This window comes from Mixophyes fleayi, chromosome 10, assembly GCF_038048845.1.
Source record: "Mixophyes fleayi isolate aMixFle1 chromosome 10, aMixFle1.hap1, whole genome shotgun sequence".
NCBI classification, from domain to species: domain Eukaryota; kingdom Metazoa; phylum Chordata; class Amphibia; order Anura; family Limnodynastidae; genus Mixophyes; species Mixophyes fleayi.
This window is the reverse complement of record NC_134411.1, coordinates 27,507,902-27,629,797: the sequence shown is the minus strand read 5'-3', so window position 1 is coordinate 27,629,797 and position 121,896 is coordinate 27,507,902. Positions and strand designations below refer to the sequence as shown.

The 121,896-nt window shown below is 41.9% G+C and overlaps 3 protein-coding genes across 6 annotated transcripts in view; 2 read left to right on the top strand and 1 right to left on the bottom strand.

The window, feature by feature from the left end:
• Window positions 1-756: 756 nt before the first annotated feature.
• LOC142103899 (carboxymethylenebutenolidase homolog) lies at window positions 757-88,187 on the top strand. 3 transcript variants are annotated; one of them, XM_075188254.1, is made up of 7 exons: window positions 767-842; window positions 69,214-69,418; window positions 75,922-76,143; window positions 79,452-79,559; window positions 82,294-82,436; window positions 85,549-85,640; window positions 87,890-88,187. In XM_075188254.1, exons 2-7 carry the CDS (start codon window positions 69,330-69,332, stop codon window positions 88,070-88,072), a joined length of 837 nt encoding a protein of 278 aa, XP_075044355.1. In that variant the 5' UTR covers window positions 767-842; window positions 69,214-69,329; the 3' UTR covers window positions 88,073-88,187. The 3 variants fall into 3 exon arrangements, with proteins under 3 accessions (XP_075044357.1, XP_075044355.1, XP_075044356.1); XM_075188256.1 differs by lacking the exon at window positions 69,214-69,418 and having other exon boundaries at window positions 757-842; window positions 87,890-88,185; XM_075188255.1 differs by lacking the exons at window positions 767-842; window positions 69,214-69,418 and adding an exon at window positions 70,464-70,570 and having other exon boundaries at window positions 87,890-88,184.
• Window positions 88,188-92,127: 3,940 nt separating this feature from the next.
• LOC142103898 (carboxymethylenebutenolidase homolog) lies at window positions 92,128-106,246 on the top strand. Of its 2 annotated transcripts, none has more exons than XM_075188252.1 (6): window positions 92,128-92,248; window positions 96,166-96,387; window positions 99,777-99,884; window positions 101,871-102,013; window positions 103,091-103,182; window positions 105,874-106,246. In XM_075188252.1, the coding sequence occupies exons 2-6, from the start codon at window positions 96,173-96,175 to the stop codon at window positions 106,054-106,056; spliced, it is 741 nt and encodes a 246-aa protein (XP_075044353.1). In that variant the 5' UTR covers window positions 92,128-92,248; window positions 96,166-96,172; the 3' UTR covers window positions 106,057-106,246. The 2 variants fall into 2 exon arrangements, with proteins under 2 accessions (XP_075044353.1, XP_075044354.1); XM_075188253.1 differs by lacking the exon at window positions 92,128-92,248 and adding an exon at window positions 93,217-93,299.
• Window positions 106,247-109,139: 2,893 nt separating this feature from the next.
• Window positions 109,140-121,896, bottom strand: part of LOC142103896 (embryonic protein UVS.2-like) — a 13,163-nt gene continuing 406 nt past the window's right edge. Inside the window, exons 2-13 of the mRNA XM_075188248.1 lie at window positions 120,946-120,973; window positions 119,209-119,280; window positions 117,265-117,405; window positions 116,810-116,927; window positions 115,243-115,418; window positions 114,986-115,067; window positions 114,613-114,737; window positions 114,062-114,177; window positions 113,742-113,967; window positions 112,847-112,962; window positions 110,132-110,354; window positions 109,140-109,388 (exon numbers count right to left, since the gene is read on the bottom strand). Coding sequence (XP_075044349.1) covers window positions 109,375-109,388; window positions 110,132-110,354; window positions 112,847-112,962; window positions 113,742-113,967; window positions 114,062-114,177; window positions 114,613-114,737; window positions 114,986-115,067; window positions 115,243-115,418; window positions 116,810-116,927; window positions 117,265-117,405; window positions 119,209-119,280; window positions 120,946-120,973 — 1,437 coding nt within the window. The 3' untranslated portion in view covers window positions 109,140-109,374. The remainder of the gene's footprint in view (window positions 109,389-110,131; window positions 110,355-112,846; window positions 112,963-113,741; window positions 113,968-114,061; window positions 114,178-114,612; window positions 114,738-114,985; window positions 115,068-115,242; window positions 115,419-116,809; window positions 116,928-117,264; window positions 117,406-119,208; window positions 119,281-120,945; window positions 120,974-121,896) is intronic.

Here is a 121,896-nt window from a genome sequence, read left to right as displayed (position 1 = left end):
TAAGTCCGGAGTCTGTGCCTGAGAACTGGACTAGAATCCGGTGTAATAACGGATTGGAACTGTTCGTGGGAACTCAGTCACGGATCCTGTAGCCAGACACATGGGACTGGAACCCAATAATAAGAACTCAGATAGAAAACATACAGAAACTCAGAACAGAATGAACTGGAACTGGAGACAGGGACTAGGAACTCAGAACCATGACACGGAATGGCGAACTCAGGACTGCGCGGAAGCCACAGACCTGGAACCCACAGACAGATACACATAACTGGAAATAAGCCCTAGAGACTCAGAACCAGCCGTAGCAACAGAACAGGTGATACCGATAAAGTCACTGGTTCTGCAGAATAGATACTGGATGGTGCAAAGTTCTTACTGAGGTGAGCATCTTGGAAGTGCAAAGCACTTGCAGAATGATGCAGGATGCTTGAAAGAAGATATGCACTTTAGAATGCAGGATACTTGCAAAGTGATATGTAGTTGGTAATGCTTGATGTACACAGAAGATGATCACGTTGTAATACAGGGAATCAGGCACAACTGGAACCTGGAGCCAAGCACTATCCTCAGGAGAGAAGTGTGTTGCTCTGTCAATGAACAGATCTCAGCAGCAGGTTTAAATAGGGTGTACAAAACAACTATTGGCTGCACAGTTCATGTGATCACAGCTGCTGAATCTGGTAGGTCTGAGATGATCACCTGACTGCATCCAAGATGGCCACGCCCATGCAGCAGAACAAACAGTATGTGCTTGTTCACAAATGGAGATGTGATGCACAGGAGTGCTGCAGGTGACCAGGAGGGACCCGGGTAGCTGTGATATGACAGCGGCAGATGAGGTTAGTGCAGCTAAGACCCTGAATTGTGACAAGCTCCTTGATGGGCAGTTGGGGGATTTTTCTCTGTAAGGACTAATCAGTCCTTGCCTGGTCTGAATGAGGAACACAGTTTTGGCTTTGATAGCTGTATTCTTATCTGGATGCAACAATAGTATTGCATTACCTGCTTTTGAAAAGAGGGTTTGAGTTTTCTGCAGTGACATGAAGGACACTACCTGGGCTTATCTGTGAAGGAAGCATCTATAGGGGCTTCCAGTTAAATATATTTTTAAATTGAGATCCTGGTTTAATTTAACTGTCCTTGTACCTTATCCTTGGTCTCCTGGTAAGGTTACAATAGATGGTAAAGCTGTTAAAAGTCTGGCATTGTAAGGAACCCATCTGTGTATTTGTTTTTGGAAGACATGGATATATATACTGTCCCCCTGGTTGCGTTCTAATGAACTGATCATAATTGTGTCTATATTATTGAAGTAGATAAAATAATAGATGGATCACAAGTGACAAGGTGAATGGCGTGTCCATCACAGTGGGTAGCTAAGTCCACTGGGAGAGATCAAAGAAGAAAGTAAGTGAGAGTTTTGTGGCCGCAGAGACAGTGGGATTGTCAATGGGAATGTTGAAATTAGGATAGGAAATAAAAGAACCAGGCAGCCAAGTTGTCCAGAAATTGGGAAACTGGACCTGGGAGCTTTAGAAACATAGGGCTAGATTAATAAAGCTGCAGGTTTGAAAAAGTGGGGATGTTGCCTATAGCAACCAATCAGATTCTAGCTTTCATTTTTTAGTACATTCTACAAAATGACAGCTAGAATCTGATTGGTTGCTATAGGCAACATCCCCACTTTTTTAAACCCGCAGCTTAGTAAATCTAGCCCATAGTATTTGACAGCAGATAAAAACCACTTGGTCCATCTAGTCTGCCCATTTTTAACCTGTAGTAACCTCAAACGCTATTTGATCCTTAGTTTTTTGTAAGGATATCCTAAATCGGTGTTGGCTAACCTGTGACACTCCAGGTGTTGTGAAACTACAAGTCCCAGCATACCCTTCCAGCAATAAGCTGCTATATATTGGCAAAGCATGCTGGGACTTATAGTTTCACAACACCTGGAGTGTCACAGGTTAGCCAACACTGTCCTAAATGATAGCAACTTGGAAATGGAGTGGAGAGAATAGATGGACAGTGAGGACATCAAAGGAAGAAAAAGAGAGGGAGGGTTCTAGGGGTATGAATGGGATTGTGCAGCAAACGGAGAGTAGAACGTCTACTTTGCCCTTCTCTGTATCTGGGAAGAGTCCCCCGTAGGAGAGAGTTGCAGGGAATGTGGTGTCAGATGAGGTAAGTCAGGTTTATTTAAGATGATAAAAGAAGTTTTAATGAAGGTATTTTGAAATGAATACATCATGGATCAATGTAAGTTTGCTACAAACAGAGTGTACAGGAATAGTGAATGGAGGGTAGTGGAGATATTTTGAGGGATTGGAAGTTGTATGGGGGTGGGAAGTTTTGGTGTGGAAAAAAGACACGTGAGCAGATTGTGAGGATGGCATGAGAGCCCAGGGTTGGGTGAGATGTCGCCAGCAGTGGTAGGGCTGCTGCCATGTCCTCTTACATTTACCAACTTTTGGGAGGTTTCATGGATTTTGTTTTAATGTTAAAGAAAATGTTGTTTCTGGAAGGAGTAATATTTTCATTATCTACAACATTAATATAAGTATGTACTCTGGTGTGTTTTATTTCCAATCTACAGCTACGCTGAATAGAATCTCCACCTATGTCGGAGAATAAATTCGACAGCCCCACCTCGATGGGGGTGTGAGGAAAAATGAGCGGAGATTTCTGCCATAACATCCTGTGTCTACATGAACATTCAGGAGACACCTCGCACCTCGTTGAATCCCTCCCATAGTGTCTATGTAATGATTCTGGTTAGACCTCAAACATTGTAGCTACTACATTTTCTTGGCAAATAATGGTTCACAATCTACTATTTCATTTACAATATTTATTAATATAGGAAACATGTTTATTATAAATAAGCAGGTTGTTTGTGGAAATTAGTTGTTTGAAACTATGTTAGAGTTATCATGTTCTCACAACCCTATGGCCCTGATATTAGGATCCTACCCAGGGGCATAACTAGACATTTGTAGGCCCCATAGCAACTTTTAGTAAGGGCCCCCATGTACTGCCCATTGGTGAAAAACTCAAATATATGCATGAGGCTTTGCCAGGAAAACGAGCCCCCTAAGCTTACAGGTTTAAGGGAAAAAAAACAGACGTGTAATTAGTAGCATCTCAGGGGCAAACGCAGGACTTGTAGAGGGGGGTTTCCACACTACACCACCAGTGGGCGTGACCAGCATGCATGGGGGCGTGGCTATAATTTTAGACAGTGCTTGGCTGCTCTCCAACTCTTCCTATCCCTAAAATATACATGGGCAATGCTGTGTGCACTACTGTTAGGTGCACACAGCTCTCCCTTTTCAAGCAGAGCTGGGTGAAGCGGGAGCAGGGTCCAGCCTCCTCAATTATACAGTGCCCCAGTCTTGGAGGGGGGTTTCCAGACACTAGGAACCCCCCTCCCCCTCGGTTTGCCTATGCATCTTACTGATTATCACTGTCCCTTTTTTTGGAGGGGTAGGGGAATTTGGAATCTATTTTATTGTTTGAATTTTGGAGACTCTATAGTATATAGTATATGACCACCTAGTCTGAATATACAGTTAATAACAAATAATCACTCAATGGCTGCAGCAGGAAACCACTGGTATTTTCTTTCTGCAGAAAAGTTTCCAGCCCCACAGGGAATACTATGGTGATTTCATTCATTCTCTTTATTCAAAATTGAGACATTTGATTGGCTCTCGATCGTAACACTTTAATGCCCAGCAAAGTCCTGCAGATCTCCAAAGAGCGAGGAGGCTTTTCTCTCACCCCTTCACCCAGTTCCCCCCCCCCCCCTCTCATGCAGGGTCTTCTTCAGTCACCTCACTAATTAACCATCTCCTCACATACATCCATTCACAGGGTAACCATGGAAACAGGAACTACAGTAACCAAAGCGAAGAATGGTGTGTGTCTGTTAGGGGGGGATTAGCTGTGCCTGTGGTCTGCTGTTTTGTATAGTTTGCATTCAGGGTCACTATCACGGAACTGCGAGAGTCCCCCTCTCACTCGCCCTTCACAGAAAACAAACGGGGGGTCTCCTCTGATTCAGTTTATTAATAGGATGTGATACATGTGCAAGATATATGCAGTGATTTTTCTGACAGGACCACACACAGCGACCCGCTTGCAGCCCTCTCGTTGCAACCTCTCTCCTGTCATAGCGACCTCTATGTGCTACATTACTGGCAAAGCACGGTGGCTCAGTGGTTAGCACTTCTGCCTCACAGCACTGGGGTCATGAGTTCGATTCCCGACCATGGCCTTATCTGTGTGGAGTTTGCGTGTTTGCGTGGGTTTCTTCCGGGTGTTCCGGTTTCCTCCCACAATCCAAAAACATACTAGTAGGTTAATTGGCTGCTCTCAAATTGACCCTAGTCTCTGTGTGTGTGTCTGTATGTTAGGGAATTTACACTGTAGGCTCCTATGGGGCAGGGACTGATGCGAGCGAGTTCTTTGTACAGCGCTGCGGAATTTGTGGCGCTATATAAATAAATGATGATGATGATGATGAAAGACTTCATAGGCTGCTAATGGAGACTTGGATACATGGAAATGTAGAAAATGGTTCAAACATCATATCAAAATGACAAAAATATATATACTCTTTCATCAATTTCGATAACAGCTAAAATGGTTTGTTCTTATTATGGATTGGATTAAAAGAAGTTGTGTGTGGACATACAGCTTTATCACTGCTCGCTTTTGACTCCACACACTGGAGGCAGCCATTTTGAAGACCGACCCAATATTCATCACAATGCAGCCTGGCTCTTAGTGAATTGATAGCCATTCCACATGAATAGTGACGCAGACCACAATATGGCTGTCTGCACTGTGTGTAGATGACAGGGGCACAGTGAAGTTGTAATCAATGGGAGGTAACCAGTCAGAATAAAATGCATTTTTTATATAATGTTTTAGGTTTGTACTTAATGTTGATGTCAGGGCAGCCGACCATTATGTTTGAATAATTCATGTGGAAATGTAAAAGATTTGACTGAGATGGTAGAAAAGAACGCTGTGTTGTAGAGTGCACAGGTTAGGACAAGAGGTAAGAGACGTGCAGGTATTAGGTTTCTGGGTGAGGTGACTCATTGTACTGGGATGACTGTTGCAGATCCCCTTATTGTGATCACAACAGGGAGAGGAGTTGTGGGAAAGGATTGTAGAGACACAATGTATAGCTGAGATAAAAGAGCAGGTATTGGTGAGTACAATGCCCAGCTAGTGAGATACACACAGAACAAGTATTAATGCACAATGCATCATGTCCTGCCCCTCATTTATTTATCCTTGTTGTGACAGTTCATCTGTGATTTTCCCAGGACAAGCTTTCCCAGGATGGAGCCTCTAATATAAAGGCATGACCTATAACGATGTGGGAGCTGTCCCGGGCTACATCTTTTGGGGGGGAACAGCAAAATTAAGGCAATGAATTAAAAATATGTCAATTAGTGGTATTTATTTTGTTGATCTTATAATTCTTAAAAAATAAAATATTTTCTTTTAAAGTGTACATTGCCCATGTATACATGCATATAGTAGTTTGTATTAGGGACAAGAAGGGGCACATTTTCATCAAAATGTATAGCGACACCATTATAGTCGCTATAATCTCCAGGGCATAATATTGCTGTCCAGCTGGTTGACCATTGGGCGAATGTGGATCTTGGCCACCCCCCCATCGTGACGTCACCAAGCCCCATGTACCGTTGCAAGGTAATCAAATGTTTGGAGGTATGCCCATCAGCTTTCAACCCGAAGGGGACCTACAAGGGCTTCATATATAAAAATAGTGTGTCTGTCTGAGGTGTTTACATGGAATAGAGCTATATGTTGGACTACAGTGGCACATTGCTTTATCTTATACATCAAGCAGGAGATTTGTTTGGGGCAGCATAGTGGCTAAGTGGTTAGCACTTCTGCCTCACAGAACTGGGGTCATGAGTTCAATTCATGTATGTTCTCCCAGTGTTTGCGTGGGTTTCCTCCCACACTTCAAAAACATACTAGTAGGTTAATTGGCTGAAATCAAAATTGACCATAGTCTCTCTCTCTCTCTCTCTGTCTCTGTCTCTCTCTGTCTCTGTCTCTCTCTGTCTCTGTCTCTCTCTGTCTCTCTCTCTCTCTGTCTGTCTCTCTCTCTCTCTGTCTCTCTGTCTCTCTGTCTCTGTCTCTGTCTCTCTCGCTCCAATGGGGCAGGGACCGATGTGAGTGAGTTCTCTGTACAGCGCTGCGGAATCAGTGGCGCTATATAAATAAATGGTGATGATTTGTTACTTGGTGTAAAAAATGGAATCCAAGCACGTTTATAAGTATATAAACATATAATGCATACTTGCCAACTCTCCCGGAATGTCCGGGAGACTCCCGCATTTTGTGAGAGTCTCCCGGACTCCCGGGCGAGTGTGGCAATCTCCCGAATTCTGCCCACTTCACTAGGAAGTGCCCCACTTCCTAGTGAAGTGGGCAGAATTAGATCCCAAACGCCGCGATTCCCGGTGAATCGCGGCGTTTGGCCCCGCCCCCGCTGTCAAATGACGCAATTTGCGTCATGACGTCACAGGGGGCGGGGCCGAAATGACGCGATTTCGGCCACCCCGCCCCTTCACGCCCCCCTCCACTGGCTGGCTCCCGGAAGGGAGCTGAAGAAAGTAGGTAAGTATGATATAATGTCCAGCAAAAAACGGCATGTAATACTGTCTTAAGTCCAACGTAAAATATATTCATATGTCCAACACAGAATACAGCCCCACGTCCAGCATAATATATAGCCATCTCTTCTTATAGAATGTCTACCCATGATCATTATAATACATAGCCACAATCTGTTGGATATTATATTAATCAACATTACTTTTGTGCCACCATAAACTGTAAGGTGAACTTGTGGCACTCAGAAGGTAAATACTGACTTCATTTCTTATACCTATATATACTTTGGCTATATTGATGGTGAATAAACATCTGACTTTTCTGTAGCGGCAACTTGTCTGTACTGCCTGTAACCTTGTGGGGATGTTTCAGAGAAATAAGAAAAAATAAAAACGTGTTAACCTTCTCCAGTGATTGATGGTTTATCCTTGCGGTATATATATGCCCACCTCTGTGAATATATAGCCAAAGACATACTAAGGAGCTATTCATATTCTTATGACCCCTATGTCTTCTCTGTCAGTGATAGACCCCGGATGCTTTGGATCATGTGCAAGGTTAATATCTGGAGCTAAACAATCAACTATATGTTATATGGAATTATTGTATGTACTGACATAAGTGTACATAGAAGGCATACAGTGTAAATTAGATTGACAACTACCAGTGCTTGATGAAAAGGTTCTAGTTGTAGTATGTGATCTGTATTTCTTGATTTTTATTTAATATTTTACTCTGTAAAAACTGTTTGTTTTTTTTTCTCTTCATTTCTTATGTAATGTTGCAATAGGTACTTTTTTGATATATATACCCAATTTCCCAGTGGGTTAGAATACACCCAGTGGAGAATAAGGGGGACAAGTGTTGTGGGGGCAACACGGTGGCTAAGTGGTTAGCACTTCTGCCTTACAGAGTTCAATACCCGACCATGGCCTTATCTGTGAGGAGTTTGTATGTTCTCCCCGTGTTTGCGTGGGTTTCCTCCGGGTGCTCTGGTTTCCTTCCACACTCCAAATACATACTGGTAGGTTAATTGGTTGCTAACAAATTGACCCTAGTCTGTGTCTCTGTGTGTGTTAAGGAATTTAGATTGTAAGCTCCAATGGGGCAGTGACTGATGTGAGTGAGTTCTCTGTAGAGCGTTGCGGAATTAGTGGCGCTATATAAATAAATGATGATGATGGGGGGGAAAAATCAGAACTTTAGCACCGGAATTTCTGGATCATGGAAAAGTGCCTGATTGGATTGCTGAGATTAAGAACCGTATCTCGTGGATTATGGTAAATAAAAAGCACAGGTTTATCCTTGATGGCACTCCGTCCTCTTATTCGGCTATGAGTACCTAAAACAGTTCCATGAATCACCTGCCCCTTTCTGATGCAGTTTTCTTATTTTAGCCATGAGGGTATGTTTACTAATCTGCGGGTTTGAAAAAGTGGAGATGTTGCCTATAGCAACCAATCAGATTCTAGCTGTCATTTTGTTTAATGTACTAAATAAATGCTAAATAGAATCTGATTGGTTGGACCTTCTGGGAACGACTTGTCCATAATTGGTCATTTACGTTTTGTTTAGTGGCCGTGGATGAGCTCCAAATAGCCGTCATTATTGCTGTCATATACAGTAAAAGAGAATTAGATGGTGTTATATACAAGCATGCTTTTTCCTCCCAGATTCACCTCACCTGCTAGAGTCTCTTAATGTACATATCAGACAATTATTTTGTTCCATGTTCCAGCAATTGGAAAATAACTGGGAATAACAGGACTTGTGTATTGGGTGACATAAGACAAGTTGAAGGTACAAATTAGAGCAGCATTTATATCACAAGGTATTTGTGTTAAACTTGAGCTAAAAGCAAATTAATCCTTGGAAAGAGGTTTGGTAATTGCTTTCTAATACCACTTTCACACTGACCTAAAAACCCGGTATGTTGCCAGGGCAAGCCCCGACGACCCGGGTCGTGGCTCAGTGTCAGCAGGGGTCCCTGCATCTACACAGTTCTGCTGACCCCGGAATTAGACCCAGGACTTTTGCAGGGTCATTCCCGGGTCCGCCCCGTGTAGCCACCAGTGTGAACGGTGCAACCCGGGTTGAAAAACCCGGTTCACCCTGTTCACAGTGGCAGGGTCTTTAATACCCCGTTCACATTGCCTCAAAAACCCTGGGTTATTGCTGGGGAAAGCCCAGACGACCTGGGTCGAGGCTCAGTGTGAACGGGTCCAGGTCTAATTCCTGGGTCGGATGACTTAAGAATTAAACCCGGGTCCTTTGGAGGATTATTCCCGGGTCTGACCCTGGTAGCCTCCAGTGTGAATGGTGAGATTCGGGTTTTTCAACCTGGGTCTCACTGAAAGCTATTGTAAAGTTTTTTAAAAACACATCACAAGAGGAGCCAATCAAAGCTCCTCTTGTGATGTTGCCAGGGAGACCCGTCGGACCCGTGTTCAGTGTTAACAAGGTCTACCCGGGTATTTGGCTGGGTGTCCTGCACTGTCACCCGGCAATATCCCAGTTCATAAAACTGGGTTATTGCCAGGGCGTTAGTGTGAAAGTGAGTCTTTAAATTCCCCTTAAATTACCTCATCTTTGTCAGCCAATCAAAGCTCCTCTTGTGATGACTGACACTTTTTGCCAGGGCAGACCCAGGTTCAGTAGGAACGGGGTCGACCCGGGAATTTCCCGGGTCCAAGGTGCAGTGTGAACGGGGTCTGATAAGCTGGGAAGCTCTGTGACACGGCAATATCCCGGGTTCAAAAACTCTGGATATTGCCGGGGCGGCAACGTGAACGAAGTATCAGATAACTCTCCAGAACAGCCTGAGACATCCTCTGGTTACATCTGTGTGTCAGACATTCTTGTGGGCTGCCCTTACTGCACTGTACATCAGGATTCAAGCGTAAAGCAGGAAAGTGAATGTTGGGTTCCGGGGAAAGAATGGGGTCCTAAGTGTTATGCGATATGATAGTGAATAGTAAATATTTAAGAAAACCTTTAATAGTCATATGTTTATCCCTCAGTGTACAATAAACATTAGATAAGGGTTCTACTGCTAAGACAATTTGTTTATGACTTCATGAATTTCAGAGTGTAACGTCTGGTGGGAATATCTGTGAAGACGAGTTCTGATCTGGCAGCGGCAGAATCTCTGAATGTTTACTGTGATGTTTAGCATCAGCGCCACCATATCACGCTAACAAACAGGCTGAACGTGTGACAGGATGCCCCCGATCACTGGTAGCCTTCTGCAACACAGAGCAGTGACAGGCAGGTGTACTGAAGCACAGACTCGTTCTGGGACCACAGATGTTTGCCAGAATGTAGCTCTGGGAAGAAAAGTGTCCCAATTTCAGGTTGCAGTTCTGGGGCGGACTCAGCACAGCAATTAATCATCACCTCTGATGGAGCGACCTTCATTCGTCTTTGTGTGAAGTGGCTGAATAAGTTTGTGTTGCACGCAGGAAACAGATCTCAGGAAGGGAAACGATTCCTGGGACAGATATGAAGGAAACTTGAAAAAAGTCATCCCCCATCAGGGGCAAACGCAGGATTTGTAGAGGAGGCTTTCCACACCACGCCACCAGTGGGCGTGACCAGCATACATGGAGGCGTGGCTATAATTTTAGACAGTGCTTGGCTGCTCTGCATCTCTTCCTATCCCCATAATATACATAGGCAATGCTGCGTGCACTACTGTTAGGTGCACACAGCTTTCCCTTTTCAAGCAGAGCCGTGTGAAACGGGAGCAGGATCCAGCCACCTCAATTATACAGTGCCCCAGGCTTGGAGGGGGTTTTCCAGGCACTAGGAAACACCCCCCCCCCTCGGTTTGCCTATGCCCATTTGTATGATATTCACTTCCCCCTCCCCCTGACGCCTAATACACTGCCAATTTTCCAGCAGGAGAGAAATCCATTGATCAGGTGTCATGTGGAGAATATCTCACAAATGATGGGTCTGGTAACTAGACTTTAATTATACCCTAGAAATAATGGTGTTTATACTTACAGTAATTCATTTTGTCCAACATGCTATGGTTGTCATCACTTATTTGGTAGGTGACAATTTAAATATTGCTTTGGGGGTGTCACTTATTTGTCTTGCATTTCCAGTAAATGCTTCATACATTTGAGTGTTCAACGGTAGCAGAACTTGCCTCTACAAATTGCATTCAGTCACAGGAACATGAATATAAAGTTTAATGACTCGAGCTCAAATTAAAAAAAAAAAAAATGCATGTTTTGCTTTGCTATTTGAGCTTTTTGTTCTGTGAAGCAGCTGTGGAATTGTGTGAGCGATAAGTACAGTTCTAAGAATGTTATCATCCAAAAGATGTTTTGAAATATTGTTAAGATTTAAATATAAATCAACTTTACCTTTTATTTTATTAGTGAAGTTGCATATTTTAAGGTTTTTTATTTTTATTTCCTTTATGAAAATTTACTGACAGCCACTAACTTTACCTAAAATTTTAATTATGTAATATGAAAACATTTTGTAAATCATTGTTTTTTGTTTGTTATTAAAATAAATAAGTTTAAAAAATTTAAATTAGAAGGGTTTAGAAGTGTTAGAAGGGTTTTCGAAGAACTAATCCATACTTGCCAACTCTCCCGGAATGTCCGGGAGACTCCCGAAATTTGTGTTGGTCTCACAGACTCCCGGGAGTGCAGGTCTCCCGTATCGAGCAATTGCATGGCCAAAATTATGCGATTCGCGGTGAATCGCGTCATTTTGGCCCCGCCACCTGCTACAAAACGGTATCTCTGTCGTGGGGGCGGGGCCAAAATGATGCATTTGCTGTGTCCCGCCCCCTCCCGACCTCTAGTCACGCCCCTCTCCTGGAATTTACTTGCCAAAAGTAGGCAAGTATGAACTAATCACCAATTATCTTTTACATGTCCAGTGCAAATCAGATAATGACAGTGAGTCTGACCTGTGGTTATTTATGGTTTGCAAATGTTGCACCTAAATGCAGTATAACACCACTGTAACCACTTTTGTGATTTCAGTCTCTAGAATAGCAAATAGCCACAGATAGCACAGCCCCTGACACATGCAATTTAAAAAGAAAAAAGCTAGTGCCCTAAGGTGCAAAGCCAAAAATAAGATGCATTATATGGCATTACTCTCTTTCTAGCACATGTCAAATCAAATTTACAAACAATGGAGAGATATGAATAATTCAGTTCCCATGTGTAGCACATTTTCATTTATATAAAACCTTTTATGCACTCAAAACGTAAGCAGAGGAATTATTACCATCCAACTGCAGGAGTTGCTGTGTGCATAAGTACAGGAATGGCTAAGCCTACAAACCAATGCAATAGATTTACCAAGCCTGTAAGACTCCTGATGAATTTCATCTATCAAATCTGCATGGTTAAATGACCTGGCACATGTGGTTGATCCGACAATAGCAAAATTACTGCTTGGTTAGACCACCATAGTATGTAATTTATAATTGCTATGCTGATAACGTTCAAACTTCAGTTTCATGGTTTGCATGAAAGACGTTTAATGAAACTATAAAATGTTACCGTTCGCATGAAAAAACACATTTTTTGGCCTTTTTTAAGTTTGAGACTTTATCACATATTTTCAATCTTTAAAACTGGTTTGAGAACCACTTTGAAACATCTTTGATCATATTTAGTAATTATTGAGACTTGCACCTAAATCCCCCCTGTGGCCAATAAGAGGAATTTACTTCCTGCCTAAAATCAGCTGTCCTTACCTTCCATGTCTGATCATCACATCAGCAGCTATTTATATACAGGACCTGATTAAGGGTTCTGGCTGCCCTAGGCCAAATATATAGGTGTATAGGAATACTCCTGAATATGAATGTTCAGGAGTATTCTCCAGCATTCAAATTTAGACAGATTGTGCCGTTGTCTCTTACTCTTCTCTCTTGCAGCTTCGTTATCCTCTCGCTGGCTTCTGGAAAGCTGGGGTCCTGTTTTGAAAATGCAAGATTTTATTATAATGCAAAATGTTAACAAACCCTGAATGATTAGGCCCTTTAGTTAAAACAAAACACTCCATTATGGCCAGCTAAAAGTACCCCATTGTACAGGCATATATAAGCAACATCTGAATATTTGTGGTCTATCAAATACAAACCTCTACCAGCCCCATCTCACTAATATTTAGTATTCTGGTGATTGCTGAGACCACAGAGAGCATCCATGTAACCGCCACACAATCATGAGATTATGCCCCCAAAGCTGCGCTATTTTTTAAATACTCCCCTGCAGCCATTTTCCTTATCCCCTCCTACAGCCATTCCCCCTGCAGCCATTATCTTTAACCCCCCTACAGCTATTTTCCTCACCTCCCACCTCTGCAGCCATTTTCCTTACATCCACCCTGCAGCTATTCCCCCCCCCCCCCCCCCCAGTCACATCAAACCCCCCCCAGTCACATATATCAGCCCCCCTCCTCTGCCATCCTTCACAAATATCAACCTCTCTCCCTCCCTATAGATTTGCATGGCGGTCCCCCCCTCACTTACCTGTAGTTGTGTCGGCCAGTGTCGCTCCTCGTTCCTCAGATCAACAGACAGGAAGTGAAGACTTCCTGCTTCCTGTCTGCTGCACAGTACTGTGGGTGCAGCAGGCAGCCTAGCGATTGGCTGCCTGTTGCTGACCACTGACCACTAATGCCTTTGATCGTCGCCACCTCAACCCCCTGCGCGCCACGGCGACTCCCCCCCCCCCCCCCCCATTCAATTATGAAAATAAGTGAATTAATAAATAAGTAAAATAAATACCAGCAGCGACTCACCCCCCCCGGGACCCAGCAGCCTGATCAGACCAGTGGTTGATCAGGTCCTGTTTATATAGCGCCACTAATTCCGCAGCGCTGTGCAGAGAACTCACTCACATTAGCACCTGCTCCATTGGAGCTTACAATCTATATCATACTTACCAACTTTTTTCAGTTGGTGTCCGGGAGCCTCTCTGTGGCAAGTGGGCGTGCGGGGACGGGGCTCCGAAATCGCGTCATTTTGGCCCCACCCCGTGACGTGATGACGCAAAACGCGTCATTTGACAGCGGGGTGGGGCCTAATGCCGCGATTCCCGGAGAATCGCAGCATTTTGGCCCTAATTCGGGCAGATGCGGGAGATTGCCACACTCTCACGGGAGTCCGGGAGACCCACCCCAAATGCGGGAGTCTCCCGGACATTCCGGGAGAGTTGGCAAGTATGGTCTAAATTCCCTAACACACACACACAGACACCAACTAAGGACCATTTTAATATCAAAGGTTCCTTTTGTCCTTTTGTGTCTGCTGAGCCTTGTCTGTGACTCTGAGAATACTGGGTACACACTACAGAAAATTTCACCGGATGCAATATCGTTAACGGTTTTACCAACGACTGAAGGTCCCGATCAGGATGCCAACTCATGTGTACACACTATACACATTTTAAAAGATTTACCTTCAGATCTGTGCTCTTCATCTGTCATAACCATCGGTTGAAAGGATCGTGACTCTGTAAACTCTGGAGATCAGGTCCTGAGTGCGTACACACTGCAGAATTTGCAGTTCATCCCCATGAACTGGAATAATTGCTTTTGCAGCGCTATTTAAATGTCTCATTTGTTGCCTGTTTCTTACCTGCATTGTGCTTTTCCAGCATAAGGACCCATATTCCTGTAGTAGGTATGTGGTCTTTACTTTGTAATACCACCAAGTACCGTTACACAATCATCAGTACATTTACTAACACTCAGTAGAAAAGCAAGCCTGATTTTTGTCTGTCAGTAAAAGCGTTCTGCACAAATGGCATGTTTCTGACCCTACTAAATTATACATAGCACATAAGGACCACAAGTCCCGATTTTGCTGGACAGTCTCAATTGTCAGCGTCCAAACAGTGTGGGGCCTATCGATGTGGGGATGTGGTCTTTTAAATGGCTGGGCGGATCACGTTTGTGGCTTTGGATCAACTGGTGGATGGGCAGATCAGAGGGAGGGGCTGTATTTTTTTTTATATATGTCAGTAATTAATGGAGATTGTCGGTAATAGACAGCACGGTGGCTCAGTGGTTAGCACTTCTCCCTCACAGCAATGAGTTTGATTCCCGACCATGGCCTTATCTGTGAGAAGTTTCTATGTTCTCCCCGTGTTTGCGTGGATTTCCTCCGGGTGCTCCGGTTTCCTCCCACACTCCAAAAACATACTAGTAGGTTATTTGGCTGCTATTAGACTGCCCTAAGTCTCTCTGTCTGTGTGTGTGTTAGGGGATTTAGATTGTACGCTCCAATGGGGCAGGGACTGATGTGAGTGAGTTCTCTGTACAGCGCTGCGGAATCAGTGGCGCTATATAAATAGATGATGAAGGTGATTTTCAACACCTTGCAAGGACCGGCAAGCCTCAGTACTACATACTATTAAAGGAATAGAATGTTATACTAGGGAAGACTAAAACAGTCAATGAAAAAAATACAATATACATCTTGCACATGATGTTGTTATATAAAATAATGTATGTTTTGCACCAAGCATCTTTTCACTGCATCACAAACAGCAGCAGTACTGCTATTTATATCAGCAATATAATGAACCCAGCGTGTAGAACACAATCCTCCTTCCTGAGTGATACTTTCAAATATTCCTCTCTGACCAAATTGTCCTCTTTTTTTAAATATAGCACAACATCTGTCGTAATTAAGGTGACACTTAATTATACTCAAATAGACTGATGTGGATCTGAAACATTCACTGATTGTTCTTGATCTCTGCTCATGTCACTATCTTCAGTACAGATTTGTTTCAAGATATACATATAGCATTTTATCCTAGTGATAATTAAAGCTAAACCTAGTACAGACATAAGACAGACTCTATATCTGACAAATCTGCTCTGCTCATATTAGACCCTCATTAAACCAACGTGACTACTTATTATTATATACTCACTGCAGGTCATGCCACCTTAGGTCTGTACAGATGATACAAGCACAGTCATTTAGATGAGACATGAACGTTGGCTATTATACTAATGGAAAGTAGGGTTGTAGGGTCTTGCTTTGTGCCGGAATGATCAGAAGTCAAACTGGAACATGAGACTGTCACTTTCTTCTGTCTTCACAGTGTCTCCTAACAGCTCCTCAACCGCCTCCTCTGATGCACACATCTCTCCAGTGCTTAGGTTTTTTTTTCCCCCCATTATTATGTTCAGGTTGGCAGGGCATGCTGAAACTTATAGTTCCTCAACCCCTGGCAAGCCACCTGTTGCCTATCCCTACTTTAGATAACTTAAGCTGGAACATGGCGTTCCTGATAATCTCCGTACCATGAACAAACTTAATCCATCCAAGGAGTATCTACCCATTGTTTAATGGGTCAGGCTCATGTACACCCCTCATTCCCACATTCATCTGAGATGCAATCTGTTCAATACTAGCAGGAGGCCAGGAGGCATGTCAGACAGGGCTTGAAAAATAAATCATTGATTCCTATAAAGAGCAATAAGACCATTCATGTTTTCGGATGCTCCAGCTAGTAGGTAACGTCCCCAGACGACTCTTACTTAAAATTATATTATGTGGGGGGCGGGGGTTTGAAGGGGGATATAGCAATTATGGAGCAGAGTGAAAACCAGAACTCTCCAGCCGATACAACGCTGCTATTACGTTGGTACATTATTTTTTCTAATTTTTTTTCTAACACCCTCAGAAAGTAATTGATTTAGCACAAATAACTGCAATAGCAAATTATGAGGGGTGTCTATGGTACATTTTTAACTTTTGTATTATTCTGTTAGACTTGTGCCTTTAAATTCCTCTGGAAAGTGCAAAAAACGTCCAATTGGAAGGACTTCGAAAAGTTAGAACAGGTAAAAAGCAAGTCCTTTTGCGGAGAGAAAAAAGTTAAGATAGTTTAGATTTCTCCTCCATCAAATTTAACCTTCTATTGCCATGTGAGAGCAGCATGTAGCCCATACTTGCCAACTTTTAAATCCTGTCCTCCGGGGGATCAGATCATGTGACAAGTGTAGGGGGCAACCATAGCCCTGCCTCTACTAGAAGAAAAACGAAATTTGCATCATTGAACAGCAGGGGGCGGGTCTTAATGATGCAATCAAGCTGTTAAGCCCCTCCTCCCAAGTGTCCAGGAGGTTGCCTACTCTTCCAGGAGTCCGGGAGAACTCCCAGAAATTCGAGAGCATTCCGGAAGAGTAGGCGAGTATGACGTAGCCTAGCCTGAATGTCACTTGAAATGCCCCAATCCCCTCATTTGATCAGGTTGAGAGAAATCGGGACACCTGCAGAAGTTGGGACTATTTGCGTCTTCCAAGCATTGAAGAGGATCAGTGTCTCATTGAGTTCCTGTGTGGTTCCATGGGACCCCAATTAAATGTTTAGCACTTTGATGTCTTTTGAACCACTGCAAAAGTTTATTTGAGATGGATGACACTATAGGTGGTATTTTTGGTGGCAGTTACTTCTGCTTGCTGAATTACAAGTAATTTGATGCTAGGAGCCCCATGCAAATAAACGTATCATTTACAGCCTTGCTGCCTAACGTACTATTTACATTTCACATTAATCATGAGGTTGTACTGCCACTCTTATGTCCAAAACCCAATGATAGAAAGAATAGAAAACTGCCACAGTAATCCTGTGCAAAATGGTCCTGGTTCATTAAAGAAAGTTAAGCCAAAATAAAAAAAGAGTAACTTTGCACCTTGGCAAAACCATGTTGCATTGGAGGGGGAGGTAAATTTAAAATGTGGGGACATATTTTTAGTTGGGTTAGGACATGTCCTAGATGAACTTCAAATTTCAGTGTAAAAATAAATCGATCAGTATTGTGTGCTACATAAAATATCAGCTAGTTGTTTCCTTATGTGAAAAACAATAAACTAATTTGCACCCCTTGCATTGTAACATGGTTTGTCCAGGAGCAAACTTACTCCTTTTCTGGCTTTGCTCTGCTTAATGAATCAGGCCCAATATGTTCGTTTTGGAGGACAAGATATTTCCGTGTGTTCAGAGTATTTGAAGAGCACTTAAGTCATGTAAAATAGATTTTTACGCCATCTGAGAGATGGCAGTAACTGTGCTATTTCTGCTTCCTTCAGTGGGGCCAACTTTTGTGGCATTTAGGTGCATCTTATAGCGGAAGAGCATTAGTATGTGCACATGTAGATTAAATGGAAATATGTGACACAGGTAGCTGTCAGAAATTAGATAACACAATAAATAAGTGGAATGGTCATGTACCAAAATGTATGCACCTAGCACGTACCTGCTACCTCTCCAAATAAGATCTCGTACTTAACTGACCAACGAAAAGAGGTAAATATTTCACACTATCCTAAGACGCCTTGGCATGCATTAAGGACTGCATACTAAATAGCAATGTATGAGATACAAGCATTCCTTCCATATTTTTGTAGTATATTCCGCCAAGGTATATTATAGTCAGGATAGACATATGCACGCAGACATGGATTATTAATGTGAATCTATGTTTTATTAAACTGAGCATCCATTGAAATGCAAACATTACCTTTGAGTTACATTTACACATTGTCAGATCTGCAAAGAAAAAAACATTTCCAGTGATAACATATGTCTGGATTTCCTTCCCGCCGCCCACTTGTTATGAAATGCATTAGAATCACATGAAAGAGTGAAGGTCGGGGGTCGTTCTATCCTCCTGGGGCCCATTAGAGGAGAGGAAGTCGAGATTATGTTCTACCACTGATCATTTAGTAGAAATAGACGACGGGGACTATCTGCCGTGGATCAGATACAATTTGTGACCTAATAAAAAAATGTCATAGCATCTGTGCACACAAGGTAAATACAAAGCAGTAGAATATTTTCAGCTAGAAATTGTTCAATATTAAAGCTCAGTATAAATACCCGTTTGTTTATGTGTTAACTGAAAAATATATTATATTTTTTTTTTCTTATATGGATAAGCATCTGTTTACATGAAAGATCTGTCAAAAAAATATTGTATCTGTACATTTAACCCTGTTTTTATTACTACATGCATGAAAATTAGCTTGAATAAACCTCTTTAACTTTAGCTACAGGTCAAATGCTTCTGCTACATCGGTGCCGTCCCCAGTACCAGTGTCTTCTCTGACTCCTTTGGTATTCTGCTAACAGAGATGAGGTTCTCGCCTCATGGTAGGATTGATCTTGGCCTTGTATTGATGTCGGTGCTAGCGGTGATTACAAGTACATGTAGAGCCAATCGGTCTACATCCGGTCAAACAACCAGGCTAAACAGTAAAAGTCCACCAGCTGATGGCCCAATGAGGATCATCAACTGACCTAATTGTCCATTCCTCTGAAGAAACTACTAGGCCAAAAGTGGAAAAATGCGTCAGAATAATCAAACTGTCAATTTGATTAATCTTTGTATCCGCTTAAGGCCTTTTGATATATGATCATCATATTAACAGTCACTAAGATCTTCACCAAAAGATTCCTAAGCCTTGTTGCGGCTGCTGCTTTGGGACCCCTCTAGGTCACGCATGCAGACTGTAAAGGGCATGACCGCCCTGATGACCCCCCCTCCCCACATTTGTATTAGTTAAGTGAGCTTTTATTTTAACAAACCGTTGGCTCTATTTCTTATAGATTTATTTAGTTGCCAAATTCTGGTTTACATACTGTATTAGCAGATTGTGTTACCAAGTGCCTGGGCTTCCTACTGTATTGTGATCTACAGTTGTGTGCTGGAAACTCCATTTAAAGGGTAAACTCCATAAAAATTAAATAGAATTAAATCTGCACCATTGCTACACAGGTTGGGCTGGTCACGCCATAACATAGAAAACACGCATCATAGGATCTCCCTGTCCTAATATGATTGAGCTCCAGCCTGTTCTGGGTGGGGCTATAGTCTCTACGGTGGGAAAGTGCCTGCAAAAAAAATGGTGGTGTCCCTTCTCCAAGAAATTACCAGGCCTGTGCTTTAAAGTCAGCTGGCTCTTTCTGGGAACGCTGGATTGTGAGTATTGGGGTAATTAATAAAAACCAGGGCCCATGAGTGGCAATCTTGCCAGCCCTGTGATTCCAGTGTAATGGACTCAGGGTCCCTAAGGAGATAGATTTACTAAACTGCTGTTCGAAACAATGGAGATGTTGCCTATAGCAACCTATCAGATTCTAGCTGAAATATTGTAGAATGTACTAAATAAACGATAACTAGAATCTTATTGGTTGCTATAGGCAACATCTCGATTTTTTTTTTTCAAACCTACAGTTTAGTAAATATACTCTTCCCCTTTATGCTAAAATATAATAAGTAATTAAAACACTGACACAAGGGATGAAAATACCATTCCACCAGTTGTTTTTCTCTTTCTCCACTTATCCATTCATTTAATGTAGTGTAAGAATAACTATCGTAGCTGCAGAGTAATCTGCTCATCTTCTGTGTACCCTCTCCCCCCACCTCTGTACAGGGAAAGTGCTCAACTGTACTTGTAAAGTGATACATTCCACTAATTGGTTTTCCCTTTGTACAGCCCTTCCATTCCACTAATAAGTGTACTTATCACCAATCCCCCATTTCTGTAGTTAGAATATTGTGAGCTACAGTCATGAGTGGTAAAACGCTGTAATAAATAAATATATACTATATTCTAGTTTATATACCCTTGTGCCAGACTGTGACCTCAAGTCACAGTCTGGATTTCCTCCAGCCGCTCACAGACATTTCAATTTTAAGATTGACAAAGGAATTTCAATACAGCCATTCATTTCCATTTCATAACTAGGCAAATATAATATGTAACCTTTACCGCCGTAAAATGAATCGTAATGCATTGTTGATTAGCTAAAGAAAGCCACTTGCTTTCACTCAGCGTGTCTGAAGCTATTCAACGTTAATTGCGGGTTAGGTAACACGCCTAAGCTTTCGCTTCCTTGGTTTGTGTGTCTCCAATTCTCACACTAGTAATTGCAAGCATCTCGCACATTTTTCTGCACTCGCGACAATGTTGGCGCTTCTCAACATGGCAATTTATTGATTAATGTTACAGTAAATCTCCTTTTGTACAACTTTTTTATTAGCTTGTGGACATGCAATATTGTATATTGTAATTTAACTGTTAGTGCTTTAATCAGGGCTGTAACAAAGAATTTATGGGTCCAATTTAATGGGACCCTCTATGGACCATCGTGAAGCAATACCCACCACTCTGTGCTCCTGCCCCAGTCAATCTTAAAATAGGTCAAACTACTCAGACATATTATACGCTTTCATACTGCCGCCCTGGCAATATCCCAGGTTTTTCAAGCCGGGTTTTTGCCGGGGCTCGGAGCGCCTCAGCTCAGAAACACCATTCATACTGCACCTCGGACCCGGGAATTTCCTGGGTTGACCCCATTCATACTGCACAAGTCTGTGCCCTGGCAATTTGTGCACTCCACCATCCACCATTTCTCCTAAACTCCTTCTCGAATCTTCCAAGGGCTCCCACCGATGACATCATCCTCCAGAGACAGGCAGACAGCCAATCAGCTTGTTTTCTGTGCAACCCGGGTTGAAAAACCCGGGTTGCACCATTTATAGTGCAGGCAACCCGGGTCCGACCCGGGAATTACCCCTCGATAAATCCCGGTTTGAAGACCCGGGTTTTTAGACCCGGGATTTTTGACTTGTACCATTCATACTGCACTAAGACCCGGGTCGTTTGAGCTCGCCCCGGCAAAAACCTGGGATTTTGGTGCAGTATGAATGGGGTATTAGGTGTGTACTATGAAAAGGGACATAATATATATGTGATTAATACAGTGAAGCTTCTTTTCAAGTATAGTAACTCATGTCCTTTGTACAATACATCAGGGTTTCCCAAACCCAGTCCTCAGGGCTCCCCAACAGCGCAGGTTTTCTGGATCACATGTGACATAATTAGGACCACCTGTGGATCTGTTACACTGTGTCAGTCAGTAATGAATACACCTGTGCTCCAGCAAGGAGATATGAAAAACCTGCTGGGGAGCCCCGAGGACTGGGTTTGGGAAACCCTGCAATACATTGAATTTCGAGTTCATGTGATTGATAATGTGGCATATCTCATGATGTGGGGGCTGTCTCCTCATAACTGGGGGCCTGATTCATTAAGGATCTTAAATGAAGAGGTATCTTATTTCAGTCTCCTGGACAAAACCATGTTACAATGCAAGGGGTGCAAATTAGTTTTCTGTTTTGCACATAAGTTAAATACTGACTGTTTTTTCATGTAGCACACAAATACTTGATAGCTTATTTGTACACTGAAATTTAAAGTTGATATTTGTGTGCTACATGAAAAAACAGTCAGTACCGCTGCCCTATTGATGTGTTTATTTTGCCTATATGGTAAATGCAGCCCTACAACTGCTATTGAATTAGTCATGGCCCATTATTTATATAGCACCATCAATTCCACAGCGCTGTACAGAGAATATTTGTCATTCACATCAGTCCCTGCCCCAATGGAGCTAACAGTTTAAATACACACACACACACACACACACACACACACACACACACACACACACACTAAGGTTAATTTTGTCAGCAACCAATTAGCCTACTAATATCTTTTTGGAGTGTGGGTGGAAACCGGAGCACCCGGAGGAAACCCACGCAAACATGAGGATAACATACAAACTCCACACAGATAAGGCCCTGTTCAGAAATCAAACTCATGACCTCAGTGCTGTAAGAAGTGCTGACCACTGAGCCACCAGGAATAGCTAAAGTTTTTCATTATCGCTTCATCCAATACAAGAACACCCGCCAGCGATAAGGTTTATACGCCTGGGGAAACAAGCACAGCAGCAGAAATATCTTTAAACAGATGATGGGCAACAGTGTGGCGGATGCGGGGTTGGGGGGTGGAGCACCTTGGTCCGCAGCGTGCTACATGCAGATACCCCATTAAAGGTGTAAAGTATAAATAAGAAACACTGGGTTCCTTAGGATGGCAAGGTTGGCACTCCAGGATCCTAATTTTATCTATTACCCACATCCCTGGGAAGTGCCACTGTGCTTTTCAGAGCAGGGTTGGCAGCTTGATCATATTGTTGTAGATTCTAGTTCAGCTATTCACTGGACACTGAACAAAAGCCTCTCCCAGAGCCTGATTTCTATTGCCTTGAGGTAAATTGATAGAAGCCTGAGGAGAGATGCTCCCTGCGGACTGATTCATACTAAATTACTTAGCAATATGTGTAGTCGTTTCCTAGAAGACTGAGGCAGAACAAGGTCAGAGAACGTAAATGAGGGAGTGTTATAGCTCTGCATAAATGAAGCTTTATTTCTAAGCCCCTCACCTTAAACGTACAAGGGACCACGTATTAGACGAATGATTTCCTGATATAGAGAACGTGGATTTGTACTTTACACTTTAAACTAGGAACAAACCATTTGCTGAAGGGGTTCAAAGGGGCACAGGAGATACAGGTCACGTGGAACAACGTGTCTAATAAATGGAGCACTTGGGGGAATGTTCTGCTACACATATAGATATACTAACCTGTATACATCTACAGTACGGAACATACAGCCAGGCTAGCTGTGGGCAATTCCAATTAGGTAGCCCAAGTTCAAGGCAGCTTCTTTCCTGCCACCTGGGCCAAAGCTTGAATCCATATAACTGCTGTAAGCACGTATATGTTTAATACACTCTGCACCACCTAGATTCTAATAACCAGTAACCGGTTTTGAGCATTACAACTGAGTTAAGGACATAGCGACACATGAATACAATTTCCATGGATGCATTATGTTGGACAGTTATATTTAGGCATGTTGTAAACTCAAGGTTTATGAGGCCAGGTTGACGTACCTTCATATAGACTGCATCTACTCAACATGATTTTTGGCATTTTACAGCAGATGGGGGTCATAGTGCCACGATGGCATCTCTACAACCCCTCCTGAACTTGCCTCCTGACCATCCCTCCGGAGGCGGGGCAAGTATGTTAATAAGGCGCCACAGATTCCACAGCACCAAACAGTCACAATACAGAAAGCAGAAGCATACCAGTTACATCATATAAATACATGTAGGAGCCAGATATCAAACAATTGCATGAGTACGATACATGGGAAAATAGCAATTATATCAGAAGACACAGAGCAGAATGTAAAGAAACCATTCGATGGCGACAAAGAGGTGAGGATAAGAGACGGGAGGAAGAGAGGGCCCTGCTTGTGAGAGCAAACATACTAGAGGGGTGGGAACAAATGAAGACAATGGGGGGGTGGATATAAGTGGATGAGTCAGGTGGTACATAAGGGGGAAGTTAACTAGGATGGAATGGGGGGTAGGCAGGGCCACCAAAGAAATTTAGGGCCCTGGTATAGCAACTGCTTGGGGCCAGTTCCTTTGCCACTGAAGGGGGTGGATCTACTCCAGGGTGGCTCCACCCACTACAAAGGCAGGCCAGGGCCCCGGTACTTTGTACCGGCTCCTGCCCTCCTGGTGCCTCTGGGGGAGGCAAACGTAAAAAGGGGAGTTTTAAGGGAACTTTTGAAAAATTGGAGTTTGGGGGAGAGTCAAGTCAGGTGGGACAGGAAGTTCCAAAGGTAGGGAGTGGAATGTGCATAGTCCTGTAGGCGGAAGTGTGAGGTGGTGATAGAGTTGGAGAGTCGAAGGTCATCAGCAGAATAGGCGAGTAGGGGAGTATTTCTTGACAAGGCTATAACTAACAAATCTGACAATTCAATGTGGTTCCACCCAAAGCTCACTGAGAGTAACTAACCATAACCCATTAACTTCTAACCTAATGACTAATAACACCCTGTTTAAAAACTTGCATTAATGATGCAACAAGCAGGCGTGTAGCATATTCACATGGAGGAAGAAGATAGACCACAGGATACAGACTGAATGTCCCTCATCCCTCCTAATATTGTGCAAAGCTTCACCCATGGATCCAGATCATATTCAGTAATAGCTGGAGTCATATATAAAGCTTTTTGGGGCCTAAACCAGAGACTAAAAGCTTGGAGCAATGGGGTATAAAGGACTGATTGGGCATAAAACAGGAAGGATCTGTGGGGGTCCACATTTGAGAGACCGTCGAACGCAAGCGGTCCTTGGGCTCCCCAAGGGACAGTACCAAATGTAATGTCCTTATAATCAGCAGGAGGAACATTTATAACTATGTCTCTATCGACCAAGGCATGATCTGGCTAAGCCCAACACGCGACTGGCTTGTTGCCTGATAGCTCAACAATAAGCCCCATTCCCCCTCCGCTCTATTTAATTTCAGTGGTGGTGGGACAGGGTTAAGTACGATGAATGTGCCATGCGATTGCCCCTCGACTGTGCCATGCGTCTAGCTCAATTGCATTTCATCTGCACTTCCTCTTTAATGTCATTTTAAGATTTCAATCCCTCACTATAGACTTGATCTCAACGATTCCCCCTTCTATAAATTGTACAGCCCAGTATTCAAACATCCTATAAAAAGCCTACCAAAAAAAAAAAGAAGAAACTGACGGCTCACAGCGAAACTGATTGACGCTGCGCTCAGATTTCTTCTACCGGGGGTGGACAGATAACAGGGAAGGAGCGATAACAAGGGGTGTTGCTCCTCCTTTAATCACTAATAATTTCAGGGGCTCTGTATGCCAGGGATGCAGTGATGGTGATAGGAGTTTGTGTGTGAGATTCTCAGAATAGAGAATGAACAATAAGTGCTAAACTAACAGAATAAAACATGAGTTTCCACTGACAGGGACCTCAGCAGCAGCACACAGATCTTTCATCATTCCTGTCCACACTGCTGCTCCACACGTTTTTCTCCCACATCCAAATCCAGGCGAGTATGAATGCTATTATCCCAGAGATTTATCTACCACACAGCTCGGAATGTTACAAACACGTCATAGGCCAGTCAGGGGTTTATTTACTGCGGGTTTGAAAAAGTGGAGCTGTTGCCTATAGCAACCAATCAGAATCTAGTTATCATTTATTTAGTACATTCTACAAAATGACAGCTAGAATCTGATTGGTTGCTATAGGCAACATTCCACATTTTCAAACCCGCAGTTTAGTAAATATACCCCTCAGTCTCATGTGTTAGCTAGCTATAGATAAGGGCGTTGTAGGTTGTGACATTGTTCAAGTGTTATAGATGAATTCATGCAAAACATGTTTGACAAAGAAGCCCAAAATTTAATGATTCTACAGTGTACGAAATTAAAACATGGACAAACCAATAAAAGTCTATTATTTTTTTTTGCCAATAACTTTAAAAAACACTAGATGAACATTACAAATAAGAAAATAATTTCAGTAGTTAAAGTTAAATAGTCCTCAAAATGGTTCTTATGACAGGACCTCCATCATGCTTTTTAATAGTAAACTATGTTCTCATAATGGAAGACATTGATACATAATTTAATGATGCATCATTTTTTCATTATAGTATCGTAGTTTTTACAGTACAAGGACATTACTAGCATGGTTGCCAACTATAATATACTATTATATATTGTTAATTATTGACAAAATGCAGTAAAATTGTTAACAGCGCAAATATCCAATTTGTCCGTAGCTGCTGGATCAATTCCAGCATGACTGGATCCTGTTGGTGCAGTTGGTGATCTGTGGCCCTTTATGATTGCATTTACCAACATGTCCAATAATGATAAAATTGATTTCCATCTGATTATCAGGCATGGAGGTTGTCTTTGGGCCACACGTTACGTTAAGGGCACCAAAAGGGTGGGGTGGGTACAAAGTAACTGGGCCCACCTTGGTGGCCTGACAGTGGCGGATTATGACCACCCAGGGTTCACAGCTCTGGCCTCATCTGCCCATCAACGGCTCCATCTGTACTGTACACACACTGCACTCCCTTCTTCTCCTCCAGGTATGTCGGGTGAGCTCCCTGCAGTATGCAGAGGAGGTCACATGCTTATTAAGAATAGAAAAAGATTGGAAGCAGCGAGCAGCTGACTTTTGGGGGGGGGGGGCAAGTGAAGGGTCTTTTGGTTGCCTGTTACCCACCACTTCTATAACTCTACCCCTGACCTCTCCCTTTCTGTACTATCTTGTGTAACCAGCTGTCTTTCTGCTATCTCCATATGGATTTCCCAATGTTACCTGAAGGTCAGTATGTCCAAGACACAGCTTATTATCTTCCCTCCTGCCAGAGTCACCACCAGAGAACTCCTTGAAATTCGTGAGCCTGTGACCTGTGGTGGCATAGAGATACAAGTTAAATATCTTAAACAATCATGGCGGTACTGCTCAGGCACCTGCGCATGACCGCTGGACTCTCCAGGCAGCGGCGGTAATCTGGCAACTGACCGTAACTGCTGGACCCCACCTTTACTGGTGCTATTATGGCAACTCACCATAATTGCTGTACCACACCATTACCAGTGCTATTCCAGCATCTCACCATGACTGCTGGACCACACCATTACCGCTGCTATTCCGACAACCTACCATGACTGCTGGGTCACACCATTACCAGTGCTATTCCAGCATCTCACCATGACTGCTGGACCACACCATTACCGCTGCTATTCCGACAACTTGCCATGACTGCTGGATCCCGCCATTACTGGTGCTATTCCAGCAACTTACCATGACTGCTGGATCCCGCCATCACCGGTGCTATTCCAGCAACTTACCATGACTGCTGGACCCTGTAGATTTCTATCAGCAAATGCTGACAAAACAAAAGCAAATGACATCATTTTATTAAGCTAACCATGAAGGTTCAAAAATATTTTTTTAGAATAGGAGTCTGTAATTCAGGCATATGTTAGGCTGAGCCAATATTCATAAAAATGTAGCCTATTAATTCACTTTATGCCTCAGTGGTGTCTGGTGCCCAGTTATATACAGTCTGTATTCTCATGAGTCATGAATCTATGTAGGTGTCTGCTACACACGCTTGTAGAGGCCATAGTTCATCTTGTTGCAGTTACCATCAATCTGCCTAATCTGCAGACCTTTAAACCCTTCATTCTGCAATCCATATATATATATATACCGCTACCTTGGAAATGAAAAATAAAATATCTTTCATTATTTATACACATACAAGTAATATTTACAGGAATGCTTTTACAACATCTAAATTATACATGAAAACACATGCACTATTTAAATAACCTCTAAATAAATGTTAGGAAGTACAATGCTTAGGAGCCCTATAAATTAGTCTATAATATAACTACGTCACTGTCTGTCCTGAATGTGACTGAGCCTGACAATTACCCTCCTCCACATGTCACAGTCAGGGTCTATTAGGGTCCATTAATTCCATTACTGCATTCTATATCTCCCACCCATTATGTTTGTATTACACGTAGCTGAACTTGTGCCGAATGTTTAATAGAACAAATTATTCTTGCCTAGAGGATAATGTGGCTTATTGTAATTTACACTCCCACCATTACATTGTGGCGGCATTTGGTACATAAATAACATGGATGATTACATGATCGCAATGGTTTGGTTAGTTACGTAATTGGGAAAACTATGCCTGTTTGAATGCTGACTAATATAGCTGCGGTTTATACCGTCTTACCCACAAAACTCATTATGATTTTATTTTAGATTTGCTTGAGTAGAAATTGGGCATGTAAACATTTTTAATTTAAATAAAGCAAGTTGGATGTAAGACCTTTGTTTCATATACAGGTCATCCCCCCGGTTCCGTTAGACAGGAACCTCACACCACTGTCTGTACTGTAATGTGTCACATGATGTAAGTCCTCTATAAGACTATATTTGGAATACCTGGATCAGGACCAATATAGAAAATTGTATAGGTATAGACAGGGGTAGAACCCTACATCCCTGGGCCATATAGGAATATTTGGGATGGTTCATCCTCCTAGGCCTTCGACTCTGCTCTTTTAACCATGCCTGAGGGCCAGTATATGTGCTGTTAAGCGCTGTGCATGCTCTGTGCTGCTTGTTGGTACAGACAGTGGCGGACTACTGTGTTTCAGGTGGTACGGCCCGCCTCACCTGCAGGATTCCTAGCCGCTGCACCCCCCCCTCCCTCACCCGCCAAGCTCCATCTCTGGGTATAGAATGTCTCGTGCTGTGTTGAAATTTTGAGAAGACATTGGCTATGGCTCAAATTAGGATTTCATCTTATTTCAACAGTAAAGTGTTTTGCACCCTCGCAAATCCATGTTGCTCTGCAGAGGAAAGATTTAGAGTTGGGAGGGGGGAGCTTCCTTATTGAACTTTAAATTACAGTGTAAAAATAAAGCTGCCCAGTATTTGCATGCTACATGCAAAGGCAGACAGTATTTTCCCCACATGCAAAAATATATTGTATTTACCCCCGTTGCATCACTACATGGTGTGTCCAGGTGCAAATTTTCACCCTTTAACTGGATTTGCTCCTGATTCTAAACGAGGACCTTTAATGGCCATTTTTAAACCTTAGAACCACGCGCTATGTAATAGCTATGGCAGATAGACAACACTGGCTCAATTGAAACTGTGGAATTGTATTAGGTAACTCCAGAAAAATCAACTGCCCGTCTTTGTAAGTTTAAACTAAGTTTTACTAAATGTTAAGTGTTTGTTTTGTTCCCTCCTGGAACAGGCAAAGTGCTGAGACAAACACGTGAGTATAAATGGAACATTTGATCAGTGGTTTGGACGCGGTGCAGTAACGGCCTATAGCTCAGCTTCCAATGCTCACATCCCGCTGCTTATGGGATTGTACCAGGCAGAAGCGATTGATTCCTCCTCTGCGGCTGCCTCTTACAACACCGTGGGTTCAATATGCTGCACTTAGGGAGCGAGGGAGAAGCAGCGGTTCTACTCATTTCAATAAGAGAAGGAATCCCTGGACAGCCAGTTCCTGCCAATGGCAAAGAATAAAAACTCTTCGAGAGGCACTTCATGCATGTTTACATAGGATTTCTTCTGAATTCGGTTAGCGTAGCAAATGTCATCTCGGGTACATTCTATGGTCCATGGTCAGTTTCTTAATTCCTCACCTCTAGTCATGTAAAGAAATTATAAGATCTTTCAAGCACTACTAATATATTCAGATATAGGGCCTGATTCATTAAGGATCTTAACTTGAGAAACTTCTTATTTCAGTCTCCTGGACAAAACCATGTAACAATGCAAGGGGTGCAAATTAGTATTCTGTTTTGCACATAAGTTAAATACTGACTATTTTTTTCTTGTAGCACACAAATACTTGATAGCTTATTTGTACACTGAAATTTAAAGTTGATATTTGTGTGCTACATGAAAAAAACAGTCAGTATTTAACTTATGTGCAAAACAGAATACTAATTTGCACCCCTTGCATTGTAACATGGTTTTGTCCAGGAGACTGAAATAAGTTAAGATCCTTAATGAATCAGGCCCATAGATTTAGCTTCTAGCTTGTGGGGAGGGGGAGTTATTGAAAAATCAGTGTTAATACAGATTGGGTTATTCAGGTGCTTAGTAACTGGACCACTTATTAACCCAGCTATGATCAAACAGAGAGACTTAAAACGAATGGACCTGTGTTCAAGTTCTTTGCAGCATATCCCATCGCTGGCACCATGTTTCCGGCGCTCTCTCTGGATGCTGGCAGTGGACTCAGGCCAGTTAAGTCCCCTGAAGGTAGTGCCAGAAATATAGTGCGGATGGTCACTGCTCTGGGGTAGGGTGGGCAGAATGGGGACCCCTTGAGTCATGAGCCTGCATTCATTATAGATACACCACTCTCGCATATCAAATACTGTAAGTGGTCCATATAATGAAGATGAGAAACCCTGCAGTAACAAACACAGATGCCTCACAAAATACCAAGTAAAACTATTTGTGTGTACAGCAAGCGGCTTGGATTCTATCCATGCATTGTTCTGTGACACCACGCAGCGTGATTTTTGGACTCATGCGATTAAAGCATAGAGACACTTGCGATCCATCTCCCCTTTCTGTGTACTCTAAACTGTTATCATCTCGCTGACTTACAGTTAATCGTTATTTATTGTTCCTATGCATTTGGTTAACATGTTATTGTATGCCGCAAGTATTTATGGTAATTGTTCTATAACTTAGACAAGTAATTCTTGAATGTGTCCAGGTGGAGTGTTTAATCAGGGATAAGAGATGTCTGGGTTTAAACAATTAGCAGATATAATACTATAAAACTTTTCATGTTTAACCAACACGGTCATTGTATACTAGTACCCTGGGTTAGACTCCTGGGCCTCTTCTCCACAGGGAGCCATTGGTCCCCAAACACCATGCTAGAGGTCACTGAGGATTAAGTTTGATCGCCTTCCCACCTATCACAAGCTGGTTACCTCCCCTAATCCGCCAACCACAATATCCACCACCGTGGGAATAGTGAAGGGGATATAACCTGTGTTTGGGAGTACTGAAGGGTGTTTGTAAACTGGTGACTAGGAACCGCTCTTCAGCCATGTGTATGCTGTACTTGCAAAGAATAGACTCTATCTGGTGATTGTACATCTGCCTGTCTGTATTGCCATCTACTGAGTAAACTGCGCTTTGGTTGCAACAACCTGTCCGTGTGATTTCAAAGAACTCACTAGGACGTGCGGTCCTCACAGATGCTTAGAGGTTATTTAATAGAGACGCAATGCTGAGACCAGATGATTTTGTACCTTCCCTGTCACACCCTTCCTGTGTGGCTGCACAGTAATACATTATGGTTCATTACATAATGCTCGGATTCTGGCAGCCAATAAATAAAAATGACATTCCTGGAAACGTGGAGGAAAGTTTTTGCCTTTTCATGTCATACAGGGAAAATCACTTTGCTTCTGCTGCAGCCAAATAGGGTTATTTTTGTACATTTTCAGTATGCTCAAGGCAATTGTCTTTTCTTCCTACCTCTTATACCAGCCCCCAAAGGAATATTTTACCTCTATATTTAATTCCAAGGGCCTTATTATGCAGTTTTGTGTAGCCTCCAGCTTCCTTTTGGTCATTTGTGTTTCATATCTGATTGGATACAGACCTCTTGCACATTTCTTCTTGCAGAAATGATTGGCAATCTGGATGTAACCAATCAGATTCTAGCTAGCATTTATCTATTACATCACCTGTTTGTTAAAGCTTGTCTAAAATGCCGGCTGTTGTTACAGATAGGCGTCTCTTTCTTTCATTAAATATATTGTTTTAACTCATTACTAAGATTAAGGGTAATGTGCGGTCCTTTTGAAGGTTAAAGGACATCTTTGCGGACCCTGATGTGCATCAGTTTGCCTATCATCATCATCGCCATTTATTTATATAGCGTCACTAATTCCGCAGAACTCATTCCCATCAGTCCCTGCCCCATTGGGGCTTAAGGTCTAAATTCCCTAACATACACACACACAGACTAAGGTCAATTTGATAGCAGCCAATTAACCTACCAATATGGTTTTGGAGTGTGGGAGGAAACCGGAGCACCCGGAAGAAACCCACGCAAACACGGGGAGAACATACAAACTCCACACAGATAAGGCCATGGTCAGGAATTGAACTCATGACTCCAGTGCGGTAAGGTAGATGTGCTAATCACTGAGCCACCGTACTGCCTATCTAGTACATTTTAGAAAATGATGGCCAATGACGTACTACCGGACATGTAAACCAGGCCAGGTTTCCCCAGAACCAGAGCAAATGCTCTCTGCTTCCAAAAATAAAACTCCGTCCGCTTCCATAGTCAGCGCCGTCCGAGAAAATAGCCGTAAATAATAAAGAAGGAAAGGATAAAGCTTTTCTCTTACTTACTCGCACTTCTGACAGATGTTGTTAATAATTTAGACTCAGAATCCGAAGAAGGCTGTGCAACATATTCTGGTAATTGTAGTAAGAAATTGTTTAATTTTTCATGATCAATACTTCGCCTTGCCCTGTGGTCTTAATAAAAGACTTTGTAGCAGGACAAATTCCTGAACATTATTTCCATCTAAGTCCGCTGTGATCCTCGGAATCGATAACAGAACGCGTGTTCAATTCCTTGTAACTGGAGCTGTATCTGCACTTAAGGAGCCAATACAAAGATCCAGCTATTCCACCAAGGGCTTATCTGCTTTATATAAGTACAATTTAGCCAGACGGACAGAATAGATTCAAGCAATTGGTGCTGGAACTTAGTGACCAGGGGCCTGATTCATTAAGGATCTTAACTTAAGAAACTTCTTATTTCAGTCTCCTGGACAAAACCATGTTACAATGCAAGGGGTGCAAATTAGTATTCTGTTTTGCACATAAGTTAAATACTGACTGTTTTTTCATGTAGCACACAAATACTTGATAGCTTATTTGTACACTGAAATTTAAAGTTGATATTTGTGTGCTACATGAAAAAACAGCCAGTATTTAACTTATGTGCAAAACAGAATACTAATTTGCACCCCTTGCATTGTAAGATGGTTTTGTCCAGGAGACTGAAATAAGAAGTTTCTCAAGTTAAGATCCTTAATGAATCAGGCCCCAGATCCCATGAGGTTGATATTAGTGCGGTTGGCCAATGAATGCAGATATGGTCAGATCTTGGACCTTGTCCAACATCATTTTACGCCAGTCCCGATTAACATGTGATTAACCCTGATAAAATATTGATGTGGATCAGTAAACAAATAGTTGCATATGGTTTGGGCTGATATGAGCAAATTGTCTGTAGGAATTACTGTGTTTATGAGCACCTCAAGTGTCCTGTTCACTGTGAGGCTATAAAACAGAGGTAAACTCAGTCCTGAAGGGCTACTAACAGTTCATGTTTTCAAGATTTCTTTAATCATGCCCAGGTGAGTTAATCTATTTGTCTGGGTCAGTAAGTATCCCAGCCAGAAATCCAGGAAACGACCTGTTGGTAGCCCATGACGACTGAGTTTGGACACCTCTGCTATAAAGGTTCCCTAGTGCAAATACCTTAAAATATTTTTCAACTGACAGCTAGCAAGTTAAAATGGCCATAAATTAAAAATGCATTAAATTCTCAGCAAGCAGGAGTAATGCTTCTCAAGTTTGGTATGTAAAATAAAGTGAATACTCCTATTGAAAAGGGGTTTTCCAACCTCAGGTAACTTGAATTTTAAATGTGCAAACCCAACATTTCCTTGTATAATAACAATACAGAAGTGGAAGTTGCTCAATCAATTTGTAGGTTCATAGCAGGTGCATGAAAGGGCGGGGATATCCAGAAGGGAACAAAAACAAAAAATCCCCCTGCACACTGCTATAGCCAGCAAGGGAGCTGCTATTTCTACTTGTACATAGAAATGCAGAATTCTCAGTTACACACATTTGCAAATGTATGGTAAGCCACCCGCCACATCAAGGCGCTTCTGCTAATAGAGTGGTCCTAACTCTAAACAATGAGAGTAACTGTTTTTGGCTCATACATATGTCTTTTTAAATTGAGAGCTAACTTACCAAGAGGTACCTCAAAAAATACTCCACTCCACATCAGCTACTGATACCAAATACTACGTTTGGTATCAGTAGCTGATGGGAAGTGCTGGTGCTGTGATGTATAATAATAATAAGTATACATATATATTATTCATAGCTAGCATTTATATCATAATTGTCCATATTTGCCAATTTTTTCCCCTCATTGGCTTCAGGGATATTCCAGGGGAGATGGGCATGCGGGGGCGGGGCTTGACAAATCGCATCATTTGGGCGGGGATAAGATGACACGATATTTGTGTCATTAAGCCCTGCCCCCCCAACTTATCTATTGTGTGGGCGAGAACCAGGAGGTTGCCCTGCTCTCCCGGGAGGTCTCCCAGAAATGCGGGAGTCTCCCAGATATTCCTGGAGAGTAGGCAACTATGCGTTAAAGAAAAGCAGCTAATGAATCTCTAGAGACTGAAGTGTCTTTTACATTTCTGTCTCCATTACTGAAGTCATGTTGTCTTACCTGTCAGTCTTTGATTAAATCTTGGTCTCCATGAAAATGGCCACCTCCATAGGCATCAATACATGGACATAGGACACAATTTCTGAACTGTGTCATCATGCCACAGATGGCGAAGCCAACCACGTCTTGTACTGGCTCAGCATCAGGGAGAATGCCAGACTCTTCAGGGAGTGAGGGAGATCACCCCTATTTCAGGGAGTCTCCCTGACATTCAGGGAGAGTTGGCAAGTATGTAATTGCCTAGTCTCTCGGAATGTGGAGATTCACATAATAGGTACAGAACTTGCGGGCTCCAGTGAGAGCCGGCAATACACCTGCGAGGGAGGGTACCTAGCTGAAAGGTGGGCGTGGTGTTGTGATTGAATTGCCCCGCCCAATTGATGATGCAAATAGCATAATAAAGTTTTGCTCACTGCTGCTTTTTGTACCTTCCCTAAACATCTCCTGGCAGACAGGCAGGAAGAGAAGAGAAATCTGCTATATAATGTAACCATAGAGGAGATTTTACAAATGCCATCAGCATTCATATGCCACCACGTTATTAGCTGAACAGTTAATGTGTGCAGGCCAGAAGCATCCGGCGTAAAGGACCTTTTCCACCCTTAATTGCCTGTATGAGAACTCTGTGACCATGCGAAAACAGTTTCCTGGTTATCGTGTCAGCGTTTGACATTTTCCAATTGGAGAAATCTGATATTCTGCGTTTAGACAATTGGATTTATGTCAGTGGAAGTTTCAAAGGCCGTCACATGAATAGGTCACAGCGTGTCCTGTGTCTTTCTGAAAATCACAACCTGGAGAACAATCGCATTATTATTTACATTTATTTACATAGTGCCAGCATGCTCTGCAGAGCTTCCCAGCTGGAGTGATGCCATACGCTAATAACAGGTCACACCGCTATGTTAGATAAGCGTACGAGCCAGCATAAATGGGTAACATAGGATTGCAGAAAAAAAATACTTGAGTATATTAAATCAAATTAAAAATATTCAGGCAGTTAGTATAATTTCTTAGACATTCAGTCATCTGCATTGGCTCATTGCGGTCTGCTCTTGACATGATGTCTCCCAGCATGCCCTGCTTTCTTGTGTAAGCGATCAGAGTAAGAGATCATGACTGAACAAAACCCGACAGATAGAGTATAAGGAACCAGGCTTGTTACAGAATAAATTACACTTCTATTACACTAGGATAGACGTCAACCTGTTGCTAAATCTTATAGAATGTTGACAGCAGATTATAAGGCCAACTGGCCTATAGACTGCAGATTTCAGGACGGAGCTGTGTTTTTCTCATCCGATCTACAAGTCACTATTCTCTTTTCATCATTTTAAATCTCTCAATAAAATAATAGATTGAAAGATATAATTCCAGGACTTTCAGCAGCCGTCATCGGGTTTTGCATATCAGTTTGTTCTGGAATGTAATTTGTTATTGCAGAAAGAATGGTAATAGCGATATCAAAGTGAAAGTGAAAAAACATATTTCGAAATACGCATCGTGGCATTTTATGCATAGTTGCCTACACTCCGAATGTCCGGGAGACTCGCGAATTTCTGGGAGTCCTCCCGGACTCCCGGGAGAGCAGTCAATTCGCCCGGATCCTGGCCAGCTTTGTTAAATTAAACAGAGGGGGATGTTGTGCATGTGTCAATGTGGCCCCGCCCCCTGTTTTTATTGGTTCAAAATATAGATGACAGTTTAGGGGCGGGGCTAATGACACAATTTTTCCAGCCCTGCCCCCACACACCCACCTGCCTACCTGGAAACAACTTGCCAATGTTGGCAAGTATGATTTTATGTGCATTTGTTCTTTTTTGGATGTAAATTGGTTGCCTTATTAGTAAAGTAGTAGGGGGCAATTCCAGCGTCAAAGTGTCCCTGCCCCCTGCTGTAATAGGCCAGAAAATTATGTCAGTTTAGGGGGTGGGGCTAAATGACACGATTCACTGAGCCCCGCCCCCACACGCACACATCCTCCCGGATGCCAACTGGCTAATGTTGGCAAGCATGCTGTTTACTCGTACCTCCCAGCAGTCCTGATTTTCAGAGGTCATGGCTTGCTGGGAGATTTTCCAATTAAGAGAGGTGCATATTGTATTTATTTACACCAAATTCTGGGTGCAACTATAGACAGAGCAATCCATGAGACATTAAAGTACAAACTTAATATGGCTTCAGATTTAATCTTTCCGTGCAGGTAAATGCTTTGGAAAATAATGAAGATAAAGTAACACATTGTTACTAATGCAATTAGTACTCTGCCCTGTAGTTTACTGACTGGCAATGGAGCAGACATTGTGGTGAGTATGACTCTTATGATGCGCAGAGGGCCCCATCACAATTTTGTTGTGGGGACGAGACATTTCTAGTTACACCCCTGACCAAATCTTATGTGACCTTTACCTGTTTTGTATAAGAGTTTCTGTTACATAGCTCCTTCAGATATTTCCATTTATTATGTTATAACAAAATGATTGACAGGTACAGGGGTCTATGCATGAATTAGATGCGGTGCAACTAAATATGCATCGCTGGACATCGCAGTGATGCATATATATGCACCGCTTGAATGCACCGTGCCGGGGCTACTCTGGGAGCCCAGGTGCAGTGACCCCTCTCCTGCAATCCAATTTTCCTAACAGGAGAAAGTGCTGTGACTAATACTGTATTGGGTTCTGCGAAGCCAGAGAGGCTTCAGCAGAATTCCATAGGAAACGACAGGTAACGCCATCCTGTGATGGCATTATCTGTCTGCGCAATGCAAAGCCAATCAAATCTTGATGCATTGCAGAACATCGCAGTCCCCATAGAAATCTATGGCGATTGCGTTGCTGAACGGTATTTGCCTAAATGGAGGAGATTTCTGTGAAATATCCTCCGTTGGGCCGTTAATTGATAGGAAACATACTTAAAAGATGCGGAAGCAATAGTTTCCGCATTTAAGTGTCAATTAAGCCTGATGCATAGACCCCACAGTGTGATACTAATATGCTATGGCAAATTCAAGCATATCCTTAACTAAAGCAGCGTTCACACTACAAAGAGGAATCAGAGTGTAAGTAATGGGATTAGAATTCTACATACACTCTTAATAACTGATGTGACCCAGTTCTGTGCACTATTGTAGGGTTATGCGGAGATTCGATTTTTACTGACAACATTTTTTGTCTTACTGATGGATGAAAATGTACTGTCAGTAAATTTACTGGATGGTTGGTATCACTCACTCCAAGGGGTATATTTACTAAACTGCGGGTTTGAAAAAGTGGAGATGTTGCCTATAGCAACCAATCAGATTCTAGTTATCATTTATTTAGTACATTCTATAAAATGACAGCTAAAATGTGATTGGTTGCTATAGGCAACATCTCCACTTTTTCAAACCCGCAGTTTAGTAAATATACCCCCAAGTGTCAGATTGTAGGCTTTTTGACAACGGAAACGGCAAGTCTGTCATGTCTAATGACAGAAGGCAGAAATCTATAAAGAGAAGCAACCTACGGTGTGAAGCATCTTATCTGCAGTCCTAGTATGGAAACATTTACATATTCAAATAGAAGATGCCCCACCCCCAAATTAGATATGTCGACTCCCCTTCAGCAGGGCTATCCAATCAGTGCTCTAGACACACATTAAGCCTCAGCTTGTCAGCTATGGCAGAAACATTAGTATTTTCTGAACGCCAGCAATTCTGGACATTGGGTCCCTGCCACTGTGATAGTTGGTTGGGGTGAGAAGGGCGAAGGATGTTCAACATTAAAGACTACCTTTGGGCGAATAGTTCATATAAATGTTAGATAATGCCTTATGTTAGTGATCCATTGAAAGTAATGTATGTCACAAAAATAGTGCATCACCAAAACGTTATTAGAACTGACAAGAGACATCATGCAATGCTTCTACGAAGTTGGTATGCAAATATTAATCTGATTGTTGATGAAGAAGGAGGCCTGGAATCATTCAAAGAGTTAAATCGTGTCAGCTGTTTGTGAAATCCTCATTTGACTTATTTAATGTGGCAGTTCTATTCTACATCTGTCACAACCCTCCAGGCTCAATTCATTTCAGATCATGACAATATGCATTTTTTTTACCATCTCCAAAATGTACCTTCTCTAGGCTGCTGACATTGTTAGACACACAAATCTACAAGATAATGTCTATCCTCAATATTTTCCTTTGACTACCCAAATTTATGCATTATAATTGCTTTATAAATGGTCTGCATAGTGTGTCTACTAGACAGCAAAGCCAAAGGGCACTTTTCAGCTACCCCCCCCCCCCCCCCACTCCATAATTACATGCTCAGCAGCATGCAAGTAATGACCATGCAGAGAGAATGGATATTTCACAATAAGTTGCAAATGTTCCCTCATTATAAAGCACAGGGGGTACCATACCCAGAATGTATCAATATAATGTTATTTCATGCTATTGCCCTACAGCTGGCCACATAGTTATGAGCACCAGGATCCCTGTTGAACTGGAGGAAAGCAATAGTTTGGCTCTTGGATCACTTCTGGCTAGCACCGAAGCCTGGTAGTATAGACTGCACAAATAGACACATAGGGGTATATTCACTAGAGTGCAGGTTTGCAAAAGTGGAGATATTGCCTATAGCAACCAATCAGATTCTAGCTATCATTTATTTAGTACAGTCTTCAAAATGACAGCTAGTAGCTGATTCGTTGCTATAGGCAACATCTCCACTTTTTCAAACCCGCACTTTAGTAAATATACCCCATAGCGTTAATCTTCTCTTACTATTGGATTAGTAGAATCATGCATCCAATATCAGGCCAAATGCCCATTATCGCTGGCGCTTGTAGTTCCTCAGCTGGTTTCCTGTAGCCTAATTCAAACTAATAAAATATATTTATAGAAAATAAACTAAATTTATATCAATCCAGGTCTTAATTCTCAATAGATCATATATATATATATATATGCCCGTTTTGACAGCAGCATTATACTAAAGCTGGGTACACACACTGCAGAAAATTTCTCATTATTTTACCAACGACTGAAAGTCCCGATGATCATGCAGATTGATGTGTACACACCTACATGATTTACCTTCAGATCTGTGATCTTCATCTGTCATAACCATCTGCTGAAAAGATTGTAACTCTGCACAGTCTATGGGATCTGCCTACACTGCTGGTCGTGAGTGCGTACACACTGCAGAATTTGCCCGATATCGTTCTATCGCTGATAGTGATTGTTAGTCAGTTTAGAAAAGCAAATCGAACGATACGATGGACTTTTGGTAAACATGATCGTGGGAGCGTACACACTACTGCGATATTGGATCTAACAGTCGTTTATCGTGTCATTGGCATAATAATCGAGGGACACACCTGTAGTGTGTACCCAGCTTTAGGGTTATGGAGACTGTTATATTAAATGATCTATTGTGAGTGGAGTAATTATTGTATGTATCGCCCACAATGCCCTTCTTTTGTGCTTCTCACCCAGCTTGTAGAAGTCAGTAGTGTTATGTTTCTCCATGGTGTTGTCCTGAGCCTTCCCTTCCAGGTAACTGTTAGATATACAAAGTGATACCGGCCAGTAGATAATAAATGATCAGTCTGAAACATCTAGAGAAGCTACTACAGTATTAGAATATTAAGTCTTAGGAAGTGTGTCCCATGCTATAGTACTCCAGTCAGGCACATAATAATAGGTATGTGTAATCCTAGCAGGTAGGTAAGGAATAGGTAGCGAGATTTCGATTTTGAGGTCAGCAACTTTGAGCAATACAGGCTTCTACCACGCAGCCACCTCCGTACGGAAAGGGTCCCACCGTCGAAATTAAAAACTCTTTAACTAAGAACTCCAGTTTCACTCTGCAATTTGGAAACACTTACATTTTGGACCAAAATATTCTGAATAGGATCAATAATTAAGCCTTCCCGTTCATCGTCTGACTCCATCTGGAGAGAGAACTCGTACTCTCTGAAAAACAACTTTGTTTCCAGCCTAAAACAGACAGACACAACATGAGGATATCCGTGCCAGTCTTGGATAATTGGGCTGCATTTGGCTGCAGACGTACTACTTGAGCGGAAATATAATTCAGTCTGATAGCGCAGAAGGTTATTTGAGAAAAAACATACATACCTTGAAAACATGCAGGGGTATAAGTTGGACAAGGCAAATGGCATTTGAAAAAGCTATTTTTGACAGACGTTTACAAGTGCAAAATGTAAACCATTACTATAAATTAATAACATGCTTAATAATATATTTTAATACAAGTTAATTTTTTTAAGACAGTCTTTTCATGTGCCCACCTCTGATTCAGTGCTTAGGGTAGGTTTTGTAGCTGCTTAGGTGGAAAAAGGCACATTCACTTGATCTGAATTTCTCCTTTGAAAATTGGCACTCTCAGGGGGCAGGTGATACAACTTGGGTTAGATTTACTAAACTGCGGGTTTGAAAAAGTGGAAATGTTGCCTATAGCAACCAATCAGATTCTAATTATCATTGTTTAGTATAGTCTGCAAAATGACAGCTAGAATCTGATTGGTTGCTATAGGCAACATCTCCACTTTTCAAATCCGCAGTTTAGTAAATCTAGCCCCTTGTCTGTATCCTGACAGATTTAGGCCAAATCATCAGCGAATAGTATACATGAGGGCCCATGGTCTAGCCGGTAGTCCGTTTTGGAGGTCTCCCATTTTAGAAGTTCTAGAGGAGCTAAATGGGCTCTTGCAGCTGTAATTAAATTGCAAGGAAGGAACTCTTCATATGCTAGCATCCTTGATTAATTTTCTCTAGTTCCAGGATGAGGAGGGCCTTCCTTGAAAAACCACCGAAGACAAAGACCTATTGGAAGTATTGTCCACTGACAAAGATTTAAGCAACCAGCCAGATGTGCCACCATCAGATTATACTATACATATGTATCTAAAACAGAACAATAAAAGTACTCCAACATTCTATTCCGGAACTCTGTGAGATTCAGGGCCTCCTCTGTCTCCTCCCTCCGGGCCCTTTCCTCAGCCAGCCTTTCCGATAACTGAGTGAGCTCTTGTTGTGTAGCGTCATGATGGAGTTCAGCCTTGGTAAGTCTTAAAAACAAAAAACAAAAAACATTACAGATCATGTAAATAATGTCTGACAGGTCCATCAAATGAACACATTAGCGAGGGACCCTTTGGTGAACCAATATCTGTGCAAATAATATACAATAACCCATAACAACCAATTGTCTTCAGTACCTCTTCTGTGCACGATTAGCTGTGCAGCACATTCAGAATTGATCCCCATTCAATATAATATTTTTCTGAAAGCTTGGGTGAGACTTAAACAGGAGAAACCCATGTCAGGACATCATCATTTAAGAATGTCATAGAAGGGCAGACCACAGGTCATTTCCATTATCAGGTTCATCCAATAGTTTATCAAACCTTTGTTCTCCTATGAGAGTCCAACACTAAGACACGTCTCATCGCTAAACCGAAATCCATCTCCAGCCAACATGAGATCTCATTGGCCCTAAGCGCTCTTGCTCTGAATAGCAGTGGAAGAATCAGGAATGTTCTGACAGAATATAATTTTCTCAAGGACAGCGAGGTGAAAGCTAGATCGTTATAGAATAGACAAGGTCCTTGGGGACATTGACAAACCTTCTTAGGTCAGCCAGCTCGGCATTGTCTATTTCCACAAGGACATTTGCCCTCTCCTGGGGGTACTCCAGTCAAGATGTTATTTGATGTAACAGGTGGGCGTAAGCAATTCAGCAGGTATAATTATTAAGGTTTGAATAGGTGTTTTTTATATATTTATTTACAGCTCTACATGAAAGGAAGGAAGTGTTGGATTGGTATAGAGAAATAAGAATAAGTCACTCTGGCATCCATTAGCCCTGAGTCTGCCACACAAAACCTCCCCTATTATAAATCAAAACAAGTCACTAATAAATTATTAGCATTGTTTATTTATATAGCGCCATCATTTGCGCAGCGCTGTACAGAGAATATTTGTCACTGTCTGCCCCAGGGGAGCTTACATTATAAATTTCCTCCTACACACACAAGAGTCAATTTTATAAGCAGTCAAACCAGAGCACCCGGAGGAAACTCGCGCGAACACAGTGGACAACATCGAGACTACACATAGATAGGGCCCTGGTCGGGAATGGAGCTGATGATCCCATCTCTTTGAGGCAGATATGCTAACCCCTGTGTCACCATGGTGATAATATAAAGCCCATAATGTAAAACAAAGTTTTTCTGGAACATGAATTATTTAGTGATCGCCTGAAGCAGAGGATTATGGTCCGTGCAGTACAGGTGCTTGAACAAATTATATTTTAGGGTCTATTTTAGGATGTAAGCTCATTTGAGCAGGGCCCTCTTCCCTCTGTTCTCCATACCTGCTCTTCTGCTCCGTCTTTACTGCATTAGCCTGCCTGAAGTTTTGGTATTTTTTGTTAACCGTTTGTAATGTGTCACCTTGTTTAGTCTACTGTTTGTGCTGTGTACGGCGCTGCGGAACTCTTGTGGCGCCTAATAAATAAAGGATGATAATAATAATAATATTTGATAAACAATTGTTATTGAATATGACGTGTGTGTAAAGTCAACTTTCCTGATACTGACCCTTGATTCATAGATGATGTAAATGAATTTAATTCCCTTAATTATTGATAATGGGTTTTAATGTGATGGTGGCATTCAACCAACCAAATCTAGGGTCACTGACGGGGGCAGCACAGTGGCCTATTGGTTAGCACTTCTGCCTCACAGCACTGGGGTCATGAGTTTGATTCCCGACCATGGCCTTATCTGTGTGGAGTTTGTATGTTCTCACCGTGTTTGCGTGGGTTTCCTCCAGGTGCTCCGGTTTCCTCCCACAATCCAAAAACATACTGGTAGGTTAATTGGTTGCTAACAAATTGACCCAAGTCTGTCTGTCTCTGTGTGTGTTACAGAATTTAGACTGTAAGCCCCAATTGAGCACGGACTGATGTGAGTTCTCTTTACAGCGCTGCGTAATTAGTGGCGCTATATAAATAACTGATGGTGATGAACTGATGATGATGGTTGTGGCATTTAATTCAGGAATAAACCTTAAAGCAGAAACCAGATGCTTTTGAAACTCATGGACAAAATGTCATGTGTTTCAAATAATCCCCTGGGATTATATACTCTGCAAGATCACAGTTGAAACGCAGAACCAGTAACTGGTTTGCTGCTGAAAAGTTCACCTTGGACCCACTCTCCTCCAACAATACAATCTACTGGATATTGTAGACAGGAACAGTTATCTATAAAGCAAGGTTCTGACTCCACAAGACTCTCAGTAGAGATTCAGGGGCTCAACAAGAGTTGGATGTATTTGCACTTCAAATGTATGTAGAGAAAGATGCTAAAAAAAAAAAAGAAAATATTGTTTTGACAATTATTAATGAATGTAAAATTGCATTTTCAAAAAAAAAAAAAATGTAACTAAATACAAACACCTCCATACCGGTTGTTTATCCCTTTAAATATCAAATGCTCCTCAGTAGTCCAAACAAAAATGTCAATTAAGTAATTATAGAGTTATTTTAGTATTGAACTAGTTGGCTTGTTCATATCAAGTTAGGGTGAAATATAATGCGATACTATAAAAAAAAAAAGTCTAGTGTCTCTTAGCCAGGCATTATATTCACATCATTATTCCACTACAGAGGTGGTAAAAGGAATCGGACACTAATGTAGAGTGCACAAGTACATCCTATTATCTGCACCTACAGAGATTACAGTATCAGCCTATGTGTTATGGAGCACTGTTCTATGTAACTTGCATTAGAACAGATAACAGTTATTAGGTCTCACACCATTTGGGACTTGTGAGGTTTAGAAGTCCCTTTGAAGTTTGTAATACTGATTCTGCAAGTCCGTGTACTTCATCTGTGTATCATTCAGTCCCTGTGACACGTTCTTCAGCTGAGCGGACAATACAGCGTTCATCTTCACAGATTCCACTGCCTGGGAGAAAACGTGGAGTCAAAACAACAAATGTGACATGTTCACACTAGACTTAGGGCTTCTATATCTACTAATATAATTGATGATATAATAGTATCCACTTTATTGTTGTAGATGGTGCTCCTGTGAACATGTCAGATTCATGAGCTGCAAGAAAAATAAAGAAGAGACAAGAATGGTCTAAATATAAATATATATATATATATATATATATATATATATATATATATATATATATATATATATCAGCATTGTGGCTTAATGGTTAGCACTTCAGCCTCACAGCACTGGGGTCATGAGTTTGATTCCTGTATTCCTGACCATAGCCTTATCTGTGTGGAGTTTGTATGTTCTCCCCGTGTTTGTGTAGGTTTTCTCCCACACTCCAAAAACATACTAGTAGGTTACTTGGCTGCTATCAAATTGACCTTAGTCTCTCTCTCTCTCTCCCTGTGTATTAGGAAATTTAGACTGTAAGCTCCCATGGGGCAGGGACTGATGTGAGTGAGTTCTCTGTACAGCGCTGTGGAATTAGTGTCACTTTATAAATAGCTGATGATAATACATAATCATGAACTTTAATAGAAATAATTCAGATCAATCTCTAACCTAAGTACCAAGTAGAGCTAATTATTAAAATCTAAAATGTGCAAAAGTGATCAAGAGAATATTTATGAATTAAAAACCTTTCTACCAACTGGTCGATGTGTGAATTTAATCATTATCACTATTTTGCTTCAAAATATTATAAAAGGTTAAAAAGATATAATTCAATAATCCAATTTCAATTGTTTAGATTATAGAGAAAGGTGCAAGCAATCTCTCACATGTAAAAAAAAATGTCATAAGCGTTAAAACATTTTTTCTATTTCCCTAGAGATAGAATGGCTTAGACCTCCCAATTTCCTCTAATCAAAAGAGATATATCTGTGCTCTCAATTCAGATCTCCCATATTATGTTCAATATTCATATTGTTTTGAATTAATTCCAATTCACAAGGGTTAATGATTTATGAGAATATGTAATTTGTGATATTTTTACAGATCATGATATTGGTAATACATTCCCCACTCACAATAAACAATTACCCCTTCTTCTCCTTAACTGGTATTACCACTTCATAATTATCTACCTACTTCTAATATGTTACAATGGAGCCCTAACAGCCTGTGTGATACTATGTGTAGCTATAATTAGCATATAATATGAGCGTTGCCTTTTAAATATCCTCACTACGGCTTGTGCACAATAAGTTGATCCAACTAAACTTCATTAATTTTAGTAAGAGCGCGCTACGTTTTTCCATTCAGAAATTTATGGTAAGTTACAATAGAATTCTGTCAGTCTGTGTGATGCTATTTATAGTAATGATTAGCAGATATCCTGCATTGAAGTAATCACACACAAGTTATTATCCATGCAATCATTCAGACATATTATCTATATGGGCATTGAGGTCATTCATATAGTGGGTAATTCCACCACTCAGTCATTTATAACCACATGTATATATTCATCTATCCATAGAGAGACATTGGCGTTTCAATAACCTCACTGTGATTTATGTTCAGTATCAGGCTAATATGACTGTATTATATTACTGCTCTGTGATGATTCAGTGAGAGCATACTGTGCTACCCAGAGAGGCTCTAATACAGCTACATTGTAGTAGCGATGTTATTCTTCACCTATATGGGGTATAGCTCTTTCCAGTCACTTTTTCATTCAAAATTAGTCATCTCAACGGTCAGAGAAGATACACTAGGTTAGTGAGTGCACGATGCATGTTTCGCCAGTCCGTCTGCAAACAAACTGCCTTCTGTTACAGTCAAATATACAAAATGTTGACTGCACCCCAGCTTCTATGTTTTCGTGCATAGTAGAGTGGCTTGGCCTTGTTTCCACATTGAAGGTTGACTTTTTGGCTGCAATTCTTCCATGGCGACCACTTCTGGCCATACTTCTCCGTACAGTAGATGGGTGTACCTGCGGCCCACTGTTTTTTTCCAGTTTTGAGCCAAAGGGCTCTAGACTGCTACATTAATGAATATCTGCAGAATATCTCCACCATGGTGGAGGTTCTTTGCAAGTTTGGGGCTGCATTTCAGCAAATGGAGTTGGGGATTTGGTCAGCATCAATGGTGTCCGTGGGAATAAAAAGGTTTTACCGGACATGTCCAGTATGTCAGAGAACCTGTCCGAAGCCAAACTATCGGGCTCCGATAGTTGTATTGAAGAGTTTACATGAAACTTTTTGGCTATGGTTTACCAATATTTCGTTATTAAGGTCTTTGACAAGAAAGTGAATTGAAAAAGGGTCTACTTTAGAGAAGAATTTTAGATTTACCTTATTTACCTTATGTCATGTTTTTAGTTTACATTCCACCCCCTGTCGTCATTGTTATGTTCCACGGTTCCCAAAGGTGCCGCGGCGCTGTCACAGGGGTGCCGTGGCCAGATAGCGAAAAAGAAAGAAAGAAAAAAAAAAATACTTATCAATCCGGAGGCGCCCGGGACCCAGCATCCTCCCTCCTCGCTTCTCATTAAACGTCGGGCGTGACGTCATCACGCCCGGCAGTCAGTGACAAGCGGCAGGAGGGAGGAGGATGCTGGGTCCCGGGCGCCTCCGGATTGATAAGTATTTTTTTTCCCTCTTCCTGGCCAAGGGGGCAGAGTGAGGGGCGCAGATGGAGCGAGATGGAGGGCGCAGATGGAGGGAGCTGGAGGGCGCAGATGGAGGGAGCTGGAGGGCGCAGATGGAGCGAGATGGAGGGCGCAGATGGAGCGAGATGGAGGGCGCAGATGGAGGGAGCTGGAGGGCGCAGATGGAGGGAGCTGGAGGGCGCAGATGGAGGGCACAGATGGAGGGCGCAGATGGAGGGAGCTGGAGGGCGCAGATGGAGGGAGCTGGAGGGCGCAGATGGAGGGAGCTGGAGGGCGCAGATGGAGGGAGCTGGAGGGCGCAGATGGAGGGAGCTGGAGGGCGCAGATGGAGGGAGCTGGAGGGCGCAGATGGAGGGAGCTGGAGGGCGCAGATGGAGGGAGCTGGAGGGCGCAGATGGAGGGAGCTGGAGGGCGCAGATGGAGGGAGCTGGAGGGCGCAGATGGAGCGAGATGGAGGGCGCAGATGGAGCGAGATGGAGGGCGCAGATGGAGCGAGCTGGAGGGCACAGATGGAGGGCGCAGATGGAGGGAGCTGGAGGGCGCAGATGGAGCGAGCTGGAGGGCGCAGATGGAGCGAGCTGGAGGGCACAGATGGAGGGCACAGATGGAGGGCGCAGATGGAGGGCACAGATGGAGGGCGCAGATGGAGGGAGCTGGAGGGCGCAGATGGAGGGAGCTGGAGGGCGCAGATGGAGCGAGCTGGAGGGCGCAGATGGAGCGAGCTGGAGGGCGCAGATGGAGCGAGCTGGAGGGCGCAGATGGAGCGAGCTGGAGGGCGCAGATGGAGCGAGCTGGAGGGCACAGAGTGAGATGGAGCGAGCTGGAGGGCACAGAGTGAGATGGAGCTAGCTGGAGGGCACAGAGTGAGATGGAGCGAGCTGGAGGGCACAGAGTGAGATGGAGCGAGCTGGAGGGCACAGAGTGAGATGGAGCGAGCTGGAGGGCACAGAGTGAGATGGAGCGAGCTGGAGGGCACAGAGTGAGATGGAGCGAGCTGGAGGGCACAGAGTGAGATGGAGCGAGCTGGAGGGCACAGAGTGAGATGGATGGAGATGGAGGGCACAGAGTGAGATGGATGGAGATGTAGGGCACAGAGTGAGAGGTGCGGATGAAGGGGACACAGTGTGCGGATGAAGGGGGCACGGTGTGTTAGCTGTAAATTATTCTTTGACAGAAATATAATTGAAAAAAATATATAAAAATATTCTTTTCACTTTGATTTATGTGTGTTATTTTGGCATACAACTAAATAAGTATTTCTGTCCTGACAAATACTTATTACGTTTTTTTGACCCAACTACTTATGGAGACTCTAAGGGTGCCGCGAACGGCAAAAGTTTGGGAACCACTGGTTATGTTGGTAAGGGCCTATAGGGAAGATATATAGCTGGAGCTATCAAGACTACGGGGACATCTTGTGGTAGGATGTGAGAATAGCAGTGACAGGTTTGTATTCTAGGTATTTTATAGGCAGTGAAAATGTCAGTTTTAGACCATATAGAAATAAGGTAAACACCTCTAGATCAAGTAGTATGTCCTCAGCACCTTATACGGTAGACTATAAGCTCTCATGGATAGGACCCTATTTCTTTATGGTCTCCTGCCTTCACTATCCTATCCACCTTCCCACCCATGTATAGCACCTTATAACTGGACTTCCAGTTGCTGCCTTCAGCGTATCTGGTCCTGTTTTGTTCTGTCCTTGGGCACAGGCCTGCCTCACGCCGCTATGCTTCCAGTTTCCCTCCCCTGTACTCATCCACTGTACTATACAACTCATCACATTTGTTTTATTTATTGTGCTACTGGCAGAGAATTTTACTATGTAACTGTCATATGCCTTGTACTTTGTATGCTGTTAGTTCATTTTATAACTTGACGTCGCTTGCTTTCCCCATTGTACGGCAATGCAGACCCTTTGCGGTGCCTTGTAAATAAATAATCAGAAATACTTCTTTCGGCTCTTTGTTGAAACCGGGGCTTGTGAGAATATTGAGTGAGATTGTATTCTGCAGAAGGGAATTGTATCTCTCTCATAAGCACACAGATGTTTTATTCTGCTGGGTGCTCTTTAAAATCAGATGCCCAGGTTGTTGTAAGTGAGCTTTGAGTTAATTACCTGGCATCTAGGTTAATAAGTAAAATACCAGATGAAAGAATTACCTGTCCTCCTTATAAAGTACTGGCAAGTTTATCAGTTTCCTGGAATTTGTACAGATCTGTGTTCTGAAGATCTTTCTCAGCCAGCATCGCGTTGAATTGATGATGTCGAGCCTGCGCTTCCGTAAGAAGAACATTTTTTCTGATCTAGGCATGAATGTAAAGACGCAAAAGTAAAAAGTTGTTTATTACACCAAGGTTTGGAAGTAAAACTAAAAGTCACTTATCGGGGGCGGGGTCAAAATTACGCGATTCACCGCGAATCCCGTTATTTTGGCCAGGGAATTGCAGGATGCGGGAGACTTGCCTGCTCTCCTGGGAGTCCAGGAGAACGACCTGGATTTCGGGAGTCTCCCGGACATTCCGGGAGAGTTGGCAAGTATGGTTATAAAACAATTACAAAGCAGGGCTCACATACTCAATATTGTAAACCAAATCCATTACTTGGCATTTCTATGGTTTATTATCAAATAGAGAACAATGTACTACTGATTTGCAATAAGTATTTTTTTTTAAGCAATACTTTTTTTTTTATTATTTTTTTATAACTTTTTATTAGAAACATCTTTTCCCATAGAAAATGCATTACAGAATCTCGAGAGGTTAAACAGAAATAGATAACACGTATTTACATACAACAGGTTCTCTCGCACTTGGGAGATAAATATATATTTATCTATCTAATACTGCAAAGATGTTATTTTAACTTTTCAAGTTTGAAGAGTATAAAGGGGGGGGGGGGGGGGGGTAAGCAATACTTTTTAATTAGAAGTTAAATAGAACAACAAATATATTCTTGTGTATTCACATTTCAGCCACATAAGACAGGAACATTACAATTTGTATAATATAATCTCATTATCCAGAAAATTAACTTAAATTTATAATACGATATTAATATGAAATAAATTAAAGTGGATTTAACTAACTTTGTCTTTTGTTTGTGGCTCTAGGGTTAACACTCTTTCAAAACGTCTTACTAAATAAGTATTTAATAGAAATGTAATTGTTAAAAATAAAATATACAGTAAGGGTCGTTAAAAGGGGTACCCATTTTGTGATACCTGTCCTTTTATTATCAAGTTCAATAACATATCGTGTATAAGTATATATGGGAAGTAGAAAAGGTATTCGGGTGTCGACAGAACACCATCTAAGGCAAATTTCCTGTCTCTGTCCTTTAGGATTTGTAGTACCTTATTAACATAACTCATTACTTAGATGTAGAAAATGGTATTGTTATATCTGGAAATAGCTAGTTGAAATCATACAGCTTAAGAGTGTTGATATCTAGGAACTAGAGCTGCTCACTGACCCCTGTGAATTGGTTTTGGTTTTGGTTTTGGATCTGGATTAGCTTCGTGTTTTGGTTTTGGCAAAACCGCCCTCGTGTATTTTTTAGAAAAAATCCTAAAATATGCTAAAATCACATAATTTTGCTCTTTTTTTGTTCCTACATTATTATTAACCTCAATAACACCAATTCCAAGTCATTTGCAGTCATTTTAGACCACCTCACAGATCACAATATTATTTTCATACACTTTCGGACAAATACTGCAGCGACCTGGCTGGATGGTAAGCGACAGAGCAATGACACAAACACACGGCAGTTCCTAGCACATCTAGGACACATTGGCACACAGCAGTGGCAGAAAAGAAAAAAGGGAGTCCGCCCTCCCTCCCACCCCTCGCTATGTTGGATCTTAAAAAGGAATCCAAAACTCCCGAGATCCGACGACGTCACAATGACGTTTTGCCTCGATTTCAATTCTGAGGGCGCGCTACTCGAATCCCCTAAGCTCGGGTGTGTTCGGTTCTTGAGAAACCGAGCCTGTGCATCTCTACTAGGAACTGGTAGAGGAGACAAATTGTTTTCCATTTTTGCAGTATTTTAGAGAGCAGGTCCTTTTTGAAAATTCGAATTAGAAACGGAAGGAGATTAGCGTGAAGAGAGCTTCCATTTGAACTTATTTGCCTCCATACTCTGCACAAATATATTATAGACGTCAGCGTGAATTAGAGGGTTAACTTTTTTTTAATAACACATCTGTTTTCATACAGATGAAATAAAAATTCCAGTTGTTTTCTTTCTTTCTTTCTCTTTCATTCTCTATATCTTTCTCTCTCTTCCCTCCAACTTGTAGTTTCTGAGTTACTCATCTCAGCAGTGTGCATTACCATCATCATCATCATCATCAGCAGCAGCATTTATTTATATAGCGCCACTAATTCCGCAGCGCTGTACAGAGAACTCACTCACATCAGTCCCTGCCCCATTGGAGCTTACAGGCTAAATTTCCCAACACACACACAGAGACACAAACGCACAGACAGACTAGGGTCAATTATTTTAGCAGCCAATTAACCTACTAGTATGTTTTTGGAGTGTGGGAGGAAACCGGAGCACCCGGAGGAAACCCACGCAAACACGAGGAGAACATACAAACTCCACACAGATAAGGTCATGGTCGGGAATTGAACTCATGACCCCAGTGCTGTGAGGCAGAAGTGCTAACAACTGAGCCACCGTGATGCCCATTATATGTTTTATTTATAATAAAGATACTGGACTTTCGGTCAGTTCTTTGCCCTGCCCCCCACATGATCATCTTCTCGCAAATATAAAACAGCTATAAGTTTGTGAAAACAGGCGTGAGGTAAAATAGTAGTGCTGAGGGTGTCATCACACCGAAGGGCGTGATTGTTAGAGGATTTCCTTGACTAATTCTGTCTAACTGGAAATAGAGAGCATGGTGGCACAGTGGGTAGCATTGCTGGGGTCATGATTTTGAGTCTAACCTGGGTCCTGTGTGGAGTTTGTATGTTCTCACAGTGTTTGTGTGGGTTTCCACTCACAGTCCAAAAAACATACTGGTAGGTTAATGGGCTTCTGACAAAATAGATGTGTGTGTATTTATATTTGATAAGGAATAAAAATTGAGCTCGACTGTCATTGCTGTTGCCATCTTTGTTTTTCTATTTGAGCCACTGAGCCCGAACTTTTGTTGACAGGCATGATAGGTAATTTTGATATCTCAGGGCAGCATACGCCTGCTGTCACGACAAAGGAACAGTTGTGGCTAAATATTTGATGAAGCATTCAGTACATACTATGCTTTATTCATCACAGATGGGGAAAGTGTGAGTACCTCCATAGCTATCAGCTTTCCAATGACCGGGGATTTAGTATACTGTCTGGGCTCAGACTACAGCATTGGGTGGTAGGTGACTACAGCATTGTGTGGTAGGTGACTATAGCGTTGTGTGGTAGGTGACTATAGCGTTGTGTGGTAGGTGACTATAGCATTGGGTGGTAGGTGACTATAGCGTTGTGTGGTAGGTGACTATAGCGTTGTGTGGTTGGTGACTATAGCGTTGGGTGGTAGGTGACTATAGCATTGGGTGGTAGGTGACTATAGCGTTGGGTGGTAGGTGACTATAGCATTGTGTGGTAGGTGACTATAGCGTTGGGTGGTAGGTGACTATAGCGTTGGGTGGTAGGTGACTATAGCGTTGTGTGGTAGGTGACTATAGCGTTGTGTGGTAGGTGACTATAGCGTTGTGTGGTAGGTGACTATAGCGTTGGGTGGTAGGTGACTATAGCGTTGGGTGGTAGGTGACTATAGCGTTGGGTGGTAGGTGACTATAGCGTTGGGAGGTAGGTGACTGTAGCGTTGGGTGGTAGGTGACTACAGCGTTGGGTGGTAGGTGACTACAGCGTTGGGTGGTAGGTGACTACAGCGTTGTGTGGTAGGTGACTATAGCGTTGTGTGGTAGGTGACTATAGCGTTGTGTGGTAGGTGACTATAGCGTTGGGTGGTAGGTGACTATAGCGTTGGGTGGTAGGTGACTATAGCGTTGGGTGGTAGGTGACTGTAGCGTTGGGTGGTAGGTGACTGTAGCGTTGGGTGGAAGGTGACTACAGCGTTGGGTGGAAGGTGACTACAGCGTTGGGTGGTAGGTGACTACAGCGTTGGGTGGTAGGTGACTACAGCGTTGGGTGGTAGGTGACTACAGCGTTGGGTGGTAGGTGACTACAGCGTTGGGAGGTAGGTGACTATAGCGTTGGGTGGTAGGTGACTATAGCGTTGGGTGGTAGGTGACTATAGCGTTGGGTGGTAGGTGACTACAGCGTTGGGTGGTTGGTGACTATAGCGTTGGGTGGTTGGTGACTATAGCATTGGGTCTGCTTACTAACTGTGTCTGGTCCACAAAGGACTAGTGCTGTCCTTCCTTCTCTAGGTGCACTTGTGAGCGGATTAACGATGGGAGGCAAAACACCTCCTTATGTGATCTCCGTGGCCTCCTTGGTGTCTGCTCACCTTTCAATTACATAGTTTAAATACTTTGCCTATAATGATGCAGTAATGCAATCTCACATGTAGCACACACCTGTATTCAGCAAACACAAGATCGGTAACCTCATAACAAAACCCTAAACCTGCAGTTAAATTAATTACCTTCGAAAAAAGTAATGGAGAGAATAAGAGAAAAGCTTTCCAAAAAGCAAATCTCCCAATATCCCAGTTTGAAGAATAGGAACAAAACAAGCTCATATCTCAATAGAACCTTAATCTCAATAAACGTACCCTTTCATCTCCCCGGCAATACCGTATAGCAGCACGCGGACTTGTGAGATTTGTTTAAACAAATACTAATGTTTAACCAAAAGGAATTGTAGGCTGGCATGGCTAAGCGGCCATACCAAGCAGACGCAGCCTTGCTGATCTTCAGCTGGTCCAATTTGAAACCCCTCCCTCTTTGTTCCCCATAAATTCTAAATCAGGCTTTAAGAGGCTCTCTGGAGCCCACCTAAACCTATACCGTCAGGTGGGCACAGCAGGTGCCCAATTCTGAGAAGATGAATGCCGAACCTGGCTAGAACTCTGAACTGTGGCCTCAATTTCCTGCTATTGCAGTCCCAGACTAGTTCTGGAAACGCCCTTGCACCTCCATTGCAGCAACGCCAGGATTACAAGAGTGTGCTCCTCAATTGATGCAGGTCTGAGTGTTTTTTTTAGAGCTCCAGATAATTGGTGGAAGGACCCCGCGGCACACACTGCTGAATAAGACCCATTCTCAGCAGCTCATCTTGTCCTGCCTGTTCTAGCAGCTCTCTGCAGACTGTCTCCTGGATACTGCTCTGGATATGCTGAGTTCTATTCCACGCACCAGGCGCCTGCAGTAGAATTGACAATATTATAGTACTCCAGTGGGAGCTTTGGTCTATCCATTGGAAGGCTCTGACTGAGTATTAATTAAATATATACTGAGCACAGTTTATCAAGATCTACAATCTCTGGGTAATTCACCTTGTACAGAGCAACAGCATTTTTTTGTCTCCACTTTTCTCCTCTTTGCCACCCTCCTATCATTCTCTATCATCAATACAAGGAGTTTACATAACAAGTCTTTTTCATTTTTACAATTTCTAGCCTTGTCTGACAAATTATAATCCTCTATTGACATCTTGTGGCAAACATAAGTAACTAAGTGCTGATATGTGACATTTGCTCAGTAATGTTCACGGAATATTTAATTCTGGCCCTGCCACTGACGGCCTTTTGGATTATCATACCATAATATTTGTCCATATAATTCTACAGCTCCCTCATATTCAGACAGAGTCGGGCCCAGGTCACCCCTAAAAAATGCGGACAACGAGAATTTCCCCTCCCATGCCGCAACAAGATATCCCACCGTCCCAAGACAACAGTTCTATTCCAGAGGCTGATGGGCCTGTCACCCTACGCTTGATTTAAATGCTACTGACATCTCTGAAGGTTGATATTACATCTGAATTTAGATTGACTGTTTAAGAGAAAAAAGCTGAGGAAGCAGAGCTTGGTGCCAGGACAGACCATATAGAAACTAAAATGGAGGAGTTGGTCTCGTCACACATTGATTTAATCTCTGCACATGATTCAGTACAGGAAGGCTTATCCATCAGAGTTAGATTGACAGACTTGGCAGACAGATCCAGGTGTAATAAAATTAAATAGGAGGCTTTCTTGATACAGTATTTAATGCGGATTTGTATAATTATGTCACTTTTCTATTCGCTAAACTGGTCCCGTCGGCCTCACCAACTGACCTCCTTATCAATCAGATCCACGAGTTGCCAAAATCTAAACAAGTCCCGGCTTCCTTTCCCAAGGACATTCTACTTAGAGTCCACTATTTTCATATTAAAGGATGGATTCTAAAAGCAGCTTCAACATTGGTTTCAAATTCCAAAACTCTTGGGGATCTTTAGCTCTTCCCCAACATCTCCCCCGCTACCCTAGACAACGCCGGCTTTGACGCCCCGCCATGTGGGGCTTCCCCACCTATCGTTAATGGGATTGGCACCTACACAACTTTTCCTTATCACTTGAGTCTACTGACTTCCTCTTCTAACCCCTATAGCATTACAGGCTCTCTTTGTAAAGTTTTACTGTAGACAGATGATACTCAGAAGTGAGGATCCTCTGACACATTGTGTGATTTCTTTTAATTAGAAGTTTCACTTAAAGGCTTTTTACACATGCTTTGTGCATTTTTTTTTTACCTTTAAACTATTTCAGTTTAGGATTACTATTAATACTGTTATTATACATTATACAAAGTTTTCTTTTCTATGACTTTCCGTATTCTATGTACTGTGGCTACTGTTGTTAATGTCATCTTTTTTATATGTTAATCATATTTTTTCCAGTTTACTATTTTTCTCCTTCATCACGTGTTCTAAGGTTGCTAGGGTAGTCCAGCCTTAGGCCAAACCCTACACAGTACATATGTTTTTGCCACATTTTTCCTGTGACAAAATCCTTAGTTTACTAAATGGAAACTATTTCTGCCCCCCCCCCCCCCCCCATGATTTTGCTCTGTCTGTTTTCACCCTCTGCCCTGATGGTTTCACTAATAATTTTTATGCCATCTTCCAGGCTGAATTAACTCTTATTCTTACTAATCTGTTTAATGTTGCCACTAAAAATGAGATCTTTCCCAAGGAGATGCTAGAGGCTCAAATAATTACGACCTCTAAACAGAATAAGGACCTGACACACTGCCAAAATTATCAACTTTATAGCCCTTTTGAATTCGGATATAAAGATCTTTGCTAGACTCATTGCTAACAGGTTTAAACCCATTCTTCCTCATCTAATACACCAAGACCAAAATGGGCTTTGTGTTGGGTAGGCAATACTAGAATATACTCAATATAATAGCGAACCATAACGCTAGAGGTAAATCTCATGTGTTCTTCCTGCACTACTTTATTAAATAACTTCTGAGATCTTGTTGGGGAATCTAGAGCCAGGTTACGTGATTGAGCCATTCAAGTAGGGTCATTAAAGGAAATGCCCACTTACAAACAACACAGGGTGCTGATCCAGAAACTCTTCCCCCAAAGAGGTCCTTTGACCAAGTTCCCACTGTTATTGGAGTGTGATACCCAACAGCAGAATATGCATTTTCTTCGTGCCACAGTTTTCCTGGTCCTCGAGTCGTGCTCAGCTCCTCCTCCTATATCTGTCACATCTATATCTGTGTATGTAAATAGATATATCACTAAAAAGTGACACAAAAATACAATGTCGGAGCAGGCGTTGTATACATGTAACAAGTAAAATAAATGTAGTTCGAAGCATATCAAGAAATGATTATTATTATCTTTTTATTTATAAAGCGCTGACATATTGTGCATCAATGTACATTGAGGGAAGGGATCATGATCTTACACAAAGTACATACAATGACATCAAACAGAAGGTAGATATGGTAATGCCCAAATGAGAAGACAATCTGTGAGATGTGGAGACATGTGATACAGAAGGCAGCGGAATAACAATTGGTGGGGAAAGTGTGGGTGGCCATTGTTAGTTAACAGCATTATCAGCCTCCAATAGTAAATAATAAACCAGTTATTGGCAACTGTGCAGCCACTGGTGGTGTAGTATGGTTGTAACAAGGAGAGACGTCAGAAGACAGGGACATGAAACATGAAGTCATCTGCAAGCAACCATAACTGTCCTTCATGTTTTCTCGTAATGTAGCGTATTTCCTCTACTGGTTCTAGAGGAGGCTTTACAGTCACTCTTGCCGTTAACTTTCCGTTTGGAGAATCGGTGTGTAGCCCGGTGGTGTTCATACTCACTGCTGTAAAAAACAGGTAAAACAATTCCCCATGGCTGCTATTATCCAGGCAAGTCCAACTTTAAAAACAAATAAATACCGCGATTGAATCATTATGCAGATCCTCATTTACTTCACCAGCACTGTGGGCTGGTTTCATAAGGTCTGTGAAACGTTACAGATTACACTGGGGCTCCATCGTTTATTAGTGGCAGAGCCAAAACTTGAAATGTTAGTGCCTGGGGCAAGAAAGAAATGTGACCACCCCCCAAACCCTCAATTGTGACCTAATTAATGTAAAATATTAATTCTCTGCGCCCCCTTTCATACTTGCACTTTGGGCAGCTGCCTCTCTCGCACAGTCCTAATTACATCACTGATCAGTGGTTTGAGTTTCAAATGCTGATTCTTGTGTCAGACAAGGTTGTTTCATGCTCTCAGCTATTTTATAGTGCTCCTGTCACCTACAATGGAACTGGCCATATGGTAGACTAGAATCATGCTCAGTCCGTATTGATAAACCAATAAGAACCCAATAATATATTTATGTATAGTGGTAGATTATAATAAAGGTGTTTAGGGTAGCTCCCCAGGGTACAAGCCTCAAAGAGGGCACAGACATCCTTCATTCAAAATGGTGGTTGTCCAAACCAAATATGGAAGTGTCAGGCAGGTATCGTCGTCTGGTCTAGGCACAGGGTCAGTGGCAGACAGCAGGCAAATGTCATAGTGATGTCCAGGCACAGGGTCAGTGGCAGGTAGCGGGCAAATATCGTAGTGGTGTCCATGCACAGGATCGGTGGCAAGCTGCAGACAAATAGAATAGTTAGTTTCATGCAAAGGGTCATCAACAGGTAAACAGTACTCAAAATAGCTTCCATATATCCCTGCGGATAAAACTGATAGAACTTGCACCAGCTCACAGCTGTCAGCAAGTTATGTGATGTGCACGATAGATATATACATATATATATATATATATATATATATATATATATATATATATATATATATATATATATATATATATATTAACCCGTGCATGATACTCATGCATTCTAGTCAAATCAAACTACTTAAGGTGTTAAAAGGGTCTTGTCATGCATTTGGGCCTAGCCCAGGACTCCTCAGGGGAAGAGCGTTACTTCCCGATGCAAGCGCCCTTTTTTAATGTGGTTTTGTCCATATGTCATCACCTCATCCTTCATCTTCATCGCCACATCCTTCATCAAGCTACTTAAGGTGTTAAAAACTCCCCACTGTCACCCCCGGCAACCACCAACCACTCCCAACTGTCACTTCTCCTTCAAGAAATATATAGGTCAGTGTATAACTCTGCCCAGCAGGTGGCGCTGCAGCTTGTTTTTGTTTTTTTCACACACGCCACTAGGCATTTATATAGTAGATATATATATATATATATATATATATATATATATATATATATATATATATATATATATATATATATATATATATATATATATATATATATATATATATATATGTGTGTGTGTGTAGTGCCAGCAAGCTAGAGGGCCCACACATGCACACTAGTGTCAGGGACTGCTAAAGATACAGGTCATTTCCCAGCAGGCCGAGGGGAGAGTGGTAGTTGAGAGAAAGAAAAATCACCTCAGACAGAGGGTGACAGTTAGGAGTGAGAGAAAAGGTCTCTAACAGACAGGAAAGAGCTAGAGACTAAGTGGAGAATGATTGAGAGGTGGAGCAGATCCTAACCAACAAGGACCATGAAGGGCCCACTGGGGGATGTCATGATGCGGACCCACCAGAGGGGGGTGTGGCCAGCCACCTGAGTGTGTGACTAGAGGGCGCATGGCCAGCCCACCGAAGATTTGGCAACATGTGGCTCTCAAGTCTTTGATGATCACCACTTTATGATCAACTGTAACTATCACATTTGTCTCCAATGCAGAAACCATAGTGGGTGAGCTATCATCATCATCATCATCATTTATTTAGCTAAGCTTCAGTGCATTTAGATCCATGGAAAAATGGCTGCTGCTTATATAACTTAGTAAAAAAAAATAGAGACACACTGTGTTACAAAGGGAATTCACCTGAAGCTGATCTTCTGTCAAAACTTTATTTAAACCTTTCCTCTCAGCAGAATGAACAAACCAGGAGTTCTATTATCTCAGAACACAGGCTGTGTCTGTCTGTACGTCTTATGTGTGTGTGTCAGTCTACGGGGCAGATTTAATTAGTAGGGAGGTGTCGCGGGACATTGCCTCAATGTGCACATTGCCGGCCAGTATGGTAACAATTCTCATTGCATCTCTACGGGACACAGAGGAAAATGAGCAAATATTAGAGTAAAAAATTGAGGTGATGTATCTCCGCGGACTGTTTTGTAGACAAATCGCACCTTGTTAATTAAATCTGTCCCTATGGATCCCATTTTTATGTAGGTGTATAATCAAAAGGTCACGCACAAAGTAAGATGTAATTAGGATAAAGCAAAAAAATAATTCATAGAAAAGTGTTGTGTCCACTGTCTATTGTGACCACAAGTAGCTGAATACAAAGATACATAGGGCCTGATTCAAGTGAGAATACAAAATGTGCGCATTTTCCATGTTTAAAAAGAGCACGCAACGTTGCATTATTCCGCCCATATTCAAATTCAAGCATTTCTTATGACACATTATGATGTGAATAGGGTTGTAAATACGATCAATATAAACAATGCGTAATTCCACCATAAGCATAGACATGCATACAGGCAGAAGTATTTTTTTGGAGCAATTGAAGTATATTTACCACATGCTTATTTACAAAGAATTCACATCAAAACGCACATACATGGATTAAGCTGGGTACACACTACACGGTTTTAGTCCAATAATCGGTTGAATCAGCCGACATACGACCTCTCGTTCAAAAGTCGGGTCAGTGTGTGTAGTGACACGATGGTCGAAAGTCTGCCCAAATGGACGATTGTCGCCTCATTTGGTTGGTCGTACCGTTTAATATTTTTGTTCCAATCTAGTTTCCGCTGTGTAGTGTGTATAAACTTCCGACTGATTCACGACAATCCTCCGATACTTCCTCGACCTGGGGGGCGTGTGTGTGTTAATTTTTTGATTTTTTTTTGATGTCTGTCCCAGTCCCACGTGGTGCGGAATCCGCACATCACTGACTAGTGTTTTGTATCGATGTATATTGCACCTGTCTGGCTGCAGACCATTACACTTGTGTAAAGCACATGTGTTATTCATATTTACTCTTTATACACTTATATCTTAATAACCTATTAAAGTTATATTAACCTTGATTAACTTATAATTGTGAAGAACCCAGAATAAACCACACAGTGTTCAAGCAACATTTTTATTGCAGGAAAAAGGTACAAATTTTTTTACACACACAGCTGTCAGAAAGATCCGCATGAGAAGTGATCGCGCCCATACCAATCAGAGAGCTGAGTACTGCAGAGTATTATTTTTAGTATTTAATATTTTTAAAGGTGCTACTGGTTTGTGGCAGAACAGGTCTTGATGTGGCTTGGGTTTCTATTACCTTTGATTTCTTTATCTACGATACAAGGAAATAAAAAAATGATTACCATTTAACTTCTATATCTGTAATTTATATACAACAGCATAAATACTCTCATTTTCTCACCTTTCACACTGCTCGAGATCAGTTTATATTTTGGACCCTGTGGCGAAATCGCAATAATAGCGGGCTTAACCTCCGAGCATTCTGGAAAACAGGCGCCATTTCGGTTATTATAACGGTACAGGTATGTGCCCAAAGCATTTAGCTTTATGTGACACTAGAATGAAATAAAGTCCTTCTAGCAGGTACACTAGATGTGCTATTGACCTTTTTTAATGTCGTTGTCGTCCTGGTCCAGTACTTTGACCATCATCTCCACCTCTCTTGGGCTCATTGGATTTGCTCTTTGCTCTTCTTGAGCATCTCCACCCCCCACCTTAACTTTTCCAACATTTTTTGTCCCTTCCAGCACCATCTCTGACTCTATCTCCATCTCCATAGCTTCAACCCCCACTGACATCTTCTCCTCACCCGCAACCCCCACTGCCACTTGCTCACTCGCCATCTTCTGACACTCCTCTGCGCCAAACAGGTTCCTCTGTCATTTTATACACTCAGACATGGGCGTTTGTTTCTGCTGTGGACCAATCAGCGATGATGCCCGCCGAGAATGGAGCATTCCATTACATACGAAGGGGTTTTATTATTATGGAATATTCATTGCATTGCACTTTAGCAGTTAAATGTTTTTTCTAAATTAAATGTATATTACTAAACTTCTATTTTATAGAAATGAATGATGAGACAGTGTAGTCTTCTCTTTTTATGCAGCTTTGGGTGTTAACTTTAGCAAAAGCTCTGCCCCTTTATACTAATGCCTTTGGTATCTCGTTACATTTCCCGCAAATGTCGCTGCAGTGTGTACGAAATTAAAATCATTGTTCACGACAACATGGCTGTAAAAAGTCGCTAAAGGGATGTCCGCTCTTCCCTTTATCGTCTCAAACAAGGCTAGTGTGTATGCAGTCCATGGACTGAGCGCTCGGACCATCGATCGCATGTAAAATCGCTCGGCATAAAAAGTTGGTCGAAATTTCTGTAGTGTGTACCCAGCTTTAGTCCAAAAACACTGCTGCCTCCTGACGATTATCTAATAATAACCGTTTCACTGCCTTACCTATTACCCCTTTATCACAGCCTTTACTATCAAATATGTATCATTAATAAAAAGGTACATTTCAGAGGGGGAAAAAACACACCAACTTTGTAATTAAATATAACTTATATATAATGAGTAATTTAAATCACAAATGTAAACAATAGAATAGATAAAAAAACACAAATTACATATTTTTTTTCAAGGTAATTACTTTTTTTCAGATATTTTTTTTATTTTGTAGATACAAATTGACAGTGGGATCTGCTTCTCTGCCTTTTTCGTGCTCTTTTTCACCTATAAATAAAGACTACCTCATGTGTAAATACTATATTTAAAAATCATTACAAACATCATTTTGCGCTATAGGTGATGTTATCAGGTGTATGTTTTGGACACCACTCTTATATTATAGTGTGTCTGTGTTCGTGCAGTTTTGTCCCACATTTCTCACCCTCTACAGAGTAGAGAGGTGCTACATTACTTTCAAATGTTATTAATATCCAACTTATTGTTAATACATCACTACTCAGAGGACTACACTTTGGAGCTACAAGCAGATATAGTGGTGTGGGTGTTGTTTTGTCAAGGGCAATTATTGGTCCTTATGGCAAACACCTACATTCTAGCAGCATTTGCCTAGGCCAAAATATATAAAAAAATATATATATTGAGATCTCTTTAGTTTTCTACAGAAACAACACACAAAACATACTCCTATATTATTAAATCAAAACACTTACATTCTTCTTCAGGGGCCTGGGATGTTGTAATTTTCTCATCCTCCACTTGGACCAACTTTGGTGGCTTTAGCTGGCTCTCCTCTGTCTCATCCACCTAGTCCTGCTCCTTGGACATATTGACTTTCTCCTTCCTATAGCCTTTCTCTGAATATTGAGACTAACTCCTGAATACCTCCAATCGGGAGCAATGTTTCTTGGTAAACTGACTTAAAATTATATTGTCCAGCCATTACTTATAGTGGCTGCTTGTTGCCATTATAAAACTGTTGCAGTCCACTGCTTTAAAACATGCATGTCTCTATTTTATTCTTTCTGATATAGATCTCCAAATCTAAAAAAAATGCCATGTTCCTTACTAACAGAGGTAGTGAGCTGTAAATTTATATAATTTCTTCCCATACCTTCATCTCCAATCCACACAAAATGATATCTATGTCTATCAGTCTCTGCCAGAGGACCATGTTTGTGACTAACTCTCTATTTGCCCAAATTGTATGTTCCCCCCACCAACTTATGAATAAGATGGTGTAGCTGGGAGAAAACTTGGTCCCCATGGCAGTACCTTGTACCTGCAAGAAGTAGATGCCATCAAACCAAACATGATTATGTGCTGTCCAAAATGAATTTGCTCTGTTCATGTAGGAACTGTTTTTCCGCCAAGAAATATTGAACACTCTCAATCCCTTATCTCAAATTAAGAGTAGGTGATTTAAAAATCCTCAATCGCATCGTAATATAGCGGGGGGAAAGAGAAAAAAGTTGGTAAGTAAAAGTTGGCCCCAGTATAAACCAGCAGATGTCAGGCAAGGAGAGTGGCCCAATAAGGGCAAGAGGGTGTTTTGTCCTAGAAGAAATAGAGACAGTATATGGATTGTGTATTGCTGTGTTTTAAGATACTTCAACTAAAGTGGTTAGTTGCCTAGCTGCACACTTGATAATGAGGATGGCAGTAGTGGTGCAGTGTCTTGAATGGGCAAAGTGTTCGTTATTTTCTTATATGTATGAATGTCAGGTGGTAGGGCTTGCTTTATAAAACATATTTAAAGTGTTAATTTGTTTAAATTTTATTTAAATACCTGACATTTTCTGCAATTACAAGATGTGAACGAAAAACATGGAGGATTACAAAGTGCAGTCAATCTATTTTATTATTTCCGGTTTCCTCCCTACAAGGCGAAAGACATGATCTCACCAATCTCTGGCAGGTACATGCAACTCATCAACGTGTACCTGAAGTGACCAACTGTGTAGGAGGCTTTGTTCACTGGTTGGCTGATGGATGTATATAGATGGACGGATGACATGTGCATGTGTGAGACACCAGCTGCATCCACTATGAGGTAATGCCATAGTCCTTAAATACTTTGGAAAGGGATGGTGGGATCTCTATTTACTATATTGGTGGTTGTACCCAGGGTCCCCAAGAGGCAGACACAATTATATGTATTGAATAATGAAATTGTGGCAGTTTAAAGATTGTTGAGTGCCCTCTCCCTTAAAGACTTGTGTTGTGTGTGTGTGTGCGTGCGTGTGTATGTATATGTATATGTGTGTATATGTGTATATATATATATATATATATATATATATATATATATATATATATATATATATATATATATATATATATATATATATATGATTTGCATATTTTGAGGCAAATTAATTTATTATGATTGAATTTGAATGTGTTTTGTATTTTGCTTTTCTTGTGTCAGTGGGGATTTCATTATTTCACTTAGTTCGAGCCCAGCAAATACTGCTGTAGTTAATTTATTCTAATTGTTATTGATATTTAAATGGCTTGATAGTAACAGCATGGATACATTGCCCTCTGAAGAAATCGTAATACGCAATGAATCGTGTAAGGGATTAGCACTGATACAGCTCTCACTTGGTTAATCCTTTCCTTTATTTGTGCATATTGAATTGATTTACACACAGTCTTTCTGGAGAGACCCATATACAGTGTAACTGGAGAGTCTTCTTTGGCTCATTATTCTTCACAAGATTGATTGCAGGCCCAGTGAACAGCAGTTGCTTATTTTTAGCTAAGAGAGAATATCTGGTGCTGGATGACCATATGTGAGGAAGTGAACATTGACACAAAACTGGTTGCAAGTATATTTCTCCTTCTTCCTGTTCATCCTGCCCAGGTTTAGAAGCTCCTCCCCTCAATAAATCCTCACCAATAACTCTTCAGTTGTTCCTGGAGTTTGGACACTTTTGCACAGATCTGCCTATGGCAGCTGGTTTAAATTCTTTATTCTCTGTTTTATTTTATCACAGCATGGGAGTGTAAAAAGGGTGTTTTGGGGCTGAAGCAGAACTAAGTCTGGTGCCTCCGCCTATATTTTCCCCCGTTTATCGTGATGGGCTCCGGTGGGGTTTCTGCTGTTAGAGTGGGTGATGCTGTAACCTGGCTGCAGCTAGCTCCAGCAGGTGCTTAGCTAGCAGATCATGACCATGCTGCTGACCCTATTGGAGGTTGCATACTTCAGGCTCCTCCTATCCCTCAAAGGGATAATGGCAGATTTTTCTAGCTGAAAGTCTTTCCTGGTGCAAATGGAACAGGTTCCAGATTTCTTCCATCAAGTTGCTACATCTCTTGTCTTTCTCACAAGATGGCTTTGACAGTGGATTGAGACTTGGTTCTCTTAAGGTCCAGGTCTCAGCCCTTTCTAGAGACTTTCAGAAGAAATTGTCTCTTATTCCAGAATTCAGACTTTCTTACAAGGTGTCCTTCATGTTCAACCACCATATGTTGCTCCCACCATTTGAGCCTTTGGACAGTGTTGACCTTGAATTCCTCACGTAGAAGATAGTGTTGCTTCTGGCCGTTTCCTCAATAAGTAGAACATGAGTTGGGGGCTTTGTCCTTAAGGTTGCCTTTTCTGTTATTCCATAAGAACAAGGCTGTCCTATGCACCAAACCATCTTTCTAGCCAAAGTGATGCCAAGATTTCACCTCAACCAGGACATTGTTATGCCCTCTCTAAGGCAAATTGCATCGTCAGGAATCATGTTTCTTCATTTACTAGATGTGGTCAGATGTCTGAAGATCTATCTGTACAGAACTTCAGATTTGCAGAGGATGAACAATCTTCTGGTCCTTTATGACATGCAGAAGAGAGGTTGACCAGAGCAAACCATTACCAGCTGGATTAGAATGGTTATTTATTAGGCTTAAATCAGCTTGGGAAATCCAGTCCCAGGAAATATCTCAGCTCACTCTACTAGATCAGTGTGTGTTCCTTGGGAAGCATGACCCAGAGCCTCGGCCAAGCAGCTGCTTCAGGCAGCCACCTGGTCCACAGTCAATACCTTTTACCAGATTTTTTTGTTTTAATTTTTGTGAATGAAAAGTTTTGCGCTTTGCTAAGTCTCAGTGTACCCTTCACTCCAGCTTTGGAACGTCCCCATGGTAGCAGTGTCCCCCAAAAGAGGATTTTTATACTTGCATTAAATACATTTCTCTGATTCCTCTTGGAGGACATTGTGCTCCCACCCTTGCGTTCATTTGTTCCTATTGTTTTGTTTGCAGACAGTAAGTTTTGATCCATGTTTCTTCCTTTCACCCTATTCTTTAGGGCTTGGTTAATTATTAAGTGAAGAGCTATTTGTGAGGAGCTACAGAGGGAAAGAACATCAACACCACTTCTATGCCCCAGGGTAGCAGTGTCCCTCAAAGTAACAGGAGAAATGGATTTAATATAAGTACAAAAATCCTCTTTCAAAATCCATGTTGTTTCCCGAGTGGACTACTGTGGCTATTTTTATGTTCTTATCCCACTGAGATAATTGTGATGGCTTTTTTATTGGATATGTTTTGAATGAAACAAGTAGAGCTCTTTGGTCTAGTTGCAATTACCATCTTATATGCCAATGTAACTCCCCCTCTGGCGTTAATAGCCACCTCCCGGTGACTACAGGGAGCACCAGGTGGGCGTGTCATTGATGACGATTGGGCCTCATAGCAGAAGGGGTGGGGGCCAAGGAGTGACGTGAACATGTTAGAGGGACAAAGCTGCATAGGTAGAAAAACGCCCAGCAAGTGCTATGCTGGTCACATGGGATCCCATTACATAACAACAACAATTGCAATGTACCACCATGCAACAACACCTGTGTCCTCACTTAACAGACATTGCTGCAAAACCCTCATGTGGGGGAACCCTCTGGTCACTTATGCCCACACCCCATAGCTGGACAGGGCAGAGGAAAGTGCAAGTAAGGAAGTGCATTACCCACCTACAGTGCCGTAACTAGACATTTTAGTGCCCTGGGCGAGACAGGGCACCGGTGCCCCCCATCTAAGTGGGAGTGACATTTGCTGAATGGGTGTGGCCAACTTAATTTGGGGGTGTGGTTGGCACTTTACTGAACGAATTCTGTTACACATATTTGCAATTGCATGATAAACCATATGTATGATTATATATTTAGTACAGTAGTTTTAGTTCTATTTCAGATAAAAGGAAATAACAATTTATGGATTCTATTATACTCCCTATGAATTGAGGTAACTTTAGCTTTTCTCTGTAAAATTAAAGAGACTAGGTCCTAATAACATTGGACATTGTGGTCCTAAATGGAGATTGGTGCTTTATCTCAGTTGCCTTAGGATATTGCATCTTTAGACTAGAAGAACATTAAGGTGTTGGGGTGCTTGTATGTTTGGAACCATAACGAATGTTGGACCCTATCCGAAGAAAGCCACATGTTGTCAACTGGTGACTAAAACATAAATTACAATCCAGCAAAACTTGTCTGCAATTCAGTGACAGCTTTTTTAATTCTCTTGTGTCCGATGCTGCTAGATCTACTTGGGTGATTAAATCTGGCAGAGATGACTCTTCAGAGTCAGAATCATAAGAGTACAGCTGTCACCCTCTGCAGGAATCTGCCCCTTTTTGTGATATCTGCCTCTCTGCAAAGAAATCTTGCAGTCCTTTAGTCTGCAATTTCTTCTGTATCTCGTTTCTTCTGCATCATAGAAGCTGGTATTATTTATTTTCTGCAGGACACAGTATAAATCTCACGCTGCGTGTCTCCTGTATTTAATTTATATCCTGTGCGGTCTCCCATCCCAGCGCAGGTATTCTGTGTGGCAGGTGTAATTGGGAGCTACGGTTCTTGTGCAGGAAACTTGGCGAACTTCCGGCATTTGGAACGCATATGCGTTCCAAATGCCGAACTTCCTGCTTTCAGTGGAACGCTTCTAATGCCGGTAATGAGTTTTTGTGTATTGGAAGCTGGCGATATAGCTGGCTATATCACCAGCTATATATGGTTGTCATTGAGCCAGGGCACATAAGCAAGTAGCGGGCGGCTGCTGCGCCCCCTTGGGCTTGCGCCCTGGGCGTTGGCACCGCCCGCACCTGCCTAGTTACGGCACTGCCCACCTATGCACCTCAGCACGACACATAGAGTGACAGGGGGTTACACCAACAATAGATACTATCAAAAGGCAAACTTTGGACTTTTGAGTGACATATTTGGACTTCAGATATCAAGGTCTATGTAATGCTGATTTGAGACCCTGAATTGATTGGCTGCTTTAAAATATTGATTTAACAGAAAAATAATCAATTGTATAATGTATTTTTTTATGTACTCTTAGGTTTTGTTTTTTTTATTCTGCGTTTGTATGATTTATTATGCTTTTATTATGTGTTAAGAAATTTTGTTTTAACGGTATATTTATTTTTTTGTTATTTTTTTGCATTATTTGGCTATAGCTACTTTTGTCATTTATCAATTGCTCAGAGCCTGAAAGTGGTATTTCTTTTTATAACACATCTAAGCTGAAAATTTGCTCATGGTGAGTACCACTCAGCCTGTATATAGTGCTATCTTAGTAGAAATAAAATTGCACCCGAACGTTGGCAGAAAAAGAAGCAAAAATAATTCTGTTAGACCCCTCTCATAGTGCATCTAGCTCTAGGACACTAGCATGTATACCACTTACATCTAGTGCAACAAGTGTAGCGTAGAGAAAGCTTAGGGGTTACAGAAAGCGTAAAGGTTACAGTGTAAGTGAGTGAGAGAGTCACATTATTACTATTTCCACATCATACCATGTAAAATATAATTACTCACTTAAGGGGTAAGGATGGCTAAGTATGGTGGCTCAGTGGTTAACACTTCTGCTTCACAGCACTGGGGTCATGAGTTTGCATACCGTCCATGGCCTTATCTGTGTGGAGTTTGTATGTTCTCCCCGTCTTTGCGTGGGTTTCCTCCGGGAGCTCCAGTTTCACACTCGAAAAACATACTGCTAGGTTAATTCTCTCTCATTCTCTCTGCAGGGACTGATGTGAGTGAGTTCTCTGTACAGCACTGGAGAATTAGTGGCGCTATATAAATAGCTGATGATGAATATGAGTGTGACTCCTCCTCTACAAGAACCCCAAAAGTGTTACGAATGAGTCCCACTCGTCATCTGCATTTAAGGGAAGAGAACACACAGACAACTTCACACTGTGATCCCAAATCATTCATCAAATATTTGAGGTGAGATACGCCTCAGGGGAGAAGAGCTGCGTCATACAGAATATTGCGTTTCCAGCAGGATATAGCTCCTCTCTGTTATTATTACTATAAATTATTTATTCTGGGACCTGTAGTTCCACAAAATCTTCAACTTAAAAACAAATAATTTTTTCTGCTGTTCTTTAAAATCTATGTTACAAATAAAATACCTATATAACCAAATCAACAGAAGAAGGATAAATATGTTTGCAAATTTTATTAATCCACATGGTAATTGTTTTAAATGACAGTTTTATCCCATACTTGGCAACTCCCGGAAACTTGCTTCCGGGACTTGGGGGCGTGACTGGAGGGCGGGAGGGGGCGGAGCAATGCCAATCGCGTCATTTTGCGAAAACGTACTGTACGTCGTGGGAGGGGGGGGGGGGGGCAAAACGACGCAATTGGCCTCGCCCCCTTCCGCCCTCCAAAATGGAATGATTCACCAAGAATCCTTCTCGGTAAAATCTCGGATCCGGGAGAAATGCCAGCTCCCCCCGGGAGACTGACCCGAATTTCAGGAGTCTCCTGGACTTTCCGGGAGAGTTGGCAAGTATGTTTTATCCTGTGTTTTCAATTAGAGTGATTGATACACTAACATACAAGATCGAAGTGATACATTTTTGTATTCTAGATGCTTGATGTCTAATAATGTTATTTGTAATTTACATCACAGATACTTTTGTACAGATATTTGGAACAACAGCTTACACTTACACCAATTTTTCTTTCAATATATTACACATGTATGAAGCACGGTCCATTTGTTTGAGCATATGTATCTGTGCCAAGTTTTACTTCAGTTACAATTATACAAACATGCCCTGACTGTACTTGGCCTATGTTTGTCTGCACTTTCCCTCCCTGATTCATTTTTATTTATTTATTTTTGTTTGCTGCTTTTTTCCCCCCTCTTTTTGGTGTTTCCCGGGGGAGGGTGGGTTTGCTAGGCAGCCACGTTGCATACTACTATATGCGTACTACTATATGCAGCCTCATCATTCAGTTATGGAATATTTTAGTACAGCTTGTTGCCAGGTCATGTGGCTGCAGCAGTCACATGGTACACAGTGCTGGAGGCTGCTGCAAATCTTCCTGTTCCTGTGCAGCTGGAAGTCACTGGTGGAGAAAAAGGTAAGAAGAAGGGGTAATGTAATGGGGAGGGCGGCATGTGTGAGTAAAGCAGCTGAGCAGAGGGTACATGTGAGAGTAAAGCAGCTGAGCAGAGGGTACATGTGTGAGTAAAGCAGCTGAGCAGAGGGTACATGTGTGAGTAAAGCAGCTGAGCAGAGGGTACATGTGTCCGTAAAGCAGCTGAGCAGAGGGTACATGTGTCAGTAAAGCAGCTGGGCAGAGGGTACATGTGAGAGTAAAGCAGCTGAGCAGAGGGTACATGTGTCAGTAAAGCAGCTGAGCAGAGGGTACATGTGTGAGTAAAGCAGCTGAGCAGAGGGTACATGTGTCAGTAAAGCAGCTGAGCAGAGGGTACATGTGAGAGTAAAGCAGCTGAGCAGAGGGTACATGTGTGAGTAAAGCAGCTGAGCAGAGGGTACATGTGTGAGTAAAGCAGCTGAGCAGAGGGTACATGTGTGAGTAAAGCAGCTGAGCAGAGGGTACATGTGTCAGTAAAGCAGCTGGGCAGAGGGTACATGTGTGAGTAAAGCAGCTGAGCAGAGGGTACATGTGTGAGTAAAGCAGCTGGGCAGAGGGTACATGTGAGAGTAAAGCAGCTGGGCAGAGGGTACATGTGTGAGTAAAGCAGCTGAGCAGAGGGTACATGTGAGAGTAAAGCAGCTGAGCAGAGGGTACATGTGTAAGTAAAGCAGCTGAGCAGAGGGTACATGTGAGAGTAAAGCAGCTGAGCAGAGGGTACATGTGTCAGTAAAGCAGCTGAGCAGAGGGTACATGTGAGAGTAAAGCAGCTGAGCAGAGGGTACATGTGAGAGTAAAGCAGCTGGGCAGAGGGTACATGTGAGAGTAAAGCAGCTGAGCAGAGGGTACATGTGAGAGTAAAGCAGCTGGGCAGAGGGTACATGTGTGAGTAAAGCAGCTGAGCAGAGGGTACATGTGAGAGTAAAGCAGCTGAGCAGAGGGTACATGTGTCAGTAAAGCAGCTGAGCAGAGGGTACATGTGAGAGTAAAGCAGCTGGGCAGAGGGTACATGTGTGAGTAAAGCAGCTGAGCAGAGGGTACATGTGTCAGTAAAGCAGCTGAGCAGAGGGTACATGTGTCAGTAAAGCAGCTGAGCAGAGGGTACATGTAAGAGTAAAGCAGCTGAGCAGAGGGTACATGTGTGAGTAAAGCAGCTGAGCAGAGGGTACATGTGTGAGTAAAGCAGCTGAACAGAGGGTACATGTGTCAGTAAAGCAGCTGAGCAGAGGGTACATGTGAGAGTAAAGCAGCTGAGCAGAGGGTACATGTGTCAGTAAAGCAGCTGAGCAGAGGGTACATGTGTCAGTAAAGCAGCTGAGCAGAGGGTACATGTGTCAGTAAAGCAGCTGGGCAGAGGGTACATGTGTGAGTAAAGCAGCTGGGCAGAGGGTACATGTGAGAGTAAAGCAGCTGAGCAGAGGGTACATGTGTCAGTAAAGCAGCTGAGCAGAGGGTACATGTGAGAGTAAAGCAGCTGAGCAGAGGGTACATGTGAGAGTAAAGCAGCTGAGCAGAGGGTACATGTGTCAGTAAAGCAGCTGAGCAGAGGGTACATGTGTGAGTAAAGCAGCTGAGCAGAGGGTACATGTGTCAGTAAAGCAGCTGAGCAGAGGGTACATGTGAGAGTAAAGCAGCTGAGCAGAGGGTACATGTGAGAGTAAAGCAGCTGAGCAGAGGGTACATGTGTGAGTAAAGCAGCTGAGCAGAGGGTACATGTGTGAGTAAAGCAGCTGAGCAGAGGGTACATGTGAGAGTAAAGCAGCTGAGCAGAGGGTACATGTGTCAGTAAAGCAGCTGGGCAGAGGGCACATGTGTGAGTAAAGCAGCTGAGCAGAGGGTACATGTGAGAGTAAAGCAGCTGAGCAGAGGGTACATGTGTCAGTAAAGCAGCTGAGCAGAGGGTACATGTGAGAGTAAAGCAGCTGAGCAGAGGGTACATGTGAGAGTAAAGCAGCTGGGCAGAGGGTACATGTGTGAGTAAAGCAGCTGGGCAGAGGGTACATGTGTGAGTAAAGCAGCTGGGCAGAGGGTACATGTGTGAGTAAAGCAGCTGAGCAGAGGGTACATGTGTGAGTAAAGCAGCTGAGCAGAGGGTACATGTGAGAGTAAAGCAACTGAGCAGAGGGTACATGTGTGAGTAAAGCAGCTGAGCAGAGGGTACATGTGTCAGTAAAGCAGCTGAGCAGAGGGTACATGTGAGAGTAAAGCAGCTGAGCAGAGGGTACATGTGTGAGTAAAGCAGCTGAGCAGAGGGTACATGTGTCAGTAAAGCAGCTGGGCAGAGGGTACATGTGTCAGTAAAGCAGCTGAGCAGAGGGTACATGTGTCAGTAAAGCAGCTGAGCAGAGGGTACATGTGAGAGTAAAGCAGCTGAGCAGAGGGTACATGTGAGAGTAAAGCAGCTGAGCAGAGGGTACATGTGAGAGTAAAGCAGCTGAGCAGAGGGTACATGTGTGAGTAAAGCAGCTGAGCAGAGGGTACATGTGTGAGTAAAGAAGCTGGGCAGAGGGTACATGTGTGAGTAAAGCAGCTGGGCAGAGGGTACATGTGTCAGTAAAGCAGCTGAGTAGAGGGTACATGTGAGAGTAAAGCAGCTGGGCAGAGGGTACATGTGAGAGTAAAGCAGCTGGGCAGAGGGTACATGTGTGAGTAAAGCAGCTGAGCAGAGGGTACATGTGAGAGTAAAGCAGCTGGGCAGAAGGTACATGTGTGAGTAAAGCAGCTGGGCAGAGGGTACATGTGTCAGTAAAGCTGCTGGGCAGAGGGGGGCATGTGTGAGTAAAGCTTGTGGGCACAGGGTACATGTGTGAGAAAAGCTTGTGGGCACAGGGTACATGTGTGAGTAAAGCTTGTGGGCACACGGGGCATGTGTGAGTAAAGCTGCTGGGCACAGGGGGCACCTGTGAGTAAAGCTGCTGGGCACAGGATACATGTGTGAGTAAAGCACCTAAGCAGCACATACGTTTACATGCCAATCGACTGTATGGGAGCCCCATGAAGTTGCTGTACAGGGTCCTAGAATCCCCCTTGGTGGCCCTGCATGTATACGCATTTTTTGTAAAACTCTACATGAGCCCCTGAGTGTGATCAGGTTCCTACAGCGGTGTTATGGATTTTATTACATTGCAGATTATTTTAACATTGTCTTGACCAGAGGTAGTGTGCACCATGTGTGTGCTGCATTTGCTTCTCTGGGAATAACTTTTTTCTTTTTTTATTTTACGCCTTAATACATTACTCATTATCCTCCGTGAGCATAGCAAAAATCAGTATGTGTCTCAATGTGTATTGCTTTTTCCTGGCTTTTCTTTTTCATTCCAATAGATCTCCTCGATTTTAATCACAGAAAAATCCAGTGTTATCTAATCGTAACTAGCACAACAATTACTAGCAGATCCATTTTGCATAGATCTATTAATATTGCCTGCATGGGAGGCTTGATTCCAATTCCAGGTACAATTCACAGGATATCAGTCAAGTTGTGGTATTCTATAATAATTAACTCAGATGTGTACACTTTGGTTTGTAATAGTGACAATTGTTTTACCAGGTGGCTGAAAGTTATACTGAAGAAGTTAAGTTTGTACTTCATAAGGCTATAAAACTGCTAATTCATTCTGACATGAACTTTAACATTTTGTTTTTTTACTTTAGTTATGTAAGATTTAAAGAGAGTGATTGTGCACATTCTGGCATAAGGTTTTCTTGTGTATTCAAGATTAGAAACTCAGCATAACCATGACAGTGGGTGTCTCCCATTTAAATATAAAGTGCATGTAGTTCAGTGTTATAGAAGACGGATTTCTCCGAAAGGACACCGTCCAAGGAGACAGCTGAGCAGCTAAAATATATACTTTATTTCTAACTTTAATACAAAAAAAGAGAACAACAACAAAGCAACTGTTTTATTCAGGAACAAATGACAACAAATAAATACACTGAATAATTGCCCAATTAATAGTAATAAGCGCGCAACTAAGTTCAACAATAAACAAAATGCTAGTTTACATTTTCTCAGGAATTGAATTATATTTTGCTTCACAATTGAGACTGCAAAACTAGCTTCTCCCCTTTAATCCAGGGGATGCCATGCTGGAATTTCTAGTTTCACTAAACCCCAAGAAAATAATGCACCTCTTTACTAATTAGAAGCCCTAGCTCTGAGCTGGACATGGTTAGACTAGATTTTAATCCCTGCAGTTCCTGACTGACTGATCTAATCAGTCAGTTCACCTTTAAGCGTCAGTTTAACAGTTTATGAGCTCATCAGCCGGAAGGAATCGGAGACACTGCAAGTTCTGACTGTTCAATATTCTTTACTTTATTGTTTACAAATTCACATACTTATAGCAATCTGATTAAACAAAACCACGTACTTCAGCAAACTACGCCCCTAACTGTCTTAACCAATTTTAGTGCCTGATTCCTTTACACAAACCTTTCTGCAATCTCACAGGAATTCTCCCAAGGGGGGGGTGGTGGTTTATCTCCTGTCTGCCATATCCAAGGTCATGGGCGCAGCTCCTTGCAAACAACAAGCTAATAATGAATAACTTCTACAAACTAGTTGGATTTAAGCTGTCTTTAAGCTGTACAAAGACAAAACAACTGATCGGTAACAAGATGGCGTCAGCTCAGCAGAATCACATTTTACACTGACCTTGAATTAACCGATAACTAGTTTAATAGTACTCGCCAACTCTTTAGTGTTTTCCTCTGGGAGAATTCGAAGGGGAGGTGAAGTGTGAGGATAGAGGGGGCGCGGCCACATTAAGGTGGGTGTCTGGTCACAGAAGAGGGGCCAGCCACATAGTACCACATTACTCCCCCCCCCCCCTTCCCGCCTGCTTGCACCAGGCCTGGGGGGGGGAGGGGCGCACTACACATAATTTAAAAATAACCTCTAAAAAGACATTAGTCGGCCTCCTGAGGCCAACGGCCTATCTGGTAAAGTCCCAGTAGGTTACATGACCAATCCGCCCCTGACTACCACTGTCCTTCCGTAGTGAACCAAAGAGAATTCCTCTACCTTACAGTCTATTCTGTAGGACTTGGGAGAAAGCTCTCAGCATCCTAAACAAGGAAGAGAACAGATGACATCACTATGGTTCATCTGCACCAGGCTGTCATAAAAATGCCCAAATCAGTGATGTTGCTTTGCACTGCCAGGAGATTCACTGAGACTTGAGTCAGTCCCTAGAGGGACACAAAGTACACCATACAAGTGTTTTGTTTATAACGGCATGTGAGCATGAATCTAAAATTGTATCTGTTTTGTCTGAGAAAACAATGTTTTCATGTTAGATTCAGTTTAGAAATTTCCTTTCTTTCAGATTCCCAATGGCAAACGAAGCACAACCGTGCGCTTGCGAGTTAGGAGACCAGCTTGATTACAAAGGGCTTGGAAAAGAGGTACAGATTGAACACATACAAGCATATGTCTCCAGACCAGAAACTAGCACTGATAAAGCCATAATTGTGGTACAAGATATCTACGGATGGGAACTCCCAAACACAAGATATATTGCTGACCTACTTGCTTCTCAAGGATACACGTAAGTCGTGTGCAAATTGTATTGGCTTGGTACTGATGTTGTGTTGTTTTCAGATTAACACACCTAAAGCTATAAATTAAATTGTCAAGTGTAAATTCCATGCCAACAATTTATTGTGTGAATCTTTAAATATAGGCACTTGAAGGAATCCTGTGCAAGGAAACACTTGTTGCTGGTAGTAAAGGATACATCTTTAGCTTCACCCGACCACTATTGAGAAATAATATGCAATACTAATTTAGCGGTAAAAAAACAATTTCTTTCTGATATCCATTTAAAAGTCTTTCTTGATATGCATGATCAGGAATTACCTTACCACACTCTTGAAAATCCCCTTGTTCTTTCTGTTAGAAAGATATGGCATATATTACGACATAAACTTCACCTTAATCCATATAAATCCATACCTTTACTGTTTGTCAAAAATCCTTCATTCCAAGATGGCATGGCGGCTCGCCCCTTCATTGTGTGGGAGAGGGAGGGACTGGGGACGGTTGGACAATTGTTGGACAAAACTGAGAGAAAGCCACTTCGTCATGTGGGGGTGCTGGATTTGTTTCCCTTTTTGGGTCCATGTGGCCTTTCATTTATGCAAGCCCAGCATTGTACCTGAGAGGTGATCTTGCTTTTTACAGCAGTTGATTGCATTGCCATCTTTTCCATTGGGCACGATGGGCAGGTGCCCGGGGGCCCCACGGGCAAGGGGGCCCCATAGGCAGGGCTCTTAATTAGAATAAATAATCCTGCAAAAGAAAAAACCTGCAAAAAAAACCTTCAAGGGTCACTGAGCAAGTACATCTATCTATCTCTCTCTCTCTCTCTCTCTCTCTCTCTCTCTCTCTTTATATATATATATATATAGGGGCCCCGGTGCACGGCTTTGCCCGGGGGCCCATAATGTTGTTAAGATGGCCCTGGTTGATTGGGATAACCTTGATATTTTATTACTAACTGCTGCCTCCGGGAGAGGTGCAATTTCATCAAATTATGCTTTTTTGAGAACTATAATAGTTCACACTAAAATGAATACGGGCCTGAGTGGATGGTTACACCACTTCCCTCGACTAACAGAACAGATGTTGTTGAGGGAATTGGCCTCTTCAAAAAAATTCTTTCCATTCCTCAATATATTCCATAGAGGTTACCTCTCACCACATCGTCAAAATATCATTGGTTTTTCAGACTTTAGGTGCCCCAAATGTGGTGAACTTCATGCGGACTTATATCATTGTCTATGGGCTTGTTTTGTGATTAAGGCCTTCTGGACCCGAGTATGGAGATTTGCGACTGCAGAATTAGTAAATTACCTCCCAATTACTCCTGATTGGGCAATTTTGGGCATTCTGCCTCCTGATACGCGGACCTCGATCCTCCATATGTGGATCTAGAATTCCCCTACAACTCTCGATTTGTTTAGGGAAAAGATATACTTTCTCCTGAGGATGGATTGGCTGCAGGCATCTCTCCAGACGCAGGGGCGCACGCAGGGGGGATTTCTGGTTCTCCAGAAACCCCTCCCATCCGCGAACGAAAGGCCGCTAAACACTGCCCCTACCAGCAGCACTGTACTGTACAGCAGCCGTTGTACTACAATACAGCACTGCCGCGGACGCTTCTTTGACAGCGCCACGGCTACTGTACAGTACAGCATCGCCAAAATGGAGCTGTATCTCTCTCTCTCTCTCTCTCTCTCTCTCTCTCTCTCTCTCTCTCTCTCTATATATATATCTATATATATATATATCTATATATATATATATCTATATATATATCTATATATATATCTATATATATATCTATATATATATATCTATATATATAATTTTTTTTATACACTTTGGTTTGAAACTACAGTATTCCTTCAAGATCTTCCAAACCTTATACAGGACAATAGAGCAGGTCTGTCCTCTTCTTCTGGTCTCTCCGCACCTTGATGTTTTGTTTTCTTTGGCAATAATTGGCTATGAGATGGGGGGATCGGAGTGCTTTGTCCGCTCCCATTCTTGGGGGATAATGGTATGGTCATTGTCATTGCTACTATTATTATTATCCTTATAGTGTTTTATAGAATGATCAAGTCAGTCATGCTGAGACCCCATAATCTGTCAACGTTGGGAACATGTGCATTTGATATTGATGAATCTCTCCAACGGTGCTCACACAAAATGAAACAATATATATGTACATGTATGTTGATTGTATCTGAAACTGAATTTATACATGAAACAAATAGTATTGCATTATATGAGTCTGAACTTCTTCAATAAAAATGTTTTTATTAAAAAAAAAGAAATAGGAGGCAAGGTAGCCGATATCTGTGTGATATGGGAATAATGGCTCACACCAAGACAAGTTTATTATAACTTGCATAAAGATACAAAGAAAGACAATTAATATAGCAAATTACCATACAAGCATTGTGGAAATATACGTATACAGACAACCGAATATTACTGAATAATATTACCGCCCCTTTTCTACTCCTCGGGGGATGGGTCTTGCCCCCTGTATTGCCTTTTGAAATCCATATCATGATGGTGTCATCACAATGCAATATCTCCAATATGGGGAAGTTTCGGTAGAAAACAGGCAGCCAGTGTAGAGACATACAGAGTGATTCAGAGGAATAACGATTTGCAAGGAAAATCAATCTTGCAGCTGCGTACAAAATAGATTGTAGGGGTTTGAGTCTGTCTTGGGGAAGACCAATAAGGAGGCAATTGCAATAGTCAATGCGGGAGATGATGAGTGCCTGAATTAAAGTTTTTGCAGTGTCTTGTGTGAGATATGTGTTAATTCTGGAAATGTTTTTTAGATGTATGTAACATGATTTAGATATAGAGTCAATGTGGGGAACAAAGGATGGATGTGAGTCAAGGAATACACCTAGGCAGCGAGCTTGTGGGGTGGGATTTATGGTCATGTTGTCAACAGAGATAGAAACTAGGTTCAGGAATCAAAAAAAAATCAACAAAGAATGAAATCCATTAAATACCATGATTTGCTCTGTATATTGGTGTTTACAGCTGCCAGAATACTGATGATTCCCTACTAAAGGAGACGGCTAGTATGGTCTAACAAACGTTGGCCAACAGTGAAATTTGGAAAGTGACATCAAATTTCTTGTAAAAAACAAACAAACCTTGTAGCCAAGAAGGATTAAGATTGAAAATGGCAGAGGGAACACACCATCCATGTTGATGCCATGCTTACTTGTCACAAGATCACACATGAACTTATGTACGATGCCACTGTTGTAAAATGTTCTAATATATACTATGTTTTTCATTTCTTCTGTATTTTTATAGTGCTGTCGTTGCTGATTTTTTCGTGGGTAAGGAACCATGGAAACCAACCAATGATCGTGCGACATTATTTAGCTGGCTTGAAACTCGTCCAGCAAATAACACCTACAAGTAAGAGTGATCTTTTATAAAGTATCTACTTGTTATGTGCTGTCATATTATGTTACTATGCCTACTGTCACCTCTCACAACCTTAGTCCCCGATACTTCAAATCCAGAACAAGTTCTGCTGGAGTTGACAGAGAGAATTGTTGACTAGGTCGGCAGCGCTCACTTTCCCATGGCGGGTTGAAGTGACCTGACGAAGGTGTTTGTTGGCTTCTCATTGGCCACCGATGGTGACCAATTGTAAACCAGTAGTGTCCTGAAGACTGGCTCATTTCTCTTACGCGCTGCACCCTCCTCAGAATTCTGTTCAACTTTTCTTAAAAATGTGGTGATAACGTAAGTCATTGACATCTGTGGTCTCATGGAGAACTTGGATGTCTGAGTTACTGCTACAATGCACAACTTCTGCACCAAATCCCAAGTGATTTATTCCCTAGAATACTAGAGAGACCATACAATGATATAGTTGGAACTAAAATCTAAAGTGGAAAATTAGCTGTTCTTAAACCAGGTCTTCTCTTTAGTCTCCCTTATAGGGACCTGGAACTAGTGGGCTGAGGTGGATGCTGCTCGGAAGCAAGAACTGCTTCTACTTGTGGCTAATATCACTTTATATTAGGTTATAAAAAAGTATAACAAGTTGAAGGCAAGTGGTTACCTGCAAAGTTGCAATAGTCAAACAAGGCTGGGTTCAAAGTTAGGTAGGTCAGTAAACACATAGGGCCTCATTCATCAAGACATGCATGCTGAGCGCAACGTGTTTTAAAACGCTTGTAAATTGTCTCTGCATACTCCCGAATTCAGCAAAAAGTGAATCTGAAGATATGTGCGCTGATGAATGCTGGTGAGGGTCTTCTCTGCTCTGGTACACAAGACACTTCAGGTTACATCCAATACCTATGTGTGATATACATTCGCAAATGAATGCACAGGAAAAAAAACTATTGAATTAATGTCACCTTTTAATAATATAAGAGTTAATGACAAAACAGTTAAAAGGTTGATTCTAATACGGCTGCTTGCGCTCGAGTTTGGCACGTGCTTGCTGTACATTGACTATTGGCAAACGCCACTCCCCAGCCCAGAATCTAGACTGTAGTAAGTGTGCATCGCATGTGAAGATGCAGTGAGCGCTGCTGCAATCTGTGCCATATGAGCCAGCTCTGGGCATGCGCAGCATGATTATACGTACGATACGTAGAGACGTATGCCTTGATGAATTGGGCCCATACCATTTCCTCCCCTCCAGGAGATTCAGGAGGGGAGTTGAAGGGGTAGGGAGGCAGTACCATGAGTCGCTTCTTTTCAGCCCCGCACCCTGCAACACAATGCTGCAGTCTCTTAATTTTGCCGCAGGTTCACTAGGAAGTGGGCAGGATGCGGGAGAATGGCATCCTCTACCGGGAGTTAGGGAGACCTCCCCGCAATTCCAGGAGAGTTGGCCAGTATGAGTACACACTAGAACACAAGCACTAAGTGTGTCTTAAATGTGTTACCATGAATGCAACACTACTCAAACCGACCTCAAGAAATGCCTCATTCAGATAATAATTTGTTTTGTATAATGTTTGGTTCCTGGGAGGAACAGCAGCGCTTGTTGTAATCATTTGTTCAGTTTCTTCTTGTATTGTAAGATATCGGGCATTGTCTCTATAAACAATAAGATGTTGTTTTCTAGGTTTGATTCTCTTTGATTACATCTGTTACACACAGCTTGCATGCGTTATGCTATTTCATAAAAGAATGAGGGATGTCAAGTAAAAATGAATGAAACGCAAAATAAAAAGCATAGACAGAAGTAATAGAAAAGCCAACATACATACAGGGGGTTATTGAGCATCGGACGCATATGCTCTGTAGACGCAAATGGAAAAGACTCCTTGAAAAAAAAAAAAACCTGCTTATGTTTAGTTGGACGTATCATAAGCGCCCAGATTAAAAACCATAACATTTGTTGCAGACACACAGTCAGTTATACAATTGTGTATAGTTACGTCCGACAACAGTGTAGAGTTGCGGCTTGACAGTGTCAGTAGTAAATGCTAACGTTGCATTAACCTCTTTGTACACAATATAATAATGTAATAAAGTATCATCTACACAAGAGAAAATATTGTATTGACCGTTTTTAATTAATCCGAAAGTCGCATTTTCAACATAAAATGTAATTAAATGCAAACACAAGTATAAAATACAAATTAGATACAAACACCTGTTTTCGCCTTTAAAAATGAAATGGGAATCTTCTTTCCTGCAGTAGCACAATGAGGAATGTCAAGTAAGTAGTGGGAATACTGAGGCTTGATCTAATATAGATCTAATATAACCACAACACTAATGATTTAATAACTATCTGCTGAATGGGTCAACACCAAGCTACTATTCAAAAGCTGCTAGATAGTGGTGCTGACAAACATCGTAATTGTGTATCATTGCACAGGCTCTCCAGTACCCTCAAGAAATGCGCCTCCTAAAATGATTCGCCCACGTCTATTCGTGTCGCAATTATATGAACACTGTACTAAGCATATGTTTTATTCAGCTGTGGCCACCCCAATTCCTAAGGAGACAGAAGACAACGTTACACAAAACAACTATAAACGGATGTATGCATGTGGATTTTTGGTGTGTGTGTGTGCCTTATGGAAATATATATCTTATTTAAAAAAATTGCCTTACGTTCGACTATAAATGAACCACACAATGTGTACTTCACCATTATTTATTTCTTTTACAGAGAAGTTGATGTTCTGCTGAAATATTTAAAGGAACAATGTAATGCAAAGAACATTGGAGTTATTGGCTTTTGCTGGGGTGGAATTGTAACCCATTATCTAATGCTGAAATATCCTGAGCTGAAAGCTGGCGTGGCTTTCTATGGTAAGATGGAAGACTCTTATGGCTGAAATGATCTGTGTATATACAATCTAATCATGGAATCCGTTATCAATCCTTTAAATACCAGGAACTATTGCGATTGCTATCTCTCTCTCGATCTATCTATTGGTGTTTGCATCTCTAGTTTTAAAAATAAGGAAATAACTGGTGCCCAGAAGTGGTCGGGAGTCCTGGTGGCTTGTTCCCACCGCTGGCCAGTCTCTGCACCATCTTGGTATTGTACAGGCAGCTTGTCGTCTGATCCCCAGGTTACTGGGACCTTGACTGCTGTCAACTACCCCACGCTGACAAGTGAGTCGCTGAGCTCTTTGTGACCTCAGAAGACACCTGGCTATTGTATGCGCTCTGCCATATTGACCGTCTCCCCTGCATGTCCCTCCTGATAACCCTCTCCTGGTGTGGATACCACTACATTAGGATTCGTACTTACTGGATAACAGTACTTATTGTGCACATACTATATGGCCCTGTGGCTGCATCTCCTGCATTATTTGGTGCTGCACTATTGTACCTTCACGATTAGACTCCTTTGCCTTTTGCCCACAAGTTACCACACTGTCTACCATTCTGTCTGTATAGTTGGACCCTCAACTTGATTCTTCTACACAGAATCCAATGGTACAGTATTTATTTTTGTATCTGCTCAGCCTACCTGTTTGAATTTAAGACGTTTATATACTCTCATGCAGGTGGCCGGTTTGAACTCCCAAGAAGTGGTGATTGTTTCTTTAGATGCCGCTAAGGTGTTCGACTCCGTTGAGTGGTTATATTTATGGGAGCTACTGAGATGGTTTGGGATGGGTCCTGTATTTGTTAGCTTGGTCATGTTCCTTTATTCCAATTGAATGGCATGAGTGAGTCTTACCGGCTATGTGTCTTGTCCCTTTAAAATGGGAAGAGGCATCCGTCTGTGTCCTCGTTCCCCTACATTATTTGCATTGGCCATTGAGCCTCCCGCTTGTTTAATTCTTAATATTCCCTCAATCTGGGGCATTAGGTCTACTCACAGAGAGGACAAGGTGGCCCTTTATTCCGATGATATATGGGATAAATTGAGTATTTTTCCACTTGGACATCCCTGTACGGACTCCTCCTATAGTTTGCTCTCCCTGAAATATATGTGAATATGTCCCACTGAACATTCAACCTCAAGTTGTGTTTTTGAAATATAAAGTTACCTGCAGAGACTGCCTCTTTCAGTGTCGGGAAGGATCAGTCTTATTAAAATGATTATACTGCCAAAGTTTCTATATGTTTTGCAACAATCACCAATTCTTAGACCCTTTTCTTTGTTTTGCAAAATAGATCAGTTCCTCTTCTCCTTGATATGGGAGAGTAATCTAGGCATCACAATTTGGCCCTTGTCAAAGTTGCTCAGATCTTTACACTTGCCCATTTTTCCTGCTTCCAACTCAAGAACTGACTGTTCACTTGCTGCCTAATATATCCCACCCCTTGACTGGTATTCACCATATTATTACAAAATGTTTATGTTGAATGATTTGTATAAGGAATGGCTACATCCTGTTCCCAGTGTCAGATTGCAGCCTTAAGACATACAACCTTTGGTTCCCTATGCCCCATCCCATCCACTAGCAACACTTCTTTAACATTTAAAAGGGCTGTCCATTGTTACGACTCTGCCTATACATTGTATGTGGTAGCAGTACCTCAATTCCACCAGAGGTGCTGCTGTTCTGCCCTTGAACTTTACTCCTTGCCTGCAGGAGTAAATCTCCTTTCCTGATTAGTACTACACCTGTCTCACTGCTTCATATACCTGCCTCAATCTGTGCTCTGTGCAGTTCATCGTTAATACCTGGCTGCTGCTTCGCTCTTGTTTATCCCTGTTCCAGTTCTGCTTTACTGCTGCTTGATCTTCCGTTTTGACCCTCTGCCTGATTACCGTACCCTGCTTGTTTGCCTGTTGCCCTGACCTCTGCCTGATTTCTGGATTATGCTTGTTTGCTTGTGACCCTGACCTCTGCCTGCCTACTGGATTCTGCTTGAACTCTTGTTGTCCTGACCTCTGCCTGGTCACTGGACTCAGCTAATCTGTCTATTTCCCTGGACTGCCTCCTGCCTCTGGCAATCTTGAATCCTGTTCCCTGCCTCCTTAGTCTGGAGACTCGTGCATCCTGACAATTGGGTAACTCCATATACTTGTTCCTGCATTTAAACTGTATTGGTCATTGATTGGAACCTGTTGCTCTGTGGACTATTCTTTCCATTCATCACACCTATTCATACTTGTGTATTGGAGTATACATGTTTATTCTGCTACCTGAAAATCTGCATATTCCACGAACTGAATCCTTGTTAGCATATTTTGCCTAAATAAAGATACATGGTTTCATTTCAATACTTCTGTTGTCACTTCCTGAATTCGCTAGGAATCATAACATCCATGCAGCTCTCCATGGCAATTTTGCAGCTCTCATTACTGCTGACAGCTTCCATAAACTTAAATGATATATCATTTTATAATATTAGTCGATCCCCAGGCACTTGTCTACAGTACAGTGGCTTAGTGGTTAGCAATTCTGCCTCACAGCACTGGGGCCATGAGTTTGATTCCCGAACATGGCCTTATCTGTGTGGAGTTTGAATGTTCTCCCTGCATTTGCGTGGGTTTCCTCCTGCACTCCAAAAACACACTAGTAGGTTAATTGGCTGCTATTAAATTGACCCTAGTCTCTTTCGGTCTGTGTGTGTGTGTTAGGGAATTTACACTGTAAGCTCCAATAGGGCAGGGACTGATGTGAGTTCTCTGTGCTGTGTGATTAGTGGTGCATAGCTGCTGCTAATGATAGATATGTAGCCACCTTTATGTAAATACTTGGGCATATCTGACGTAGAACATTCTATGTGTTGTCCTATGACAGACAATCACACTGCCCTGCGCAATTCATCACTTCTTCAGTAGAAACAAAAACAATGATCACACAAAGGGGAATAGAAATCTATTACCCACACACAGGTGGTTGCTCTAGAAATGCTGAAGAGAAATAAAATCTGGTAATTAACTATGAGACTCATATATAAAACTAATTCTAACACATTTTTATTTAAATGTATTATTAATTTTTATCAGGTATAGTCCGTGAAGAATGTGACAAGTATGGTTTGCTAAACCCCACATTGTTCATTTTTGGTGATAATGATCCAATTATACCACTTGAGCAGGTAAGTGTGTTTTATAGTCAATATGAAATATTTGTTCTCAGCTAATACACATTTGCTAGTCTTCTTACTAGAGATGCTCACTGACCCCCGTGAATTGGTTTTGGTTTTGGATCTGGATTAGCTTTGTGTTTTGGTTTTGGCAAAACCACTTTCGTGTGTTTTTTGGTTTTGGATTTTTTAGAAAAAATCCTAAAATATGCTAAAATCACTTAATTTTGCTCTTTTTTTGTAGCTACATTAGTATTAAGCTCAATAACACTAATTTCAAGTCATTTGAAGTCAATTTTGACCACCTCACAGGTCACAATATTATTTTCATACACTTTCGGACAAATACTGCAGCGACCTGGCTTGATGGTAAGCGACAGAGCAATGACACAAACACACGGCAGTTCCTAGCACATCTAGGACACATTGGCACACAGCAGTGGCAGAAAAGAAAAATGGGGGTCCGCCCTCCCTCCCACCCCTCGCTATGTTGGATCTTAAGAAGGAATTCAAAACTTGCGAGATCCGAGATCCGACGACGTCACAATGACGTTTTGCCTGGTTTTGAATTCCGAGGGCGCACGACAGTACGGTACTCGGATCCCCTAAGTTCGGGTGTGTTTGGTTCTCGAAGGAACCGAGCCTGAGCATCTCTAGTTCTTACACACTTTCTAGTATAGAGCAGTATTGAGCACTGCCACGAGAAAGCTGGGTGTCACATGCTAGTGTGGTTAGAAAAGCAGGGATAGTCCACACCGGGATGCAGGTCTCTTACATTTCAGTCTTCTGTAGGGAATAATTACAAGGTTCTAGATAAATCAGTGTATTGAGGAAACAATCAGTTCAAATAGAGGCATCACGTTAGCCGTACAGTATATGAGAGTGGAGTACGGCTCCAGGTAAAACTAATATAAGTAATAATGAATAAGCAATTTAGAATTTATGTCTGGAATGGCCCTTAGTGGAAATCATGGAAAGGTTTCGAGGTTTTAAGTCCCTTTGTCTGGCATATTACAAATTAACCTGGGCACAAAACATCTCAAATAAAAATAGGGAGAGCACAGATCAAGATATAAACCAGAGACAATTGATACGGATTGGAATTTAAACACAAAGGGATTTTACTTGGCACACTTCATAACTGTTATTATTACAGACCCTTTATATAAAAATAATTCCCCATAAAACTTGGGCTCAAATTTAAACCTGTTTGTGACTTTTTTTATTTTTAACATATAAAGAGAAAAAAAATACACACCTCCTGTTAGAATTTTTAAAATCAATGGAATAAGGGGGTGCTTCTATAGTGTAAAATTATTAAAATATTTTATTATAAAGGAGAACACAGAGATTACACAAATTAATTAGTAAATAATAAAGTAATTGCACCCACATGGTGCTGCTATCTCTCTCTCTTTTCAAGGGGGAGGTGGGCTTGTGGGGGCGGGGCTTGACAAATCTCATAATTTTGGTCCCGCCTCTAAGCAAATGTCACCATTTGGGCCAATTACAACAACGACGGGGCCATGTTGACGTGAGAATTCCGTCCCTAAGCCCGACCCCACCCACTTTACTAATGAAGTGGCCTCGATCCGGCAGGTTGCCCTCTTCTCCCAGAAATTCAGGAGTTTCCTGGACATTCCAGTAGAGTAAGCAGGCAAAGAGGCTTATTAGTCACACCTCTCTTATAAGGAAAGAGGTTGAAACCCAGGCAGTCTGTATGAGCAGGCTGCAGACAGTGTTACATTTTCCCTGGGCTCCTCTTTCAGCACACACACACACACACACACACACGTGTTCCACATGGGTCTAATTGGTTTCTTGTTTGCTCTGATTTGTTTGTAGTGCTGGGGTGGAGGATAAAAACACTGTTTGTATTTGTGGGCGGGGCCACTGATGCCAGTTAGTGACCAGCTAGTAGTGAGGGAACCAGACGTAGGGTTGTAGGAGAATTGTGATGCTTTTATTGGATATGTCTGCTGTAACCATCGTTGAAACTGTTTAAGCCATCCTGACAACTGCCAATAAACAGTAAAATGGTTCAGCCAAGCTATGTGAGAGTCCAGTGAATGCCGTGCTTTATCACAATATAAATACATAAATATATCATTTCAAAATGCTCCATAGTTCATATTTTGAGAGATCTGTGCCAGTCTAAACTCAGTGACAGGAGCTACATGACGTGTGCCAATTATTAGAGCTTGTCAGTGTACCCTAACAGGGCATATCATTATAATAACTTAAATAATCCTCTTTTCTAGGTTTCATTACTGGATGAAAAACTTAAAGAGCACTCAAAGGCTGACTATAAAGTCAAAGTGTTTCCAAAGCAAACCCATGGTTTTGCCCATAGGAAGAAGGAAGATATAAATCCTGAGGATAAACCATACATTCTAGAAGCACGGAGAGACATGCTCGAGTGGCTCAGGAAATATGTTAACTAATGTATTGCACTCTTGTCAAAGGTGTGCCGTTCTGTTCTATTAGTACAAATAAGACCAGGGGCTAGATTTACTAAGCTGCGAGTTTGAAAAAGTGGGGATGTTGCCTATAGCAACCAATCAGATTCTAGCTTTCATTTACCTTTCATTTACCTTCTACAAAATGACAGCTAGAATCTGATTGGTTGCTATAGGCAACATCCCCACTTTTTCAAACCCGCAGCTTAGTAAATCTAGCCCCAAGTGCGAATTTGCCGTTTTTGTTTTTCTTACTTAAAATCAACCCATGCCTTTTAGCATAGTGATTGTAAAAACGCTATGGAATCTGCTGGTGCTATATAATTAAATGATGATAAATATAAATAAATAAATATGTAATTTATATAAAATAAAGCTTTATACAGAGTATCAACTTGTACGCATCTCATTAATATGTCTTATTATGCACGGTGGGAAAACACAGGATTTCACTGATGACACAGTACCTACCTACCCAGATCCAGTCACCGAAAATGTTAACGGAAAATTTTAATTTTTTAAAGTGTTGTGGTTGAACAATTGTAACTCAAGTAAGGCAGAGTCCCTGGCTATTAGGATGTTTAAGAGTCTGCCTGAATATTTAATGTCCCTGAATTGCAGAGTACAGCAGCCTGGTTCCCAATCATGGAAGGGTCCCTGGATATTGGGATGACACCTGAAAGTTGCAGTGTGGGTTGTAGTAAGATTACATCATTATCAGGTAACCAGTAAACATTTTTGTGCAGTAAACAGCTGCTAATAAGACACTTGTCTATGTGTTTCTCTGTGTGAGCTTAACTGTGACGCTATGCGTTCCATGTCATGAAAATATGATTTCATCAAAGGGGCAGTCCCTAGTCTCACAAACAGGGAATGTCAAAGTGACATGACCTGGGCAAGTGTTCAAAGCCACTCCTTTCTCATCATCACCTAGTACAGCCCCCTTGAATGACTCTAATGTGTTTTCCGGGTTTACAAACATTCAACAACAAACAGTCCTCTCTAAAGGTTCCAGGCATTCAGCCATTTTGAAAGCAACACTGCTTCTCTCATAAATCAGAGTACTCTCGTTAGACACCTCTCATTATGTCTGCCATACACTCAACATTTTCTCAACAGAATCACCCATCAAGTATTCACACATTTGTGATTTCTGTGTCGAAAGTACAAATATATTCACTTAAACAAGTCTTGCTCACAGACGGCATTTTATCTTGTAACATTTCTTTATGGGCATAACAAACCCCCCTGATTTCTGAAAACATTCATTAGTGCCATTTTAACACAGATTAAAACCGCTTGTAATATCTACATGTAAAAGCTCACTTCACCTTTCTCTTTTAACTTAGAGAAAGCTATTTTTCTCAAATTCCCAGACAAAATTATTTTGATCAAATACAGAAACGGTTTGTTTTACCCCAGCCAGCTGGAGGTCAGTGTTTTCTACTGACACTATCTGTATATTATTTACAGTCTTGTCAGTCCACTGAGTCATTCAGTGACAGACCAAAGATTTTAAAACTTCTTTTGCCTCTCTTCAAAAGCTTACAATTAAGCAATGCAGGCATTACATTTGCAAATATACAACTTTTCCAACCTTGAAACATGTTTCTTGTAAAACGGTCAAGACAGACGTCTTGACAGACAAACACGGATCTCCCTCACACGCAGTAAGACGGAGACAAAACTCACATACAGAGGAAGAAATATTACCTGATATCTTCCAGTCTACTGCTGTGGAACAAGTCCCAGCATTAGACTAAATACAAGTCAGATTCAATATGTTATTGCCACTCACCACTCCAGACACATTTTAGTTACTCTTGAATTATTGAAGCATACTCGAAGAAACTATTAATCAATGTTACATACATTGTCAGATAACAAAATGCAGAGTCATTCTTATCTCAACGCACTGAAATCGTTTATACAGAATAAGGGGGGGGCGCACATTTCACTCTTTCAGCTGTGAAGCATCAAACATATATTTATAGTACACAACCTACTTGATTCATTATATCACTCAGTTTCTGATGCATTCAGCATATCCACTCAACAAATATCAATTCATTCTTTGGCTATCCCCGCTTTCTTGGAAAATTACTTCCAGACCTTCTACTCCACCCCCCCCCCCCCCCTCCATATCCTAGAAATCTGTGCATCATTTCTATAGGGAAGTTGCTGTCATCTATCTGCTTACTGTATATATTCCCCATATTGACAGTACTGTTGAGTCTCAATAGAGACTCTGATCTAGTTTCTGTGGGTTGTCCTAACAGTGGTTGTCCCTTTCTGTGTACTCCTTGGAGTGGATGTCCGGTTCTGTGGACTCCTTACACTGGATGTCTGGTTTTGTGGGCTCTTTCAACTGGATGCCCATTTGCAGAATAGCCTTTCTGACAGTATCTGGGATGAAGGTGTGCAAAATTCATCTAACTTCTTTGATAAATTTCTGGGGACGGAGTTGGTGTATCACACATGCACTAAAGATTTACTCATCTTTCAGAAATCTAATTACCAATACAATTATAGTAAACAAATTGAATTAGTAATTACTGTATAAATCTGAGATTTACAGATCTGCATGCCTAATACCTTAGACGGACATGAGGAAGCTCTAAACAGAGGAGTCCTGTGTCCAGGGCAACCTCCAGCTCTGTCTGTCCTTGGCTCACGCCAGCAGTCTTGGTGTCGACCTCCAATGCTGTCAAATCTAAATCAGATTGTTCACCTGTAAGTGTCAGTCTATCAGTTTATGAGCTCATCGGCCGGAGAGATAAAAGACACTGCAAGTTCTGTGTTTGCAATTAGCTCTGATTTATTAGTTACAAATTCATATCTATATAGCACAAAATCACGTATTTCAGAAAACTATGCCCCAAAACATTTTAACCACTTATGCTTCCTTTACACAGATCTTGCTACATTCTCACATTTTCACACAGGAATTCTCTCCAGGGGGGTGGTTTATCTCCTGTCTGCCATATCCAAGGTCATTTCCATAGTTCCTTGCAAACAGCAAGATAATAATGAATAACTCCTACAAACTAGCTGTATCTAAGCTGTCTTTGAGCTATAAGTGAATAAAATGGCTATAAGGCAGCAAGATGGCGTCAGCTTAGCAAAATCACATTTCTCACTATCAAAAGGCAAACTTTGGACTTGTGAGTGAGTTCTCTGTACAGCGCTGCAGAATTAGATGAAGTATGAGTGTGACTCCTCCTCTACAAGAACCCCAAAAGTGTTACAAATGAGTCCCACTCGTCATCTGCATTTAAGGAAAGAGAACACACAGACAATTTCCCACTGTGATCCCAAATCACTCATCAAATATTTGAGGCGAGAAACGCCTCAGGGGAGAAGAGCTACGTCATACGGAATATTGCGTTTCCAGCAGCTCCTCTCTGTTATTACTATAAATTATTTATTCTGGGATATGTAGTTCCACAAAATCTTTAACTTAAAAACAGGATTTTCCTACAGTTCTTTAAAATCTATGCCACAAATAAAATACCTATATAACAAAATCAACAAAAGAAGGATAAATATGTTTGCAAATTTATTAATCCACATGGTAATTGTTTTAAATGAGTTTTATCCTGTGTTTTCAATTAGAGTGTTTGATACACTAACCTACAAGATTGAAGTGATACATTTTTGTCTTCTAGATGCTTGATGTCTAATAATGTTATTTGTAATCTCCATCACAGACACAGTTTTGTACAGGTATTTGGAACAACAACTTACACTTACACCAATTTTGCTTTCAATATATTAGAGCTATATCAAGCACAATCCATTTGTTTAATCATATGTATCTGTGTCAAGTTCTACTTCAGTTACAATTACACAAACATGCCCTGACTGTACTTGGCCTATGTTTGTCTGCACTTTCCCTCCCCGATTCTTCCTCACTTTTATTTATAATTTTTTTGCTTATTTTATTTTTTACTTTTTAGTGTTTCCCGGAGGAGCGGGGGTTTAATAGGCAGCCACATCGCATACTACTAAATGGGGCTGCATTATTCATTCATGGTATATTGTAGTCCAGCTTGTAGTCGGGTCATAGGGCTGTAGCAGTCACATGGTACACAGTGCTGGAGGCTGCTGCTGAAAATCTTCCTGTTCATGTGCAGCTGGAAGTCACTGGTGGAGGAAAAGGTAAGAAAAAGGGGTAATGTAATGGGGGATGGGGGAGAGGGCATGTGTGTGTAAAGCAGCTGGGTAGAGGGTACATGTGTGAATGAAGCTGCTGGGCACAGGGTACATGTGTGAATGAAGCTGCTGGGCACAGGGGGCACCTGTGAGTAAAGCTGCTGGGCACATGGGGCATGTGTGAGTTAAGCTGCTGGACACAGGGGGCACCTGTGAGTAAAGCTGCTGGGCACAGGGGGCACCTGTGAGTAAAGCTGCTGGGCACAGGGGGCACCTGTAAGTAAAGCTGCTGGGCACAAGGGGCACCTGTGAGTAAAGCTGCTGGGCACAAGGGGGCACCTGTGAGTAAAGCTGCTGGACACAGGGTACATGTGTGAGTAAAGCACCTAAGCAACACATGCATTTACATGCCAATAAACTGTATGGGAGCCCCATGAAGTTGCTGTACTGTGTTCCAAAATCCCCCTTGGTGGCCCTGCATGTATATGTATTTTTTGTAAAACTCTACATGAGCCCCTGAGTGTGATCAGGTTCCTACCCTGGTGTTATGGATTTTATTACATTGCAGATTATTTTACCCTTGTCACGACCAGAGATAGTTTGCACCATGTGTGTGCTGCATTTGCTTCTCTGGGAATAACTCTTTTTTTATTTTGTAACTTATTACATTACATTACTCATTATCCTCCGTGAGCATAGCACATATCAGTATATGTCTCAATGTGTATTTCTTTTTCCTGGCTTTTCTTCTTCATTCCAGTAGATCTCTATTTTAATCACTGACAAATCTCAGATGTGTACACTTTGATTTGTAATAGTGACAATTGTTTTACCAGGTGGCTGAAAGTTATACTGAAGAAGTTTTAAAACTGCTAAGTCATTCTGACATAAACTTTAACATTTTTCTTTTTAACTTTTGTCATGTAAGATTTAAAGAGAGTGATTGTGCACATTCCTAAGGTGGGTGTCTCCCACTTAAATATAAAGTGCATGTAGTTCAGTGTTACAGAAGACAGATTTCTTTGAAAGGACAACGTCCAAGGAGACAGCTGAGCAGGTAAAATATATACTTGATTTCTAACTTTAATACAAAAGAAGAGAACTACAACAAAGCAACTGTTTTATTCAGGAACAAATGACAACAAATAAATACACTGAATAATTGCCAAATTAATAGTAATAAGCCCGCAACTAAGTTCAACAATAAGCAAAATACTAGTTTACATTTTTTCAAGAATTTAATTATATTTTGCTTCACAAATGAGACTGCAAAACTAGCTTATCCCCCTTAATCCAGAGGATGCCGTGCTGGAATTTCTAGTTTCACTAAACCCCAAGAAAATAATGCACCTCTTTACTAATTAGAAGCCCTAGCTCTGAGCTGGACATGGTTAGGCTAGATTTTAATCCCTGCAGTTCCTGACCTTGAATTAACTGATAACTAGTTTCATACTTGCCAACTCTTTAGTGTTTTCCTCTGGGACATTCCGAAGGGGAGGTGAAGTGTGAGGATAGAGGGGGTGCGGCCACATTAAGGTGGGTGGCTGGTCCCGGAGGAGGGGCCAGCCGCCTAGTGCCACATTGGCCTGCTGGCATCCGGTCCAGGGGGGAAGAGGGCGCCTACCTCGAAATGTCCTGGTAGGTTACATGACCAATCCGCCCCGGACTACCACTGTCCTTCTGTAGTGAACCAAAGAAAATTCCTCTACCTCACAGTCTATTCTGTAGGAAAGCTCTCAGCATCCTAAACAAGGAAGAGAACAGATGACATCACTATGGTTCATCTGCACCAGGCTGTCCTAAAAATGCCCAAATCAATGATGTTGCTTTGCACTGCCAGGAGATTCACTGAGATTTTTGAGTCAGGCCCCAGATGGACACAAGATACACCATAAAAGTGTTTTGTTTATAATAGAGATGTTCCCCGAGAACCGAACACACCCGAACTTAGCATATCCGAGTACCGAGCCGGCTCGCTACTTTCGTGCTTTTTCGGAATTGAAAACGAGGCAAAACGTCATCGTTACGCCGTCAGATCTCGCGAGTTTTGAATTCTATAAGTACCGCTCTCCGCGGCGATCTAGCGCCATTTCACAGAGGGACACAGAAGGGGTAGCACAGTCTGTACAGCAGTTGGGCAGCAACATAGATAGAATTGAATGAGGAGGGGGTAGCAGTGTTCAACAAAGTCTACAGTGACATTCAGGAGAGCTCCATTGCTAATTGTCATTGCTGAAATACAAATACTAGGGGCTAGATTTACTAAGCTGCGGGTTTGAAAAAGTGGGGATGTTGCCTATAGCAACCAATCAGATTCTAGCTGTCATTTATTTAGTACATTCTACAAGATGACAGCTAGAATCTGATTGGTTGCTATAGGCAACATCCCCACTTTTTCAAACCTGCAGCTTAGTAAATCTAGCCCTAGGACTTTTATTTTGAATTTGCAGTCAAAGTGTACGTGTTATATACCGTATTTCCCCATGTATAAGACGCTCCCATGTATAAGACGCACCTTAGTTTTGGCCCCGAAATTTGAAAAAAATATATTAAGTGTGTGGAGATTGCAGGGGCTTACTGCCGGCGGCTGCACACTATGTGCAGCTCCGTTCGGCAGAAACAGGCAGGGAGAGTGTGCTGGCCAGCTGCTCTGAATCAGAGCAGCCAGTCAGCACACTCTCCCTGTCTGTCTCTGCCGAACGGACCTGCACATAGTGTGCAGCCGCCAGCAGTAAGGTGGGTGGGAGGGCCCAAGGACAATTCCATCTTGCACCACTTTAAATTTGAGCTACTTCTGTGTGGCAGTGTTGCCTACATGTGCTATATACTGTTGTGTGCTTAGCAAAAATCGTAGACACCCATTGATGATGCAGATGACTCAGCACAACATTTGGACATCTAGTCTTGTTTACTGTAAAAGAATTGACCAGAATTAGTGACACCTCTGGTGTAACTCCACCTGATCCTACGATCAACTATCAACATCAAAAGAATGCTGGAGGATTATTTTAATTTTTTTTGAACGGTATAAAGACAACAGTTTTATTAACAAAGAACAACGTTGCTTGCAGAAGTAATGTAAGCATTGATGTCTAAATAGACGTGTATATGTATTACCTTCCACTTTGCTGCTGTTTCATCAAGAGTTTGTAATCAGCACTTTACATCAAAGGTACCTAACTATATTATAATTTTGTGGGAAATGGGGCTGATTCGAAGCTCAGTGATGAACTCGCTTTTTGCTGGAAATTACAATGGCTATTTTTAGTGCATTGTCTGGCACTCTGCATTGATGTGTGTCTGATAAAAGCACGCATCCCGGGGGAGGTCAGCGTTCATTGCCATGTATTAGCTGTAGAATTACCTCAGTTATCCAAGAACCAGGTGGAGCGATCAAATGAACCATAACTGGTTTCATGATCCAAGGACAATTCCATCTTGCACCACTTTTCTTTCCTGCCACTGCTGTGTGCCAATGTGTCCTAGATGTGCTAGGAACTGCCGTGTGTTTGTGTCATTGCTCTGTCGCTTACCATCCAGCCAGGTCGCTGCAGTATTTGTCCGAAAGTGTATGAAAATAATATTGTGACCGGTGAGGTGGTCAAAATTGACTGCAAATTACTTGAAGTTAGTGTTATTGAGGTTAATAAGAATGTAGGAAGAAAAAAAGAGCAAAATTATGTGATTTTAGCATATTTTAGCAATTTTTCTAAATAAAATACAGATCCAAAACCAAAAACGAGGGCAGTTTTGACAAAACCAAAACACGAAGCTAATCCAGATCCAAAACCGGTTCACGGAGGTCAGTGAGCATCTCTATTTTATAATGGCATATGAGCATGAATCTAAAATTGTATCTGTTTTGTCTGAGGAAACAATGTTTTCATGTTCATGATCCAATTTAGAAATTTGCTTTCTTTCAGATTCCCAATGGCAAATGAAGCACAGCCGTGCCCTTGCGAGCTAGGAGATCAGCTTGATTACAAAGGGATTGGAAAAGAGGTACAGATTGAACACATACAAGCATATGTCTCCAGACCGGAAACTAGCACTGATAAAGCCATAATTGTGGTACAAGATGTGTTTGGATGGAAACTCCCAAACACAAGATATATTGTTGACCTACTTGCTTCTGAAGGATACACGTAAGTCGTGTGCAAATTTTATTGGCTTGGTACTGATGTTGTGTTGTTTTCAGATTGCCAAACCTAAAGTTATAAATTAAATTGGCAAGTGTAACTCCCATGCCAACAATTTATTGTGTGTATCCTATGTTAGAACAGAAAAAAGAACATTTCCTGAATCTTTAAATATAGGCACTTGAAGGAATCCTGTGAAAGGAAACACTTGTTTCTGGCAATAAAGGATGCATCTTTAGCTTCACCCGACCCTATTAAGAAATAGGAGGCAAGGTAGCGGATATCTGTGTGATATGGGAATAATGGCTCACACCAAGACAGGTTTATTATAACCTACATAAAGATACAAAGAAAGACAATTAATATAGCAAATTACCATACAAACATTGCAGAAATATACGTATAGAGACAACCGAATGACAATACCAAATAATATTTCCGCCCTTTTTGTACTTCTCGGGGGATGGGTCTTGGCCCCTGTATTGCGTTTTAAAATCCATACCATGATGATGTCATCACAATGCAATACCACTAATATGGGGAAGTTGACACTTATTGATCACATGTATGAATACTATCTGTCTCGTTCCCTAACACTTTCCTCTGACAATGGCTCCACCTTCTAAAAAGAGAACAAAGCAGAAAGGCAAATAAAAGTTTTGGTTTTTTTTAGTTTCCCCACTCCTCTCCCAATCCTGCCCTGAGTATGAATTAAGCATTTTCATACAATCTGAAAAACACAATTTGAAAACTAAAATGTATACCTTTGCTTTGGACCTTATGTCTGCTCATCACACATCGGGGTTTTAGCCCCACTTACCTGGTCCACGGCCATCCGTATCCCGTCCTACTTGCCTATGGCACCCCTGATCTGACATTTTTACCGGAAATTATGTTTTGCCTCGGTTTCAGATCCGAAGAAGGGCAGGAGAAACCGACTGGGTACCCCAAAATTCAGATCTCGTAATCCGAACTGCTCATTTCTACCTATTGTTAGTCCCTGTGAGTTAGAATAATTCTGCTGTTGCCTTGTCATTGAAAATGTTTATGGGAAGCTTCACGCGCCAGTGTTTGAAAACTGTGTCTATCCAGCTGGAAAAAGTACAGCATTCATTAGAGCTGAATTGCTATTGAATGGACACTGAAGGAAGCGCCCTCCTACAATTTAGCAGAGAATAAGACAGACAGGGGGCAGTCGTCTTCCGTGTCATGTGAGCAGCGCGGACTGGGGCATGAAGGGCCCACCGGGGGACTGCAACACTAGGGGCCCACCAGAGTGGGCGTGGCCAGCCATCATAGAGGCGAGATCAGACACTAGAGAGGGAGTGGTCAGCCCACGAAGGACAGCTAGCACCATAGTGTAGTATATAATGAATACAGTGTGTATATAAAGAGTACACAGTCTTGACCTGCTCCTTAGATTGGGCAGAAAAGTCGCCAAAAATCGGGATTGTCCCACTAGAATCAGAACATTTGACAGACTGTCCTGTTCTTGTCACTTTCACCACGTGTGGCTACTGGTTTCTTTAGTTGTGGCTTGTCTGAATCCTGAAATGTTGGGGGCCCTATTTGGAAAAAAAATGGGTACATTTAGAAAATTCCAACCAGGCTCGGCATTAAATCAATAGGGCCCATGATTAATACTTAGGCCTTTCTCCAGCCCCAACATTAAAGTAATCGTATTCCCATTTAATAAATAAACCTATTTCCCTCCCTTCAGACAGCCCCAGCAATAAATTTATAGCATTTGCGTGTAATAAATATACCTATTTCCTGCAACCGTCACTGCCATTAAATAATTCATATTCACATTTAATAAATATGCCTCATGCTACTCAAACTCAGCCCCACATTCAATTAATAGCCCCCAAACCACCCCATCTTAAATTAATAGTCCCCACTATAAAATTAAATTGCCCCACCATCACCCCACAAAATAGCACCCATTAATTAGCCACCACCTACCACACACACATTACATTTCTACAAGCCCCCTGTGCCATCACACGCACTACATTGCCACAAGCCCCCTGTGCCATCACACACCCACTACATTGCCACAAGCCCCCGTGCCATCACATACACACTACATTGCCACAAGCCCCTTGTGCCATCACACACATTACATTTCCACAAGGCCCCTGTGCCATCACACAGACATTACTGTGCCCCTTCATCATCACCACACTATGCCTCCTTATGATCACACTCCGCCCTCCATGCTGCTTTCCCCCCCTTCACCTAGTCCCCCTTCACCACACTGTGCAATGCTGCCCCCCCTTCATCACTCTGTGCCATGCTGCTTCCCCCACTTCTTCATCACTCTGTGGCTTTCTGTCCCACCCCCTCTTCATCACTCTGTGGCTTTGTCCCCCCCTCTTCATCACTCTGTGGCTTTCTGTCCCCCCTCCTCTTCATCACACTGTGGCTTTCTGTTTCACTCCCCTTGTCTCCATTCCATTATTTACCTTCCTATTGGCTTGTTTCATCTCTTTTCTTCTCTTATTGTCTTCTCTCTTCTGTCTTCTTTCTTGCGTGCTGGGTCCTCTCTGCGTCACTCCTCACTCAATGTCGGGCGTAACGTGATGACGTCACTCCCGACATTCAATGCAAACGGAGCAGAGAGGAGGGAGGAGGGTCGCTGATGCCGCAACGTGGTAAATATATATAATATATTTATTTTTTAAAAAAGTACCCGCCACCCCCACTAACGAAAGGGGACTGAGTTTACAGGGGTCGGGGCCTACCGGGGTATATCCCGGCTCCCCGGCAGGCCAGTCCGACCCTGCATGTGAGAAAGAGGGCGTGCAGTGTGCTTTTCTTTCTTCCTCACTGCAGCCCTTTCAAAGGTTGGAGCGCCACAGAAGACAGAGTTGCCAACACTGCTCTATAAGTGAAATTATGGCTTTCCAATCTTGAAACATTGATACTAAGAAGGAATAACAACAGTCACTAAATATATAATTAAAAATATTTAACTTTAATTACAGGTTACCATAGAGGTACAAGCCCTTGAATCCAGTCCTGGTACTCTCTGTACCAGCCACTTGATGATTCATTCAAATTTTGAAAACAGTGTAGTGAAGAGATATCAGGGAACTGGCAACGAAGTCTAAAGCCTGCCTAGAAAAAAGTTTCTCAGAAAGTATTTTATCCATGTTTAGAATATTCTAAGCTCAATGTTTAATGAAAACATTGTGTGTGTGTGTGTGTGTGTGCATATATATGCTATTTTCTGCAAAATGCATCATCAAGTGGGGCGCCCCGCTAAATGGTGATCCATGGTGATGCCATGCTTGCTTGTCACAAGATCACACATGATCCTATGTACGATGCCTCTATTGTAAAATGTTCTAATGTATACTATGTTTTTCTTTTCTTTTGTATTTTTATAGTGCCGTTGTTGCTGATTTTTTCGTGGGGAAAGAACCATGGAAACCAACCAATGATTGTGCGACATTTTTTAGCTGGCTTGAAACTCGGCCAGCACATAACACCTACAAGTAAGAGTGATCTTTTATAAAGTGACTACTTGTTACGTTCTGTCATATTATGTTACTATGCCTACTGTCACCTCTCACAACCTTAGTCCCCGATAACTTCAAATCCATGACAAGTTCTGCTGGAGTTGACGGAGAGAATTGTTGACTAGGTCGGCAGCGCTCACTTTCCCATGGCGGGTTGAAGTGACCTGACGAAGGTGGTTGTTGGCTTCTCATTGGCCACCGATGGTGACCAATTGTAAACCAGTAGTGTCCTGAAGACTGGCTCATTTCTCTATCGCGCTGCACCCTCCTCAGAATTCTGTTCAACTTTTCTAATCTTAAAAATGTGGCGATAATGTAAGTCATTGACATCTGTGGTCTCATGGAGAACTTGGATGTCTGGGTTACAGATACAATGCACAACTTCTGCACCAAATCCCAAGTGATTTATTCCCCTGGGATATAGAGAGACCATACAATGCTGTAGTTGAAACAAAAAACTAAAGTGCAATAGGAAAATTAGCTGTTATTAAACGAGGCCTTATCTTTACTCTCCCTTATAGGGACCTGGAACTAGTGGGCTGAGGTGGATGCTGCTCGGAAGTGCTTTCTGCTTGTGGATAATATCACTTTACTTTAGGTTATAAAAAAGTATAACAAGTTTGAGGCAAGTGGTTACCTGCAAAGTTGCAATATTGAAACCAAGGCTGGGTTCAAAGCCAGGAAATGTAATGCTCGGGGCAGTAGCTTACTTTCCAACATGGGCTATTTTACACATGGACGGGCCCTGTCAATCCCAGTTATTTTTCTGTGATAACTTGGGCTGCAGTAAACACATAGGGCCTGATTCGTCAAGGTATTCATAGTGAGCACAATGTGTTTTAAGACGCACATAAATTGGCTCTGCGTACTCCCGAATTCAACTAGGAACGAATATGTGCACTGATGAATTCTAGTGTAGGTCTGCCCTACTCTATACATGCAGGATGCATCCCATAGCTAAGTGTGATATACATTCACAAATCAATGCACAGAAAAAAGAAACTATTGAATTGATGTCACCTGTTAATAACATAAGCGTTAATGACAAAACAGTTAAAAGCTTGAGCTTGATTCTAACGTGGCTGAGTGCGCTCGAGTTTAACGGGTCCTTACTGTACATTGGCTACGGGCAAACGCCCCTTTCCCAACCCGTTCCCTCCCAGAAATCGTAGACTGTAGTAAGTGTGCCTTGCATGCGAGGATGCAGTGAGCGTTGCTGGATTCTGTGGCGTATGAGCCAACTCTGGGCATGCGCAGAGTGATTTTGTGCGTACGATACGCACAAAATCGCATAAACGTGCCTGGATATATTGGGCCCATCATTTTTTTTTTCCTCCCCTCCAGGAGGGGAGGTGAAGTGCAAGTGTGGAGGGGGAGACAAGTACCACAAGTCCTTCTTTTCGGCCCCGCACCCTGCAACACAATGCTGCGATCAATTATGTATAATTATGTCCCACAACAGTGTAGCGTTGCGGCTTGACAGTGTCAGTAGAAAATGCTAACTTTACATTACCCTCGTTGTACACAATATTATAATGTAATGATGTATCATATAGACAGGAGAGAATATTGTCCTGACCGTTATTAATTAATGCGAAACTCGCATTTTCAACGTAATTTGTAATTAAATGCACAAGTATAAAATACAAATTACAAACACCTGTTTTTCTCCTTTAAAATTGAAATGCGCCTCCTAAAACGATGCGCCCACGTCTATTTGTGTCGCAATTATATGAACACCCACTTACTGTACTAAGCATATGCTATCCCAGTTCTGGCCGCCACCATTCCTAAGGAGGCGCAAGTCAACGTTACACAAAGCAACTATAAACGGGTGTATGCATGTGGATATTTGGTGTGCGTGTGGCTTATGGAAATGTATATCTTATGCAAAACAAATTGACGTACGTTCAACTGTAAATGAGCCATACAGTGTGTACTTCAACATTATTTATTTTACAGAGAAGTTGATGTTCTGTTGAAATATTTAAAGGAGCAATGTAATGCAAAGAAGATTGGAGTTATTGGCTTTTGTTGGGGTGGAATTGTAACCCATTATCTAATGCTGAAATATCCTGAGCTAAAAGCAGGCGTGGCTTTCTATGGTAAGATGGAAGATTCATATGGCTGAAATGTCTAAAGATCTGTATATATACATTCTAATCATGGAATCCGTTATCGATCCTTTAAATACCAGGAACTATTGCGATTGCTATCTCTCTCTCTCTATCTATGATAGATAGATAGATAGAGATGATGACATCACCGCGCAGCGCTCCCAGCCTATCAGAGTCTGGGAGGCGGAGCTGCAGCATCGCGGAGTAGAAGTTAAGAAAGTAAAGGAGCAGCACGGTCGGTGACCGTACAGGGAGTCCGGACAGACAGAGGTTTGTCCGGTCCCCTCACAGCAGTACTGGCCGTATACCCCCTGATGGCGGCCCTGGCCCAATCCCATTCACTTATAACACTTCTTTAACATTGAAAAGGGTTATTCATGCAACTCTCCATGGCAATTTTGCAGCTGTCATTACTGCTGACCGCTTCCATAAACTTAAATGATATATCATTTTATAATATTAGTTGATCCCCAGGCACTTGTCTACGTACAGCACAGTGGCTTAGTGGTTAGCACTTCTGCCTAACAGCACTGGGGTCATGAGTTTGATTCCCGACTATGGCCTGTGTGGATCTGTGTGGAGTTTGTATGTTCTTCCCGTGTTTGTGTGGGTTTCATCCGGCACTACAAAAACATACTAGTAGGTTAATTAGCTGCTATTAAATTGACCTTGGTCTCTCTCGGTCTGTGTGTGTGTATTGGGGAATTTACACTGTAAGCTCCAATAGGGCAGGGACTGATGTGAATGAGTTCTCTGTGCTGTGTGATTAGTGGTGCATAGCTGCTGCTAATGATATATATGTAGTCACCTTTATGTAAATACTTGGGCATATCTGACATAGAACATTTAAATGTTGTCCTATGACAGACAATCACACTACCCTATGAAATTCTTTACTTCTTCAGTGGAAACAAAAACAATTATCACACAAAGGGGAATAAAAATCTATTACCCACACACGGGTGGTTGCTCTAGGAATGCTGAAGGGAAATAAAATCTTGTAGTTAACTATGAGATGGACATATAATACTTTTTCTTTTTTAAATGTATTATTATTTTTATCAGGTTTAGTCCGTGAAGAATGTGACAAGTATGGTTTGCTAAACCCCACATTGTTCATTTTTGCTGAGAATGATCCGCTTATACCACTTGAGCAGGTAAGTGTGTTTTTAAGTCAATATGAAATATTTGCTCTCAGCTAATACACATCTGCTAGTCTTCTTACACACTTTCTAGTATAGAGCAGTATGGAGCACTGGGTGTCACATACTAGTGTGGTTGAAGCAGGGCCGGTGCAAGGTTGCTCGGCACCCTAGGCAAAGCTTAAGCTTGCCGCCCGAGCGTATCACATCCCGCCCCCCCCCCCCCCCCCCCCCCCCCCAGGCGCCCAAAAAAAAATTTTTTTTATTTCCCAGCCCCTAACACACTTAACATTTCTAAAATAAAAATAATAACTCTCACCTCCTCCGTTCTCTCCCCTCTGTCTGTAGCCTCCGTTCTCTTCCCTCTGTCTGCAGCCTCCGTTCTCTTCCCTCTGTCTGCAGCCTCCGTTCTCTCCCCTCTGTCTGTAGCCTCCGTTCTCTCCCCTCTGTCTGTCTGTAGCCTCCATTCTCTCCCCTCTGTCTGTCTGTAGCCTCCATTCTCTCCCCTCTGTCTGTCTGTAGCCTCCGCTCTCTCCCCTCTGTCTGTCTGTAGCCTCCATTCTCTCCCCTCTGTCTGTCTGTAGCCTCCATTCTCTCCCCTCTGTCTGTCTGTAGCCTCCGCTCTCTCCCCTCTGTCTGTCTGTAGCCTCCGCTCTCTCCCCTCTGTCTGTCTGTAGCCTCCACTCTCTCCCCTCTGTCTGTCTGTAGCCTCCGCTCTCTCCCCTGTCTGTCTGTAGCCTCCGCTCTCTCCCCTCTGTCTCTCTGTAGCCTCCGCTCTCTCCCCTCTGTCTGCAGATTCCTCTTTCCTGTACTCACCTTAGCTTCCTCACTTTTCTTCCTTTCTCTTATTGCGCGCCTTTCGTTTCTTCTTTCTTCTGTCTCCTATCGGCTCCTCTACACTGGCAGCGTCGTGATGTCACAACGCTGCCAGAAGCCAGGCGCCGGGTGTATTTTAAAATGCGGTGCTGTGCTGTAGCAGCACCGCATAATTGAGGGCGGGCGGCCGATCTGCCCTAGGCGATCGCACCGCCAGCATTTATTTCTAAATTATTACTGGGTCCCCCGCTTCAGTGCCGCCCTCCAGAGCCCGGCGCCCTAGGCAACTGCCTAACCTTGCCTAATGGGAGCGCCGGGCCTGGGTTGAAGGCAGAGAATAGTTTACACCCAGATGCAGGTCTCTTACATTTCAGTCTTCTGTAGGGAATAATTACAAGGTTCTAGATAAATCAGTATCAAATAGAGGCATCACGTTAGCCATAGAGTATATGACAGTGGAGTACGGCTCCAGGTAAAAATAACAAAAGCAATTCAGAAGTGATGTCTGGAATGGGCCTTAGTGGAAATCATTGTAAGCCTTCCAGGTTTCAAGGCCCTTTGTCGGGCATTTTACAAATCACGCTATATTTAACCTGGGCACAAAACATCTCAAATGTAAATAGGGAGAGCACAGATCAAGAGACAATTGTGGATTGGGAACACAAATTAAACACATGTAATGCTCTACATTTACTTGGCACACTTGACAACTGCTATCTAAACAGACCCTATGAATAATAATTAGCCATAAAACATGGGCTCAAATTTAAACCTGTTTGTGACTTTTTTATTTTTAACATATAAAGAATAAAAAAATGCACACCTCCTGTTAGAATGTTAAAATCAATGAATTAAAAGGGGTTCTTCTATAGTGTAAAATTATTATTACACTTTATTATAAAGAAGAACACAGAGATTACACTAATCAGTAAAGAAAATTACAAAGTAATTACACCCACGTGGTGCTGCTATCTCTCTATCTCTCTCTCATCAAAGGGGAGGTGGGCGTGTGGGTGCGGGGCTTGACAAATCACATCATTTTGGCAATAAGCATGTCACTAAGCCCCACCCACCCCCACCCACTTCACTAATGGAGTGGCCTCGATCCAGGAGGTTTCCCTGCTTTCCCATAAATTCGGGAGTGTCCCAGACATTCCGGGAGAGTAGGCAACTATGATATATAGGTAGCTATATATATATATATATATATATATATATATATATATATATATATATATATATATATATATATATATAGTGGCAGGCTTATTTGTCATTCCTGTCCTACAGGGTTACATTTTCCCTGGGCTCCTCTTTCAGCACATACACACACACACACACACACACACACACACACACACACAGGTGTTCCACATGGTTGTAATTGGTTTCTTGTTTGCTCTGATTTGTTTGTAGTGCTGGGGTGGAGGATAAAAACATTGTTTGTATTTGTGGGCGGTGCCACTGATGCCAGTTAGTGGCCGGCTAGTAGTGAGGGAACCAGTGTTTAACCAGACGTAGGGTTGTAGGAGACTTGTAATGCTTTTACTGGATATGTCTGCTGTAACATCGCTGAAACTGTTTAAGGCATCCTGACAACTGGCAATAAACAGTAAAATGGTTCGGCCAAGCTATGTGAGAGTCCAGTGAATGCCGTGCTTTATCACAATATAAATATTTATATATAATTTCAAAATGCTCCATGTGTCATGTTTTGAGAGTTCTCTGTGCCAGTCTAAACTCAATGACAGGAGCTACATGATGTGTGCCGAATATAGACAGCAGCTGTAGAGAGAAACTAGAGAAATGGATTGCTATTAGAGCTTGTCAGTGTACCCTAACCCTACCACAGTATATCATTATAATAACTTAAATAATACTCTTTTCTAGGTTTCATTACTGGATGAAAAACTTAAAGAGCACTCAAAGGCTGACTTTAAAGTCAAAGTATTTCCAAAGCAAACCCATGGTTTTGCCCATAGGAAGAAGGAAGATATAAATCCTGAGGATAAACCATACATTCTAGAAGCACGGAGAGACATGCTCGAGTGGCTCAGGAAATATGTTAACTAATGTATTGCACTCTTGTCAAAGGTGTGCCGTTCTGTTCTATTAGTACAAATAAGAGCAATAAGTACGAATTTGCCATTTGCATTTTAGCATAGTGATTGTAAAAACGCTATGGAATCTGCTGGTGCTATATAATTAAATGTTAATAAATAAAAATATGTAATTCATATAAAATAAAGCTCTATACAAAATATCAACTTGTACGAATCTCATTAATATGTCTTATTATGCACGGTGGGAAAACACAGGATTTCACTGATGACACAGTACCCACCTACCCAGATCCAGTCACCGAAAATGTTAACGGAAAATTAAAAAGTTTTAAAGTGTTGTGGTTGAACAATTGTAACTCAAGTAAGGCAGAGTCCCTGGCTATTGGGATGTTTAAGAGTCTGTCTGAATATTTAATGTCCCTGAATTGCACAGTACTGCAGCCTGGTTCCCAATCATGGAAGGGTCCCTGGATATTGGGATGACACCTGAAAGCTGCAGTGTGGGTCTGAGTAAGAGGGTCACTGTGAGGGACGGGGTGCACTGTGGCAAGGAGAATCCCTTTATAGTGGGATGTCAGTGAATCCTTGTTGGCGCGTGAGCATGAACCTATAAAGTATGTCCATTGTCTGCTGACACCTGACAGAGAGAGAGACAATTTTTGTGAGTGTGTGGAACTACTGCACCCAGCAGCACTGGATATGCAGCTGTGTAATTATATTTAATGGACTCAAACAAGTAAAGTGCAGGTGGAGTAAAGGAGTATTATAGCTTAACATCTGCTGACGTTTATGTGCTAGAGGCATTTGGAGAAACTGTGCGTTTGAATCCACGTCCATGGCAACCATTATGCCAGAAGGAGAAGACGTTTTAGAAATAAAAACTTTACTTTTGCTATGAGAGGGTCTGGCGCCCAACATTATTTGAATTTGAGCTGCACACCACTAGTGGCCACTCCATGTTTATTGTGCTTAAACACCTGCATATTCAGGGGACCCTCTGGTGGCGGATGCCACACTCATGGCATGGCCAGAGCAGAAAAGCTGGCGACAGCGAGTGGGGAATCATGCAACAGGATATCCCAAGTAAGTGACCGCACAACACCAGTACCAGAGAGGTTTCACAGTACTACAGGAAAGCCCACAGCACCACTTTCAGCACACCACTAAATGCAGGCTGGGACAATCCTGCTGCTCACTTTGGAATGACCCAGACGCACAGAAGTGTAACACTGCCAAGAGTGTGGTCAGCAGTGGTATTGTTGTCAAAACTGTTATGCAAAGGCTCTAGGTGCACAATTCGCAGAGTGTCCATGATGACAGTGGCGGAACTACCATTGCAGCAACAGGTGCAACGCACCGTAGTCCTTGGAGGTAAAGGAGCCCGCCGCAAGGGGAACTAGCGAACTCTGGGCCCCGGTTCCCTTTTTCCTGCTTCCCTGCACCGGAGCCCACAGCTCACTAGTTCCGTCTATGCATGATAACATGAGGTGGAAGCCGAAAGCGATGGATCACGTAAGCATCTGACATCCAAAAGAGCCTGAAGACACGCCTCCTGGGCTGGTGACTGTGTACCAGTTGCTGGTTTTGGAGGGGACAATATCTGTTATCCTCCAGAATCACCTGTTGTGCAACATGTGGCCATTTGTGAGCAAGATCAGGGGAAATTAAAAAATATTTTTTATTGTTGGATATGCTTCTACCCATCCTGAAAATAGAGCTACACAAACTAATACAAATTTCATCATCCTAACCGTTGGAAGTTGTATGAAGTCATTCTGTATTACCCGAAAAGGACCAACTGTATATGGAACATGTGAAGGTATCGTTTCTTACTTCCTGTCTTCCTGCATTCTTCTTAAAACAGATAATATATGAAGCGCAGCATCTGGCGGCTAATAGATTGAAGCCAGAAGCATACCAGTAAGTGTGTACCAGATCAGTCATTGCTGCCTTACCCGTATGAGTTAGTCCATGGACATTTGAGCCAATGCAGACAAGAGAGACTTTAGCAGAAATATCTGCTCTTTGATTCCCTTTTGTTTCTTCACCATTCCTTGTCATGTGACTTTTACATTCTATGGCAGCAATTCCTTTAGGTAACAATAAAGTGTCTGCGACTGCTTGGCCATGTGCTATGGGAGTTTCAGCAGATGTCAAGTTACCTCTTAGTGGAAGAATTGCCCCCAAAATCATGCACCACACCAAATGCATACAAGGAATCCGTATAAATGTTCACAGTTTTAGTAGTGCTGCTACTGAATGTGGTACATGAACAAACACTGGTGAATCTAGAACAGTGTCTGCTGATTTTTCTACCAATAAAGCTGCAGCTGTTATGGATCGTTAACACTTTGGTAGTCTCTTTGTTACATTGTCTTTTGTGAGATCTTCTGTTGCATGACTCAAATACTCATGACAAAACCAATTAAATGGTACCTGGTAATTTGGTAATCCTAAAGCAGAAATGAATGCTTGTAGGTAGTTTGTAGTCTTCGGTGTACGAACAAATAGTTCAGGGGCAGTTGCCTTTGTTAATTCATACAGTGGTGCTGTGTTTAGGGATAAAGTTTGAATCATTGATCCTATCCAATGTTAAATGTCTTTTTCCTGGTGAGAAGCAATGTCCTATATATTTCACTTTTTAGCGGACCTCTGTAGGACAGGTGAAATTCCCTATTGTGTGTTTTTATGTTATGGAAAGAAATAGTACTATATACTGCTATAAATTTAAATAGGTTATTGTTATCATCTCATCATAAAATAACAAGCAAATTATTGATAATTTAAGCATTTTAATATGCTAAGAGCTTGCAATGCACTGATAAAACAAGCAGGAAGACTGATATGGAGAGATAGAAAATCTTCCCAAGTGGCACAGTCTTGAACAGACCCCACATTGCTGAGGCACCTCCTCAGAACCAAGTGTTTGGGCATGCTATTTAAAATATATTTAAAGTGTTCGTTTTTTAGAAGGGAACAGCTATTACCATTTAACTATTAATGACACTGCACCAAGGGTTTCTCAGAAAAACAAAATCACAGTGAAAGCAGAGAACAAATGTTTTAAACTTTATTTAAATGCCTGACATGTGCCACAATCGCAAGATTTGAACAAAAACATGGAGAATCATAAAATACAGTCAATATGTTATTATCTCTCTTGCCTCATCCCCACAGGGTGGGTCAAAGGATCTCGCCAATGACTCGCAGGCACATCCATGCAATTCATCCAAGTTCTTCTCTTATTATGTCCATTCACGTAAGACCTTCAAATAATAATAATCATCATCACTCATTTACATCCTCTTCTGCTCCTGTAGCTCATTTATTATTTCTGTGGCACTGAAAGAAACAGACAGAATGTTAAGCGCTGTTATTCATGTAAGAACAATGTGTGACAATGAGCTAGTGAGAGTGAAGTGATTGCAATTGTACCACATACTATAATGGACTAATTGTAGCCTCCAAAAACAAAACCAGACTTGCTAGGAGAGTATAAATAATTGGCACACGTATACAAGACTATAACAAAATTTTGAAGGCTGTGAAGTTCTTCCATGTCACTGGTAGTATTTTCCTAACAAGATTTGCACTGAGCCATAGCAACCAATCAGAAGCTTTAATAGTGTAACTTGTATATTGTTTAACACTGATGTATGTTTTTTGTGGATTTTAAGGCGCTACGGAATTTGCTGGCGCTATATAAATAAATGATGACGATGATGTGTTTCAGTGCAAGTTTCTGCCTAAATGCAATAGTAATTAATATTAGTAAATGGGCCCTCATGTTTTTTCTATTTCCTAAGATGAAATACTGAAAATAAAGGTTTCATATGACAATCTGTTTACCTCTGAACACCATTAATATTCAGGGCCTGGCACAGTCTGTACATATTGCAATAAGACCCCCATATAAGAAGATGTCCTGTGTTTGTTAGGGAATTTAGACTGTAAGCGCCAATGGGGCAGGGAGTGATGTGAATGAGTTCTCTGTACAGCGCTGCGGAATCAGTGGCGCTATATAAATAAATGGTGATGATGATGATGTCGTCTCTTCTCCTATAAACCCTCACATAGGCGCTTACCAAAGGCATACTTGGCCAGGAATCCTTTCAGCTGAATGGTTGCATCACTGTGTAAATTAAGGAGCAGAGAGCTCCCAGATGAGGTGATATTGGGCAAAATGGATTTTCCGCAATATCTTCCTATCAGGGGGGACGTTGTCTTTGGTCCATCTAACACGAGTAGATAATCATAAATGCATTCACTCCTGTACTCCAGATTAAAGTCTGTCATATTTAAGGACACCTAGAAAACACAAGACACAATCCAGTTACCTCCATAGTGTTATTATGGCAATAAATTGCATTGAAAAGCGTCCTTATACAAAGTAAGCTCTGCACCACAAATGTTATAGATGTATAGCACCTGATATTTCTAATCGCTATGATTCAGTCTCTAAGCTAAATAATATAGAAAAAAGTGTTTAAAAGGGAACTCTAGAAGCCATTTGGAGTTTTTCTTTTTAAAACAGGTCTTTATTAACGGTCAGAAAACAGAACACAACAAAGTCACAATATAGTGGTACATAGAATTAAAGTGCACAAGTATAAGAAAGCTCCCTTGGCAGGAGAAAACAGTATTCAGGGACAATGTAGGTATCACAGCAGAAAGACCGGTCGTTTTATATATTGTAAGAAAAGAACAGAGTGAGAGAAAGGAACTGGGGAGGAAGAAACAGCCGGATAGAGAGAGAAGAGAGAGGAAACAAGAGGAGTAGAGTAAAGAAGGTAGGAGAAAAGAGGGAGAGAGAGGGCGGCGTGGTGAAAACCGCCGAGGGATTAGAGGGAGAGAGAAAGGAGAAAAAAAGAGGGGGGAAAGGTTGTGTGTTATTTAAGTGAAGGGGAAGCGTTATTGATGGTAGGACAACCAGGGATCCCCAACCTTGTTGAAAGTTTTAGAGGTGTTGTTAATAATGCTACAATGAATTCCATGTGGTGGACATTCCAAATCCTGGCAATTACGGTGGGAAGAGAAGGGGGGGTATTGTATTTCCAGTCTGAAGCGTTTTGGCAAGTGGCAGCAGATATAATATGACAGGCCAATTTGTTCTGGTGTATAGTGGCTGAATCCAAGGGGCAGGAGGAAAATTTTTGGTTCAAGTGGATCATTGATTTGAATAATGGATTCTATTAGGTCTTTGACTTCCCACCAAAAAAGGGTTCATTTCGGACAATCCCACTATATATGAAGAAATAAGCCTACGTCAGAGCCAAAATGCCAACATCTGTCAGAGGAGTCGGGCAACATTTTGTGGAGGAGAGTAGGGACGTAGTACCAGCGAAACAAGAGTTTGTATACATTTTCTTTTATTCAAACACAGATTGAGCTAGAGGCGGCGTTCTCTAGAATTTCAGTCCAGTCTTCATCGTCATGGGGGTCTCCCAGGTCACGCTCCCAGGCTACTTCGTACGGGTCGTGGGGAGAGGAGGTCAGAGAGGTCAGTTCGGAATAGATTGTGGAGGAGTTTCTTTTTTAAAAATTTTTTAACTTTATTTATAAAAGAAACAGATAGAAACAATCACAATAAACTGTATTGCACAGGTAAAAAAAAATAGTAATTTTGGGTAGACCGGTGAAAAGCTGGTGGGCAGTGGGTGGCATGGGAGAGAATAGCTGGTGGGCAGAGGGGCATGTGCGGACAAATCTGGTGGGCAGGCGGCCATGAGTGAGACAAGCTGTTGAGCAGAGGCTAGCATGGTAGAGAAAAGCTAGTGGGCAAAGGGTAGCATGGTAGAGAAAGTCTGGTGGGCAGGGATGGCATGTGAGAGAAAATGTCAGGATCTGCCTATAGCATTCTGCATTGTATGCTGCTTTGTATTGGCAGCTCCTGCCTCCAGGACCTTGGACTTATTACATTTTATGTATTATCTGCAGTACCTCTATTCACCAGAGGAGCTGCTATTGTGCATTTCCTTTTCATCACTAGGGGTTAACCTGTTGCACCAATTATCTCCTGCACCTGGTGGTTGCCTATTTATACCTGCTTCTATCTCTTCCCTGTGCTGGTCATTGTTGTTTGTTACTTTTCCTTATGGTTTTGTTCTCCTGCTTCTCCTGTGCTCTCGGAATTTCACATACTGCTGCTGACATCACTACTTTGGATTTCTCTTAACTATTCAATTTGCATCCACAGTATTCCTTGCAACCAGTATTCAGCCTTCTCAGAAATCCCTGTGCAGTATCAGCAATATTTGGTTTGTACTAACTATCTGTCTTTTTTGATCAATGAACACCTCTATGCTCTCATCACATCCTAGGCTCCATAACTGTGATTTACATTGAAGCACGAGACAAAAGCTGGTGGGTAGTGGAGCAAGTCGGTGTGTGCCAGGTGTGTGTGACCTATGTATAGTGATCAGTGTGTATAGGGTAACTAAATAGTGTCTATTGCCGACTTATTGCAGAAAGTTTCCTGGCTTTGTTCTGAAATCTAACATTTTTAACCCCCTTCTAGAAATCATGTGTTGGCCCCTTTGCAGCAGTGTCCCCTGGAGAACATTCTGTCAGACATCAGTGCATCTGGACATCAGTGCATCTGGACATCAGTGCATCTGGACTGCAGCTTTACCAGCCAGTCAGGAGGAGGAGGTAAGAGTTATTTTAATTTTACAAAAGTTGTGAATGTGATGGGCTGGGAAGTGAACTTTGGGAGAGGACGGGGCACCCTGAAACTTTGCCTAGGGCACCACAAAACACTGCACAAGCCCTGATTAGTCCTTTTCATGTTACATACTTACCACAAAGCCAGTTGGGGCTGTTATTACCCAGACACAGTCCATGGAGGGGGGATACTCAGGATAGTTAGGAGAAGATATACTTCCCTTAGAGCTGGTAAGCACGGCTCCACATGTCACTGAAAGACAAGACCCAATATTATCTGGATATACAGGAATGTGATCTATTATCTGGAACGCTTGGGACTGTGGGTTTTCTGGATGTGTTTTTTTTCTGCTAAGATATTCTATCGACCCAAACAGATTTATATAGACTGTCTCCAATGTAACAGTATGAGTATACAGCTGGCCACACATAGAAGGATAAGGACAGTTTTCAAAAATTTTGTAGAGCCCTTACTATATTTACGTCTGATCGATATCACTTGGATAATCATTGTGTAAGCCAGAAATATACCTGGACCTCTCCGATTGGGCACTAACGTGTGGTCTAATTGGACCTAGATCTAGTCATTAGGTGCTCAGGCTATACATCAGGATTAGATGTGGTAGCAGCTTTAGAGAGTTACAAAGTTCTTATTAGCTGAGTAACAAGGAGATGGATGCTGCATTCTGCAACATGCTCATAGGCAAACCAAGGGGGTTTTCTGGTACCTGGAAACCCCCCTCCAAGCCTGGGGCACTGTATAATTGAGGTGGCTTGACCCTGCCCCTGCTTCACACGGCTCTGCTTGAAAAGGGAACCTAACAGTAGTGCATGCAGAATTGCCCATGTATATTATGGGGATAGGAAGAGTTGGAGAGCAGCCAAGCACTGTCTAATATTATAGCCACACCCCCATGCATGCTGGTCACGCCCACTGGCAGCGTGGTGTGGAAACCCCCCTCTACAAATTCTGGGTTTGCCCCTGATGCTACTTATTAATAAGAAAACCTAAATTAGAACATGCACAATTACCAGTGCTGTATGAAGCTGTGAATCCAGTACCCTCAGTGCGGTCATCACTGATAAATTCAAGAAGCATCGTGTTCCCAGTTGAAATCACAGGGGGCAGCTGTCCAGCGCCGCAGGCTCGGTCCAGTAATACAGGAGCTGACCTGCTCGACCCGTCATAAATTCTCAGATAATCAGAAGCACAGGCAGGGGAGGACTCAACATCAAAAGCGTTGGACTGCAAGAAAATCTGATGGGGGGGACTGCATGTTAGTAATAGGGGGGGGGTAGGACAGACTGTTACTATGTATCAATGCTGCAAGATTCAGACAGCTCTGTCTTACCTGCTTTGATGGGAGACGAATGAGCCATAGACAGTTGTTATTACTCGGGTAATTGTTGGGATAGTTGGAAGACGTTAGTGATCCTGTAGAATCCACCAATAATGTCCGACAGACTCCTATATAATAAATATTGGAGCGCTTACAATCTAATTTACCTTGCACAGGCACACACACACATGGACCAAGATCAATTTAGTTAGGAATCGGTGAACAATCCAGTAAGACCTAAATATGATGAGAACATACGGTCCACAGAGACAGCAAACCCCCAGGACCAGGTGCTACAAAGTAATACTGCTAATTACTATGGCTCTGTGGAGCTCAAGCTTTGCAATTCTCTACTCTTTCTTTACACAACTGTTTTGGGATAGAGTCAAGCGAATGGTGTGATCGGTTTCCAAATTAGAACAAATATCTACTGAGGTCACCGATTCTGGTGGATTCATTCCTGCCAAATACACCAAAAATGTCTTTGTCATCTTGAATTGCAGCTTCCTAAAAAAAGACCACATTGATTTATGGCAATCGAAAAAAATTCAGAGAGTTCTTACCGCACCGATACAGTTTGTTTATTTTTGCAATATCCAAAGTGCTGAGGCCGTATCTCTGCCCAATGGGTTGAGAGGCATTTGGCTTGGGGACAATGGTGGGAAGTTTTGATCCAGAGAAGGCATACCTGCAAGAAAATGTGTTCAGGGTATATTATGCTAAAGAAAATTACAGAATTACTTACTGTTTACCTTTTAATAAAATTCCTTTAGGTTAACAACCTATTTACAGACATACAGATTGATGTATTTAATGGGGAAAAAAATATTATTTTTTTTATTTTTTTTTTAAATGCGAGTTCCATTTACATTGCGTTCGAAGATGAATCAGGCCTTGTATGTCTCAGTACATTACAATAAACGTTCATATTCTCACCTTCCATAGTGCATTACAGACGAGTAGTCATATTCCAATCCTAGATTGTTGGAGTCATACTTGCGAAAGTCTATTTGATATCCTATCAATTGAAAAATTCCAAACAAATTAGTTGGAATATGCACCGGTTTTAGTTATGTATAAACATGATGTCACAACTCTTCAATTATAACGAATGACATCGCTGCTCTCATTACAGCTTTACACAAGGTTACAGATGTACAGACCTGGTCCTGTAATGTTATTTAGTCTGCTACCTGGTTTGATGTTGTCCTGTATTATATCAACGTAGTCGTCTCTGTCACTTCTGCTTTGTTCATGAATGAATCCCAGAGCGTGGTTCAGCTCATGCTGGATCGTTCCACGTCCCACACACCCACCGCCCAGGGACAGCTGCTGTTTTCCTCCAGTCTTACCCAAAGAGGACCAGCAGCTGTGGAAGGAGTCAGAAATGTGATTTTGCTAAGCTGACGCCATCTTGTTGCCTTATAGCCATTTTGTTCTGTTATAGCTTAAAGACAGATTAGATGCGGCTGGTGTGTAGGAGTAATTCATTATTTGCAAGACTATGCTCATAACCTTGGACATAGCAGACAGGGGATAAGCCAACCTCCCCCTGGGGAGTATTCCTGTGTGATAATGAGAGAATATAGCAAGATCTAAGTAAAGAAGCATGAGTGGTTAAAACCTTTTGGGGCGTAGTTTTCTGTAATACGTGATTTTGTGCTATAAAGACACCAACTTGTAACTAATAAAGCAGAGCTAATTGTACACGCAAACCATGTAGTGTATTTAATTCTCTCCAGCTGATGAGCTCATAACAGATAAACTAACACTTACAGGTGAACAATCTGAATTAGATTTGACAGCATCAAATCTGAAAATTTATAAGGCCGGTCTCTTATTACACCTTTATCAAACAGTGATTTCCTGTAATACAGCAATGATAGTTATTTTCCCCAATTAAATAAGTAAACAGAACAAACCCAAATAAATATTTTATGTGCTGTAGAAGAGGCTGAACTATATTATTTTATCCTTCCCTGTCTGTCAGAAAAGTTTAATTGAAGTATACCTGACATCTACACAGAGTGGAAACTGCCTTTTTGTGGACAGAAACAATTCGTCCTATGATTTTACTAGGAACCAGTAACCTGACCAAGGCATGAGGCGTGATGTCACTGACCTCTCATGGATATTGGTTCAGGCCACAAAATGGCTGACGTGACTTAGTCAGCCAACAGGTCATTTGTTTAGTCCACAAAATGGCTGCCTCCATGGTGTGTAGAAAGTAAGTTCTCATGTGCAGGGTCCTCTCTACCCTATGGGGTATATTTACTAAACTGCGGGTTTGAAAAAGTGGAGATGTTGCCAATAGCAACCAATCAGATTCTAGCTGTCATTTTGTAGAATGCACTAATAGAATCTGATTGGTTGCTATAGGCAACATCTCCACTGTTTCAAACCCACAGTTTAGTCAATCTAGCCCTATGCCTCATGGTTGTCCACACTCCGTCTTCCAAGTATGTCCCTGTCTTGTCTTATGCTGAATTATATCTGTGTGCGTTTACTAACACGATTCCCACCTGTATCTGTGCAAGAAGAATCTGTTTGCTCATGACTTATTCTTGTATTTTGATCCTCATGTTGCCATTTTGTGAACTAGCATCCATGCATTTATTTTTATGCACACATGTACCTGGCCACGATAATTTACCATATACATAGGATTGCGTTACTTATTTTTGTTGCCCTTACTGAATTTAAACTGAAGACCAGGCAGAAAGATAAAGAGCAATGAATATAGAAAACCCGGCCACGTACCCTGATCCAGCTATAATTTGCAGATAATCTGATTCGATTGTCCAAGGGGTGAACTGGACACAGGTGAGAGTTGAAAAATCCTGCATGGCCGAGCGTATGGTAGACACATCAGCGGGCCCTAAGGGTGAGATCACAGGACATCAGCACCGGACTCACTAAATCTCAGTAAAATCACTGACAGTAATAACGCAGCAAGAAGAAAGGCAAAAATCACAGTAAGTTTTCACTACATATTTATATTACGACACCCCCAGAATGAATTACATTAACTACCAGAAAAACATTAAGTACATACAAATCAGCCAAATATAAGTTTGTAATATTCGTACATTGTGCTATAGTAGATTTAACATATGCAGTTCCATGAAAAGATTCTACAGGGGTTTGGACATATATATTGTTTAACAAGTTCTCATTGTTCTAACCAGGGCTGGGGATGTAGTTTTAATACTCACTGAAGTCAGAAGAGAGAGTATACGGCACTTTGACTGTTCCAGTATCGTCCTTACTCCATCTGCACTTATGTCCATTGCACTTTAGGGCACTGCGACCAATTGCTACAACTATGTCCCCCTCATGGATGAACATGGGGTTATCTGGAAACACATACGTATCTATCTTACTGCGTGACAAATGAAACAAGTGGGGAAATGCAATATATGTCTGACAGTTAATCAGGAAGCAGCTCGGAGCCAGAAAAGACCCTCTGAGGATACCAGGTTTATCTGGCCCAATGCTACCCATTTCATGCTGGCTGGCCTCCCACGGGCACCTTACTATGCCAGGGAAGACTACCTAGTACCTTCTAGGGTTCTCATAGTCACTCAGGCAAATACAGTTAGAAAGTATAACAATACATTTCTTGTAACAAAAACAATCACTAGAATATTATATACACACAATAAATAAATGCCAGGCAGGTTTGCCACATTATCTGTCCCTTACCCCACTAGCTTAAGGAGCTTCAGTCACCTGGCTGTCCTGAATTGCAGAATCCAAAACCCGTGAATTCCTCTCAGCTGCATATGTCCACTGGTAGAGAACTGCAACTCAACACCAGCCACCTTGCACTTTCCAAGAATCAGTCCACAGAATGAACATCCCTCACCCCCTCGAGTGGTTCCTTATATACATTGTCAAATTTCCACAGTGCTTTCTCCTCCCTGGGCAAACCCTTGGCTCTCTCCCTCTCTTAAACATTGGTGGGTGCTGGATCAGGGGGTTGAAGGGGGAGTGGAGATGAGCTGTCCTTCCACAGCGGCTCCCCTGCTGTGCCCCTGGTAAAAAGGTCTGGCCCAGTCCTGTGGAGGACAATGGATACTTATTGGCCTTCCCCACCTCCAGATATAGGATAGCAGTCAGCCCCTCATCTGTGTCCTGGAACTTGATCCTTACTCATAACCCACCTAGCTTCACTTTAAGAACAATGAATAACAGCTTCACTGCAATATCAACAATATACAATAAACAATATACATATTTAAAATGAGCTACAATGTCCCCTTAGCCACATGTAATTAGACAATGTATTTGTACTCTGGTGAGCTGGGGAACATAAACAGGGCTATAAAAAGTACGTTATACTCTACATTTTGAGAGAAACGAGAGACAGGCTGGTTAAGGTGTTATCAAACCTGTTTCGTCACACACTGTATAACATGCAGCATATGCAGGTAAATGAAGATTAAATATGTATAACACATCAAATACAGCACATGTGGGATCTCTTATCCAGAAACCTGCTATCCAGAAATTTCCAAAAACAAAAGTAAATAATCATTTCTACCCTTTTGGTGAGAAAATACTCACATATGTGATCAACCTTCTATAGTTACTGTAAAGGACTAAATCATTTAATGAGCAGGGGCATGGTTTGGAGTGACTGTGGTAAATGTAATTTAATATATTATAAGCAAGGTGCTCCAAATTGCAAAAACCCCTCTTCTCCAGAAAACATATCTCCCAACATTTACCCTAAACCGGATCAAATCAACCCCACCCCTGAACAGCGCAAAACATCCACCAGTCATGCTCACTTTCGGACAAAGCCCCACCCACTTTCCCACAAGCCCCACCTCTTCAGTGTCTGCGAATCAGAACTGTCCCAGTTATTCTGGATAATAGATTCCATACCTGTACTCTGCAGGGGCTTTTGTAGCTTCATTTATTGTAGAGCCCATTCCGACAAAGCCCCCACACTGTATATTCCCCAGAATCACAAGAGAAATAAGTAACAAATGGGGATATTTTAGGAATACCCCTATCAGGAGATCTGGAAGATATGCAATGCTGGGGATAGCCGAGAAATGGATAAAACAATGGCCGGTGACGGAGAGATGTTTTTTGCAGAATGGTTCTGTTAATGGATCTCTAATTATTTATACTACTCGCATCTCTACCTTTGTTGGAGGTTGAGACAATGCTGAAAACATCTGGAGGTTCGGCGTCAGGAATCACTTTCAGATTTGCAGCTAAATAAAGAGGAACAAAGGAAAACACTACATCATTTATATCATACAAAAATAATTCCCAAATAAATCGATTTTGATACCGTTAAGAAAATAAAATGGCAAAATGGGTAAATACATTTATACATATACTGCTTGTGTGTATATATTAGAGATGTTCACTGACCCCTGTGTTTTGGTTTTGGCTTTGAATCTGGATTAACTTTGTGTTTTGGTTTTGGCAAAACCACCCTCGTGTGTTTTGGTTTTAGTTTTGGATCCCTATTTTTATTATAAAATACCTATTTTTTTGCTAAAATCACATAATTTGGCTCTTTTTTGTTCCTACATTATTATTAACCTCAATAGCATTAATTTCCAGTCAATTTTTGTCAAGTGACAAGAACACTGCTACCCTTGTTTCTGTGTGAGCAATAGCACTGAACAATGTTTTAGGCATAAATCTGCAAATACGTGTTTGTGAATTAATTCCTAGAAATAGTCTAACATGGCTCCAGGGGGCGCATCCAGACTATTGATAGACCCCGGGCGATTTTAGGGGAGGGCGATTTAGGCCTCACCCCCTTTCTGATTTCTAAGGCTGCCGGCGGCTGCACACTATGTGCAGATCCGCTTGGCAGTGACAGTGTGCTGCCCCGCTGCTTTGATTGTGTTTAAAACACAATCAGAGCAGCCGGGCAGTACACTGTCACTGCCGAGCGGACCTGCACAGTGTGCAGCTGTCGGCAGCAAGCCCCTGCTAGGGGGGGCGATCGCCCCCCCCCCCCCCCTCCTCCCCCCTGGATACGCCACTGCATGGCTCTCAGATAAGCTGTTTTGATCAATTGGTTTTATTTATATATGGAATTATTTCCTGAGTTGAGAGCTGTGAGCTGGAATTAGCTTCCGGCTGCTGAGGCTGGTGCTTCTTGTGTGTGTGGGGGAGAGTGAGAACAGGCTAGCAGACAGCCAGCAGTGACAGCAGCCACGGACACACGAAGATTCAAGTCATGTCGTAGAAGAAACAAGCTAAAGCTGAATCCGATCACAGTTTATAACAACCATAAGGCTGGGACTGTGAAGTCATTGATGTTGCATATGTCTTAAGTACCTAGACGTGAGATCTATATGATTTTTGGTATGCAGATTTTATTACATATTTGTTGCACTCATTTGGGTGTCCTGTATATGATAATCTGAGACAATAATCTCAGACACTCCATAGGATTGTGGGGTATTTGGTGAACGGCCCTTACCAATTACATTTCAGTGTTACACTATGTTTGCTCTTTTTATATTGTATGACTGATTGGTGGAGATTTGGAGGACTATAAGAACAGCAGAGACTGCTCCATTTTTTCCTGGAGACCCATTGCTGCTTACCTTACGGTACGCATATTATTACGCATTTCCACCTTGTATATTTGATATTCCACTTAGAGGCGCCCAGCCTGTCTTTGTATTACAGCATTGCATCCGTCCGGACCAACCATCTGGTTTCAGGCTACTGAGGCTGCCACTCTTACGAGAGTAAAGTGATTTTTATGGATTTTATATGTGGGACTGATACTATATTATTTTAATTCAAAGTTGTCACGCTGTGGTGATTAGCGCCAGATATATCTTTTATTTTGATTTTATATATATATATATATGTTAAATAAATTAATTAAAAAACAGTATACCTACCTTCTTTAATTGGATCGTCAAAGTTAAGCTGAAAATAAACAGATTACAAATAATTACAATATACGAATAAAAGAAGTAACCGAGTTCTGTGACCATATAGGAACAAGAGGCCAGAAGACAAGGGCTTTTATACAGGTGATGGACTCTGAAGTGACATCTATTGCCATAGATATCATGGTAAGAGGTACATTATTATTATAATACAAAAGTAGTAGTTTTATGAGAAAACATTCAAACATTTTAGCATTTAATTACCATTACGTTACATTAAGTTAGAATATATTTATTGTTTTGTTTACATATTTGTGTAATGAGGGAAACAAAAGCCGTCAGCCTGTGATAATACATGATCAGTATTTTTATGAGAAACCATTTAAATATTTTAGCATTTATTTACTATAATATGAAATTATGTTTTATTATACTTTTTTGTTAAAGTACTCATTGTTGAGAATATTTTGTGACAGGATACTGCATAGGGATGGGGCCAGGAGCGGGGGCCGATGGTGGGTGTATTATACACAGTATAATGTCTAGCTGAGGTGAATTTGAATTGCACAGACAGTAATGAATGAGAGAAGCTGTAAGTATTGTTCAAAGACAACATATGGACAAGTGTATTATCTTTGGAATGGATGAAGACTGTCCAAACGTGGAAACTGTAATGAAAGGTTTTTGACAGGGGATGTCAGAGTCTGGCAAAGATGAGGATATCTATCACAACCATTTATACAAGGATTTACACCACTCATTGACCAGATACGCATCTGAATTACCAAGTTTAGGTATGTCAGATGTAACTAAAGGGGATAACTTGTTTTAAATGATTGGGGGTGCTCAAGTCCCCCTCCCAAAAGAAAAAAATGTCATGCATAGATATAGATAGACATAGATATTAGGGATGCTCAATCATCCACAGCACTATAATAGAGCTGGCGCCTACGGATGTAT

What these genes read in the sequence shown, in the direction of transcription:
- LOC142103899 (XM_075188254.1), top strand. Translation starts at nt 69,330, where the DNA reads ATGAGTCCCACTCGTCATCTGCATTTAAGGGAAGAGAACACACAGACA. An exon ending in TCATTCATCAAATATTTGAG is followed by an intron (nt 69,419 to 75,921) that starts GTGAGATACGCC and finishes CCTTTCTTTCAG; the next exon opens with ATTCCCAATGGCAAACGAAG. An exon ending in CTTGCTTCTCAAGGATACAC is followed by an intron (nt 76,144 to 79,451) that starts GTAAGTCGTGTG and finishes GTATTTTTATAG; the next exon opens with TGCTGTCGTTGCTGATTTTT.
- LOC142103898 (XM_075188252.1), top strand. Translation starts at nt 96,173, where the DNA reads ATGGCAAATGAAGCACAGCCGTGCCCTTGCGAGCTAGGAGATCAGCTT. An exon ending in CTTGCTTCTGAAGGATACAC is followed by an intron (nt 96,388 to 99,776) that starts GTAAGTCGTGTG and finishes GTATTTTTATAG; the next exon opens with TGCCGTTGTTGCTGATTTTT. An exon ending in CGCTTATACCACTTGAGCAG is followed by an intron (nt 103,183 to 105,873) that starts GTAAGTGTGTTT and finishes ACTCTTTTCTAG; the next exon opens with GTTTCATTACTGGATGAAAA.